Genomic DNA, 134,199 nt, shown 5'->3' with positions numbered 1-134,199 from the left:
TCTCTGACTATATAGGGCCGTGTACCCAAGGACTGGTCTCATTTGGTTAGTTTATATCGACGAGGTAGCACTCTTAAGTAAACAAAACAAGCGGCGTTTGCAAAATGAACAAAATCGGTGGAAGAGCAATGATCCAATATTTGCATAAAAAAGGTTTAACACCAAAGGATATCCATAATGATATGGTAGCAACACTAGAGAAATATGTCCCTCCATATGCTACAGTGAAAAGGTGGGTGTCGGAATTTAAGCGCGGCCGACAGAACCTTGAGGATGACCCCCGTCCTGGAAGGCCTGTCAATGTTGCAACCCCAGAAATGGTCAATAAAGTTCATGATATAATTTGTTATGACTGACAGACGAGTCATAGAAAGATATATAGCCAGTAGAGTTGGCATGTCACAGGAAAGAGTACATTCCATTCTGACCGAGGATCTTACAATGAGAAAGCTTTCGGTCCGATGGGTACCAAGACTTCTGACAGTTGATCAGAATCACACCAGGCGCACATTATCGCGTGATAATCTTAACCTTTTTGAGGAACATCCACCCAACTTTCTTCAGAGATTTATCACTATGCATGAAACATGGGTCCATCATTTTACCCCAGAGGCCAAACAACAATCGAAACAATGGATGCACCCTGGCTCTCCCACGCCAAGGAAGGCAAAGACTGTTCCATCAGATGGGAAGGTTATGCCCTCGGTTTCCTGGGATGCAGATGGTATTCTGCTGATAGATTATCTCCAAATGGGACTCACAATCAATGACATAGCTTCACTTCTGAGGCAGTTACGGGAAAATACTTAAACTTAAGAGCCGCGGAGAAGCTCACTAAATGGTGTTATTCCATCAGGACAATGCTCCTGTTCACAAGTCTGTCATTGTCATGGCTGCCATTCACGTTTGTGGCTTTAAATTGATTGAGCATCCGCCTTATTGACCTGATCTCGCTCCATCAGACTAGCTATTTCAGGCCCTCACTTTCAGTCCGATGACTTTCTAAACAGCCAAGAAAAGGAGGTTTATAAAAGTGGCATTGAGGCCCTTAAACACCGCTGGCAAAAGTGTATAGATACTGAAGGGGATTATGTTGAAAAATAATGCAATATGTCCGGCAAAATCAAAATCCTTCAATATGAGGCTCACAACATAATTTATCAATCAGCCCTCGTACCTTACATATTTTATAAGTTATCTTATATATATCATGAACTTTAGATACAATATCTTATAAACATATCAGATATCTTACATAAAAAAAACTTCATAAAATATCTTATATAATAAATAAGATATCCTATATAATTTGTTCAAGTACCAGATCAACATGGCTTCATGACTAAATGACAACTTGGCTTGTTCTTTTTAGAAAAGTTCAGAATAAATTTCAAATCTTGAAGGGTAGGTTGTAAGAGTGTATTCACGAATCCATTACGACGTTTGCGTCATACCCTGTCTGCGTTTCCTATAGGGTTCCGCCTCTCTCACCTGCCTCGAGTATTTATCTGTGAAAGGTAAACTTGACAATAGCTTCATAGAGACGGATTAAAGATACCACCAGCACATTTAAGACTTCCACGACAGATAGCAGGTATGTAGTTCCGACCGCGGCTTTTTAGGGGAACTAGCATTTATTACTAGTATCTACCAGAACCACTGTAACCAGGAAATGTGTCGTTATAGTGATGCACCATGTCGTTATATCGAGTTACTTTGTCGTTATGATGATATATTTACATTTGTCTGGCATTGTCACTATATACATGGATGTAGTCTGTTTGAGAGCTCTGGCATTGATGTACGTTTAAATGCCATCCATCGCGCCTTACACTTATCAGCGTATTAATACAACACAAACCGGAACTACAATATCCAGGATAATTCAGTTTAACGACTAATTATTTTGTCTACATTATTTGTTATGAAAAAAAAGCCATTGGCGCATTACGTTTTTTTGTTTTTTTGTTTTTAATTTTCAATGTACTATTTTGTTGGCCAAAAAGCACGCGACCATGTTCTGGCTGTTCCAACGACTGACAAAAACTGCTACTGTCGGTAATGCGGGAATTATGAATTTTAAATATGAATTATAGCATTTAAATTTTTTTTAAAGTAAAAGGAATGTGTATATAAGCGTTGAACTGTTTTTGTATGGTATTTATGATCTATTTGAATGCCAGAGCTATGCAAGCAAACAAATCATAATGTGCTAACGCACGTTATGTTGTTTGCTTGCAAAGCTCTGTCATTCAAATAGGTCATAAATACCATACAAAAACAGTTCAATGCTTAAATACAAAGTAATTAAAAAGTGACAATCGTTAGCGAGATAACTACATGGGCGCGGATCCAGGTTTTTCGAAAGGGGGGGGGGGGGGGGTCCAGTAATTTAGTGATAATGCGAGCGCGTATGCGCGAGCCGATTTTTTTTTTTTTTGGCGAGGGGTCTGGGGGCCGCCAAGGCCCCCAGCGGGTCAGGGCATCGCCCTGGTAGGGGGTTCCAGGGGGGTGAAGCCCAACGGCGGAAAATGAATATAGCAAATTTGCAATCATTCGGGATCGTTTTCTAGAGAGTAAGTTGCACGAATTCATCGATGCATTTAAAGTTATATCTGACGTGAATTTCATGTGCAAGAATAATATCGAAAGTTTGTAACTTGCTCGTGTAGAGAAAGTTATTGACTTTTCGTTAATACACCGTCTTTATAAAGTCAACATGGACTTAAACAAAAATAAAAGACTTTTAAAACATTTTGCAATTTTAAGGCTACAAAAAAAAATATCCTCCTCCGAAAAAGGGGGATCCCCCCACCCGGGCTAGTGCTGTTATAGCGAGGTACCATGTCGTTATAACGCCAATCTAAGTGTGGACGGCAAGAAGAAACTACGAAGATAATAAAGTCGATGAATAGCTTTAGCAGACTCGAGGTTATAACGAGAAATATTTGTACGAGTTACTTCCCTTGCAATAGTACCCTGATAGTATGAATGTGGTGTGGTGTGGTGTGGTGTGGTGGGGTAGGGTGGGGGTAAATTCATACGGAAGATAAAAAAATCAAATTGGCAGAAATATAAAAGAGGATGTGTACTGATTAATAAATTTGATAATTTTTGGATACTGGTAGTCTTAAAATAACATCTGATAAGTTTATACATTCTGACCCAGAATTTATTGCCAGAATTTAGACGTGACATATAGGTTAATGGCAAACATCCAGGACTAAAACCATGTAAGAAAGCGAGGGGAATTCTAATCGATTTTAATGATTACTAAATAAGGTTAAAAAATGTAGAAGTCGGGGAGCATTTACTATTTAGTTTCAATTAAATAATTTTAAAAATCCGTCAGCGTTATAATTATAACGAAAATATGTAAATCCGTCAAAGCCATGTAATGTAAAGATGAAAACTCATCAAAGTTATGTAACGAAAAGACGAAAACTTGTCAAAGCTATATGTAGCGAAAAGACGAAAATCCGCCAAAGCCATGTAACGAATAGATGAAAACCTGTCAAAGTTATGTAACGAAAAGACGAAAACTTGTCAAAGCTATATGTAGCGAAAAGACGAAAATCCGCCAAAGCCATGTAACGAAAAGATGAAAACCTTTCAAAGCTATGTAACGAAAAGACGAAAACACATAAGAATCTAAATAACGAAAAAGATGAAAATTCACCGATTTAGAAACTTATTAACGAAAAAGATGAAACCCCGTCAAAGTTATATAACGAAAAGGTGGAAACCCGTAAAAGGTTACCAATGAAAAGATTAACCCTGACCTCACATTAAAAGAATAAGTTTCACTGATAGAAATGAAAGAAAAAAATAAAACTTAATTTATGCTTTACACACTTAATGTAAGATGTTAATATACATATGTACTTTCGAATGGCCAATATTCACTTTGACGAATTAAATTGTAAGACAATAATAGCCAGGACGCGGTGTACGTGTGATTCCTGTCGGAATGTCATTATTACCTAATAAAACCCATTCCACTAGAATGCGTTGTGTTTATTGACAGCTGAGATTTTTATCGTCCCCATACACTGGAAATCTGCGCCTATCACTTTCTTATTTGTGTGCGTAAGTTGGTTCAAGGTCCCAGTGTTCATAGCCTTGTTAGCTTAACGAAAATAATTTAGAGTTTTCATCTAATGTATATTCAACACCTGTTTTTGTAACTACATTACTTATATTTATTACATAATTCTAATTATTTTATTACATAGATTCATTTTGCTTTTCAAATCAACGAGCATATTAGAATTAATGTCGAATAACAATTATCATGTAAGCCAAATCTCCGTATTATATAACATATAATGCATTTATATATACAATATAGTTATCTTGGATAAGATTTCTAAAGGTATTTTATGTTTAAGAGATTTCTGAAATATTTGAGGATGGAAGATACGCTTAGACAACTCGTTAAGTTGACTCTGCTTTGATGGATCGCTTTTAGCAGGTGATCTTTATATCAATATTTGAATATTTTATGAATTATCAGGACTGCTAGATAATAATCTTCTGATGTCTCAGTGACAAACTGTACTCGGTGGCTGTCTGTATACCGACCCGGCCTTATTCTATTGGTCACGTGACCCTGTCAGTTATTATACTTATGAAGTCATGTATTAAGAGAGTCTCATGAACGCACTTTGATTAATAACATTTCGTTTGATTTTGGAGTTTAATGCCACAAGGTGATAGTCATACTTGTGTTGTAATTTGCATTTTATCTGCGAGTCTCTGCATATACCTACCCGCTGTACCCATTATATGATATTATCTCTTCCTTTTTTACCCATATAATAAAGTTCTAGATAGCATTCCCTGGTCGTGACACGCTACTCCCTGTCTGACACTTAAAGGGCGTACGCAAGCAAAATTTGTCTCTACATCCATATCTAAAATACATTCAAGATTAATTCGAATTCATGATAAAGTAAATGACACGTTTACAGTTCTACTTGACAACGTTCTGCAACTGGGGATAATACGCATTATCGGTTCCAAAGTCAAAGTCCCCAGTTTAAAATTGTCTAATTCACAATAAGTATATATAACTTGTGTAACTGATACATATAAAATATTATAACATTTTACCAGTGAAATATGAACAATTAAAAGTGTCACCTTTTTCTGATATTCTTGACCAGTGGAAAATATCACTTTTCCTCATATGACAAATCAGAACACTGCTTTCAAACGAAAAAGAGGAAATTTAAAAACGAACCCATATATTTTAACATAAAAATGTAACAAACAGAAAATCTAACAAAATCTTCAGTTATACAAATATATTTCACGAGTGTGGCTTCTATTTTGATATTTTCACGAGTGTGTTGTGTACCTGATATGTATATGTTGTGTACCTGATATGTGTATGTTTTGTACCTGATATGTGTATGTTGTGTACCTGATATGTGTATGTTATGTACCTGCTATATGTATGTTGTGTACCTGATATGTGTATGTTGTGTACCTGATATGTGTATGTTGTGTACCTGATATGTGTATGTTGTGTACCTGATATGTGTATGTTGTGTACCTGATATGTGTATATGTTTTGTACCTGATATGTATATGTTGTGTACATGATATGTGTATGTTATGTACCTGATATGTATATGTTGTGTACCTGGTATGTGTATGTTGTGTACCTAATATGTATATGTTGTGTACCTGATATGTATATGTTGTGTACCTGATATGTATATGTTGTGTACCTGATATGTGTATGTTGTGTACCTGATATGTGTATGTTGTGTACCTGATATATGTATGTTGTGTACCTGATATGTATATGTTGTGTACCTGATATGTATATGTTGTGTACCTGATATGTGTATGTTGTGTACCTGATATGTGTATGTTGTGTACCTGATATGTGTATGTTGTGTACCTGATATATGTATGTTGTGTACCTGATATGTGTATGTTGTGTACCTGATATGTGTATGTTGTGTACCTGATATGTGTATGTTGTGTACCTGATATGTGTATGTTGTGTACCTGATATAGTATATGTTGTGTACCTGATATGTGTATGTTGTGTACCTGATATATATATATTGTGTACCTGATATGTGTATGTTGTGTACCTGATATGTGTATGTTGTGTACCTGATATGTGTATGTTGTGTACCTGATATGTATATGTTGTGTACCTGATATGTGTATGTTGTGTACCTGATATGTATATATTGTGTACCTGATATGTGTATGTTGTGTACCTGATATGTATATGTTATGTATCTGATATGTATATATGTTGTGTATCTGATATGTATATGTTGTGTACCTGATATGTATATGTTGTGTACCTGATATGTATATGTTGTGTACCTGATATGTATATGTTGTGTACCTGATATGTATATGTTGTGTACCTGATATGTATATGTTGTGTACCTGATATGTGTATGTTGTGTACCTGATATGTATATGTTGTGTACCTGATATGTGTATGTTGTGTACCTGATATGTATATGTTGTGTACCTGATATGTATATGTTGTGTACCTGATATGTGTATGTTGTGTACCTGATATGTATATGTTGTGTACCTGATATGTATATGTTGTGTACCTGATATGTATATGTTGTGTATCTGATATGTGTATGTTGTGTACCTGATATGTATATGTTGTGTACCTGATATGTATATGTTGTGTACCTGATATGTATATGTTGTGTACCTGATATGTGTATGTTGTGTACCTGATATGTATATGTTGTGTACCTGATATGTATATGTTGTGTACCTGATATGTGTATGTTGTGTACCTGATATGTGTATGTTGTGTACCTGATATGTATATGTTGTGTACCTGATATGTGTATGTTGTGTACCTGATATGTGTATGTTGTGTACCTGATATGTGTATGTTGTGTACCTGATATGTGTATGTTGTGTACCTGATATGTGTATGTTGTGTACCTGATATGTGTATGTTGTGTACCTGATATGTGTATGTTGTGTACCTGATATGTATATGTTGTGTACCTGATATGTATATGTTGTGTACCTGATATGTATATGTTGTGTACCTGATATGTATATGTTGTGTACCTGATATGTGTATGTTGTGTACCTGATATGTATATGTTGTGTACCTGATATGTGTATGTTGTGTACCTGATATGTGTATGTTGTGTACCTGATATGTATATGTTGTGTACCTGATATGTATATGTTGTGTACCTGATATGTGTATGTTGTGTACCTGATATGTATATGTTGTGTACCTGATATGTGTATGTTGTGTACCTGATATGTATATGTTGTGTACCTGATATGTGTATGTTATGTACCTGATATGTGTATGTTGTGTACCTGATATGTATATGTTGTGTATCTGATATGTATATGTTGTGTACCTGATATATGTATGGTGTGTACCTGATATGTGTATGTTGTGTACCTGATATTTATATGTTGTGTACCTGATATGTGTATGTTATGTACCTGATATGTGTATGTTGTGTACCTGATATGTGTATGTTGTGTACCTGATATATGTATGCTGTGTACCTGATATATGTATATGTTGTGTACCTGATATGTATATGTTGTGTACCTGATATGTGTATGTTGTGTACCTGATATGTGTATGTTGTGTACCTGATATGTATATGTTGTGTACCTGATATGTATATGTTGTGTACCTGATATATGTATGTTGTGTACCTGATATGTATATGTTGTGTACCTGATATGTGTATGTTGTGTACCTGACATGTATATGTTGTGTACCTGATATGTATATGTTGTGTACCTGATATGTATATGTTGTGTACCTGATATGTATATGTTATGTACCTGATATGTGTATGTTATGTACCTGATATGTATGTTTTGTACCTGATATGTGTATATTGTGTACCTGATATGTGTATGTTATGTACCTGATATATGTATGTTGTGTACCTGATATGTGTATGTTCTGTACCTGATATGTGTATGTTGTGTACCTGATATTTGTATGTTGTGTACCTGATATGTATATGTTGTGTACGTGATATGTGTATGTTTTGTACCTGATATGTGTATGTTGTGTACCTGATATATGTATGTTGTGTACCTGATATGTGTATGTTGTGTATCTGATATGTGTATGTTTTGTACCTGATATGTGTATGTTGTGTACCTGACATGTATATGTTGTGTACCTGATATATGTATGTTGTGTACCTGATATGTGTATGTTGTGTATCTGATATGTGTATGTTGTGTACCTGATATGTATATGTTGTGTACCTGATATGTGTATGTTTTGTACCTGATATGTGTATGTTGTGTACCTGATATGTGTATGTTGTGTACCTGATATGTGTATGTTCTATATCTCGGTGAATGTCCCATGATTATTTCCGTCTCAGTTCTGCTCTGGTCATTGTTGTGTCTTCATATTCTAGAAATTATCTGTTAATGTTGATAGTATGTGGCCCAGCTATCTTCTCAGTTCTCAGAAATTATCTTGCTTTTTTTCACCAATTGTATTTGATTTAACTTTAAAGATAATGCTTATTTTTATTTTATTTCCGTTTAGGACACAAAAAGCACGGAGTATAACAAAATTAATCAAAACTGATGGCAAGCAGGTGGTCCTTTCTTCCGAGTTCCTCTTCATTCTAAATATTATCTAGTTATGGCTGACGTAACAGGACTTTGCTACGTCTGCATCTGTCAGAGACGGAATACAACGATTGTGTAAACTTAACTGTCCGAAAATCAAATTCGGCGTGTATGGTGTTATTGTCTGTGATAACAGTACATTTCACCCGGTCCTATCTCGCCTTTAAACTTGATGACGTTTTTTCACTACCATCGGAAAACTATTTTTGAATGCATTATAACGTATCATTGTCCTTTTTGTGATCTGTTGTTGAGAAATATGCCTTCGATGTTATCAGGCAGTGTGATGTAAAATTGTCTTCCTTTATTTGATATTCACAGTCATGAACAAAGTAGTAATGACAATTTACGACTGCTGTATCGGCAATAATATACTGCACGTGCTTCTTTAAAAAAAAGTACCGCCATGCAGTGTACGCACAGGTAAACTAATGAGAATATACGGTGAAGGGAGGAAAAAAAGCCTCTGTCTACGTGGAGGTACATTTCATTGTCTGCTATGGTAACATGCTTAGATAAATTATAGTGGATGTATGGCTGCTATGATCTTGTATGACCATTTCCCTCTGGTTGCTAGATTCCATGCTTTTCTGTAGTTGCTCATCTTCGAAGTTAGACAAGAGAGTAATGTTTGTTTGTGGCTCCATTGTGTGATTCCAGAGCGAACCTCCACATCCGGTTTAATGTACCGGTAATCGGGTTTGCTATTTTGTATATAGGAATAAGGAAATGAGAAGACTTAATTCATGTATTAAAAGAAGTCAACTGTTTGATCTCTGTTACAGAATCTAGTTTTCCGAAACAGGCTGTGTCCTGTATTGGGAGAACAATGCATCGTACCATATACATATCTTTTGACCTATGGGGACAACAATGCTTTTAAATCAAGATCATCGTATCATATACATGTACCTAACTTTTGACCTATGGGGACATCAATGCTGTTAAAATAAGATCATCGTATCATTGTTATATATATGGTATATATATATATTATCGACCATCAAGTGTGTATCCGGAATTAATCAATATCATCTTTTTATGTTAGTATGTTAATTGTTCCGTAATTTGTGTCCGTCCATCACCGGAAGTTGTTTTGATGTTTAGTTGAGGAAGAATAAAATATAAGGGCAAATTTGTTGCAAATAAACTGGTTTAGGTTTGGGTTTATGGTTTAAACCTGGTTTTCAAAACGGTATGTAAACTAAAACTAGTTTGCTCTTGAGAAACAAATGCGAAATTCTAGTTTTCAATATGGTGTCTTTGGGAGAAAAAGCGTCAGAGCAGTATTTGAAACGTTAATACCTCATGAACGCACAAAAATCCCCCGAATCCCAAATTATGTTGAAGACATACTTCCACAATTCAATGCAATGACAGGGAAACGCATGCAGTTATAGCAGACTTTCTTTCAAACACAAGGGAAAACTGTCATACCAATGGGAAAACAATTATTATATTTATAATTTATATTTTATTTGTCCAGTCAAATGACACTACAAGCCATAGCTGGCAAATTTGGAGCACGTAGCGCACTTCAAGAGCACATTCTGCATGTGTGTTGACAACATTCGCCATCTTGTTTTCAGAAACGAAACCTTCCAAACCACAACCGGTGGTGGTTTGAATGGTTGAGGCAGCACGTGTTAAGATATTTTTTCTACATTGTACACACAGCCAAGCAAACCCCAAACACAACAATCATATACCTATCTTTTGACCTATCATGTCAGCGTTAACAGTGGATATTATCCCCCCTGTTCTAGTTACTGACATCATTCACGGTGCCTACATTGTTGGTATAAGATAATGAACACCATATCACCAAGGTCAGCGTCCTCATACTACCTACAGATGGGCATCCCTGATACCCAAGTATATGAATAAACCGCTTTAACAATTTTTGCGAAAATTAAAAACAATACCATGTGAAATTTTCGCGGTTCTAATGCTTACTGTACTGTTATAGCATCAAAGGACATCAAACTTTGTATAAAGTATAGGAGCACCTGTCGTAACCACTAAATATCGTTGTCAATAATCTGTGTATAAGTTTAAGAAATATAATGTTGATAGGTTATGTTTTATCTTTTATAAAACACTAGTATTAGCATTTTTTTCTCATCCCGTATTTGATTTCAGAAAAAAATGAATGAAATGGAAACTAACATAATTGTGCGGAACATATTAATGTATAGTTTTCTTATATAGCATTATCAAATTAGTTTTTAACTATCTAATGATGTCTACTTATTTTACGAAAACGTACTTTTCAATATTCATGAACAAAAATGTATAAAGGTGTTGTCCGCGAGGGTACACGAGACGTTCACAATTAGATATACGTGTTGTCCACGTGGGTCACGTGGAGTCCACAGTTAGATATAGGTGTTGTCCACGTGTGTACACGAGGAGTCCACAGTTAGATATAGGTGTTGTCCACGAGGGTACACGTGAAGTCCACAATTAGATATAGGTGTTGTCCGCGTGGTTACACGTGAAATTCACAATTAGATATAGATGTTGTCCACGTGGGTACACGTGAAGTCCACAATTAGATATAGGTGTTGTCCGCGTGGGTACACGTGAAATTCACAATTAGATATACGTGTTGTCTGCGTGTGTACACTTGAAATTCACGATTATATATAGATGTTGTCCACGTGGGTACACGACCTGGTGGTCCCGTTGATATACCTGGTGGTCCCGTTGACCTGGTAGTCCCGTTGATATACCTGGTGGTTCCTTTGATAAACCTGGTAATCCCGTTGATATACCTGGTAGTCCCGTTGATACACCAGGTGGTTCTGTTGATATACCTGGTAGTCCCGTTGATGTACCTGGTGGTTCTGTTGATATACCTATAAGTTCCGTTGATTTACCTGGTAGTCCCGTTGATATACCTGGTGGTTCTGTTGATATACCTGGTAGTCCCGTTGATATACCTGGTGGTCCCATTGATATACCTGGTGGTTCTGTTGATATACCTGGTGGTCACGTTGATAGACCTGGTGGTTCTGTTGATATACCTGGTGGTGCCGTTGATATACCTGGTAGTCCCATTGATATACCTGGTAGTCCCGTTGATATACCTGGTGGTCCCGTTGATATACCTGGTAGTCCCGTTGATATACCTGGTAGTCCCGTTGATATACCTGGTGGTTCTGTTGATATACCTGGTGGTCCCGTTGATATAGCTGGTGGTTCTGTTGATATACCTGGTGGTTCTGTTGATATACCTGGTAGTCCCGTTGATGTACCTGGTGGTTCTGTTGATATACCTGGTGGTTCTGTTGATCTGCCTGGTAGTCCCGTTGATATACCTGGTGGTTCTGTTGATATACCTGGTAGTCCCGTTGATATACCTGGTAGTCCCGTTGATGTACCTGGTGGTTCTGTTGATATGCCTGGTAGTCCCGTTGATGTACCTGGTGGTTCTGTTGATATACCTGGTGGTTCTGTTGATATGCCTGGTAGTACCGTTGATATACCCGGTAGTCCCGTTGATATACCTGGTAGTCCCGTTGATATACCTGGTAGTTCTGTTGATATACCTGGTAGTCCCGTTGATATACCTGGTGGTTCTGTTGATATACCTGGTAGTCCCGTTGATATACCTGGTGGTTCTGTTGATATACCTGGTAGTCCCGTTGATCTACTCCTGGTGGTTTCGTTGATATAGATTCCGCTATCAAAACCCCGGCTCACATTTTGAGGACCTGAAATAATCGTGATAAGTTATATTGATTTGAAGACGCTTACCCTTCCAGGACACACGACCCGGAAGTGTTCCCGTATAATGACATGTTTTGTTCGTATTTTGCTCTCGTTTTATCGTTTTCCAGTCAACATGTACAAATGTAGGTATTCTCTGTTGACAGTGATATCTGAATATATATCCGGATGTTACTGTGGTTATATGGACCTGGAGATGTAATCGGGACCGAAGTTTTAGGTTTATATCATCCCATATTCACCGATTATAAAGTACTCAGTATTTTATTACATTTTAACAAGTGAAATATTAAAAATAAAGTTAATTCTATGAAAGTAATATTTTTCACTTGTAAAAGATAACACATTTTTTTTATATACTTTTTACGTTCGGGTCTCCCAGTTCAAAGTCAGTCGGAAGAAAATATGAAAGAATCAGAGTAATATCTGATAGTAACAGTTGATACAATAAACTTACTGTTACATGAATTATGATAGCCAGTAAGCCGAATACATGCGCCATTTTGGTGGAGCGCTCAAATATTATTTGAACTAGGTTTTTAAAAAAAAATAAAATTTTGCGGATATTTTTTTGTACTTTGGGCTATATTTTGTCGCGTAGGATTGTCTAGACATGAAAAGCACGATTGTATGCCAAGTTGCAAACCTTCACAATAAGCCTAGTAATCATACAGGGAAGGTTTTCCGTTTAATAAAATGTAATATTAATGCCAAATATATTTCACTCGTGCGGATAATATCTAAACACATTTTAATATATTTTTCTTAAAATATCAAAATATTATCCACACTTGTGAAATGTATTTGGTATTACTGAAGACAGTGTTGAAAATCCTCTACACATTACCAATGCAGTTGTAAAACAACTTTTATCAGATAATAGCTTACACAATATTTTGTTGACCTTTCATTTACTAAAATCATAAATATCTAGACATGTCGGTGATGCTAGGGAACAAAAGAAACTAAAAACGCATTCTATTTACCCTTCTTTTGGCTGGAAATTGATTTTGATTAAAGGTATGCAACGTCCTTGGGTAAAGTGGAATTGATTTCGTATAAAGAAGGGTCTGGCCGCGTTAGAGACAGAGGAACGGGGTCCAGATGAAATAGAGGTGAACTTTTAAAATCCTTTTTTTTTGTTCTTATTAAGGCATTTTGATCCAATGGTCTGCAGCATCCTTTTGGTGAATAGAACTGGATGTTGTTTAAGTTAAAGGGTCTCTCCCCTCTGATAACAGAGGTCGGACTGTAGATATCCGAAGTTTGTCTATTAAAAGTTCAATAGATTTTGGGACCAGAAAACCAAAGGTTATATAAAAGGAAACGGACACTCGTATTCACGGGAGTGACAGGTAGGTTCCAAAATGTTAAATGTCTGTTATATGACATGGAATGTTTCACCATTAGCAAAGAAATATCCATGTGAGCAATGTAAATAAATTTTGCCACGTAAAACGTGATGTTTCGAAAATTTTACGCACTAAAATTTTTATCATTTTCAGATAAAAATGTTTATCCTTAAAAATCTTCATTACTTCTTATCTCACCAAATAAGGAAACACTTTGAAAAATACGACCTTTTGTTAACCCTTAACCCCATATCGAGACAAGTGCTTTCTAGATGATATCTACGTAATCAGTTAGGTCTCTTGATCAAAACTTGTCATATCTGCTCCTCAAGATTCCCGTGAATATATATGATAGGAAGAAGTCATTATAGAAATCGAGACATATAAAATTGATCACCAGCATATGTTTCTCTGGTTTTATCTCCTGATTATAATCTAATAATATTGTATTGTTGTTCTTTCGTGAATTAAAATATTGTTATCGTGGCGCAGCTCGCGTGCTCGACCAATGGCTGCCTGAACAGCAGGCATTGTTATACACGTGTTATTGTTTCCTCTTCCAAAGATGTTTCATAAGATAATCAAAATAAAATTTCATTTCTCCAAATAAAATTGATGACTTTTATGCATGCGTGATATCTGTTCATACTAACTGAAATATTTGAAAACAGTTTTATAGGCGTGTGGGAATTTAAAATTTCAACATTGATAATGTGAATTGTGGGTTCCTGACTCAACTTTATCAGAAAATGGGGTAAGTCTGGTCGGCTCTGTAACACTATGTATCACTCTCATGTTGTCGTAACATGTGTTTACCACCAAATATAACTCCACTTCTAAACCTTCAACTCAGGAAAAATATTACAAATCATGTTCAGATATTGTTTTACCTATTAGCCGATATTTATGAGTAGAAATGTGTTTATATCGTTAACCCCTCATGTACCAGAAGTTGATTGTATCGACTACTAAACTTGACCAATTATAGATAGTGATGTTAACGTTCGATATAATTGTGTAGATGTCCCATTGGTAAGGCTATATTCAACACATCATTAGAAGTGCTGCACATGTGTTTTTCTCCTAAACTAACTCATCATGTAACTTATGCTATACTACAAACAGTACCAGTATTAAATGTGACAGCAGTAGTAATGTAATTCATACATGGACATGTAGAAAATAATTCAATTGATCACATTCAACCTAATTTTATGTAAATATTAACTTTTCATTTTGTAAATCTCTTAACAGAGGAATAAAAGATTTGATTGATGATCTCCTACAAGGAATAATGATGGTAAAAAATATGTTGTGAAACGTCTTATAATGCTAAAAATTACTTATTTTACGCTATCACCGCCCCCAAAATCTGAGCTTTACTTTGTTCTCTTCAATTAAGTCTGTAATTGTACTCCAAAGAAACTGTATCGGCGATCATTTCTGTGCTGCAGTTATTATTTATTTGTATTTGTTGTGTTTGAAAAGTTCGATATACCGGGGTAATAATTATCACTTCTTTACCTCGGGCGCCATTTTGTTACAGTGTATACGGAGTGTTGGATCTTTAACTTAACGGGTTTGCTGTATGTTAACCAAAAAATCTTATAAGGTTTTGTGTTTTTCTAGATATAACGGATGATTTGTTGTATCATATACATACTAGTGTTATCTGGAGTCTATCGGTCACTAATTGGTTGAATATCACATACGTCTACCAATCCGTCCCTACCATTTGTCTACCATTTTGTCTACCCCTCTGCCTTGTACTATCAATATTCTCCCCTTCATCCTGCAGAGTCCCTCAATGTATGGACATATATCTTTATATATTAACAATTGACTGGAGACGGAACTATATAAGTGTCTATCACTTGTTTCTGATCCCTTTTTGGGGTATAACTTACTTGAATACCGTGTTCTGCATCAAGGAAAATAATACAGTTAAAACTAAATATTGTTTCAAAAATATTTTATTGTCAACACAACAAGTATGATAACAAGGTATTTTTTACATAGAATATCATCAAGATTTGGTGTTGGCAGAAGGTATTGGACAACAGGCTCAGCCTATATTAGTCCTTTCCTATAGGTTTCCAGCTTAATGAACATATGAGTATTACACAATTAGTATGTAGTAGGAAAATATTAAAAGTTAATAATTGATATATATAAACAAAGAAAACACATTCTCACTCGCTCTCACACTACTATGTACTCATGATATATTTTTAATTGATAGAACTTTTATATAAACAAATGAGTACATATAGACATAATTATTGCCTATTTTGAAAGCGTTTACTTTTTTTAGATAAGAACTGGTGTTGGAGAGTATGATTCTATTTAAATCAGTTGGCAAGTCACTGACACCATATAATAGAACGTGAAGATTGACATATCCTAGAAGGCTATAAACTGTTATGATGTGATGTCGAATATATTCAAGTAAAGTGGACATTTGAACTAAATACTGTTTAAATAACTAACACACAAAGGTTTATTAGACTGTTAGTACATTATCCAGGGACAATTATATGACGACCTTAACGTTGGTGTACCCAAAATAGAACACTGACAAATATCTAACATGTTGCTTATGCATGATGCAACTTTTTTTTAATTTGGCATGGGGAATGTTTTCAGAAAATTGATATTAAATGTCTTAAAACAACTCGGCTATTTGTCTACCTTTTTGTTCTACGTCGCTTACCAACTCCAACGGCAGTAATTACCTGAGAACGATGAAGCTTAAAATCACAAATATCCTCTTAAACATGGAACTTTTTAAAGTGAATATTCTAACGAAACATCAATGAAATCTATATAAAGAAAGCAAAAATTATCTAACATGCCTTCAGTTGATTTAAAAAAATGAATGTTATGCCGAAGTGTTCCGTTTGGGTAGCGTCTTCTGTGAAACTTTTAGGTTAAACTGAGTTACATATAACACCGTCAATACACATACATGCTTTTGATGGCTAAGAAGTGTTTAAAATAAAAATGCAAGTTCTTTGTTGCTTCCATTGCAGTGAAATCATTGATATTCTTTTGACTAAGTAGGTTATATTCTATAAAAACAGTTTCAATCATCTTAGATATCTCAAATTAAGCAACAGGGTTGCAATAATTTGGTATTGTATTCCAGCTATTTTGATATAAGTCATTTACATGTCTTTAGGTAGTGTATTGGTATGATTGTTTTTCGATGTCAGTGTAGAATCGCCGAAACCTGATCACGATCCAAACATATCCAACAAATATCAAACTTATTACGTTGTAATCTATCTGATTGGTGTATAACTGTCGTAGATGATGAAGACTTATCCGAGCTCTATTTAATTCCGGCTTTGGATCCGAACCCGTATATTACAATCATGCACACATCTAACTTGCTGTTGAAGTTTTAAATAAGTTCAGTTGTTCATAAACATACGCGTGTTCATTTTGTCTGTGTTATATGACGCTCTGAAGTATATCAATATTTTGTATTTACTCTAAATGCGTTCAGTATATCCATAACATGACAGTTTTGGTCAGGAATACAATGTCTGATATGTAAAATAGTGTAATTATTTCATTTGAATGTGACGAAATAAATTTTCATTTCCATTTCATATACAGTTTTATGATCAGGGAACTTGAATTTTTACCTTTAGCTCGGGTGAGTCTAGAGAAATTGAGAATATATCGTTTTACAAACCTTACAGTACATTAATTACAAATACATACATGAGAATAGGTAGTGTTTGACCCAGGTATTGAGCATCCTTACCTTAAGGATGTGCTGAGAAGTAAAACAGTTCCAGTATTAAACTTTTTCCTTCTCATGTACATTTTTGGAAAGGGGAGTTATTGGCATAACAGAAAATACAAGAAGAATTATATGTCTGTGTGCTTGTTTTTGACCGGTCATATATACCAATTTGACTTCATATGTGATTTTAAGTGAATTTTGCTGTTTTGACCTTTCATAGGACAAATCATACACTATCTTCCATATGTGTTTTCAGATATGTATGGATGCTGGCAGAACTTGCAAAATAACATTTTCTTTTAAATTATGGGAGTTAAATTTCTTTAACCTGTTCATTTCACTCGAAATAGAAATTTAAGTTAACTCTACCCTGGCAAGATAATTATTCACACAAATGTTTTTTTGGCAGATTAGATGTTTTATATAAAAAGCTCTGTTATGAAACTTTTTAAAAGAAAATAACTTAATCTATCTAAAACAGCCTTTTTTTGTCCTATTATTATTTGTATTTTTGTCATCATTTCGGGGTAAGAGATCCAAAGTACATAACTTACACCAGCAATGTAAAAAAAAGATCACCATTTTGTTGTATTGTATAGTATTTCCCTGTATCTAACATCACAATGTTGTACAGCAAAATGAGCTTGCTAAAATTTGAGTGATCAATCTTGAGTAAAAAAGGGTGTTCAAAATTCGGGCTTTTCACAATAGCTGCCGAATTTGTAATTTATTAATTTTTTTTTTTGAAAAAACGTTTCATAAACGACAGCGTGTAGATTTTTCAGATTCGCGTTTGCCATTAAAATTAACCATATTTTGGTAATTATTACAAAAACCCTTACACGAGATCAAAACGCGATTTGAACGTGATTGCAAACACAGGAGTGCATCCTTAATAGTCTGGCTGTATGTAGGTTTACGTATGATATTTTTAAAATGGGAACATTGACGGTACATCGCGCGCTTTAGCGAGATATATTTTGGCGCCAATTCTATGATTTAAATGTCTTACAACATCGTAAAGGCTCAAGGTAACACTTGACATACATATATTGCCTTCGTTGTAATGTTCAATTTGTGATTTGGTATTCCAGCTTGGTGTTGTAATTCACTGGATTAAGTGATTTAAAGTATCATATCATGATGAGTTTGTTTGGGTTGCTGTACTCATATTCGTAAAATAACATTATACTCATAATCTCACACAAGGTTTAGACTGAAATTCAAATTATCAATATCGGTGAAACATAATTCTTCGTTGATAACTCATTCACAATGTCAAATTAAAACAAAACGTTAAGCTACATTTTTTATAATGTAATTACAACATAACATTCAGATCTATCACCCGTGGACCAGGTTAGTCTTCATGCTCAAAAAAAGTCCAAAACTGATTAACCAGATAATATTGTAAAACAAACACATCCAAGTTTCAGAATTTTAATAATCAAACACTGTCAAATCAAAAACAAGAAATGAATTAAGATAAATACAGATTCCACATCAAAAGCAATATATGCAATGATGATTTTTATCAGCTGACCCTGACTTCGATCCCTTCTCAGCGATGTTCCAATCAACTAAACGTGTAAAATCTTATCAATGCAGTAATTATGATTTAATAAATAATGCGGTATTCATTGGTATTTGGGTATGGGGATTTATTGTACAATCTAAATCATTCAATGGACAGCACATGCATACATACATTATTTTTAATGAATTTTTATGACACGAACTACATTCTTCAGATACAAAACATACCGACATTAAAGAGAAACCGTAATTCCATCCCAAAATCTACAAAAAAAACAGGGCAAAATACGAACAAAACATATACATTGATAAGGAGACCATTTAAATTGTACAAGGTGGTCCTGATGAATCATTGTATCCACCAGTCATATACCAGATAAAGCTGGCTAAGTAACGGAGCCCTGACATCGTCCCCGAACAATCTATTGTCCTCACGCAGGAGGACGTTCACGACACTAAATCATGTCATTTTTACATTGTTTACTAATGTATCAGATATATAAATAGTATTACTTATTTGGTTAGAAGGATTTATTGTATCTAGTAGAAAACATATTTCAGTGGATGTCAAAATTAGTCAATAAGTTAAACAACACTATTATTTATTGGAGAACTTTATAACCTTTTGATCTCAAAACAAACGAATCAGGAATCATTTATTTAACAAACCATGAAATTCACTTCGCAATCAAACAATCAAAGATGAAATGAATCTATCAGGATATGTGATAAATTTAATGAATTAGTATAACGGCCAATGAGTTCTATGACAGTTCAATCATTGCCATCATTAGTGGAGTTGTCTGCCCCGTCTAACTGCTCTCCCGAGGCTGGTATCTGTATTACCATTGTTAGCCCGACGTAAAATCCGCCATTAGCCAGGGTATAAAAAGAGGACGTACCGTGTTATGAATCGTCTGTCTGCACATTGGACCGACATTCCGTGCATGATGATATCCCAGACACTTCTGGTCGCAGATGGGCTTCGCGAAGACTAGACGTAACTTATCGCGAACTGTCGTACATTAATTGGCAACGCCACATGACGTAGAAGGCGGTCCGTCCTGACTTGTCATCGCGTGGCCGCGAGATGTCGCACGAGAAGTAGAACTAGCCCATGCGACAATGGAAAAGCCCGTATGTTGGAAGGTTGTGGTGATAATTACACGGAAACTACCGCCCCACCACCTGCTCCCGTGCCTATACCCATACAATTATGGCGGATTTTCCCCTCATAAAATTTAGATTCTAATTGTGATGACCGCACACAAAACTCAGGTCACATTCTTTGAGTATTTTTTCCTGTGAAAAATTGGTGGCGTTGAAAATGTGGACAGATGAAAAATCGGAGAGGCCGGCCTCATTCGTCATAATAGTGACACTTTATCCCGTGATGTAGTTTTAGCACGACAGTTGTGACGTTTTCTTTGTTTTAGAGGATAAATCTCATACTTTATGTCAAGTAAAATCACACATGAATATTTTTTGATTGAAAAAATCTGAAACTAGACGTGATTCTGATTATGAATTCTACCACGACATCAGTCAATGATTGTCAATAAATTCTGCATTATTAAAACTGTAGTGAGCACGATGGTCACCGTGTATGAGGAATCACTTTTGATGACTTCGCTGTTACTACACCGCGCCATCGTTTAAATACTTCTAATACCAAAACATGCCAAAAACACTCACAAGTCCTAGAAGGACAAAAACAGCTGTATGATGTCTCTAAAATCATGGACGAGTCCTTGGAGAACGAAACAGCTGTATGATGTCCCTAACATCAATGGCGAGTCCTAGTAGAGCGAAACAGCTGTATGATGTCCCTAACATCAATGGCGAGTCCTAGTAGAGCGAAACAGCTGTATGATGTCCCTAATATCAATGACGAGTTCTAAGGAGGACGAAACAGCTGTATGATGTCCTTAACATCAATGACGAGTCCTAGGAGAACGAAACAGCTGTATGATGTCCCTAACATCAATGACGAGTCCTAGTAGAGCGAAACAGCTGTATGTTGTCCCTAATATCAATGACGAGTTCTAAGGAGGACGAAACAGCTGTATGATGTCCTTAACATCAATGACGAGTCCTAAGGAGGACGAAACAGCTGTATGATGTCCTTAACATCAATGACGAGTCCTAAGGAACACGAAACAGCTGCATGATGTCCCTAATATCAATGACGAGTTCTAAGGAGTACGAAACAGCTGTATGATGTCCCTAACATCAATGACGAGTCCGAGAAGGACCAAACAGCTGTATGATGTCCCTAACATCAATGACGAGTCCTAAGGAGGACGAAACAGCTGTATGATGTCCCTAACATCAATGACGAGTCCGAGAAGGACCAAACAGCTGTATGATGTCCCTAACATCAATGACGAGTCCTAAGGAGGACGAAACAGCTGTATGATGTCCCTAACATCAATGACGAGTCCGAGAAGGACCAAACAGCTGTATGATGTCCCTAACATCAATGACGAGTTCTAAGGAGGACGAAACAGTTGTATGATGTCCCTAACATCAATGACGAGTCCTTGGAGGACGAAACATCTAGAAACACTAACTACCATTCTAACGTTTGATGTTACTTTCGCTGAGAAGTCATTTGATCTATTATGACAGAAAATAGATTATTTACTGTCAATATCTCATTAATGTATTTGATATATTAATGATATTACAAAACCTGAATATGTAAAATCTCAATAACACTGGCAGTTGAACATTTATTACTACCACATCATCACAAATATAAACCAATACACACTCCTGTTATATAGTAATATTACCATTTCCTCTGCATTGTTACTATATCACCAAACACTAATAGTTCCCATTGGTGTAATTACAATGTTCGCGACGTCGTTTGTGTGACGTCACTAAATCAAGTGTACTTTTGACGTTACGAAATTTGTCCTACTACCAGATTTAAAAATGAATGATCAATGTAATTCGCAATATTTTTTAAAAACAAAACAATTTTATTTATTATCAAATTTCATCATTTTTCAATAAGTTATTCTCGCGTAGTAGGACTTTTACACGCTAGTCTAATATACACACATCATCTTGTTGACATCCTTCATATTCGTCTTTGATTTTTATCGCCGTATGTACTACAGTTAAAATCTATCATACACTCAAGTACTGACAACAATGTATGTAGTTCTGTGTTATAAAAGGTGGATATTCTCATTATGGAATATTTATGGTATTGTACATGGCAACGACCACATGTTTTCATGACGTCACAAGAACAGGTCTCATTGACAGCGCGAAATTTGATCTGGAATGCAATAACACTGTTACATGTGGAATATGAAAAAAAACGTAGATTTAAAAGAAACTGTCAGTAGTAAGCTGCCTTCTTTGAAAAAGTGTTGTCATATAATTCTTACAGGCGCATTAATTAGTTTGTCTGAGAATTCTCGGACAATAACATTCTAATTAGGGCAGCGTAAAGAGTAAAAATATCGCACAATATAGACAATTTGACAGATTTTACTAATTCATTTTGCGCGAGAAACCACCCGATACGTACTTATTTGACATAATATCTGTACGTGTTGTGAATATATCCCGAGGTATAGATGATACCTTCCGAGTTATATATTGTATAGTTCCTCCTAAATACTACTCAGGTTTCCATTCAGTGGAGGACAAGTGTTGATATGGATGTGGTTTTGTTTGTGAGTTGTCTGCCCTTTACAGAAAATAGGTAAATATTTGTGTCGATATCATACTTCTGTCTCATAGGAACTTTGTCTGGGGAAGAGAACAAACCACATGATCTTTGATCTTACAAAGTCATAGTATTAGATTCCTAGTAACCATGATGTCCTCGGAATGAGCGTTTAACCGTAGATTAATAAAAACTGCAGAACGATAAACATACATACATGTAGAACCAGGATATATATATATTGATTGCTCCGATACTGAGAATTATGAGAATTATTGAATTATAAGAGTATGACACCTCCCGATCACTGCGTTCGACCTGTTTTAGTCGCATTTTAGGTTTACACTGTAAGTCCTTAACACCACTGACGAGTCCTAGAAGGACGAAACAGCTGTGTGATGTCCTTAACACCACTGACGAGTCCTAGAAGGACGAAACAGCTGTATGTTGTCCCTAACATTACGAGATTAACTTTTTGTCAGTTGCGAGTTGCGAGTTACAAAATGCGAGTTGCAAAATGCGAGTTGCGTGTTGCAAAATGCGAGTTTGCGAGTTACAAAAAATCTCGCATTTTGTAACCTGCAACTCGCAACATCCTCTAACATTACTGACGAGTCCTAGAAGAACAAAACAGCTGTATGGTGTCCCTAACATCACTGGCGAGCCCTAGAAGGACGAAACTGTTGTATGATTCAGTTTATCACGACCCCCCTTGTTTTTCTTTACTGTGTGAAGCTCCCTATTTGTATTGAAAGGTGTTCATGTTGTGTGTCATTAGCAGAGTCTATTGACAGCTACGTACATGTTACTTCTAAACTCAAAATTAATTACCGTAGCTGGTTACGGACATCATAGAAAAAAACCATAGCACTCGGACGGTTGTAATACCATACGGTTGACAATACACACGCCATAAGAGTGTAGAAAATAACTTACATGAATGAAACAAAAGCCAATTTGTGCAATTTTTCAAACCTTTATAACTGTGACTTCAAGGAATCTGTGTAATACTCATTACTATATTTACCGTAATAATGTGATACTATGTCACGTCTGTAACAGTGACACGTGTTTCTAGGAATAACTGTAATTACTATTTACCTTAACACTGTGATACTATGTCAACGTGGGCAACAGTGACACGTGTTTCTAGGAGTAACTGTAATTACTATTTACCTTAACACTGTGATACTATGCCAACGTGGGTAAGTGACACGTGTTTCTAGGAGTAACTGTAATTACTATTTACCATAACACCACGATACTATGTCACCTCTTTAAGCAGTGCTAGGTATAACTGTAATTGCTGTATACCATAACACCTTGATATTATGTCACCGTGGGTAATAACACGTATGTTTGGTATAACTGTAATACTAATACCTATTAGACTATAGTAGGTATCTGTCCTACTATAATACAATGTTTACCTGACCCCGATTACACCCATATATCTTCAGTCATTTGTGGATTTAACCAACTTCAATGTATATATGTATGTTGTTTTAATTTTATCATGTACGTATAACTACATATACTGATGTACCTTTTTAGGAATTTCCGGTGTTAGCTGATTAACCGGAAGTTAAGCAGCATTCTAATCGAACTAATTGGGTGGGAGATTCTATTCAAGGGAAACACTTTAAGTCATAACACACTTCCGGAGAGCTCCATACCGGCTTCCCCTGAAATGAAAATGGAAAAAAGCTGATTATTTCTACACAAAACACTTAATCAATAAAATAAAAAAAATATTGGTTATGTGCACTTTATAACAAAAAGTTATTTCCTTGATACGGCCACCATTACTCTCCAAATCGACCGTTTCCAGTTGGATTGCTATTTATCTCTGTTTTATACTGGTATGGCCGCCCTTCCCATAAAATATTATTTATTTCCCAATTTCCATCATATATCTTCATAACTAAATCGATTTACGAAAGTCCTCATTTGAACTGCAAATGGCCACTGAACACACAAGTTATATAGCGGTCTTGGATGTGTTACTAAGTAACATGCGCCGGAACGGTCAAGACAATTACCATAAACCTGACCCCAGGAGAATCATAAACAGAAAAACAAAACGCTCGGTTAATTAACTCAATTTCTCGTTCTCCAGTCAGTCTGCGACCACCTTGTTAGCATTGTCCACCCTTCACTTTAAACGAAATCTCCCGGTATGTTCTCCGTTTAAATCTCCATATTTACAGTATAATAGTGTTTGCCTTGTTAATGCCAGCGTGGCTGTGTCGGGACTAAATTCCGACTAATTTCCAGACCGTTCTCTCAACCTGGGGGTGAGGTCTCCCAGCGTCTTTCTACGCTTATTTACAACACATTCTAATCTCAGATATATCTTTTTGATATGCTCGTTTCGGACGTTTCATTTTGTTATCATATCTGTCCACATGAGGATTGTCGTTCATCAGTAATCTGTTACACGAGTTTGTCTACAAATACAAATTATGACAAAGAATAAATACAGTAACGCCTTTTTCTTTAGTTTGATTTCGATACAATGTAAATATTTCCAGAACACAATGACAATGATAATTGTTTATTCCCATAAAGAGTACAGTGCAGAGAATATGAACATCAACAAATGATAACAATGATACATGGTACAACAGGACGGACATCAGTAGTGTGAATTATTAGAACAACTGATATCAAACTGATATCACAGTGATAGAAATTTCATGAATTGTGATAATATTTCCAAGCGTTGATATTACAATATTGCGAAATGTTGGAAAAAAATATAACTATTTTATTTCTATTAGTTATAAATAGTAAAACGGATTTGTCAGTGACTGGAGTTTTTAATAAGTATCATAATCTGTGCTCAAGCTTTTTATTTTATTATTGATTGAGTCTGATGTATCCCGTGTAACTTTTGTTGTGCATTTAAACATGGTACTGTGAGAAATGCGTCGAACCTTGAACGGTCTCCAAGGAAAAATAATATCTAAATATTCCTTGGCCTATCTATAATCCAAAACAAAAATAAGTAACCAGTGTTTTTTTCGGTTTCCATATTACTGTAAACAAATTAATGTGCACGAGCTTTTAACTTCCATATTACTGTAAACAAATTAATGTGCATGCGCTTTTTCAATGGAAATTGATAGCCGTGAACATGCTTGTTTTAAGCGTAGAACTATCTACTTAGCCCTTAACGAGAAATTGACAAATCTGGTAAAATGGCGATTTTAATAACCACACACCTCATTAGGTTTATCGTAATGGATTAACCTGGAGATGATGATTAAACTTTTATTCGATTTAACATTATATATTCCAGGGCCAGTGTACATGATAAGTATTGTAACATAAACAATATTGAATATTTTAGATATTTTTTTTATCTCTAAACACTGTAAATGGAAAATACTGCCATACAAACGCACTGATGTGATTATATTTCAGGAATTGTAATAAAAAGCAATAGCAAAACCTCCGCCAAACGGAGTTCATAGCTTAATAGCTTTATTTCTGTCCTATATCACATTACTGTGAACTGTGACCTAATGTAACAATAGACCTTGTGAACTGTGACCTGATATAACAATAGACCTTGTGAGCTGTAACCTGATATGACAATATACCCCGTGTTCTCAAATCCACGAGGTAGGATTGTTTAAATGTCCACCCTGGAGTTTTATCTTTCTTATCTCAAAAAGGGGAAATTATTTCCTCTAATCCATTTCTTGTCATTATTGATATCATAGTATTGGATTATGTTACATAGCATTCTCTAAGAAAATCAAGTGATTACTACGAATTTACGCAGAATCTACGATTTATGAGAGTAATCACAATTTTAAATTTTAAAGGTGAAAAAAAAACCCCAAAAACCCATCACGCCACGCTTCCGTTACTTCCGTTCCGGTAGTAGTGTGACTAACTCTATTAAGAATAGAAAGTTAACAAAAAGACGGACAGCTCTGTCGGAACGGGAGGACAGAGTATCGCATACACTTTTGATGTCATTTGGTCTGTCACCAAGTACAAGGATGGTTTCAATTTGATGTTTGTTTTCATGAAGTCAAACTTCAGGACAAAGGAATATTATTTTAAAAACACTATAAATTAATATTTTGAAAACCTCAAATCCAATAATACGCGATAATATGCACTTAAAATCACAAAAAATAACTAATAAAGGTTATTTGTTTGAAAACATTTACTTCTCAAATGAGTAAATCCGACGGTAAATTAATCTCTGAAGTTCTTTGTTAATGATGTAAATACATGTATGATTAACACTCCGTAATAACCATTTATTAAAATCTATCATGATCTTAACGCTATATATTTCGTATACTTCAATTACTTAAAAATTAATATCAAAATAATATTTGAAATAAAATATATTCCTTACAATGCATGGCTATATTTAATAATTATCTCACCAAAATTGTTCCAGAGGGAACAAATAAACAACAAAAAGAAAATAAATAAAATAAACGATAAAAAAATCATTTAGTACAAGTAAATATTTCTCTATAATTCCAAATTTTCGGCTTCTTAGACTTTGATGAGGAAACAGACTCTTTTCACTTTTCAAGTCACCATCTTGACTCTTCCAATGTCTTCTTTAAATCTATATTAAATGTTGGAAGAGCGAAGATGGTGACTTGAAAAGTGAAAAGAGTATATTTTCTCGTCAAAGAGTAAGAAGCCGAAAATTTGGAATCAGAGAGAAATGTTTGTTTATTTCTATTTTTTGTATCGTTTACTTTAATGATGATGTATAATACCGTTATCAACATCCCGCTCTTCCAGTATCAAAACAATAGCTAAAACTTACGTATAGAACTATTCTTACAAGGCAGATTAATGTGTGAATCACTGGCGTTAAGTTAATAAACCGTAACTTTCCTCCAAATTTAAATCTTCGTCTTCCTCGTTGTGATGTTGATACTCTATACATCATATTCCAGATCATTGTCCGTATAACTGGTCTCATTGTGTTCTCGTGTGAAATGGACACACCGTCTGTCTAGGAGGTCAAATTTCACCATATGTCCGACTTAAATCAATTAACGTTATGGTCTGATTAACAGGCATTAAACTTCTCCCCGGATCAATAGCAATTATATCGATCACGTTATATACATTGCCGAATAATCTAATTATCAATTATTTAATGAAAGTGGGATAATTATAAGCGATCACGTAATTTTCGTCAATGACCTGTGTGCCATATCAACTAACGTCTCCAGATCTACGCTATAATTATTTCGGTCAAAGGACATTTTTTTCCGTCCAAGTTGAATTGTCGGAAATCCTTTTCCATTCATTTCTATTCTTTCAATATGAAGCTGCAGAATAAGGTAAATGTATTAACCATTCGGTGTATACTCTATATACTATATATATACAATATATACAATACATAATTCACATTTAATTGCACTTTTCATATTTGGGACTTTGTACAATATTTTGGTTTGTTTTGTATTTTTTTTGTCCTTAAATAACATTTTAAAATATATAATAGATTTTTTCGATTATCTACACACAGTTTTAACAGTGTTTTAGTTTTCCATTCAATTAAATCCTCATTTTCTCCGTAAACATATTTTCTTTCATATCAAATACTTATCTATATTGCAAAGCTAATGTTATGAATTTTGCATCATTGTTTTACTTACCTGGAAGGAGAGACTAACAATACTGTTGTTTTTTTAATTTATAGGTAACCTCTTCATCCCCAATGATGAAAACTGATAATTTGTACATGTATTAATTCTAGCTAAAAGTTCTTCACTATTGTAGATGGATTTGGTAAATATTCCATACACAACTCCAGTCCATCATGGTTGCATTAAGATTGCCGACATGAAGATATTTTCAATCTAAAATAATGTTTAGGAAATAATTCTTTTCTCTAAACAAAAAGGAAAGCTGATTTCATGTATTCAATAACACTTAATATATTTCCTTTATTTTCTTTAATTGTTAATCAACAAGTAAACAAGTACACATCAATAATAATGATAATCAAACACACTACATTCCAAATACAAACGTATTTTTAAACTAACAATGCGTGTAAAATGCAAAATTAGATTTGAAGCGTAACAGGAAATAGATATATAAATATAAAACAAATACGAGAAGAATGGTTTTCCTGGTCTTTCGTTGTTTGGCAGTTCTTCGGGAAACTGGTCTCTATTTGAATTTGAATGACCCGTGGGTATTAGCTTCACGTTGTGAAAAATGAGCTCCGATTGTAGATGCGTTAGAATATGATAATATCGTTGTTATAATACCGAGTAAATCATATTTCGAAAGTGCATATGAATCTCCATATTGTTAGACGTTTCTAATTGTCTTGTATTTGGCTGTGTGTTGACACAGGAGTTGTAACGTCTTGCTTAGATGTCATGAAAAATGAATTCCGCTAGGTGATGTGTTGAATAATGAATGACCCTTTGGGAAACTGTTTGAAAGAAAACGGTCTTTAAAGTCGACACAAGTTTGTGGAAGTAGAACTAAGATAGATGATAACACCATAATCGGACACGGAGTTAATGTGTTAGGGACCTCTAATATGGAACAAGGTATTAGCCATGTCGTCTGGGAATTTACCCCAAACAACGTCTTACGAATACTGCCGACAGAAAACATGGCAACCATTTGCACATTGGGCGCAAATACTTGATATACGAGGAGTGAAAACGATGCAAACTGTGATCGTCATCGTCATCAGCCCTGAGATTCCATTGAATGATTAAACCGCGAAGCTCCCGACAGGCGAAGAGAAGGCTGTGACGTGTACAAACTCAGCCCCATCGACACCCTACAACGGCAGGCGTTTTCCCACATTCTAACATTTGCCAATATAACATTGTACGACCATTAAAGAACAATATCGTGTATTATTAGACGTAATTTTCTCTGCTAAGATTGCGACGAGGATCCGGAGGGACTGCTAATTGCTGCGACTTCTGCCAGCGGAGTGGAAACGATTTCTTCATTGAATTAACGGAAGCAAACAGGTATAGATCTAATACGAACAGCACGTGTGGAGGATAAACCACTTCACATAATCAAATAAAGGTAATTCCCCCCTGAAATTGACGTCTTCCTGATAGCCCCCCGCACACCAATCTCGGCAAATTTTTCACTTCACCCGCGTTAATTTTAAGCGGTATGACCCAAAATATTTCCAAAGAAACGACATCCACTTGAATCAGAGCGTTTAGAAGACGGTAGCAATTTTTGTTTGGTAATTTATGTGTTTGTTTGCCGAGGAAAATCTGAGCAAGGGTTTACATTCTGTCAGCGAGCCTGTTTTTTAATAAGCGATTTTCAGTTGATTAGTTTGGCGGCAAACTGTTGATTTTTTGGAAATTCCAAATGATTGAACTGTGGCTTAGGCTTAGGTTTGGTATTAGTTTCTGAAGGTAAACCTGGAATCTGAATGGCATGATTCTCCTGTTTACAATCAGTGTCTAATTTCCTTCCTTTTATTGATTACAATTTGACATAAAAGTAAAGGCTAAAACTATCAAATTAGGATTGAATATTGGAAAGTTTTGTTTTGTTTCTTTCAATCAAATTGTCATTGGTATAATTTGCATATATCTACTTCCATGTATAAGTTGAAATGTCGTACAGGACGAAGTAACATAAATGACTTTAAATAGAGAGTAAATTAACAAACAACACCTTCGACCATCGGTCACTGTACCTAACCTTCTGTATTTGACAATTGCTAATGCAGATTTTGATTTTCACGCGTCTTGTCCCCAGTAGCACTGGTGAAGTTCCAAACAGTGATATGATGCAGTTTTACATATTGTCATGTATTCATTACTTAAATAGTATCTAAAGCCGGTATCTAATTATGTTCCATTGGTGTGATCGGGAACTCCGGAGCTGATTTGGTACAGATGTTCTTACTTTATTAGTTATCTCCTTTCGTTAACTCGTCCATCACCACACCTAACTATATCACTATTTAACATAACTCTGAATTAAGTTCCAAAGATGTCTTGTTATATACATATACTCCATGAGTTTCGATGTGAACAATTGACGTCTGCAATACGAATTTTAGAACTTGAACGGTAACCCATTCTCTACCTAGACGATCGAGTGACGTAAGTTTATGACGTCACAATAGTTTTGTTAGCTATTATATGGGCGTATACTAGTTATATGATAAAATACTAATGAGGTTTTTAAAAAAATTCCATTCGCTACATCTTTACTTTTTGACCTCTAACTATTGTTCAATGTTGAATTTATTCAATAAATGCATTTGGCAAGGTCAGAGTAGGTGATAGGGTCTAAATCAAGTAATCATTTAATTGTCAAATGTAAATTAAAGATGATTGCTCATTAAATAACATTTACCAACGAGGTCTTCTCTCTGCGCTGCTTATTGAAAAGAAAAGAAAAGAATGCTTCTAATGTAGACTTGACGTAAACACACTTACCTATTAGTATTGTCAAACTCTTACTCCTTTACCGTCGATGTCAAAGGTCAACTCAGCGGTTACTTAGAAGGTCGCGACTGTAAAACCTTTAATTGTACGGAGACTTAACGTTTCATTACCTTACTATTTGAATTACTTTTCTCTTGAGACATATAGCAGAATAATAAATTCTAAGATCTATATAATATCCATTTACATGTACCGAGAAACCTCAAGAAACCTTGAAATGAGATATTTGCTTCGAATCTGAGTGAAAGTAAGTATTGTAACGATTCTCTAGGAACACGCGTTTGGTAATAATTATCTTCTGGGTTTAGTTTAGTTTTTATGGATTTTTTTTTTTTTTTTTTTTTTTACAATTTTTGAATCTTTTTCTAAATAGGCTCTTGGGTACTGTAATTCTACATGAAATTGTACTAATGAGAGCTAGACAGTGGTTGAGTGTCGCCGTGGGATGGATTAAACTAACTGTCGCATTTTTAAGTTAAGATAGTGACAATGAGGGTTTTGTAATTTTATTTACAAAGGATTGAACATTTTATGATGCCACACTTTAATGAGAACACACCAGGTCAGCCCTGAACTGTTATCGGTACAAAATTTATCTCCTTCTTTCTCTTTCAGAAATAAAAACTGAATTGTTGGCGACATAATCCGGCTACGACTGGGAATTATTTGGCATTGGAGTTATACAATACTGGAGAAAACGTGTACCTTTGTAGAGGTGGAAATGATACTTACCTTCGTGTATATAGAAAATTAATATTTCATCGCTGTATATTAAGGGTTATTTTGAGACCCTATGACAAGATTAAGAAAAGATCAATTAATCAAAATTATGTTATCGTACTTGTAAGGAAACGATGATGTTTTTGACTCGGTCAAATTTGGCATTAGAATCCTTATACTTACTTTGAATTTCCAGCTTCTTCAAAATGTTTTTGTATCTGACGTGAAGAATATATACATAAATCCCCCACCAGAGACAAAGGTTACACATGAAGATAACCACGATGTATGATATCAAGGTCATACTCCACCAACAAAGGTGTGCGACCATTGTTTTGGTGCTCAGGTGGCGAGTGTAACCTTGCGATTTCATTTGTTTCAAAACCGTTGTGAGCTTCATTGTGAACTCATGGGTAAACATGATATGAACACATCTGGGTCAGTCTGTAGTTTGATCACGGAAAATAAAGGAATTGTGGGAGAAATATGTCGCTAATAAGCTTTATTATACCTTTCCTTATTTTACACTATATAAAAGGTAGACAATAGAAATGCTATTTGAAACATATCCTCCAAAAATGCTATTTACCAGGTTAATAGTCGAAAGTGCTATCTACCCGGAATGAGCGCATTCATATTTTCGCGGAATTTTTAGGTCATCTGACCCGAAGGGTCAGGATGACCTATAGTCATCATGCTTCGTCCGTCGTCGTGCGCCGTCCGCCGTGCGTAAACTTTTCACATTTCAAACTTCTTCTCAAGTTCCACCAGTGGGATTGAGCTGAAACTTTCCTGAAATGATCCTGAGATGGCCCTGACCAAGTGCTGTTATTTTTCGGGTCGGTCCGAAATCCAAGATGGCCGCCAAAGCCGCCATTTTGAAAACACATTTTAAACTTCTTCTCATGTTCCACCAGTGCTATTGAGCTGAAACTTGCCTGAAATGATCGTGATATGATGCCGACCAAGTGTTGTTATTTATCGGGTCAGTCCGAAATCCAAGATGGCCGCCATAGCCGCCATCATGAAAAACACATTTTAAACTTCTTCTCAAGTTCCACCAGTGCTATTGAGCTGAAACTTGCCTGAAATGATCCTGATATAATCCCGACCAAGTGTTGTTATTTTTTGGGTTTGTCTGAAATCCAAGATGGCCGCCATAGCCGCCATCTTGAAAAACACATTTTAAACTTCTTCTCAAGTTCCACCAGTGCTATTGAGCTGAAACTTGCCTGAAATGATCCTGATATGATGCCGACCAAGTGTTGTTATTTTTCGGATTGGTCTGAAATCCAAGATGGCCGCCGTGGCCGCCATCTTGAAAACACATTTTAAACTTCTTCTCCAGTTCCACCAGTGCTATTAAGCTGGAAATGGGTGAGGATGTCAAGGAAGGTGAGCCAAGATAGTGTTGTTATTTTTTCGGCCTCGTAAAAACTTTGAAATGGCAGCAATGGTGGCCATTTTGTAACATGATTGCGCAATTATGGTTTTCCTGAACAACACCTATTTCAAACTTCTTCTCAAATTCCATCAGTGGGATTCAGCCCTAACTTACCAGAAATTATCCTGAGATGGCCCTTACCAAGTGTTGTTATTTATCGGGTCAGCCAGAAATCCAAGATGGCCACCATGGCAACCATCTTGAAAAAACATTTTAAACTTCTCCAGTTCCACTGGTGCCATTGAGTTGGAAATTGGTGAGGATTTTAAGGAAGGAGGGCCAACAAAGTGTTAATATTTTTCCGCCTTGTAAAATCATTGACTTGGCAGCCATGGAGGACATTTGTAATTTGATTGTGCAATCATGGTTTTCCTGAACAATGCCTATTTTAAACTTCTTCTCAAATTCCCCCAGTGGGATTCAGCTGTAACTTACCAGAAATGATCCTGAGATTGTCCTTACCAAGTGTTGTTATTTATTGGGTCGGTCAGAAATCCAAGATGGCCACCATGGCAAACGGTGCCACTATATACTTGCTACAGAGAATACATACTACAATTATATAAGGTTTTTAAATTAGAATCAGATGACCGTTAAGGCCCCTGGGCCTCTTGTTTGCTTTGTTCATTCTGATTGGGCAATGCATTTGTCATATCTCTTCGGATCATCTCTACCGCCATCTCTTGTATAAGGATAAAGCCCGAAAACGTAAGCGTTTACTAAAATCGTTCGAGTGAATGCTACAGGAACATCATCTGCACGATTATATAATCTGGATAAAGAAGCGTTTTAAACGACTGTTTCTGAAAGACAACGACAACGCTAACACACAAGTAATGCCTTTTTGTGTTTTTTTTGTGTTGATTTTGAATTTACATTAAAAAGTGATCATTGAAAGAGACTTTGCTTTTATAACTTGTCTTGAACAAAATGGAATAATTTAAATGTGGGTATAATAAAACAGTTATTGTATGGGTATTTCTGGAAATAACACTTTTATTGTACCCCGAGACATTAACTATTTCCCGAGGCGAACCCGAAGGAAAGTGCTCTTCCCCCCACACCCATACAATAGCTGTATAATGTCGTCATGCCACCAATTGTTCCTACTGTATACTCCATAGCCTTGAAATTTCACGAAAATAGATAATATTAAATAAAGATCAAAGAACGGGGTTTTCAGAGACGCACAACGGCACTACGCATGCCCTAAAACAGTAGTCAATCGGTTCGGCTTCATGTCTTATTACTGTATATGTCAACACTTCATTACTGAGTTTGTTGATGACGTGTCTTTTTACAGTCCTTTGTTATATGTCAACACTTCATTACTGAGTTTGTTGATGATGTGTCTTTTTACAGTCCTTTGTTATATGTCTACACTTCATTACTGAGTTTGTTGACGTGTCTTTTTACAGTCCTTTGTTATATGTCAACACTTCATTACTGAGTTTGTTATTGATGTGTCTTTTTACAGTCCTTTGTTATATGTCTACACTTCATTACTGAGTTTGTTGACGTGTCTTTTTACAGTCCTTTGTTATATGTCTACACTTCATTACTGAGTTTGTTGACGTGTCTTTTTACAGTCCTTTGTTATATGTGTACACTTCATTACTGAGTTTGTTGATGAGGTGTCTTTTTACAGTCCTTTGTTATATGTCTACACTTCATTACTGAGTTTGTTGATGAAGTGTCTTTTTACAGTCCTTTGTTATATGTCTACACTTCATTACCGAGTTTGTTGATGACGTGTCTTTTTACAGTCCTTTGTTATATGTCTACACTTCATTACCGAGTTTGTTGATGACGTGTCTTTTTACAGTCCTTTGTTATATATCTACACTTCATTACTGAGTTTGATGACGTGTCTTTTTACAGTCCTTTGTTATATGTCAACACTTCATTACTGAGTTTGATGATGATGTGTCTTTTTACAGTCCTTTGTTATATGTCTACCTTCATTACTGAGTTTATTGAGCGTGGTCTTTTTACAGTCCTTTGTTATATGTCTACACTTCATACTGAGTTTGATGACGTGTCTTTTACAGTCCTTTGTTATAATGTCTACACTACATTACGGAGTGTGTTGACGTGTCCTTTTACAGTCCTATTGTTTATATGTCTACACTACTACATTACTGAGTTTGTGATTGATGTGTCTTTTACAGTCCTTTGTTATATGTCTACACTTCATTACTGAGTTTGATGATGTGTCTTTTTACAGTCCTTTGTTATATGTCAACACTTCATTACTGAGTTTGATGATGATGTGTCTTTTTACAGTCCTTTGTTATATGTCTACACTTCATTACGTAGTTTGTTGACGTGTCTTTTTACAGTCCTTTGTTATATGTCAACACTACATTACTGAGTTTGATGACGTGTCTTTTTACAGTCCTTTGTTATATGTCTACACTACATTACTGAGTTTGTTGAGGTGTCTTTTTACAGTCCTTTGTTATATGTCAACACTTCATTACTGAGTTTGATGATGATGTGTCTTTTTACAGTCCTTTGTTATATGTCTACACTTCATTACTGAGTTTGTTGAGGTGTCTTTTTACAGTCCTTTGTTGTATGTCAACACTTCATTACTGAGTTTTTTGTTGTGTCTTTTTACAGTCCTTTGTTATATGTCTACACTTCATTACTGAGTTTGTTGATGACGTGTCTTTTTACAGTCCTTTGTTATATGTCTACACTTCATTACTGAGTTTGATGATGATGTGATTTTTACAGTCCTTTGTTTTATGTCTACACTTAATTACTGAGTTTGATGATGATGTGTCTTTTTACAGTCCTTTGTTATATGTCTACACTTCATTACTGAGTTTGTTGATGATGTGTCTTTTTACAGTCCTTTGTTATATGTCTACACTTCATTACTGAGTGTGTTGAGGTGTCTTTTTGCAGTCCTTTGTTATATGTCTACACTTCATTACCGAGTTTGATGATGACGTGTCTTTTTACAGTCCTTTGTTATATGTGTACACTTCATTACTGAGTGTGTTGAGGTGTCTTTTTGCAGTCCTTTGTTATATGTCTACACTTCATTACCGAGTTTGATGATGACGTGTCTTTTTACAGTCCTTTGTTATATGTCTACACTTCATTACTGAGTTTGATGATGTGTCTTTTTACAGTCCTTTGTTATATGTCTACACTTCATTACTGAGTTTGTTGATGTGTCTTTTTACAGTCCTTTGTTATACATGTATGTCAACACTTCATTACTGAGTTTGTTGGTGACGTGTCTTTTTACAGTCTTTTGTTTTATGTCTACACTTCATTACTGAGTTTGATGATGATGTGTCTTTTTACAGTCCTTTGTTATATGTCAACACTACATTACTGAGTTTGTTGACGTGTCTTTTTACAGTCCTTTGTTATATGTCTACACTTCATTACTGAGTTTGATGATGATGTGTCTTTTTACAGTCCTTTGTTATATGTCTACACTTCATTACTGAGTTTGTTGACGTGTCTTTTTACAGTCCTTTGTTATATATCTACACTACATTACTGAGTTTGTTGACGTGTCTTTTTACAGTCCTTTGTTATATGTCTACACTTCATTACTGAGTTTGATGATGATGTGTCTTTTTACAGTCCTTTGTTATATGTCTACACTTCATTACTGAGTTTGTTGACGTGTCTTTTTACAGTCCTTTGTTATATGTCTACACTTCATTACTGAGTTTGATGATGAGGTGAGTTTGTTGACGTGTCTTTTTACAGTCCTTTGTTATATGTCTACACTTCATTACTGAGTTTGTTGATGTGTCTTTTTACAGTCCTTTTTTATATGTCTACACTTCATTACTGAGTTTGATGATGAGGTGTCTTTTTACAGTCCTTTGTTATATGTCTACACTTCATTACTGAGTTTGTTGACGTGTCTTTTTACAGTCCTTTGTTATATGTCTACACTTCATTACTGAGTTTGTTGATGTGTCTTTTTACAGTCCTTTTTTATATGTCTACACTTCATTACTGAGTTTGATGATGATGTGAGTTTGTTGACGTGTCTTTTTACAGTCCTTTGTTATATGTCACACTACATTACTGAGTTTGTTGACGTGTCTTTTTACAGTCCTTTGTTATATGTCTACACTTCATTACTGAGTTTGATGATGAGGTGAGTTTGTTGACGTGTCTTTTTACAGTCCTTTGTTATATGTCACACTACATTACTGAGTTTGTTGACGTGTCTTTTTACAGTCTTTTTTTTATATGTCTACACTTTATTACTGAGTTTGTTGAGGTGTCTTTTTACAGTCCTTTGTTATATGTCTACACTTCATTACTGAGTTTGATGATGAGGTGAGTTTGTTGACGTGTCTTTTTACAGTCCTTTGTTATATGTCACACTTCATTACTGAGTTTGATGATGATGTGTCTTTTTACAGTCCTTTGTTATATGTCTACACTTCATTACTGAGTTTGTTGAGGTGTCTTTTTACAGTCCTTTGTTATATGTCTACACTTCATTACTGAGTTTGATGATGATGTGTCTTTTTACAGTCCTTTGTTATATGTCTACACTTCATTACTGAGTTTGTTGATGATGTGTCTTTTTACAGTCCTTTGTTATATGTCTACACTTCATTACTGAGTGTGTTGAGGTGTCTTTTTGCAGTCCTTTGTTATATGTCTACACTTCATTACCGAGTTTGATGATGACGTGTCTTTTTACAGTCCTTTGTTATATGTGTACACTTCATTACTGAGTGTGTTGAGGTGTCTTTTTGCAGTCCTTTGTTATATGTCTACACTTCATTACCGAGTTTGATGATGACGTGTCTTTTTACAGTCCTTTGTTATATGTCTACACTTCATTACTGAGTTTGATGATGTGTCTTTTTACAGTCCTTTGTTATATGTCTACACTTCATTACTGAGTTTGTTGATGTGTCTTTTTACAGTCCTTTGTTATACATGTATGTCAACACTTCATTACTGAGTTTGTTGGTGACGTGTCTTTTTACAGTCTTTTGTTATATGTCTACACTTCATTACTGAGTTTGATGATGATGTGTCTTTTTACAGTCCTTTGTTATATGTCAACACTTCATTACTGAGTTTGTTGACGTGTCTTTTTACAGTCCTTTGTTATATGTCTACACTTCATTACTGAGTTTGATGATGATGTGTCTTTTTACAGTCATTTGTTATATGTCAACACTTCATTACTGAGTTTGTTGACGTGTCTTTTTACAGTCCTTTGTTATATGTCTACACATCAGTACTGAGTTTGATGATGATGTGTCTTTTTACAGTCCTTTGTTATATGTCTACACTTCATGACTGAGTTTGTATGATGGTGTCTTTTTACAGTCCTTTGTTATATGTCTACACTTCATTACTGAGTGTTGTATGATGGAGGGTGCTTTTTACAGTCCTTTGTTATATGTCTACACTTCATTAACTGATTGTTGATGATGGGTGTCTTTTACAGTCCTTTGTTATATGCTACACTTCATACTGAGTTGTTGATGATGCGGTCTTTTACAGTCCTTTGTTGTATGTCTACACTTCATTACTGAGTTTGTTGATGATGTGTCTTTTACAGTCCTTTGTTTTATGTCTAACACTTCATTAACTGAGTTGTGATGACGTGTCTTTTACAGTCCTTTGTTATATGTCTACACTTCCATTACTGAGTTTGTTGACGTGTCTTTTTACAGTCCTTTGTTATATGTCAACACTTCATTACTGAGTTTGTTGATGCTGTGTCTTGTTACAGTCCTTTGTTATATGTCTAACACTTCATTACTGAGTTTGTTGATGATGTGTCTTTTTACAGTCCTTTGTTATATGTCTACACTTCATTACTGAGTTTGATGATGACATGTCTTTTTACAGTCCTTTGTTTTATGTCAACACTTCATTACGTAGTTTGTTGAGGACGTGTCTTTTTACAGTCCTTTGTTATATGTCAACACTACATTACTGAGTTTGTTGACATGTCTTTTTACAGTCCTTTGTTATATGTCTACACTTCATTACTGAGTTTGTTGACGTGTCTTTTTACAGTCCTTTGTTATATGTCAACACTTCATTACTGAGTTTGTTGACATGTCTTTTTACAGTCCTTTGTTATATGTCAACACTACATTACTGAGTTTGTTGATGATGTGTCTTTTTACAGTCCTTTGTTTTATGTCAACACTTCATTACGTAGTTTGTTGAGGACGTGTCTTTTTACAGTCCTTTGTTATATGTCAACACTACATTACTGAGTTTGTTGACATGTCTTTTTACAGTCCTTTGTTATATGTCTACACTTCATTACTGAGTTTGTTGAGGTGTCTTTTTACAGTCCTTTGTTATATGTCTACACTTCATTACTGAGTTTGATGATGATGTGTCTTTTTACAGTCCTTTGTTATATGTCTACACTTCATTACTGAGTTTGTTGATGATGTGTCTTTTTACAGTCCTTTGTTATATGTCTACACTTCATTACTGATTGTGTTGAGGTGTCTTTTTGCAGTCCTTTGTTATATGTCTACACTTCATTACCGAGTTTGATGATGACGTGTCTTTTTACAGTCCTTTGTTATATGTGTACACTTCATTACTGAGTGTGTTGAGGTGTCTTTTTGCAGTCCTTTGTTATATGTCTACACTTCATTACCGAGTTTGATGATGACGTGTCTTTTTACAGTCCTTTGTTATATGTCTACACTTCATTACTGAGTTTGATGATGTGTCTTTTTACAGTCCTTTGTTATATGTCTACACTTCATTACTGAGTTTGTTGATGTGTCTTTTTACAGTCCTTTGTTATACATGTATGTCAACACTTCATTACTGAGTTTGTTGGTGACGTGTCTTTTTACAGTCTTTTGTTTTATGTCTACACTTCATTACTGAGTTTGATGATGATGTGTCTTTTTACAGTCCTTTGTTATATGTCAACACTACATTACTGAGTTTGTTGACGTGTCTTTTTACAGTCCTTTGTTATATGTCTACACTTCATTACTGAGTTTGATGATGATGTGTCTTTTTACAGTCCTTTGTTATATGTCTACACTTCATTACTGAGTTTGTTGACGTGTCTTTTTACAGTCCTTTGTTATATATCTACACTACATTACTGAGTTTGTTGACGTGTCTTTTTACAGTCCTTTGTTATATGTCTACACTTCATTACTGAGTTTGATGATGATGTGTCTTTTTACAGTCCTTTGTTATATGTCTACACTTCATTACTGAGTTTGTTGACGTGTCTTTTTACAGTCCTTTGTTATATGTCTACACTTCATTACTGAGTTTGATGATGAGGTGAGTTTGTTGACGTGTCTTTTTACAGTCCTTTGTTATATGTCTACACTTCATTACTGAGTTTGTTGATGTGTCTTTTTACAGTCCTTTTTTATATGTCTACACTTCATTACTGAGTTTGATGATGAGGTGTCTTTTTACAGTCCTTTGTTATATGTCTACACTTCATTACTGAGTTTGTTGACGTGTCTTTTTACAGTCCTTTGTTATATGTCTACACTTCATTACTGAGTTTGTTGATGTGTCTTTTTACAGTCCTTTTTTATATGTCTACACTTCATTACTGAGTTTGATGATGATGTGAGTTTGTTGACGTGTCTTTTTACAGTCCTTTGTTATATGTCACACTACATTACTGAGTTTGTTGACGTGTCTTTTTACAGTCCTTTGTTATATGTCTACACTTCATTACTGAGTTTGATGATGAGGTGAGTTTGTTGACGTGTCTTTTTACAGTCCTTTGTTATATGTCACACTACATTACTGAGTTTGTTGACGTGTCTTTTTACAGTCCTTTTTTATATGTCTACACTTCATTACTGAGTTTGATGATGAGGTGAGTTTGTTGACGTGTCTTTTTACAGTCCTTTGTTATATGTCACACTACATTACTGAGTTTGTTGACGTGTCTTTTTACAGTCCTTTGTTATATGTCAACACTTCATTACTGAGTTTGTTGACGTGTCTTTTTACAGTCCTTTGTTATATATCTACACTTCATTACTGAGTTTGTTGATGACGATGTGTCTTTTTACAGTCCTTTGTTATATGTCTACACTTCATTACTGAGTTTGATGATGAGGTGTCTTTTTACAGTCCTTTGTTATATGTCTACACATCATTACTGAGTTTGATGATGATGTGTCTTTTTACAGTCCTTTGTTATATGTCTACACTTCATTACTGAGTTTGTTGATGATGGTGTCTTTTTACAGTCCTTTGTTATATGTCTACACTTCATTACTGAGTTTGATGATGAGGTGTCTTTTTACAGTCCTTTGTTATATGTCTACACTTCATTACTGAGTTTGTTGATGATGGTGTCTTTTTACAGTCCTTTGTTATATGTCTACACTTCATTACTGAGTTTGATGATGCGTCTTTTTACAGTCCTTTGTTGTATGTCTACACTTCATTACTGAGTTTGTTGATGATGTGTCTTTTTACAGTCCTTTGTTTTATGTCAACACTTCATTACTGAGTTTGATGACATGTCTTTTTACAGTCCTTTGTTATATGTCTACACTTCATTACTGAGTTTGTTGACGTGTCTTTTTACAGTCCTTTGTTATATGTCAACACTTCATTACTGAGTTTGTTGATGATGTGTCTTTTTACAGTCCTTTGTTATATGTCTACACTTCATTACTGAGTTTGTTGATGACGTGTCTTTTTACAGTCCTTTGTTATATGTCTACACTTCATTACTGAGTTTGATGATGACATGTCTTTTTACAGTCCTTTGTTTTATGTCAACACTTCATTACGTAGTTTGTTGAGGACGTGTCTTTTTACAGTCCTTTGTTATATGTCAACACTACATTACTGAGTTTGTTGACATGTCTTTTTACAGTCCTTTGTTATATGTCTACACTTCATTACTGAGTTTGTTGACGTGTCTTTTTACAGTCCTTTGTTATATGTCAACACTTCATTACTGAGTTTGTTGACATGTCTTTTTACAGTCCTTTGTTATATGTCAACACTACATTACTGAGTTTGTTGATGATGTGTCTTTTTACAGTCCTTTGTTTTATGTCAACACTTCATTACGTAGTTTGTTGAGGACGTGTCTTTTTACAGTCCTTTGTTATATGTCAACACTACATTACTGAGTTTGTTGACATGTCTTTTTACAGTCCTTTGTTATATGTCTACACTTCATTACTGAGTTTGTTGACGTGTCTTTTTACAGTCCTTTGTTATATGTCAACACTTCATTACTGAGTTTGTTGACATGTCTTTTTACAGTCCTTTGTTATATGTCTACACTTCATTACTGAGTTTGTTGACGTGTCTTTTTACAGTCCTTTGTTATATGTCAACACTTCATTACTGAGTTTGTTGACATGTCTTTTTACAGTCCTTTGTTATATGTCTACACTTCATTACTGAGTTTGATGACGTGTCTTTTTACAGTCCTTTGTTATATGTCAACACTACATTACTGAGTTTGTTGACATGTCTTTTTACAGTCCTTTGTTATATGTCTACACTTCATTACTGAGTTTGTTGACGTGTCTTTTTACAGTCCTTTGTTATATGTCAACACTACATTACTGAGTTTGTTGACATGTCTTTTTACAGTCCTTTGTTATATGTCTACACTTCATTACTGAGTTTGTTGACGTGTCTTTTTACAGTCCTTTGTTATATGTCAACACTTCATTACTGAGTTTGTTGATGATGTGTCTTTTTACAGTCCTTTGTTATATGTCTACACTTCATTACTGAGTTTGTTGATGAGGTGTCTTTTTACAGTCCTTTGTTATATGTCTACACTTCATTACTGAGTTTGATGATGACATGTCTTTTTACAGTCCTTTGTTTTATGTCAACACTTCATTACGTAGTTTGTTGAGGACGTGTCTTTTTACAGTCCTTTGTTATATGTCAACACTACATTACTGAGTTTGTTGACATGTCTTTTTACAGTCCTTTGTTATATGTCTACACTTCAATACGTAGTTTGTTGATGACATGTCTTTTTACAGTCCTTTGTTATATGTCAACACTACATTACTGAGTTTGTTGACATGTCTTTTTACAGTCCTTTGGTATATGTCTACACTTCATTACTGAGTGTGATGATGATGTGTCTTTTTACAGTCCTTTGTTATATGTCTACACTTCATTACTGAGTTTGATGATGACGTGTCTTTTTACAGTCCTTTGTTATATGTCAACACTTCATTACTGAGTTTGTTGATGTGTCTTTTTACAGTCCTTTGTTGTATGTCAACACTTCATTACTGAGTTTGTTGACGTGTCTTTTTACAGTCCTTTGTTATATGTCTACACTTCATTACTGAGTTAGATGATGTGTCTTTTTACAGTCCTTTGTTATATGTCTACATTTCATTACTGAGTTTGATGATGACGTGTCTTTTTACAGTCCTTTGTTATATGTCTACACTTCATTACTGAGTTTGTTGATGATGTGTCTTTTTCCATTTTTTCCCCAGTCGACAATCGGTAATTGGTTCAACAAATATTTACGTGTTGTTTTCAGTGATTTATTTAATTTGATTCCAGTTCATTGGTACTTGTAAGGAATAAACACGTTTTCAGAACTATCTGTAACTAGATTATAGTTATTTTGGACATTACTGTTAAATTGAATTTTGTATGGGTTTTTTTTCCGTTGCAATAACATTATGACGTCATAAATCATTGTGACGAAATCCATGTTGTGCAAGTAGTGACCTGTCTACTGCGATTTATGGTAAATATGACCAGGAAGTCAATATTGTAATGACCTCACGAATGTTGAAAAAATATATTGTATTCCTTATATTTACATTAGGATTATTTGATTTATTTTTATTTGTTAAAGCAGCCAATAATGATAAAAAAAATGCAGTTTTTTTTACCTGGGAGTGACTTCGGTCTTAGCAACCGTCATAACGACAAACCAAACAAAATAAAGTTCCATCTACAGCATTTATTCTGTGAAATTATTTGAGCGATTTTTATGTTTTGAACATTTAGAAGACCGTAACACAATTTGAGTTATGAAAATATTACATGGATCGCGTTTATTTAAAAGAAAACGAGAGAAAATACAATGGCGGAGGGAACTTCCCGTGGTAACGCGGTCCCCGACATTACTACACACTGTGATAAGGCTAATGTTGTTATGAAAATGAATACAAGTTTCTCCAATGCTTTCAATCATACTGAATGTAAATATTTATCAACTAGCACTCGAAAAATTGCATACTATTCGATACACCAGGAGTGAAAGAACCTACATTAGCCCATCATCGGAAACCCACAAGATTTTGCACTGTCGAGTGGGTGCAGAGTCTCGAGGGTTTCCGAAAATGACAGTAGCTAGCTATAGGAGAAGGCCATATTTCGTATATGATATGTATTCATAATCATTGTTCGAATCCTGGATTTTTATGAAACCATTTGCAAAAATACTACACCAACATTTCACCCAAAAATATGACATATATAAATCTAATAAACATGATAAATTTTAATCTTTTGACTAGTTGATGTTTTGCCAGGTTAATGAAATAAGATATAAACCGAAATCAAAAGGCCATACAAGTTTTATCATATAATGACTATTTCTATTAAAAGCTATGAATGCAAGTAACAGAATGGTTTTATAATGGAGACTTCTATATGAACTATCTAATGACATCTTTTAAACATGAAACAATCAAAAGTAAATTGATGCACTCAAATACATTCTTTAGTATCTAGTTAATGAACGATAAACTTATGAAAATATCAGAGCTATAACTCGCCTATGTCGTAACTGCATGGAAGATATTGGAAATTGTCGGACAATGCCAAGGGGAAGTAATTCCGAATCTATTTTTAGAAACACCCAGTTAACAAGCATTCATTTTAGCAGCATTTTGCACGACCGGTTAATATAACTGTTTATGGGGAATCGTGTGACCTAATTTCAGCCGATCACAAAGTGTGTAAAACTTGATGATAATATAAAGTGTATTTCATTTATCTGACAAATAGTAATCTTGGAAAATGGTAAAAATAGGTCATTTTGTACATTACAGGTATTCATAATCATGGCTTAAATCGTGGATTTTTATGAAAGCATTTGCAAAACTACTAGACAAACATTTCGGTTAGAAATATGATATACATATATAAATCTGACAAACATTATAAAGTATTTCATTTCTCTGACAAATGAACGATGTTTTAAAGCTCTAATATCCATACTTACATCTAAACAAATTTAAGAGTTATATATCCAATCGCTTAGAATCCAAGGGTGATGCCATGACATGAATTAACGAATTTCTGTCGGATTTCGCTCTGTAACATATAGTATGGCGTTGAATTATGGCCTGCCTGTGAGTTGGTTATACATATCTTTGTCAGACTCGCCCATCTTAACCGAATCTATCCCGTGAGGTATTGGAGATTGATCTCAATACTGTCTGTATGCAATATAGCGTTATTCATGCGGGCAACTTCTGGCCTGACGGGCGTAGTCTGGTCAATCCCTATATGTTACACAGAACCTGAAGAAGGTGATCATAGAAAGTTAAATTAATAAAAACAAAACTGTGATTCCCTGATTACTCTTTTTATAGAGCGAAAGTAATACCTTGAACTTACCATGTCTTTAATGATATGAATCAAGTATTGATAAAAATGGTTTTATTTTTCCCAGTTTAAGATAAACAATTTTAAAATTTAGAAAAAAAACCCCATCTCGGTTTTTTAATAAAGCCTTTTGGTCTTGTCAGATTAGTAATATCAGAGAAAAGTAATTTTATCATTGTCAAGGACAATCATTATTAATTAAAAATGAAAAGCCATCATGAGACATGTAAACATAATATCAAGATTTTACATTCACGATTCTCATAAGGTACATGTACTATAAACTGTGTTCAGCTGACTACGTTTTAGTTTCTGTCAAAGCTTTGATAAGTTTGGTTTTTCAGTGTCCTTGTTATAGATAATATCGTTCTCCGATATTTCGGGAATCGAAGACGAGACTTTCTGGTCTATAGGACATCAATTTAATTCTCAAAAGAGACATTCAAACATAATATATGTATATAACATTTGTATAAGATTTTCATTACGTTCTATCTTTATATTGAGGGAACGGTTATTACACAGAACAGAGATTCGATCCTTTTTATTTCACACCAATCGGTGGACATAAAGCAGAAACAAATCTAGGTTAAAACAGAACATGGACTGTTTATGTGAGAATTGGAATTTTATGTATATTTCACGAGATGTTGTTACACCATCAAGGAAAACTACCTCTATAGGTCAAGGTCGTCTCCTGTTTTGATATGTAAACAAGAATTGAATGTCATCATCTGTAATTTCATTGTCAGGGGTTTGTGTCAGGGCCGTTGTAGTTATCTTACATCTCATTTCTCTTATTCAATTTGAGAGACAATATGACACTTAATCTGTTCTATTCAGTTCTAACAAAATTTAAATAATAAACGTAAAGACCTTCAAAATGCTTTATTTCTTTTCCTTCTCCCCAGCCCAACTATTCTTACATGTCAGTGTTGATGAAGGTCCCGAGCATGTACTCTATTTTTGGCAGATGTGAGCTGCCGGTAAAATAGAGTCGTCAAATTACGAAGGAATGCAGTTATATTATGATATCAATTTACTATTTATTTTTTACTTGACCGTACTTGAAATTGTTTGGTTATTCTGGAAATATGTCTTCTTTTTATGTATTTTTTAGCATGATTGAAAGCAATCTTTCTGATTCTTTTGTATTTTAATGCCTTTTGTTATATGTTCTATAAGTGTTATTATACGTTTATGAATTCAGCGAGTATGATGAACAAGCAGTCATTCATGGAGAATGATCTTTTCAACAAAATCACACAGACTGAGGTAGGTGTTTTCACGGATATCGGATATCGACAAATGTATGTCTAAGTCTACAATTTGATCGAGAACTACGTACGATAGACGTCCTAAGGGTCCTATGCTACACTAGAGTGTCCCAGTATCACACCACAGTTGATCTCCACTCACCCATCGTCGACATTATCGCTTATGAATATGTTTAAAATGTAGTTTCTGGTCTCTTTATGGTTATTTAGTAACTACATACATTCTTTAATATGGCCGGCGTTATGAATGGTCTCTTTCCTTAATCTCACAGGAATTCGTGTTCGACCAATAGCAACAAGGCTTTATGAAATGAAATGATGTCTCTGCTTCTTTTATTAACTCTTTAACAGAGCGACAGAAGCAAGGATGATTTCATAAAAAATCTGATTAAAACAAAATATGCGTCTACAGTTTAACAATGACATGCAAATAATATAAGTTATTGTTTCTATGTTTTGTCTATTAAAAAAAACATGAAAAATATCTTTCTTTTAATTTATGATTACATGAGTTTATGCAAATTAAAAAAAAAGTTTTAATTTTTAACCCCTAAATAATCGTCGTATAACATGTTTATCCATAGCCCCACATATAATGTAGCATTTCCCCAGTACCTATATCTATATTTCCCCAGTACCTATATCTATATTCCCCAGTACCTATATCTATATTTCCCGAGTACCTATATCTATATTCCCCAGTAACTATATCTATATTTCCCCAGTACCTATATCTATATTCCCCAGTACCTATATCTATATTCCCCAGTACCTATATCTATATTTCCCAGTACCTATATCTATATTCCCCTGTACCTATATTTATATTCCCCAGTACCTATATCTCTATTTCCCCAGTACCTATATCTATATTTCCCCAGTACCTATATATATATTCCCCAGTACCTATATCTATATTCCCCAGTACCTATATCTATATTCCCCAGTACCTATATCTATATTCCCCCAGTACCTATATCTATATTCCCCCAGTACCTATATCTATATTCCCCAGTACCTATATCTATATTTCCCGAGTACCTATATCTATATTCCCCAGTACCTATATCTATATTCCCCAGTACCTGTATCTATATTCCCCAGTACCTATATCTATATTCCCCCAGTACCTATATCTATATTTCCCCAGTACCTATATCTATATTCCCCAGTACCTATATCTATATTCCCCAGTACCTATATCTATATTTCCCCAGTATCTATATTTATATTCCCCCAGTATCTATATCTATATTCCCCAGTACCTATATCTATATTCCCCAGTACCTATATCTATATTCCCCAGTACCTATATCTATATTCCCCAGTACCTATATCTATATTCCCCAGTACCTATATCTATATTTCCCCAGTACCTATATATATATTCCCCAGTACCTATATATACATTCTCCCAGTACCTATATCTATATTCCCCAGTACCTATATCTATATTTCCCCAGTACCTATATCTATATTTCCCCAGTATCTATATTTATATTCCCCTGTATCTATATCTATATTTCCCCAGTACCTATATCTATATTTCCCCAGTACCTATATCTATATTCCCCAGTACCTGTATCTATATTTCCCCAGTACCTATATCTATATTCCCCTGTATCTATATCTATATTCCCCCAGTACCTATATCTATATTCCCCAGTACCTATATATGTATTCCCCCAGTATCTATATCTATATTTCCCCAGTATCTATATCTATATTCCCCAGTACCTATATCTACATTCCCCCAGTACCTATATCTATATTCCCCAGTACCTATATCTATATTTCCCCAGTACCTATATCTATATTTCCCCAGTACATATCTATATTCCCCAGTACCTATGTCTATATTCCCCAGTACCTATATCTATATTTCCCCAGTACCTATATCTATATTTCCCCAGTACCTATATATATATTCCCCAGTACCTATATCTATATTTCCCCAGTACCTATATCTATATCCCCCAGTACCTTTATCTATATTCCCCAGTACCTATATCTATGGTTTCCCCAGGACCTATATCTATGTTTGTGAGTTCCTGTAGTACATTAGCTACAAGTTTTCTTTGAGTTTATTTTCCATTTAATCTGGTTTGAAACACAATTCGTTTGTTAGTATACCCATCAGATTGATGAAAATTAGGACAATATTGTACCGTTGTTTCGATCAATGATGGAATCATTGCAGTTGATTAGAAACCTTTTGATGTATCAAGTAATCATATCATTATGTACTTAACATTCTTTAGAAATCTCATTTTGAAAATTATAAAATTGATTGAATTATAGGGTTATTACAACCTTCCATCTATTTAGATTTTGACATTTCTTTCGACCAATTTGAGTCACTTACTAGGTAAACACTTTAAGCCCTTAGCATCACCGAGGAGTTTTAGAGGGACGAAATAGTTGTACGGTGCAGTTTAATTCATTTTAACTCTACTGTATATAATTCTCTATTTGAAATAAATTTTGCTCATAATATTATCTTTTGTGTCTTTTGTACAATAGTAATGAATTATTACGTTTTTGAAACCTCTCTTTAACATTTGCTCCGCCCAATTATTGTTTTCTCGCCAACCCTTCTTGATTCAATACGTCTGGTCCCTAGTATCACTGACACTTCCTAGTAAGAAGCTAACTGTTTATGTATTATATTCCTCATCAAACTCATGTGTGTCATTTGTACAATCCCTACAAACGGTTCACTTCATGGAGACATCAATTAGTTCATCACCGCACTTTTCACTCTGCATAATTTTATCATTGGAATTTAGCCATTCTCGTTTTCTTCACAAACAGTATCTGATGTACTCACATGAAATGGTTACACCTCTTTTTATATATTTTTTATCTAAAAATAGTCTTTTATCACCACCTAAGTTCCCATTTTTAAAATATGTCAACCTGAATTTGACCTAGAATTTTTGGCGGGTGTTGTCAATTTGACCTAGATTGTTTTGGCGGTAGTCGTGGATTTGACCTAGATTGTTTTGGCTGAAGTCGTGGATTTGACCTAGATTGTTTTGGCTGAAGTCGTGGATTTGACCTAGATTGTTTTGGCTGAAGTCGTGGATTTGACCTAGATTGTTTTGGCGGTAGTCGGTAGTCGTGGATTTGACCTAGATTGTTTTGGCGGTAGTCGTGGATTTGACCTAGATTGTTTTGGCGGTAGTCGTGGATTTGACCTAGATTGTTTTGGCAGTAGTCGTGGATTTGACCTAGATTGCTTTGGCGGTAGTCGTGGATTTGACCTAGATTGTTTTGGCGGTAGTCGTGGATTTGACCTAGATTGTTTTTGTCGGAAGTCGTGGATTTGACCTAGATTGTTTTGGCGGAAGTCGTGGATTTGACCTAGATTGTTTTGGCGGAAGTCGTAGATTAAGCACAAGACGCTTACCTATCGTGACATCTGGTCCTATTATCCTCAGTACTTTTACAATGGTCTATAAATTCTATTATTTTTCGTCATAGGTTGCCCCTCGTGTTATCGATTTTGAGCTAGAATTTTGGTTTACTTTGTCGTTTTTGTAAAACTTTAACAAAAAATGAGTTGGTATTTCGATTTTACTTAACATTGACATTTAATTTTTGATTTTATTATCTTTCTATTATCTTCCTTATTATGTTTTTGTTAACTTCAATGGCAACACTGGCCACAATCAAATATATGTCTGTTTTATCAACTAGACAAGTATATAAGGTAAGGGCAAATATGAAAACACGACATATCAGTACGTAGCTTAGTCATATCAAACAATCACCCATTGGTGAAAACAAATATTCAAAATATGTTGATTTTAATAATAGTTTTGTTAGTTTTGTAAAATTCATTGTAAAATACTAAATCTTTAACGCTCCATTCTTGGAAATCCCTGTCTCGTGTTTTGAAAGTTTATGTCTGAATTTTATGATTATGTCTAAAATGTGTATGTCTAAGATTTATGGTCCTTTCCGAAAATGATGCATCATGGATTTGTACGTAATTTCTCACGCTGATAGGAAAATCAAATCAGCGTCATAACCAGTTGTTAGGATAGTAACCTCGAGTATAAAGTAAATCTTAGAATCATTGTCCATCAGTGTATACATGGACTTACTATACGGCGAGTTAAATCTAAAAGTATTATTTCTATCATATAGTTCCTTAATACAATAAATAGCATAGTGCTCCAAGGTGACATCCACAGGGTTTCTGTCATTATTGTATCGCGACTTGACGATAGAGGGTCTCATATGATTTATATGAAGTTAGAACGAAATCCAAATAAATATTTGTTTTTGGTTTTTTATCAGGTGGAATTTTTCACGTATACACATTATATATATAATTAGTTTGATACATTATGTCTTGGCGATCATTGAGTATATATTTACGTATCTATTGAAATGTTTCATTTTCCTTTGCTACACCTGTATCACTAGATGTTCAAGTTAAGTCTACTCTAAGGTCGGAACTGAATAAAAATATTTCTGAGCTTGTAATTAAAATCCCTTACACATGCATATCATTACTGAAACAAAATCTTAATAACAGTTTTCTTTTAATTTTCTACAACTCATATAAGAAATTCATTTTTCACACTTCAAAGACATTATTAGCATTTTACACAAGCCGCTAGTCGTGTCTGCTCGACATTAAGCGGTCTTTGTGAAGTGTAATTTAAAATAACCTATTGATTTACATTAGAGTCACGCTACACAATTCACCATCTTTTTACTTTTACGTAAAATTGATTTTTGTTTTCTCAAATATGAATAAAAAAACAGTTTAAATTTGAACACAATATAAAAGTCATAAATGCTAAACTCTGATAAACCTACCTACATAACCGTCACTCCCTGGAAGTCCAAGACAACGCATATTCCTCTTTTACTATTGAACAGTTCGCATTGGAATGATAGAGGTTGTGTTTTGAATGAATGTTGCTTTCGCTTGGAATTACTAGGAATTTGTGTTATTTAACATATGGTAAGGTATATTTGACATTATATAAAACACTCCATGTACCTCAATGCTATATATCTTATATATCATTTAGATTATTTATTCAAAGTTAATATCATGCCTTTATATGTGATAAGCTATGACAATATATACATGAGTAGTGTATTTGATTTCTGATTGTAGAATGTATCGTCTCCAGAATGTATAGAACAATTGGTTGAGAGGATATACCCATTGTTGTATTAGATCTCCGACAGATTATGTATTAATAGCTTGATCCGTTGTAAAGTACATTTGATTTCAAGATGTCTTTCTTAAATGGCTTATATCGACCAAAAATAAGTAAAAACACATTAACACATTATACAATTCAAAATAGATATATGTACATACTTTAAATCATTTTTCTTTAAGCAGAGTTTTATATCTGGAAATTACATAATGAATGTCATACACTGTAATTTTGTGATTTTTGTATTAATTAGTTCACTCTAGTTAAATAAAGATTGCGCGAAGAATCAGGATGAATTAACTCACAGATAGTTCTCCAATGACCGACCTTTTGTAAAACCACATTCTTGCACAAAATATCAGAGGAATTACTGAGACCAACACAGTATACATTTGAACATTTTATTTCTATTTTTTGTTACACATCCGAATTTTACTTACCTTTAATGACTCAACTGAAAAATGTATGAAACAATCCACGAATAATATTTTCAAAACAATGTAGGGCGCACCATTCTCACTGTTAAAGAACATTTGTGACTGCACTAAGAATTTAATTGAAATATTTCATCGATCATTTAATTCCTTAAATTTATTTCTATCTTAGTATGTATTGAATTCCACAGATTATCAATATTGAAGTATTCATACGACTACAAAAATATAAAATAATATGTATGATATACATCAGTAAAAGCAGCTAGACCTTTAATCATTCTGAAATAAATCATAGTCAAAATAATAAATAATTGGAAATTGAACCGAAAGAATTCTGAATGAGCTTGAGTTCGTAAAATCGAATTAAAAAGTTGCACACACGAATCAGAATATTCAAAACTAAAATATTTCTATGATATTCTGTATGAATAGTTAGAACAAAATTCGTATAAATTAAAACGTGGATTTGTATTCATATCCCTATTACGTTTCAATACATGACATACATTTACATATTATATTTCAAATAGGGACAATACTTCTCTGGTTATATATATTTGTAATGCGCGTAATTCCGGAAACATGTGATCGTTCACACGGCAAGTTCCTGTAAATAATATCGCAATGAAAACCAGTAATGATACGAAACTTTCTCTTTGAATTCACAATATATCCGTATGTTAAAAACAATTTGAAGTGAATAATTCCCCTAGTGTTGATCTAATCTATAATTAAAACAGCTATCGTGATATTATTACCATTTCAATAACACGATTTCATCAAAATATCTTTCCGCATGCATGGACAATAATTACTGTTAGAACACTTTCGGTGTCTTTAAACACAATAAGTTCAAAGGTATCCGTGATGCTGTGGTAGTCCGGGGCGTATTAGTAGTTCGTATCACTGAGTCAGGTTGTTGTACCGTCGGGGTGTTCCAGCCAAGGTTTTGGTTTACTGCCGTCTCTGTAGCGAGTAAGTCCGCCAGTTTTTTTTGTACAACTGGGAGAAGGAACACGGATTTGGAACCCTTTCATTGAACCCACGCTGTATCTGAAACGAAAAGATAAAAGGAATATTTCGGAGTCAATTAAAACCGACTGACGCCATATTATCCAAATAAAATGCAATTATTCGATTGTTTGAGTTCGTGCCTTGCGAGAGGTGCTTGACGATATGGTGTATTACCATGGGCACGTGGCAACAATTAGGAATAAAAATAATATTTATCAACAAACAATTAATATTAATAATTAATGTGAGTTTTTCACCAAGATTAATGATACCCCCTGTGATGCTCCACGATGTCACACCAGGCGGTCATTATAGGATATCAACATATCTATTATCATTTCATCCTCTGTAAATTTCTAACCAATACATAATGATGGTGTCATAGGAACGACTTTTACCATTTATCGTAACATTTTAACAAAATAAAAGCAATAATAAAACGTCAGTTTCATAATAATACCACATATCTAATATATGCTATTACGGTTTATATATTTATATATAAGGGTGTTGTACCAAAGTTCGAAAACTCCAATTATGTCATTTCGAAAAATAAATAACTATGAAATTATTGAAGACAACTCATGTTATCGCTTCATCGCACGTTTACTCGTGTATTCGTTATTTGTTTTCATTATTGATCTTTAATACTAATATATTATTATTTCGTGTGTTTAAATATGTTTTCTTTTATTCTTTTGTATCGCATAATAACAGAAGGCATTTTTAGAATTTCAGTTCAATAAAAAAAAAACATGAATGCTCGAAGATGTCTGTTTACTATTTTAACGCAGTTTTGCAATTTCTATTAGACATTTTAAAGGACATTGATACGTAGATATTTGTTTTAGGAAAGCAGACAAAACAATGTTTAGAGAATGTACGTTGCTCATCTATTAACATTGGTTTTGATGCCACTTTTGATAATGTGGTGTTGGCATTATTTGGCTGGGATTCTTAGATACTCTTTTTCAGTTCATCCATAAGTACCCTTTTATTTGCATATCTTGTCCTAATATAAAATCATCGCTCACCGATACTCCCCAAGCACGCTGACTAAAACATATATTTGTTTTTATTCTAAACTTATCATCAAATTAATTTCTTCTTTTTTTTTATAATAAACTGTAAAAATGAGTACACGCAGTAATGTTATAACCATTAGCGATATAAACTGTATGAACATTTTAGACAAAACGATTTTTTTCGTATTTTATCCTCTGGAAGAACAACTCTCCCTTACATTTTTATAATCAGTACAAACGCAAGTTAATCGTCACACTTAGATAGTACTTATAAGTATACCGGGAAAAGAGAGATTTCTTATAAACAAATGCTAGTTCTAATCCATCTCTTGGTGTAGAACCATTAGTATTAGATGTTATTTATAGATATGTAATATCCAAATTTACTTTTGCGGTAGTGCACATCCTCTGAAATGGTAACTATTTTCTGTGGTCGATTTGATTTTTCTAATTTTCCTTTTTGATTCCTTCACTACAACAGGAAGACTATACGGAGAATAAAAAAACTCAATGATGTCGTGTTTATTCATTGATCTACGCACTACTAAAGTTAATATAGAGGTATACTTGTGTTACCTTTGTACAATCCTTCCGAGTCCTGACTTTCAGTTTAAAGGAAATCCTAACCATTATTATAAAACGGATACTTCGAAGGCACACAATGAGTTAAATATACCATCAAAAGTTAAAAGGAAAAATAAAACTAGGAGTTTCAGAAGGAAAGCGTCTTCATCGACGATATATCAATATAGGTAAATCCAGTTTATACGGTACAAATATTTCCTCCCCCAGTAGTTTATAGACATATGTTTTTATCTGTAGTTAAAAGGGTTTGAAAGCCCCCGGTTTAGCTCCACTCAATATTAGGTCCTCACGCGGATGGAAGTGTGTAATATAGCTTCTACTCTGTCCCTAACTAATTCCAGTTAAGGCCCCCCCCCAAAAAAAACACTTTGAAAATGGTACTTAACGGTAACAACTTCAAAAAATATATAATTTATAGCCGCAGTTATGAAACCGCATAGGTTTGCATTCCAAAAAGGTCAGATATGATGCTTATTTACAAACCAACTCCATGGAGACTGGACGACAACAAGGCAGATATTTTTGTTATTTTGTATCAGTCCATCACGTCTTTGATGACCATCTATCATTCACGTATAAACATAGCATCTCTTTTATATTATATTCCAGTAAGGTTGTTATAACCATTTCCGTTATCTGTCATATGCTCTCAATTCAAAGAGAGATTGGCGAGTAGAGACTAAGATATTGTGATTTATTGAGGAGCAATCTATGGCGTAGTACCTTTTAAAGCCAACCATTCCGAACCTAATCATACGAGCCTCTTCAATAGATATGAATTTATAATTTGACCAGACTCTCCCGCGGGGGATCACAACACAGCTCCTATTTTACGTAAAATCCGAGATGTAAAAGGGTTTCAGATGTGAAGCGATGCTATTATTTTTTGGTCTGATAATGTAAGCGGAAAAGTGGTCTTCTCAAATATCATGTTTGTGGGCAAAATCTTCATATTTTATTTTTGAAAATATTGATTCGTTTGTGTTATCAATGCTATGAAAGTCCGTCCGTTTGCTCCTGTTAAAATTCACAAAAAACATGTTAAAACTTCTGAAACAGTATCTTATCTATAACATCGTCTGAGAATGGTGAGGATTCATATTTAATTCTTAAAGGTTGCGATAACGGCGTTATACATCAAGATTAAAAAACAACAAAATCAAATCAGATAAGTAGATAAATTTAACTTATTACAATATTACAAGCCAGGACCAATATAAATACAAATCAGTCCATCCCTTTTGTCTGTATACTAGAAAACAAGGATATCAGCAATGACAAGATATATGGATAGTGGCACTAGTTCCAAATATAATAATATTAGGTTTGGGGTTACAGCACATTCCATAATATATCCTAAACTATCAGATATACATGATCCCCCTTCTGTATTTGGCCTCTAACGCCACTGAGTATAATAACGAAACAGCTGTATAATACATTTTTATCATTTTTTCACTTAACCTGTATCTAGTTTAAAAATGAAATTAAAATTTGTGGCAAAATTACACAGCAAAATATATCATATCACCCCGGTAAGGCCTTCTGAAGCGATTCTTTTCTTTTTTGCAACCGATATATAAGATTAAATCAATTGTTGTATTACGATACAAATAATGTTACAAATTAACAAATTGAATTCAATATCAAAAAGTCAAAGTATATAGTGAAATGTATAAATATACACAAACGCGGTATCATAAATGACCAAATTCTTCATTTCAATAATGGTAAAGTTTATTGAATATTTTCAGAAAAGTTGATGTTCAGAAAGAATTATAGCTAACACCTTCTTCCGCGTAATGCTAATGCGTAGAAATTCGTGTTGACAATACTAACTGCAACGCAAGCCTCTAAATAAAATTGATATAAGTTCCTTCAGATCTGCTACGTATCGGTATCTTGTATGATGTTCTCGCTACAAAAACCACAGGAAATGTTTTTTTCTGTAGTTATGTTCCACCAAGATTACTTTTGCCCTATGTATACCGTATCTCCTTGTGAATCATTCTGATTCCCCTTAGTCACGAAGACCCGCCAAAGAATAACAAAATCCCTTCTTCAGTGAAGTGATACAAAGTCGTCTCAGAAATGAGAGAATTTTTCAAATTTACGCTTTCTTGAAGACAATAGCATTTAAATGTTGTATACGAACATGGAAGTGCAAAGCAATTTACTTGGGTAAGGCGAGTGTTTTCAGATTTAAAAGGCTGCGTAAAGGGCTTTCCAATTTGTTTGAGCCATAAAAACGGAAACATCAGATAAATATTAGGAGGGAAATGCACAAGGGAGAAATTGGGGCTGCCATCTAAGAAATAGCAGGGCCATCAGTCGTGTGTCGGGGCATAACCTCTCGGGGACGGACAGGCCAAGTAACAGTGCAGTAATAGCTGTGTTTGATTTCCGTCGATCAAGACAACACAGAATGATCGCCATTTTGCACGTGAAATGACCCTGAGGAATTTCAGGTAGAAATAGAAAATTATTTCTAATTCACGAGGGATGTTTTTGTAGACAAGGTTTGCGTGTTAGCGAGACTGTGCCGTGACACTACCCTGTGTATTTACGCATACTTCCTAATGAGGGGGTTTTCATGTCAATAGCCATAATAGTGTTCTCTCCACGATACAAGATTATGTTCCATTCTACAAACGCTTTGTTGATCTTCAATAAGCGATCTATTGATGTTATAAAATAGTTTTTGTGGAAAATAAAACGTTTTTATACAATTTATCGATTTGTGGAGTTACATCTCCGCTTGATATATTATGATAATGACTTAAATGTTTGACGGGGTCTTATCTAGCGTTATCCATCACAAATTGTATAATATATTTTTATAATGATTAATATAATACCAAGACATTGTTATGTGTCTGAAATTATGATACTAGGAAATACTGATTTTTCGGCTAATGTTATAGATATAACGTACGTATAGCCACGTATATGTAATGCTGTGTAGGACGAGTTTCGAAGTTGAAAGTTGAATGCTGTTTTTTCTAATTTGGGCCGTCAATATTGAATGATACATCAATCTATAATTTCCTGTATTTTTTTACGGTAAATGGCCACCATTTAAATTGTATCACGTGTAATACTTGTTTCGGCGAACATGGTTACGCTTATTAAAATGCATTGTGTCTATTGGACATTTAGATTTGTGTTGATGCTTTCCTCAGTTACTGTTTTTGCTGTAGTTGCTGCTATAAGGTAAATCGTTGGTGTATGGTTAATGTTCATCGGTACCTTGTAACCGGGTTTCCTAAATACATGGTTTATATGAAAAAAAAAACAGCAAAAAACAAACAACCAAAAACAAAACAAAATGTAATAATTAAATCCCGAAATCGTATAAATGATGTTTATGGGTATATCCCCTTTTGTTATACAAATATCTATTTTTTAATTTCCGCTTTCTGGCCCCTTTAGTCCAATTTCTGAGAAGTCTAAGGACGAAAAAGCAGTTTTATTTTCATTTTTCGACATTCACTCTGCATATTAAGACATTTACGTAAACATATACTATTCAATTCTTTAAGATTGTTAACAAGTAAAATAAAACAACATAAAACAAATCGTTCCTTATCTAGGATATGATGTAGTGAGGTTCCAGGGGACCATCGATAAATATTTTTCAATAGACGACTCATAAAGATTATGCTTATTTTACAGTGATAGCGGAAAACAATCACCATGGAGATATGTTTAATAGTTGTTCATAAAAGAATGGAGGTAGAATCCTTCCAAATGAAAGGAATTCAGTTAACTCATTTTAATATGTATATAAAAGCACAACGGCAGCTACGATGGGTATATTGTTTCCAATTGTAAACAATTGAATTCTCAGAAATTCGTATTTCGGTAATATTTCATTATTTTATGTGAACTTTCTGAACGCACGCCGCTGTTAATAAATAGGTTGAAGTCGACAATGACAATATATATATTTCGTCCTCGTAAAGTATCTTAAAAACATATTTGGAAAACCGCAAGCGTCTGTTATCAAACACGATATACCATGAAGCTGTTCATTGTGTTGATTTTGTGGATGTCGGATGATTTTGGTAGTTACCGATCCTTAACACAGATAGAGCTATACGGATACCCATATCATAGGATGATGTCTACTTTAATCTTATAAAATAGGCATCTTTTCATGTTATCTTCAGATTAAATCGCATGAATTAATTATATACCCAAGATATAATATATATATATTACTAAACGAGTGTGCTTGTTAATTCCCTATTCTTAACATTTGTTTATACTCCATTGTTTACTTTTATGGTAGATATGTATTAGCATGGATATCATATTATAGTTTATTTAGAGTGAAAAATCCGTAAAAAATATACAGTGGATTTGGTTAGATACAACTAAACCTACTTTTTGTAATTGTTTTGTTTTCTTTTTAATGTTAAAAAAACAACTGTTTTATATAATCCTTATTTCCATGCATCATTTTTTTCAGTAAGAAGTTTACATTCTTAAATCGTTGAGGTTGGAGTTCTTTTGTTTCTGGCTTTGGCATTTGACATACAATCACAGACGAAAATTCGTTGATTATAACGTCATACATTAAAAAAAATAATAGAGTATTGATGTTATCCCATTTCGTTAATAGAAATATTTTTCTTTTGTGTGAAGACGAAAGAAAAGAAATTATTTAAGTCAATCAAACACAAAAACTCCTCGTATAACGTATATTTTCTCTCTTATCACTTACATATGTTGGTCTATATTCTGCAGCGAAATATTCCCGACCCGAAAACAGATCAGTCAATGCTGTCAGTACTATTTTGATTAAACTAGACATGTTTACAAACATAAAATGCTGCATTTTAAAGCAATAATATATTGGAAGTAAGACCAAATTAAATGTCTGATTTATTCTGTTTTAGTATACAAAATTAATTGAACAATTTTTCTTTACGCACCTTCAACAGACGAAATCTTAACGGAAAAAAAAAACAAAACAAATTCTGTTAAGCTAGTTAACATGAGCGTTGATATCTGCTACATACACGGTTCCTTATATTGAGTTGTAAACAACGTGATTCACTACATACGATACACATAGAAGTAATATAACTCGCAATACAAGAGAAAAGCCGTACGGATTATAAAATTTTGTTAGTTCAGTTTGTGCACTGAACTATGGTTTATAAGTTACCAGGCCTTCGTAATGAGTCCCTGGGTAAATGTTTTCCCAACTATAATTCAAATATGCATGGTATCTGTATGCGAGATGAGATGATGATGTAGAAACAATGTTTCGCCTCATTGCGTTATCTCTAAGATTACGTCCACGCTAAACACATCTACACGTGCATTACACGTGATTTACGCCTGTAGTATACATTAATGGTACATTTTAAGAGTTAATTCTCACGGAATGGCTACATATATAGCGATCAATCACTCTGCCACTTCTAGGTGTGGAAGGACATTTTAGAATATCCTCTTCCACTTCAAACATGATTGTGTTTTTATCTGCCTGTGTATTGGTATAATGTACTTTGGTTTGGTTATAATGTCTTCATTGATATGTCCTGATCATTTTATAGAAAATCTAATGTGGAGATTCGATGTTCATCGTTATGTCAATATTTCTGTTTAAAATTGCCAACATGCAACGCTGTAAACTTTTATTTCAAATGACTGTATCGCTTTTGTTTGAATATTTAAGCGTAAAGTTTTTTTTGGTATATAAAAATGTGCAAACGAAAATAACAAGGATGATGCAAAACAAACAAAGAGAAAGTTAAGAATGTAAAGTCAACTCTGTAAAGTTGTTTAACTATCTGAACACAGACCAGAGTACGATTGAACGAAGGCGTGGTATATAAATAGTCGTGAGGACCGGTTTAATTTAAAATATTTCTTTAGGATAAAAAAGAAAAATAAATAAAAAAATCAACAACAACAAAAAACAAAAACAAATAGCGTGAAGAAAGAAACAACACACGCAAATGTATAAATATCTTTGGTTCGTTCGTTTGTCTTGAACTTTTGTCCTTGTAACAGCTAAGGCCATAAAAATACGGTATTTTGTTATATAGTCTTTTAATAATTGATAAATAAATTTTGAAATTTGATATTAGAATTTCCATTAGAACGTGACGTACTTCTGTTATTTATTTTTTGAACATCACAAGACACACAATAATAAACACATGAGTAGCCGTACGAATCCTGATGTTATTTACGAGGTATATCGTTTTGTTCAGATTATAAAACTGATGAACGTTTTTTTAAATAACCACATTGAAACGCAGTAGACGTTGCAATATTTAGTTCATGCCTGGAATGACAATATTCGAAATCATGTAATAGTAATATATGACAACCTTGACAGGATGTTCATTTAGCAAGTCTTATTTCCATTTCAGAAAGAAAGAGTGGTGAGAAATCCTCGGGAAAATGTTACATAAGTGTGTTATGTTCAGATATTTGCTTGGAAAAAAGTTTCTCTTTAAACAACAAAGGCTTTCAAAGCTGCCGATTTGTGGCGCACGTGAAATGTAGTTAAAGGTAATGGATACCCAGACAAAATATGGAAATGAACGGAGTAAATGATTTCTCTTGGAATAAATTTACGCTACATTGCACAGCAAGAACACATATTTGCAAATGTGGGATCCAGTTTTCGGCTAATTGGATATAACTGCCAGTGGTTGTTAGAAGTGACAAGACACATGTACTCTGACCACGCAGGGACATGGTCGCACAGTTAGACATGGACAATGTATAGAAACAGCCAAACCTATCCCATGTGTTCCAACAATTCTTCGTCAATGTGATGACAAATGAAGACAAACACTGGGATAATTATACTGTTCTCCTTCCAACACGTCGTTACCATTTCTGCAAAGTTCTGAAGTATATTTTTACGATATCATTATATAAACTGTTAGAATTTTTCACCCTGGATTTTGAATAATGTTTACTTCATATGAGACATGGCATCCCTTTGTCGTGGAATAAGCAGTTTAGGTATTCAGAGTAGAAATAAGTCTCCCATCTGTAACGGCATATGTTCACAAAGATGTCTGTTGAAACATAGCACGGGCAATTATTGGGATATGAAGGTTGATATCCTGTCTAACGTGCCTTACCATTTCTATTGTCTTTGTCATGTTTAGCAAACGTCATGCTACACATGAATGAATCCCATCGGGAATTATATTAGCCAATAAAACGGATCGCTTTGTGACTTAACACTGTCGTGAACTAAGAGTTGCACAAAAAATGTCTGAGAATACATTTCTTTTGCCTTTGGTAATTTCATATATGCCGAGATGTTGACCAGGAAGGACAATACAGATTGGAAGTAAATAAGTTTGAATATTAGAATAAGTTTGAATATTAGAATAAGTTTGAATATTATAATAAGTCGAATAGAATATCCAAACATTGGTCATCTTCTTAATATGTTTTTTTCTAATGTCTTAATTATCGACAAGTGGTCATCAATGAGGTTCATCTGCTGTGTCACCCTTTTCCTTGTTGATTTCACACAAATATAAGAACTGTATACAACATTAATTATCAATATTTTAAGATAACGCGGTTTTAACGATTTAAATCGCTCCAGTTTTAAAACTAAATGTTTATTCAAAGTAGAAGTTAATTTTACAGTTATTATATTTTATAATCAACGGATTAAACAATTGGTGATATATCCGTCATCTGAGTAAACGTATTAATAAAACAAGTGGTGTATCGAAGTTGTTTAATCATAATGTGATAGATGAACCTTCAAACTGCCCGGATGTTTGAGATATGATAGGGCTACTGTTACCACCTACAGCAAAGGTGAACTAAATTATGTTTTGTGATGTGAAATCGAACAAATTTAAAACCCTTTGTTTCGGTGTCATAAAATAATGAAATGCATGTATTCAGTTCAATTAATTCAACCATACTGCATTCATGTTGTTATCGGCGGTAATGAACGTGCTACGAAGGTCATACATACAGAAGCGTATCAAATTAAGATGTTCATAACCAGTGAGGCGTGACGACAAATCTATAGGTTATTACGACTGGAGCCTTTGTACTATCTACAGTATCCCGTTATCTACCCTAAGTTATCTCCTGCTGCACTACTACAGGACATGAATAAGTGATACATAACTCCACGAGACTGTCCAACAAATGGATAAATTGAACCGAATTTATGAATTTCACTGATCACTTGGCTTACCTGAAATATATTTATAGACGTCTAATGAGGTTGGTTATGCATAATGTAAAGTTAGTATAATATAACGGAACGCTAACACTCATAAATATTCATAAGCAATTTATATAAGGTTTCAAATGGAATAAATATTAATCTAAACACTGCTGTGTGTATTAAGGTTATCCTTAACTGGTTACAAACAGAAACAATGGAAATAAGGTGTGGTTCAGACGCCAACTTGTCAATACTATTGTAAGACATTTAAGGACATTCTGTATCGTGTATTGGACTACCTGATTACATATATAACTTTATGACACCAAATACGTGCGTAACTGTTGCAGTAAAATATATAGCATAATATGTATTTTCTATTGTGATGTTGTCAATAGTTTCCTGTGTCTTTTCGAGCTTCAGTGAATCCATCCGTTCGCATTGATTTCGTTAGAACATTCCTGTACAATATTTGAAATAATTTAGATAACAAAATTACAACAGGGATAACATCTAAATATTCTAAGTAATCGACTGTCAAATTTTGTATTGAGATTCATATAGTAAGTAAGTGTTATTGTTAAACAGAGTACAGCATCAATAATTCGATACAAAATATTACAAATAGAAAGTATGAACTACTAGAGTACTTCGCTTGCAATTGCTATAATACTGACTAAATATATGTTTTGATATGAGGTTACTTCCTGGTATTCTTTTTTGATATAAAATTTACGTGTCATGACAAATATTATTTTATATCGACATTTGATTGTCGAGATTAATTTTCAATCGACTGGCATTTCATTTCAAATAATATTCTGATATGCTTACAATGTATTATATCAGGGACATTCTAACTTTCTTGAAATCAAAACATGATGGCAAATTTCATAAAACACCATGTTCTCACATACATGTATAATTAACTATCAGATATTGGAACAAGAATAACTATTCCTTGACAAACTGAAACAGGTTCCAGATCCTCGAATATTACTCTACAATGAAAATTTTAATATATATTTCAGATACTAAAACTAGCATATGCGATTCACTATGGGAAAAATATTTTTAGAAAGATTATATCTATAAAATTCAAATATAGATTTACGGTGTTTATATATCGAATAACTGTTGTGATTCTTTACGCATGATATTTGCATAATATTACATATATTAAATAATGCATTATACAGATAATTGTTTTTAATTGGCATTCGCATACAGATTGATATATATCACTATTATTTCGTCCATAGTGCATATATCGCAAGGGCGAATTGTGCCCAAAGAGGTTTTAGGGCTGATTAACTATATCTTCATCTGTATGTATCAACTGTATTTCAGCAAATAATAGTAGTGATAAGAAAATGACCTTGCTGGGCCCTATACGCATTATGATACCATTATTATAATCTTTACATCAACTCGTTTCTTCATATAATGAATACTCAAATATAATTCTATAAATGTTTCTCTATTATTAACAACAATAAAAAAATATATATACCGTCAATATTAATAAGGAAATGACTTTCATAAGAATTTTACTATCGTCCGAAACTATTGTTTGTAAGACTTATAAATAATAAAACCGAAACAAATATATATTTTTTTACGAATGGACAGACATTTAAAGATTTCAGAAACTCGCAGATGTTAAGAAGAAAAAACAGTAATCTTGGTTTGAACAATATCTCCATTCAAATCCTAATTAATATTTTTTATTATTATTAATAATTAACACTTAAATAATTATCCTCTGTACAGAGCGTTTATTAGAAAAAGATTTACAAACATGTAATATATATTCTTCAGATTAATTTATTAGAGTTGCATTTAATAATCCTATTTTACTCTGATTTGGACACAAAATCCATCAAAAAGCAAAGGTAATCAAGCTTGCTGTGCCGAAGTCTGCTTATACGGAAATATCATTACCTATTTAAGTTCCAGTTTTTATACATTTTTCTCTGCTGATGTCACAGTACTTACATCACTCGGTGTTCCATTGTTTACATGTCTATGTTGTCCAGAAGTTATGCTATCTCAAAAAGAATAAAAACGTGTTACGTATTTTATCTAGGTCATCCAGATACAGAAATAAATGTTAAAGATAGTATTGAACACTGGTATTTAATTTAACACAAAAGGATGAATACAAAATCCTTGGTAATCCAAATTCAATTAACTATATTTAACTCCATTGATTCTCCTTTTTAAAATTACGGTGTGACCGTAACTTGCAACAAACCCATTTAAAGTGTTTTTGAAAAAGATCATTCTGGTATTTAGACTTGTATAATTGTTGTGAAATACACTATTACAAACACGAGATATTGGAATTTTCAGAACATTCACAATGAACGTTTTCCAATGGGGTAATTTAACTCTACCAGCATATGTGGTTCGTGTGCGCTATTTCTGTGATGGTAATGATGATATCCAAGTCGTTAGGAGGAAAATCATTGTTCTGTACTCTGTCGGCTCGGAAAAACCATTTCCAAATTGCATTTGAAATCATCCACATTCGACATGAAAAGATTGAAGTACATGTCTAATGTATCAACGGCGATGGCTACACGTTCACCTACAGACGAGACAGGAGAATTCTAGGAATGTAAGCTTGATAAAACAGAGAGCAAATTATTTATATTCATCTTTAACACTTTAATACATAGCATGTAAACGTCTAGAAGTCTATTATTTTATATTTAGCACTTGTAAATATGAAATAGGACAATAGCCTTGTAGAAGGTTATCCTCGAGAAATGCGTCAAGCTTGCTGGATGTGATCCTATGGAGTAGAGATATAGATATCAACTAGTATTAAATGTCTTAACAATACTCGCCGGCTGGCAACCATTGTGTTATGACATGGGACGGTATCACTGGCTCCGTTTCAATGTCAGAGTAATGCTGTATAATGTCGGTGGGATGAGTTCCGCGCGTGTGTTCAGGGGAAAGCAGATGAACTTTGAAATACAGTTTCTAATCAGTTAATGCACTCTGGTAGTAACAGACTACATAACCATGTAGTACTCTGCATTTTGAATTGTCATATAAAATATTAATGGGTAATTTTTCACGTTATCTGAGCACAAATTCATAATCAAGAGCTCGGCCATTGCTCATCAACGACACCCTACACTCTGGTCAGCTTGTGTTGGATTACTCAGGTTAAGACGGGTCTTAGCGCTCCAGTGATATGAACTAACTATCTTATGAGTAATGCCTTCAACCTTTGACTCATTGAACATTGCCCTCAGACAAACAATGGCTATGATCCCCCCTTAATCTATTTGCCGTGCAGGAATCCGAAATGAGATGTAATTAACGTGAGAGACCTTTGGTTTTTGACGGCTGATAAGTAGTGAGCATCTCCATATGTCGGACCCTCTCTGATGACATCTGTAAAAGGGGCCTCTAACAGTTCCCAATTTGCCTCATCTCCAGCATGTTAATTATCCCAATCTCGTTGATAACGAGGAATCAGTGTTATCTGCCCTATCAAGATAATCATAATTTATACAAGGCAAAAAATTAGCATTCTTTTCGCCACTGTTTGAGAGCAGATCGTATGGCTACAGTAGGACACAGTGGACCTAGCGATTAGATTCTGGCAAGTGCAGTCGGTGATACCGTCAATAATTTTTACAAAAAGACCAATTTTCTTTCAGGTTTCAAGTTTCATCGACAACTCTAAAATCTCGAATTTCGATTTTTAAGTTGGATTGAAAATTCATATTTGTGATAAATTTAGTAATTGCTCTTTGATTGAGTTTTATAACGATTCCTGATTTATTCTTTGGAATAACATTTTCAATATAACTGCTGCATAGCATCTGTTACGAAACTTCTGTCGCGGCTGAAGTGAATTTTAAACACTTTCCCCTTAGATATACCTACCAACTTTTAAAGTAAGGAGATTAGCAATACCAAATGATAGGTGACCAGGAGATTTTACTGTGGTATTGATGTTTTTATTCGTCTTTAACGTCATAGGTACCATTTTAGCTCACATGTCCTATAAAATATTACCTTCGTAAGACTTATAATAATTGTATACTAGTCTAGACGGAAGTGGTTTTGGCGGGAATATACACGCCGTCGATATACACCGAATACCTCAAGGGACAAACCTCGTCAATGGAAGGTTGAAAGTAAACAGTTATGGGTCTCAAATAACCGTACTACATTGTAGACGAATGACCAGAGAGGAAACAATCAATCCACTCCGATACTATATATCTGGCGGACCGTATTACGTGTGGATGTTACCCAAAGGCGATGTGAAAGGAAAACATTCAGGGAAAGGGTCCGTTATATTTGTCTTCTCATTCTAAAATAGTGTATTAGACCCTCAATGAACCATTATGTTGTGTTAGCTTCAAAGCAAAGGTAATATCTAATTTCCTATATTCTGACGAATATCTCTAATATCACAAATCGGAATACACTATGTCACTGAAACGTCTACATATGTGGATGAAAACCTCTACATATACCGTTGTTATGTGTGGGTGAAAACTTCTGTATATATCGTTATGTGTGGATGACAACCTCTGTATATATAGTTGTTATGTGTGAGCGAAAACTTCTGTATGTATCGTTGTTATGTGTGGGTGAAAACTTCTGTATATATAGTTGTTATGTGTGGTGAAAACTTCTGTATATATAGTTGTTATGTGTGAGTGAAAACTTCTGTATATACCGTTGTTATGTGAGGGTGAAAACTTCCACATTATCACATCGTTGTTATGTGTGGGTGAAAACTTCTACATGATCACATCGTTGTTATGTGTGGTGAAAACTTCTGTATATACCGTTGTTATGTGTGGTGAAAACTTCTGTATATACCGTTGTTATGTGTGGGTGTAAACTTCTGTATATATCGTTGTTATGTGTGGGTGTAAACTTCTGTATATATAGTTGTTATGTGTGGTGAAAACTTCTGTATATATAGTTGTTATGTGTGGTGAAAACTTCTGTATGTATCGTTGTTATGTGTGGGTGAAAACTTCTGTATGTATCGTTGTTATGTGTGGGTGAAAACTTCTGTATATATCGTTATGTGTGGTGAAAACTTCTGTATGTATCGTTGTTATGTGTGGTGAAAACTTCTGTATATATAGTTGTTATGTGTGAGTGAAAACTTCTGTATATACCGTTGTTATGTGAGGGTGAAAACTTCTACATAATCACATCGTTGTTATGTGTGGGTGAAAACTTCTACATAATCACATCGTTGTTATGTGCGGGTGAAAACTTCTGTACATACCGTTGTTATGTGTGGGTGAAACCTTCTGTATATACCGTTGTTATGTGTGGGTGAAAACTTCTACATAGTCACATCGTTGTTATGTGTGGGTGTAAACTTCTGTATATATAGTTGTTATGTGTGGTGAAAACTTATGTATGTATCGTTGTTATGTGTGGTGAAAACTTATGTATGTATCGTTGTTATGTGTGGTGAAAACTTCTGTATATATCGTTGTTATGTGTGGGTGTAAACTTCTGTATATATCGTTGTTATCTGTGGGTGTAAACTTCTGTATATATCACTGTTATGTGTGGTGAAAACTTCTGTATATACCGTTGTTATGTGTGGGTGTAAACTTCTGTATGTATAGTTGTTATGTGTGGGTGAAAACTTATGTATATACCGTTGTTATGTGTGGGTGAAAACTTATGTATGTATCGTTGTTATGTGTGGTGAAAACTTCTGTATATACCGTTGTTATGTGTGGGTGTAAACTTATGTATGTATCGTTGTTATGTGTGGGTGTAAACTTCTGTATGTATCGTTGTTATGTGTGGGTGTAAACTTCTGTATATACCGTTGTTATGTGTGGGTGAAAACTTATGTATGTATCGTTGTTATGTGTGGTGAAAACTTCTGTATATATCGTTGTTATGTGTGGGTGAAAACTTCTGTATATATCGTTGTTATGTGTGGGTGAAAACTTCTGTATATATCGTTGTTATGTGTGGGTGGAAACTTCTGTATATATAGTTGTTATGTGTGGTGAAAACTTATGTATGTATCGTTGTTATGCGTGGTGAAAACTTATGTATGTATCGTTGTTATGTGTGGGTGTACACTTCTGTATATATCGTTGTTATGTGTGGGTGAAATCTTCTACATAATCACATCGTTGTTATGTGTGGGTGAACACTTCTGTATATATAGTTGTTATGTGTGGTGAAAACTTATGTGTGAGTGAAAACTTATGTAGTATCGTTGTTATGTGTGGGTGTAAACTTCTGTATGTATAGTTGTTATGTGTGGGTGTAAACTTCTGTATATATCGTTGTTATGTGTGGGTGTAAACTTCTGTATAATTATCTGATGCAAAGGTATACCTCTGTAGTTCTGTAATATATAGCAACGTCTCTGATATTGTATACATATAATGACGAAGGGGGAAATGTGGGACGAGGTTACCCAATTACCGAATCCGGTTTAAACAATAATGATTCATTCGAATTCATTTTATCCCGTGCATTAAGATGAATATTATTATTTACAGATAAAAATCTTACTTCTTTGTTTTGGTGTTTTAATGTCGGTATGCTGATAAGAATATAAGTTGTATGTGTTGTAAGATAGGTGAAAATTTCTGTTTGCTAATCTGGACTCTGTATTTTGGACTTATTTCTTTAAAATTCACACACTGATAATCAGAAGATTTATGTATGCATTTAACTTATGTAATCCCAACAAGATGTGATTAAGCATGCTCTGCAATATTTATGATAATTTATTTACATTTATATATATTGATAGAATGCTCCTTAAGATAAACCTGTGTTGAAGCCGAAAGCATGTAACGTATAAATATAAGCTATACAGCATTTTGCCTTTTATTTTTATTCATAACAAAGTTCTGTAGTGAAGTAGTTTTAACCCCGACTCTCCTCCTCCCTTTCTCTGAGGATTTTCTCTCCTTTTTCTTTTTTTTCTCTATCCTCCTTGTTTCTGATTACTTTTTGTAAAATTTATATTTTATATATATATATTGTTAAATGGACATTGACAAATAAAACACAGTTAATTATCTGTACTGGCGGCGAATATATCAACAGATGCCAGTAAGACTATGTACGAGTCGTAACATGTATGAACGTCTACCTGGAATTACTAACTGTAATTCAACCATATATACATGTAGCTGAAAATCTTAAATAAAATAAAATTTAAAAAATGCCTTAACCATACAACTCGAAACCTACAGTATGTGAATGACACCACCAAAATCTGTCAAATCTGGGACTACGTAATACACGTGTAATACACGTGGAATCACCAGTTTTGTTGAGTACGGTCATCAAAACAGTAGAATTCATTGTCCCAACTTCTCCACTGTTACAGTATAATTTCATATGTAATAGATAGCACATGATTGGATATAAAGTATAGACTTGTATGTATAAGCTATTGAGTATTACTTATGTCAGTGAATTAAATCATACCATGCAAATTTATTTTCGAAGCCAATACGATCCAGGCTATATGTTCAGATTCTTAACTCGTTCTTCACTTTGTATTTTGTATTGCTGTTGTCCACGTAGTGTACGATTGTGTATACAATATGTACTAATGGGCAATATGGCCCACAGTTGATAAAGAAATTGAAATTGAATAAATAGTTTCAACGCCTGTTAGATGTCATCCTTGGTAGTGGTCGTGTTGTGCTGCGAAGGCGACCCTAGAATATAACAAGTCCCAGAAAGTATGGTATTTCTCAGTCTTAATGTGACAAATGAATAATTTTGTTGACGCGTTCTTGAATAAAACGTGAGATTCTTCACAATGAGTTTAACCCTTTCCTATGCAAATCTGTAGTTGTACGCTAGACAAGCGCGCCTCCTATGGGAGTCAATGTCAGATCTCATTTTATGATAATAAAACATTCAAATACATTTCGCTATTATTTTATCGTTTTATTGTACGACAGCTGACCAGTATCGATGGTATTTTTTATCGAATCTTTCCTAATGTTGACTAATGTCCCTTGGTGGTCCCCCAGGCGGCACGAGAAAACTGTCTGAAGTCACCACATGAGTTCGTCCACATGACCTGCGCATGCATTTTCTCTCTATCACGCGCGCGCGCACACAGACCAGAGAAAGATAAAGAACGAAATTAAACAGTATCGTCAGGGTAGATTTAAAAACAAAAACATGTAATATATACAAAGACATAAATTTTTTTGAATATTCTGGCATTGAATATGGGATAAAAGATAATGGATTATTTACTTTCATAGAATAATTTGTCTTATTTTATGGGATTGTATTACATAATAGTGGATATCGTTAAGACATAATGAATTAGGAATTAAAAGAACCCACTTAACTCCCTATGTAATGGCGTGTGTGTATGGGCATGTTGAATGAGAAACCTTCTGCGTAAGGTCATTTTTGTAGTTTAGTTTTAATAGTTTAAATCAATTTTATTTCAGTTAAAAGCAGATAGATTGGACAAACGTTATATAACTTACGTCCTTTCCGTAACAAGGGTGCATAAAAAATGTCATGCAACATATTATATCCTAATATTATACTTTAACGAGGGTAAAGATAGAAAAGAGAAGAATAGATAAGAAAAAAACAACAAAAAACGGAATGTACTTGTATCCGACGGAGAGATAAACATTACTAAATCTTAAAATTGAAGTAGATATCGGTAATGATGTCAACTGATGCTGCTACAGTTGTATGGTTGATATAATTGTGTACTATCTCGTCTATTTCATAGAAGTGACAGAATCAAGATTATCATAATATTTAATGATATAACCTCGAGATAAAAACATTCCAGATATATTTGTACATTAGTACCTGGAAAACAATACTAAGACATCGCCACAGAGGTTATAAACAATTCATTTTGTTCCTTCCACTATATCAGAATAAACGAAATGGGGAATTGATTTCCATGTTATTGTAGTCTGTAAGAAATGTTTAAATCTTTTGTTGATAACCAATCTCTGATAGAAATTTGAACATAATAAATAATTCGGTTGTTAATTTAGAACGTTCCGATTTTTGTCGTCAATTAATGGGCCAATTGACAGAGTTAAATATTGAAAATGGTTTAAAAAATAATTTGCACATTTTCCTTATTACATTGTAAATGTACATGTGTATGCTATGGGTCGTGTCAATAAGATAGCTCATTCAAAATCATAGATATTTAGTGCGTAAGATCTTTCCGATAGCAGGTATTTTCTAAACTTGGCTTATAAATGATATTACTTGATCACTTTAATATTGTGTGATGTGATTTAAGCTCGTTTCTACCAAGATATTATATAAATTCAAAAACAATTTTATCAGTTTTCTTCTTTTTTGTTTTCGTCCATATATCACCGACTTCAACTCTCTTGATTGGATATATTGATTACATATCTGAATCCCACGTGCCTTTTCATATCAAAGCGTCAGAGCTGTAGCACGTGCTATATCGAGTGATGTAACGTCATCAACACGTAGCGTAGAAAGAATATTATATTGGATTACGAATCTCATTATCGTATACCTCCATAGACCAACTATATGTAATCCTTATAAAACAGGGAATCAGGCAAAGAGTACCAATACATATCTGATGTTTACGTTTATAAACATCTTCATGCAAAATGACCAAATATATTGTTAGATGATTTGGTGATGTTTATTAAACTATTACTAATATATTTCAATATTATAACTTTCTAGTGTAGTACAAATATAAAAGTCGTGATGTCATCACAATCACTAAATATATCGGAATACACGAATACGATTGAAACTCCATTTTACAGTGTTCTTGAAGAGTTGCCGAGACTACAGCTGTAATGAGCAGATCACTAGGTATAATGTAGAATCTCGAGTTACACCTGACAGATCACGTGATATAATGTAGAATCCAGAGTTACACCTGACAGATCACGTGATATAATGTAGAATCCAGAGTTACACCAGACAGATCACGTGATATAATGTAGAATCCAGAGTAACACCTGACAGATCACGTGATATAATGAAGAATCCAGAGTTACACCTGACAGATCACGTGATATAATGTAGAATCCAGAGTTACACCTGACAGATCAGGTGATGTAATGTAGAATCCAGAGTTACACCTGACAGATCACGTGATGTAATGTAGAATCCAGAGTTACACCTTACAGAACATGATATGTTATAATCATTAATCATGTATCACGGGGATATTATTTAAAAGATATATATGAATGCAATCGGCATACTACATTTTTTTTTTGTACATGCTTGTTTGCTTGTTATGATGATTAATGAACAAAACAATTTTTATTTCAATGTACACCGAGTTTTTACTTCCAACGTGTTTAAGTTCTAATAAAACACTACCTAACCAGGAATACCAGTGGTTTAGGTGTGTGTTGATAAATAACATCTAACCAGGAATACCAGTGGTTTAGGTGTGTGTTGATAAATAACATCTAACCAGGAATACCAGTGGTTTAGGTGTGTGTTGATGAACATCTAACCAGGAATACCAGTGGTTTAGGTTTGTGTTGATAAATAACATCTAACCAAGAATACCAGTGGTTTAGGTGTGTGTTGATAAATAACATCTAACCAAGAATACCAGTGGTTTAGGTTTGTGATGATAAATAACATCTAACCAGGAATACCAGTGGTTTAGGTTTGTGTTGATAAATAACATCTAACCAAGAATACGAGTGGTTTAGGTTTGTGTTGATAAATAACATCTAACCAAGAATACCAGTGGTTTAGGTTTGTGTTGATAAATAACATCTAACCAAGAATACGAGAAAATACGAACAAGAAAGAAATATTATACATCTGTAAAATGATAACATGCCCACCTACAGAACAAAATAGTAAAAATTGTAGGAAGTGCGGAAAACCGTTCCATGACGTCATTAGGCATTTCGTCACTGACTGTAATGTGACATTTTTTATTAGGGACACTTTCATGGACAAAGTAATAAACTATTATGGTGTCCAACCGTATCTGATACTATCGCAGATGGAAGAAGAACGTTTTTTAATTGCCCTATTTAAAGGAGAAATAGACAATTATGAATTTGAAAGCAAAGCTGTATGCTGCGAATTCGCACTAGACAGTGTTTATTTCCTATGGAAAGCGGCGCAGCTCTATTTCAACGCTGCCGATATATAATGTAGTCTATATGTCAAGGGTAAATAAACCCACCAGCAAAGGGAAATGATTTGATGAACAATTGAATTTATATTAATGATATGTTTGTACATCGTAAGATTTTCTGATAGTTTCTAATTTTCATTATTATTACTTGTAATATGCACTCTCATATTTTTGAGGAATAAAGAATAATGAATGAATTGTGTTGATAAATAGCATCTAACCAAGAATACCAGTGGTTTAGGTTTGTGGTGATAAATAACATCAACCATGGTGTCTCTTAACACCAGTTTGTGCTCAGGAGTTCAGGATATAGATTCAAATGATGATATTAAGGGGCATCTAAACAGCAAATCAAACCAAAACAGTTGATATTTTACAAGGCTATACATCCCTACTAGGGTGCAATTTAATAGAAGTAACTTGATAAAATTTTGATATGTATCATGTCAAACTGTGGGCCTTGCTGTTGACATTTAATTTGTTCAGTAGTTCGTAAATTTCAACAAAACATGAGAAAAATGCATTTTTCAGGGGGACATAATTAACTCATTTGTATCGCATTTATTGTGCAAAACAGTCATGTCGTGTTGCTCACAAGGGTCTAAAGCACAAGATAGGAGCATTGGTTTGACTAGATTGGACTGTATGATATGTATTAACACTTGTTTTATTAAGACATTGAAATGCAAATGGCGGTTGTGAATAATATCACACATTTACGGCATATAAGAAGGTATTTCAAACGTCACAAATGCTCATATTAGATACTATAGAGAACTCTAGACATAGCAGGAAGACTGCTTTTAGAGAAAAATGTTCATCCGTTGAGTTTGGGGTAAAAGATATATATTTCTGAAAAAGGCCCAAAACTCACCAGTTTGACATTTGTCTTAAAAAGGTCATTCTTACTATAATCAGATGTCTTAAAAGTATGATATAGGAGCATTTTTAATGGCTGAAATCCCTGCCTTCATGCCATATTTGTGTAATATCATCCACAGCCGCCATTTGCATTTCAAGGTCAAAACAAAATATGTGTTTATACCTACATAAAGTCAAATCCGGTCAAACAAATGCTCCTACCCTGTGCTATAGACACTTGTGAGCATGACAGCTGGGCTATTTTTCAGGTTTGGTTATTTTTGTGACTTAGAATTATTCCATGCTACAACCTACCACAAAGTAACTCTAGATCTATAGAAGGAATTGTTAGCATCTACATAAAATTGTTTGTGATTTGAAGACACTACATGTCCAAACAAACATTTTGGTATATTACATGACTATTTTGTGCTTTAAAGATATTTATTCGTGTTTGAAATTCAACATTATTCTGCTATATAGATGACCCTTAACTTATCAAATTACTTATCATACAGGTGTACGAATAACTGTCCACACCGTGATGTTTGTATTGTCGATTGTATCACTTTGAATGAACAACTTTTTATGTTTCAGGAATTATTATAGCATAACTCTAATGTTCTGTATAAAACAATTTAATATGTTACACTCATTGTAAAGTGGCTTTGATTTCTTAGACTTTATAGTGACGTTATCAAACTCTAAGAATTATTTTCTTTATATTATAAGTTGGTTCGCAGTTATTCAGGATTTTCGTCATGAAAAAACATTGTGTATCAGATTAATAATTTACGCAAATTTTCTCGAAGAGATGTTTTCTGAAGAATTTTAATGATTTGCGAAATAAACGACAGGAGGTACATCCATGTGGCGTTGTTTTATTATTATTATAAACATAGATATATAATGGTGATATAAGTCTCTGTTATAAACATAGACCTACAACAGTGATATAGGTCTCTGTTATAAACATAGACCTATAACAGTCTGTTATAAACATAGACCTATAACAGTGATATAGGTCTCTGTTATAAACATAGACCTATAACAGTGATATAGGTCTCTGTTATAAACACAGACCTATAACAGTGTTATAGGTCTCTGTTATAAACATAGACCTATAACAGTGATATGGGTCTCTGTTATAAACACAGACCTATAACAGTGATATAGGTCTCTGTTATAAACATAGACCTATAACAGTGATATGGGTCTCTGTTATAAACATAGACCTATAACAGTGATATAGGTCTCTGTTATAAACATAGACCTATAACAGTGATATGGGTCTCTGTTATAAACATAGACCTATAACAGTGATATGAGTCTCTGTTATAAACATAGACCAATAACAGTAATATGGGTCTCTGTTATAAACATAGACCTATAACAATGATATAGGTCTCTGTTATAAACATAGACCTATAACAGTGATATAGGTCTCTGTTATAAATATATACCTATAACAGTGATATGGGTCTCTGTTATAAACACAGACCTATAACAGTGATATAGGTCTCTGTTATAAACATAGACCTATAACAGTGATATGGGTCTCTGTTATAAACATAGACCTACAACAGTGATATAGGTCTCTGTTATAAACATAGACCTATAATGGTGATATAGGTCTCTGTTATAAACACAGACCTATAACAGTGATATAGGTCTCTGTTTACTGTTATAAACCTATAACAGTGATATAGGTCTCTGTTATAAACATAGACATATAACAGTCTGTTATAAACATAGACCTATAACAGTGATATAGGTCTCTGTTATAAACATAGACCTATAACAGTGATATGGGTCTCTGTTATAAACATAGACCTATAACAGTAATATGGGTCTCTGTTATAAACATAGACCTATAACAATGATATAGGTCTCTGTTATAAACATAGACCTATAACAGTGATATAGGTCTCTGTTATAAATATATACCTATAACAGTGATATGAGTCTCTGTTATCAACATAGACCTATAACAGTGATATAGGTCTCTGTTATAAACATAGACCTATAACAGTGATATGGGTCTCTGTTATAAACATAGACCTATAACAGTGATATAGGTCTCTGTTATCAACATAGACCTATAACAGTGATATAGGTCTCTGTTATAAACATAGACCAATAACAGTGATATAGGTCTCTGTTATAAACACAGACCTGCAACAGTGATATAGGTCTCTGTTATAAACATAGACCAATAACAGTGATATAGGTCTCTGTTATAAACATAGACCAATAACAGTGATATGGGTCTCTGTTATAAATATATACCTATAACAGTGATATAGGTCTCTGTTATAAATATATACCTATAACAGTGATATGGGTCTCTGTTATAAACATAGACCTATAACAGTGATATGGGTCTCTGTTATAAACATAGACCAATAACAGTGATATAGGTCTCTGTTATAAACACAGACCTATAACAGTGATATAGGTCTCTGTTATAAACATAGACCTATAACAGTGATATGGGTCTCTGTTATAAACATAGACCTATAACAGTGATATGGGTCTCTGTTATAAACATAGACCTATAACAGTGATATAGGTCTCTGTTATCAACATAGACCTATAACAGTGATATAGGTCTCTGTTATAAACATAGACCTATAACAGTGATATGGGTCTCTGTTATAAACACAGACCTATAACTGTGATATAGGTCTCTGTTTACTGTTATAAACCTATAACAGTGATATAGGTCTCTGTTATAAACATAGACTTATAACAGTGATATAGGTCTCTGTTATAAACATAGACCTATAACAGTGATATAGGTCTCTGTTATAAACATAGACCTATAACAGTGATATAGGTCTCTGTTATCAACATAGACCTATAACAGTGATATGGGTCTCTGTTATAAACATAGACCTATAACAGTGATATAGGTCTCTGTTATAAACATAGACCTATAACAGTGATATGGGTCTCTGTTATAAACATAGACCTATAACAGTAATATGGGTCTCTGTTATAAACATAGACCTATAACAGTGATATAGGTCTCTGTTATAAACACAGACCTATAACAGTGATATAAGTCTCTGTTATAAACATACATTCTACAGGAATAGTTCTCTAGACGTTTAGTGATTGTGAGAACGTTAACGAAAATTATTGTCGCTTGTCTATATTTTTTCTTATTTCAGACTTTCTGAGATTTAGAATTCATGACCAAGACTACTTGTCTGTCAATTCAGAATGATCATTTGAAGACGAGAAACACACAAACAGGTATTATTGCGATATTTCTGAAGCAATGTTTGATATAAACATCTACACGATGGAGGTTTTAACCTTTCGAAACGTTGAATTGCTGATCAATATGTACAGTGTACACGGAGAAAAAACTGAACATAAACCGAGTAACAACAAAATCAGAGACATTGGATGCAGGCTTTTTAATGCCTGATACTTCTGATTTACAAGAACAGTAAAGCTACCAGTAACGGCCTGGAAGATCATTTCCTATACATAATAGGACAGGTAGTTAGGTAGCTAATTAAAAACTTTAATGCATAGAACTTCCTCTAATGACGTCATAAATTATTACACAAATCACGAACTAAAATGTATATTGACGCCATTTTCAAGCCAAATGTAAATAGCATTAAAACACAACACTAGTGCTAACATTATACCGCGTCAGTATAAAAACGGTGTTAACATTATACCACGTCAGTATAAAAATGGTGCTAACATTATACCGCGTCAGTATAAAAGTGGTGCTAACATTATACAGCGTCAGTATAAAAATTGTGCTAACATTATACAGCGTCAGTATAAAAATGGTGCTAACATTATACCACGTCAGTATAAAAATGGTGCTAACATCATACCGCGTCAGTATAAAAATGGTGCTAACATTATACCACGTCAGTATAAAAATGGTGCTAACATCATACCACGTCAGTATAAAAATGGTGCTAACATTATACAGCGTCAGTATACTGACTATTACACGTGATAAACATAGAATGGTGCTAACATTATACCACGTCGGTATAAAAATGGTGCTAACATTACACCACGTCGGTATAAAAATGGTGCTAACATTATACCACGTCGGTATAAAAATGGTGCTAACATTATACCACGTCGGTATAAAAATGGTGCTAACATTATACCACGTCAGTATAAAAATGGTGCTAACATTATACAGCGTCAGTATACTGACTATTACACGTGATAAAAATAGAATGGTGCTAACATTATACCACGTCAGTATAAAAATGGTGCTAACATTATACCGCGTCGGTATAAAAATGGTGCTAACATTACACCGCGTCAGTATAATATTGGTGCTAACATTATACCACGTCAATATAGAAATGGTGCTAACATTACACCGCGTCAGTATAAAATTGGTGCTAACATTATACCACGTCAGTATAAAAATGGTGCTAACATTATACCACGTCAGTATAAGTTCGGCTATTACAAGTGATAAATAAAACATAGAAAATGTTATGATTGCTGAAACGATTATTAGATACCGAGGTGTGTCCATGTCACTATGTCGTGATCTCGTCTCATTGGGGAATCCTTTTTCTCCATTATTTACAGTGTAACCATCAATAGACTTTTATAGCTTTGATTAGGTTTTCGTTTTTCAAATATTAAAACATTTACAATAGTCAGTAATCACAATTACAATCCATTGGTTTCACAAATTAATATAAAAAATCCCCGCGGATTAAATGAGTGGAAACTGCGGTAGTTGGAGATATCAATCAAACACTTAATGAGGTTGGAAGGTACGAGAGCGTAAATAATAGTTGCATGTTGACTGTTTGTAAATAAACAATTCCAAATGGCCGACGCCTGAATGTATAAAAATCCGATTTGATATAGGAATCGTTTGAAGTTCTGAAATTATTTTGTGAATTTTTAATGGAGATAGTCATGGTTGATGAAAACTAGATTTAATTTCATTTACATCCATTATATGTTACACGCGTAGATGCCATCGTGTAAAACCCACCCCGACACCTGTATGGTATAGACACGTGCTTACAGCCAGGATGGTGCTATAAGGCCTTAATTATCGACACCCAGTGGAGCAATTATAACACGTCATCAACACGAATAACAGCTCATAAACTGAAGACGAGATATACATATAAATTGTTTCCTGGATATGAACCATAGGTTCTGAAGGTTAGAACTGTTAGGTCAACGACAAGATGTATGAAAACAACTGTCGTTGTGGTATTATATAAGGTTTTACATTTGGTATATATTAAAAACTATAGATATACGGATCTGAAAATCAACTTCTAAGTCATCATCAAACTGAGGTTGTGATAACGGTTCTAGGTTAAGTGTATGCATTTTTGCCTGTGAAATAAAGAAATTTATCAAACTTATATTTTCACTGCAGCGATGAGCAGTGAAAATATAAGATTTTGCAGTGAAAAAATATAAGATTTTGCAGTGAAAATGTAAGATTTTGCAGTGAAAATTAAATATAAGATTTTGCAGTGTAAATATAAGTTTTGCAGTGGAAATATATATTTTTTTCGTTTTTGCCCGATCAGAACCAACCTTTGTATTTCTCTCATTGAAACTTGCAGATTTTCCCAATCGAAGTGAAGATAGATAAATTGGTTATTATGCTGTATTTCTGAAATATTCAGACTAGTTTTTAACAAAATACTTATTTGACGTTAGCTATTCATGCACAGATTCTCCGATAACAGCAGAAAACTATTAAATATTGCGTTGATCAGTCCTTTCAAAATGGCGTCGTCAAGTTGACGTGGAGTAACATCACAAAGAGATGACGTCATGAATTATGTCACTGATTCCTGCACTTTTTGACACTATTAATTTTTCGATGTTTTTAATTTTGTTTTTAAGTACATAAAATGCAATAAAAAGAAAATTGAATGGTTTCCCGTTTACTATAACATATATTTCACTCGTATGACAGAATCTTTCGATATTTTTCACTCGTGCTTCGCGCTCGTGAAAATATCGATATTCTGTCATATTCGTGAAATATGATGTTATAGTAAACGGGAAACCATTCAATATCCTCTATATATTGTTTATTGAATAAAAGAATTACAACACACTCAGGCAAACTCAAAACAATAAATTGTGCTGAATTATGGGTCTTTGACATTCTCATCCATCTATTTCGATTTTTCTTTTTTCAACACTTTAGGTCCTTAGCATCACTGATGAGTCCTACAAGGACAAAACAGCTGTATGACGTAGTTTATTTCATTTTGGCTCTGCTGTAACTATCTCTCTAGCTGTTTGGTGCTAATAGCTAGTGGGCCTTTTGTACAATCCATATTTTGAGTCCAGATTTTGGTCTAATGTTTAATTGAATAAGACTATATGCCATGTTGGGGCCTGGTCTGATGCTTAATTGAATAAGACTATATGCCATGTTGGAGCCTGGTCTGATGTTTAATTGAATAAGACTATATGTCATGTTGGGACCTGGTCTGATGTTTATTGAGTACATTTGTACGTGTATGCCATGTGGGGGCCTGGTCTGGTGTTTATTGAGTACGTGTATGCCATGTTGGGGCCTGGTCTGATGTTTATTGAGTACGTGTATGCCATGTTGGGGCCTGGTCTGATGTTTGATTGAGTAAGACTATGCCATGTTGGGACCTGGTCTGCTGTTTATTGAGTACATTTGTACGTGTATGCCATGTGGGGGCCTGGTCTGATGTTTATTGAGTACGTGTATGCCATGTTGGGGCCTGGTCTGATGTTTATTGAGTACGTGTATGCCATGTTGGGGCCTGGTCTGATGTTTATTGAGTACGTGTATGCCATGTTGGGGCCTGGTCTAGTGTTTATTGAGTATGTGTATGCCATGTTGGGGCCTGGTCTAGTGTTTATTGAGTACGTGTATGCCATGTTGGGGCCTGGTCTAGTGTTTATTGAGTACGTGTATGCCATGTTGGGGCCTGGTCTTGTGTTTATTGAGTACGTGTATGCCATGTTGGGGTTTGTCGAGATATATAAATCATTCCACCCTATACTTAACACTTGTATAAACTCATATAAGACAAATGGCCATATAACCATATAATAGAAATATATCTTACCCCAATTGGCAATTGATTTTACTTATTACTCTGGAAGTTTGCTTCGGTATACGAATATTTTACTTAAAAGATTAAAAAATGCCTAATGTCGGACATGAACAGATCCCACAGTCGCAGACATAGCATTAATTACAGTTTGTCCCCAGCTATAATTAGACATTTCGTTCGACTTATTTTCCTCCGCCGCCTGCAAGGTATCAACTCTTTAGGCTCTTCCCGTCACGACAAGTCCTAAGAGGTCGGAACAGCTGTATGGAGAAGTTTAATTTATTTCAAAGCTACTGTATCTAACTCATTGAAAAGTGCCAACTCGTTTTTGATAATCTCGTATAATCTCGTATAATCTCGTGTACTGATTGTGTACGGTATGCCGTGGAATGACCCATGTCATTAAGATATATACATAAACCATGCTGCACTGTACATCTGTATGCAGACAAAAATGTCTTGTTCGCTGATTACTGAACAATAGTTAAACATTTTATTGTTTTAAGATTACACTCTATATCAGGGTGGTAAACAAAAGACATTGAGAATTATTCAGGGGTGAGCAAAAGTTGGGATGGGGGAATCGATGTTCGGGGTGAGATGGGAACCTTGGTTGGGATGAGAAGATTCGGTGTTGGGGGTGAGATGAGAGCTAGAGTCGAGATGGGAAGATTCAGTTTACATGGGTGGGATGAGAGCTAGTGTTTAGATGGAAAGATTCATTTTCTAGGGGTGAAATGAGAGCTAGGGTTTAGATGGGAAGATTCAGTTTCTAGGGGTGAGATGAGAGCTAGGGTTTAGATGGGAAGATTCAGTTTCTAGGGGTGGGATGAGAGCTAGGGTTTAGATGGGAAGATTCAGTTTCTAGGGGTGGGATGAGAGCTAGGGTTTAGATGGAAAGATTCAGTTTCCATGGGTGGGATGAGAACTAGGGTTTAGATGGGAAAATTCAGTTTCTAGGGATGGGATGAGAGCTAGGGTTTAGATGGGAAGATTCAGTTTCTAGGGGTGAAATGAGAGCTAGGATTTAGAAGGGAAAATTCAGTTTCTAGGGGTGGGATGAGAGCTAGAGTCGAGATGGGAAGATTCAGTTTCCATGGGTGGGATGAGAGCTAGAGTTGAGATGCAAAGATTCAGTTTCCAGGGGTGGGATGAGAGCTAGGGTTTAGATGGGAAGATTCAGTTTCAAGGGGTGGGATGAGAACTGGAGTTGAGATGTGAAGATTCAGTTTTAGGGGTGGGATGAGAGCTAGGGTTTAGATGGGAAGATTCAGTTTCTAGGGGTGGGATGACAGCTAGAGTTGAGATGCAAAGATTCCGTTTCCAGGGGTGGGATGAGAGCTAGGGTTTAGATGGGAAGATTCAGTTTCAAGGGGTGGGATGAGAACTGGAGTTGAGATGTGAAGATTCAGTTTTAGGGGTGGGATGAGAGCTAGGGTTTAGATGGGAAGATTCAGTTACTAGGGGTCGGATGAGAGCTAGTGTTTTGATGGAAAGATTCATTTTCTAGGGGTGAAATGAGAGCTAGGGTTTAGATGGGAAGATTCAGTTTCTAGGGGTGAGATGAGAGCTAGGGTTTAGATGGGAAGATTCAGTTTCTAGGGGTGGGATGAGAGCTAGAGTTTAGATGGGAAGATTCAGTTTCTAGGGGTGGGATGAGAGCTAGGGTTTAGATGGGAAGATTCAGTTTCTAGGGGTGGGATGAGAGCAAGGGTTTAGATAGGAAGATTGAGTTTCTAGGGGTGGGATGAGAGCTAGGGTTTAAATGGGAAGATTCAGTTTCTAGGGGTGAGATCAGAGCTAGGATTTAGATGGGAAGATTCAGTTTCTAGGGGTGGGATGAGAGCTAGGGTTTAGATGGGAAGATTCAGTTTCTAGGGGTGGGATGAGAGCTAGGGTTTAGATGGGAAGATTCAGTTTCCATGGGTGGTATGAGAGCTAGGGTTTAGATGAGAAGATTCAGTTTCCATGGGTGGTATTAGAGCTAGGGTTTAGATGGGAAGATTCAGTTTCTAGGGATGGGATGAGAGCTAGTGTTTAGATGGGAAGATTCAGTTTCTATGGGTGGGATGAGAGCTAGGATTTAGATGGGAAGATTCAGTTTCTAGGGGTGGGATGAGAGCTAGGATTTAGATGGGAAGTTTCAGTTTCTAGGGGTGGGATGAGAGCTAGGGTTTAGATGGGAAGATTCAGTTTATTGGGGTGGGATGAGAGCTAGGGTTTAGATGGGAAGATTCAGTTTCTAGGGGTGGGATGAGAGCTAGTGTTTAGATGAGAAGATTCAGTTTCCATGGGTGGGATGAGAGCTAGGGTTTAGATGGGAAGATTCAGTTTCTAGGGGTGGGATGAGAGCTAGTGTTTAGATGGGAAGATTCAGTTTCTATGGGTGGGATGAGAGCTAGGATTTAGATGGGAAGATTCAGTTTCTAGGGGTGGGATGAGAGCTAGGATTTAGATTGGAAGATTCAGTTTCTAGGGGTGGGATGAGAGCTAGGGTTTAGATGGGAAGATTCAGTTTCTAGGGGTGGGATGAGAGCTAGGGTTTAGATAGGAAGATTCAGTTTCTAGGGGTGGGATGAGAGCTAGGGTTTAGATGGGAAGATTCAGTTTCTAGGGGTGAGATGAGAGCTAGGATTTAGATGGGAAGATTCAGTTTCTAGGGGTGGGATGAGAGCTAGGGTTTAGATGGGAAGATTCAGTTTCTAGGGGTGGGATGAGAGCTAGTGTTTAGATGGGAAGATTCAGTTTCTATGGGTGGGATGAGAGCTAGGATTTAGATGGGAAGATTCAGTTTCTAGGGGTGGGATGAGAGCTAGGATTTAGATTGGAAGATTCAGTTTCTAGGGGTGGGATGAGAGCTAGGGTTTAGATGGGAAGATTCAGTTGATTGGGGTGAGATGAGAGCTAGAGTTTAGATGGGAAGATTCAGTTTCTAGGGGTGGGATGAGAGCTAGGGTTTAGATGGGAAGATTCAGTTTCTAGGGGTGGGATGAGAGCAAGGGTTAAGATAGGAAGATTGAGTTTCTAGGGGTGGGATGAGAGCTAGGGTTTAAATGGGAAGATTCAGTTTCTAGGGGTGAGATGAGAGCTAGGATTTAGATGGGAAGATTCAGTTTCTAGGGGTCGGATGAGAGCTAGGGTTTAGATGGGAAGATTCAGTTTCCATGGGTGGTATGAGAGCTAGGGTTTAGATGAGAAGATTCAGTTTCCATGGGTGGTATGAGAGCTAGGGTTTAGATGGGAAGATTCAGTTTCTAGGGATGGGATGAGAGCTAGTGTTTAGATGGGAAGATTCAGTTTCTATGGGTGGGATGAGAGCTAGGATTTAGATGGGAAGATTCAGTTTCTAGGGGTGGGATGAGAGCTAGGATTTAGATGGGAAGATTCAGTTTCTAGGGGTGGGATGAGAGCTAGGGTTTAGATGGGAAGATTAAGTTTCTAGGGGTGGGATGAGAGCTAGGGTTTAGATAGGAAGATTCAGTTTCTAGGGGGTGGGATGAGAGCTAGGGTTTAGATGGGAAGATTCAGTTTCTAGGGGTGAGATGAGAGCTAGGATTTAGATGGGAAGATTCAGTTTCTAGGGGTGGGATGAGAGCTAGGGTTTAGATGGGAAGATTCAGTTTCTAGGGGTGGGATGAGAGCTAGTGTTTAGATGGGAAGATTCAGTTTCTATGGGTGGGATGAGAGCTAGGATTTAGATGGGAAGATTCAGTTTCTAGGGGTGGGATGAGAGCTAGGATTTAGATTGGAAGATTCAATTTCTAGGGGTGGGATGAGAGCTAGGGTTTAGATGGGAAGATTCAGTTGATTGGGGTGAGATGAGAGCTAGAGTTTAGATGGGAAGATTCAGTTTCTAGGGGTGGGATGAGAGCTAGGGTTTCGATGGGAAGATTCAGTTTCTAGGGGTGGGATGAGAGCAAGGGTTAAGATAGGAAGATTGAGTTTCTAGGGGTGGGATGAGAGCTAGGGTTTAGATGGGAAGATTCAGTTTCCATGGGTGGTATGAGAGCTAGGGTTTAGATGAGAAGATTCAGTTTCCATGGGTGGTATGAGAGCTAGGGTTTAGATGGGAAGATTCAGTTTCTAGGGATGGGATGAGAGCTAGTGTTTAGATGGGAAGATTCAGTTTCTATGGGTGGGATGAGAGCTAGGATTTAGATGGGAAGATTCAGTTTCTAGGGGTGGGATGAGAGCTAGGATTTAGATGGGAAGATTCAGTTTCTAGGGGTGGGATGAGAGCTAGGGTTTAGATGGGAAGATTCAGTTTATTGGGGTGGGATGAGAGCTAGGGTTTAGATGGGAAGATTCAGTTTCTAGGGGTGGGATGAGAGCTAGTGTTTAGATGGGAAGATTCAGTTTCCATGGGTGGGATGAGAGCTAGGGTTTAGATGGGAAGATTCAGTTTCTAGGGGTGGGATGAGAGCTAGGGTTTAGATAGGAAGATTCAGTTTCCATGGTTGGGATGAGAGCTAGGGTTTAGATGGGAAGATTCAGTTGATTGGGGTGAGATGAGAGCTAGAGTTTAGATGGGAAGATTCAGTTTCTAGGGGTGAAATGAGAGCTAGGGTTTAGATGGGAAGATTCATTTTCCATGGGTGAGATGAGAGCTAGGGTTTAGATGGGAAGATTCAGTTTCTAGGGGTGAGATGAGAGCTAGGGTTTAGATGGGAAGATTCGATGGGTTGGTCCGTGGGTCAAATTATCAATAGTATCCTGATCTTGTACCCTCGTCAATGATATATAAATATATGTTTATAAACTAAGTATACACGAGAAAACTAAAATTTAAACAAAAGCCATTAATTTCAAGAGGGAAAATAACAACACAGGAAACAGATCGACTATTGTGTTTAGATGATAAGTCCCTCTCAATGAATCCCCAGGTCAGTAATGTACCCAAAACTAACGATTGTTAAAAAAAAATACACAACATACATTGTATAAGCATATTTCAGTATAAATTGAACAGAGCCAAAAATGGACTAAATGGTTGATACCTAGGAAGCGCCCAAGTAAATCCGCCCAACATAAGTAGAAAGAAGTGTCAAAATCTGGATGAGGAGGTCACAATACCCATAATTATATTAATTTGATAATTCTTAATATTGGATTTCCAAAAAAATTAAGACAAAGGTGACTGGTTCACAGTTTCATGTAATGATGAAATGACATGATTAACATAATCACTTAAATACGTTTATGATAAGGAAGAAATGATATTCTAGATTTTTAAAGACAAAAAATATCTATTTTCTATATCAAAGTTTTAATAATTGATGTTATCATTTCCTTTGTCATATATTGCAATATTAATAATTTTAATTAATATTAGATAAATATGAGTCTTTTAGTATCATTAGGGATTATCTGCACAGAGAAGTACATTTATTGATAATCCTTCTTTTGTCAAACATGCATTAAAAAGGTTGCGCAGAACACAATGTTACTGCTGGTAATCTTCTACCTCTTCATTAAAAAAAAACCATATATATTTCAGTGGCTTTCTTCTACAGGTAGAGAGGTCTATTTTATATTCGTTCATTTTGTTTTGTTTCATTTGGCGAATCTGCTGAATCGTACAAAGAATGGAAAATACAAACTATATATCATAAAGGTTGAGAGCTCTCATAGTTAATGCCTTCAATGAAGACGCTTACTCCTCGATAACACCTGGCCTTATTCTCTTTTACTTTAACAAGGAATTACAATGCAAATAAGAATTATGTTCGTATATATGACTTATATAGGCCTAGCCTGCTGTCTAACCCATTTGTATAAATGTTGTACAATAAAATATGTTGAAATGAAAGTCTGTTCGTATTTTGCCGCGTTTTATCGGTTTTGTTACGATCATGATTTCATTTACATTTCTGAATTCACTGCTTGTTCAAGACCAATTTAAATCTGCTTAAATCCACATTCCTGTATGTTAGAGATTTGTTAGATTCTCTAAAGAAATTTAGACAAAGGAAGTTGGTATCATGTTGATTTGTGACTTTAATTATGTTTAAGATTTTAGTTTTATTCAGACATTACGTGTACACCAAACCTTGGCCTCATTTGCGACTTCGTCGTCGTTTTCTCTGACATTGTCTGTATCAATCAGAAAACTAGTAACACAGTTTTACTACGTCTGCCAGAAATCTCAGCACTATTTGTGTTCCAGAGACGCAATAAATGTCAATTTCCATCTAAGCAGTTTCTGTATTTTTGACAAAAGTCTTTACATATCTCTGTCGTATAGAAAGCCTTAATGACAAATTTTATCAAACTTTGTCTTTAAAGTTTTGTCAGAAATCTAAATAAATGTTTCGCCCAGCAGTGATACTTAATACGAAAGATCATCATTATTTTATAGAAATGTATAGTTTTTACATGATTCGTCCCCGTTTTTAAATTCCGTTCGAAAGATAGACATTGATAGCGAAATTATGCAATATGTTGGACCTTGGGGAGGCATTAAATGTTCCATGCATAGAAATACGCTGGAAGAAAGCACGGTTGTTCAAAATGCCAAGTCATAAAACGTACGAGGACATATTCACCGGAATTTTTGGTAGGAATGGATTAAAGAATTGAATAAAAAGCCCACACACACGATAAGGCAATGGTGATCTTCTCCTAGAATATAATGGGAGTTTTATATAACACGATGTCGGAAATTCGCCAGATAGGCAGTGCTATCTGTTAGTGGTTTCCTGTCCATTATTATTCCGGCTGATGTACTTGACATATTCTCATAAAAGTCGTAATGTAGCAGCACTCAGACTCAAACCAGCCTTCCCAATATAGTCTTACACTCAGACTCAAACCAGCCTTCCCAATATAGTCTAACACTCAGACTCAAACCAGCCTTCCCAATACAGTCTAACACTCAGACTCAAACCAGCCTTCCCAATATAGTCTAACACTCAGACTCAAACCAGCCTTCCCAATACAGTCTAACACTCAGGCTCAAACCAGTCTTCCCAATATAGTCTAACACTCAGACTCAAACCAGCCTTCCCAATACAGTCTAACACTCAAACTCAAACCAGCCTTCCCAATATAGGCCAACACTCAGACTCAAACCAGCCTTCCCAATATAGTCCGACACTCAGACTCAAACCAGCCTTCCCAATATAGTCTAACACTCAGACTCAAACCAGCCTTCCATATACAGTCTAACACTCAGACTTAAACCAGCCTTCCCAATATAGGCCAACACTCAGGCTCAAACCAGCCTTCCCAATATAGTCCGACACTCAGACTCAAACCAGCCTTTCCAATATTGTCCGACACTCAGACTCAAACCAGCCTTCCCAATATAGTCTAACTCTCAGGCTCAAACCAGCCTTCCCAATATAGTCTAACACTCAGGCTCAAACCAGCCTTTCCAATATAGTCTAACACTCAGGCTCAAACAAGCCTTCCCAATATAGTCTAACACTCAGGCTCAAACCAGCCTTCTCAATGTAGTCTAACACTCAGGCTCAAACCAGCCTTCCCAATATAGTCTAACACTCAGACTCAAACCAGCCTTCCCAATATAGTCTAACACTCAGACTCAAACCAGGCTTCCAAATACGGTCCGACACTCAGACTCAAACCAGCCTTCCCAATATAGTCTAACACTCAGACTCAAACCAGCCTTCCCAATACAGTCTAACACTCAGACTCAAACCAGCCTTCCCAATATAGTCTAACACTCAGGCTCAAACCAGCCTTTCCAATATAGTCTAACACTCAGACTCAACCCAGCCTTCCCAATACAGTCTAACACTCAGACTCAAACCAGCCTTCCCAATATAGTCCCACAATCAGGCTCAAACCAGCCTTCCCAATATAGTCTAACACTCAGACTCAAACCAGCCTTTCCAATATTGTCTAACACTCAGACTCAAACCAGCCTTCCCAATATAGTCCCACACTCAGGCTCAAACCAACCTTCCCAATATAGTCTAACACTCAGACTCAAACCAGCCTTTCAAATATTGTCTAACACTCAGGCTCAAACCAGCCTTCCCAATATAGTCTTACACTCAGACTCAAACCAGCCTTCCCAATACGGTCCGACACTCAGGCTCAAACCAGCCTTCCCAATATAGTCTTACACTTAGGCTCAAACCAGCCTTCCCAATATAGTCTAACACTCAGACTCAACCCAGCCTTCCCAATATAGTCTAACACTCAGGCTCAAACCAGCCTTCCCAATTTAGTCTAACACTCAGGCTCAAACCAGCCTTTCTAACATAGTCTAACACTCAGGCTCAAACAAGCCTTCCTAATATAGCCCCACACTCAGACTCAAACCAGCCTTCCCAATATCGTCTTACACTCAGACTCAAACCAGCCTTCCCAATATAGTCTAACACTCAGACTCAAACCAGCCTTCCCAATATAGTCTAACACTCAGACTCAAACCAGCCTTCCCAATATAGTCTAACACTCAGACTCAAACCAGCCTTCCCAATATAGTCTAACACTCAGGCTCAAACCAGCCTTCCCAATATAGTCTTACACTCAGACTCAAACCAGCCTTCCTAACATAGTCTAACACTCAGGCTCAAACAAGCCTTCCTAATATAGCCCCACACTCAGACTCAAACCAGCCTTCCCAATATCGTCTTACACTCAGACTCAAACCAGCCTTCCCAATATAGTCTAACACTCAGACTCAAACCAGCCTTCCCAATACAGTCTAACACTCAGACTCAAACCAGCCTTCCCAATATAGTCCAACACTCAGACTCAAACCAGCCTTCCCAATACAGTCTTACACTCAGACTCACACCAGCCTTCCCAATATAGTCTAACACTCAGGCTCAACCCCGCCTTCCCAATATAGTCTTACACTCAGACTCAAACCAGCCTTCCCAATATAGTCTAACACTCAGACTCAAACCAGCCTTCCCAATATAGTCTAACACTCAGACTCACACCAGCCTTCCCAATACGGTCCGACACTCAGACTCAAACCAGCCTTCCCAATAAAGTCCGACACTCAGGCTCAAACCAGCCTTCCCAATATAGTCTAACACTCAGGCTCAAACCAGCCTTCCCAATATAATGCAACACTCAGGCTCAAACCAGCCTTCCCAATATAGTCCGACACTCAGGCTCAAACCAGCCTTCCCAATATAGTCTAACACTCAGACTCAAACCAGCCTTCCAAATATAGTCCCACACTCAGGCTCAAACCAGCCTTCCCAATATAGTCTAACATTCAGGCTCAAACCAGCCTTCCCAATATAGTCTAACACTCAGACTCAAACCAGCCTTCCCAATACAGTCTAACACTCAGACTCAAACCAGCCTTCCCAATACAGTCTAACACTCAGACTCAAACCAGCCTTCCCAATATAGGCCAACACTCAGACTCAAACCAGCCTTCCCAATATAGTCCGACACTCAGACTCAAACCAGCCTTCCCAATACAGTCTAACACTCAGACTCAAACCAGCCTTCCCAATATAGTCTAACACTCAGACTCAAACCAGCCTTCCCAATATAGGCCAACACTCAGACTCAAACCAGCCTTCCCAATATAGTCCGACACTCAGGCTCAAACCAGCCTTCCCAATATAGTCTAACACTCAGACTCAAACCAGCCTTCCCAATACAGTCTAACACTCAGACTCAAACCAGCCTTCCCAATACAGTCTAACACTCACACTCAAACCAGCCTTCCCAATACAGTCTAACACTGAGGCTCAAACAATACTTCCCAATGTAGTCCCACACTCAGGCTCAAACCAGCCTTCCTAATACAATCTAACATTCAGGCTCAAACCAGCCTTCCCAATATAGTCTAACACTCAGACTCAACCCAGCCTTCCCAATATAGTCCGACACTCAGACTCAAACCAGCCTTCCCAATATAGTCCAACACTCAGACTCAAACCAGCCTTCCCAATATAGTCTAACACTCAGACTCAAACCAGCCTTCCCAATATAGTCTAACACTCAGACTCACACCAGCCTTCCCAATATAGTCTTACACTCAGACTCAAACCAGCCTTCCCAATATAGTCTAACACTCAGACTCAAACCAGCCTTCCCAATATAGTCTAACACTCAGACTCAAACCAGCCTTCCCAATACAGTCTAACACTCACACTCAAACCAGCCTTCCCAATATAGTCTAACACTCAGACTCAAACCAGCCTTCCCAATATAGTCTAACACTCAGGCTCAAACCAGTCTTCCCAATATAGTCTAACACTCAGACTCAAACCAGCCTTCCCAATACAGTCTAACACTCAGACTCAAACCAGCCTTCCCAATACAGTCTAACACTGAGGCTCAAACAATACTTCCCAATGTAGTCCCACACTCAGGCTCAAACCAGCCTTCCTAATACAATCTAACATTCAGGCTCAAACCAGCCTTCCCAATATAGTCTAACACTCAGACTCAACCCAGCCTTCCCAATATAGTCCGACACTCAGACTCAAATCAGCCTTCCCAATATAGTCTAACACTCAGACTCAACCCAGCCTTCCCAATATAGTCCGACACTCAGACTCAAACCAGCCTTCCCAATATAGTCCAACACTCAGACTCAAACCAGCCTTCCCAATATAGTCTTACACTCAGACTCAAACCAGCCTTCCCAATATAGTCTAACACTCAGACTCAAACCAGCCTTCCCAATATAGTCTTACACTCAGACTCAACCCAGCCTTCCCAATACAGTCTAACACTCAGGCTCAAACCAGCCTTCCCAATATAGTCTAACACTCAGACTCAAACCAGCCTTCCCAATATAGTCTAACACTCAGACTCACACCAGCCTTCCCAATATAGTCTTACACTCAGACTCAAACCAGCCTTCCCAATATAGTCTAACACTCAGACTCAAACCAGCCTTCCCAATATAGTCTAACACTCAGACTCAAACCAGCCTTCCCAATACAGTCTAACACTCACACTCAAACCAGCCTTCCCAATATAGTCTAACACTCAGACTCAAACCAGCCTTCCCAATATAGTCTAACACTCAGGCTCAAACCAGTCTTCCCAATACGGTCCGACACTCAGGCTCAAACCAGCCTTCCCAATATAGTCTAACACTCAGACTCAACCCAGCCTTCCCAATACGGTCCAACACTCAGACTCAAACCAGCCTTCCTAACATAGTCTTACACTCAGGCTCAAACCAGCCTTCCCAATACGGTCCGACACTCAGACTCAAACCAGGCTTCCCAATACGGTCCGACACTCAGGCTCAAACCAGCCTTCCCAATACAGTCCAACACTCAGGCTTAAACCAGCCTTCCCAATACAGTCTAACACTCAGACTCAAACCAGCCTTCCCAATACGGTCCAACACTCAGGCTCAAACCAGCCTTCCCAATACGGTCTAACAATTAGGCTCAAACCGCGCTTCTATTTTTAGTCTAACACTTATGCTCAAACTTACATGTAGCTTCCTAACACAGTTCTACATTCACGCTCAAGCTAAACATTTACAGAAATGTTTCCGTAAACAGTAACTGTATTTGTAAATAGTAAGAAGGTTTAGTTGTTATGAAACCACAGCTATGGCATTAGCTTATTTTATATATATCAGAAAGTATTGAAATTCATGAATGGTAATAATTTTTGATTGTCCCTTCTCTAGAGACACGGACTCAATAGTTCTGTTTAGCTCCAGAGTTTGCTATTAATCACAACAAAACCGTTCTTACTGATAAATTAATGTTTCAGTTGTTGTTTTTTTAATTTTTCGTTGTAAACTTGGGTTCGTTTTTGGAGTTTAGTAAGATTGTAATACTACAAATATCAACAAATGAGGTCTGTTGTACTTAGTCATCAGGGCTCAATGGCAGCAATGAGTTTTCTAGAGTATTTAAATAGGATAGTGAATAACAAGCGAGTTAGTGTGTAAGTTGACGAAACCAGTGAAAGAGGAGCAGAAATATAGGTGACATCGAGTCAATAGAATAAACAGTATATGGGATTTTGGTAGCGTTGTAATAGGTATGTATATAACAGAAATGGTAGAAAGGTATACACTTTTTGACGATCAATTGATATTTCAAGAATAGTATTTGTGTTTTAGGGGATTCGTTATGTCCTTACTGATAGTAGATTAAGTCGGTGATTACAACCGAAGGATAGAAAGGATTATAACATATAGTATCATCGGTCCTAACTTGGTCCTTCCGTGTGCCGGGCCGGGCAGGGTGTTAGGAGGGGGCAATAGTTCCAGGTCGATAACTAGGCCGATAAGTAGATAAAATTAACTTAATAACTCGGACATTATGTGACAGATCATGTCAAGTCATTCTGCTCTGAAGACAACCATACATGACAGTTGACTAGGGTATGGGATGTATCAAATATCATCGACCTTTCCATCAGCATCGTCATCGGGCGGCCGTCAAGAGAAAGACGATTCTTGATAAGGACGTGCAATGGAAATGCTTGGTTTCGATGACTGATAATGTAATAATTTTTATTATTGTCACATGTTTATTGATGGACGTGCATGTGTCAAAATAGATCCGCGTGGTAATAGGCCGATATCCGTGACCGTATGCCTCGCTCTTCCATCGTCCGAACCTCACCCGGATATAATCGATATGGAACTCACGCACGCTCAGCGCCATAAAGCACCCACCATTTTATCTCACACCGCACGAGCGTGTGTTCCACCAACTCATTCAGCCCCTATTTGGTAATTGGACTTCAAAAGGTATGGCGTACGATTAAAATGATGTTGTTTTCCAATACAATATTGCGATAGAAAGATAACACGGATGTATTGAGTTATTACAGTGGTAGAATAGCATAATTGTAGTGGAATATAAAGATTGAGCCAGGAAATTAATATCATAATTGATACCTGATTCATCCGCAGGCTTTTCAGTCCGTACATGATAGATTGTGGAGATTTTCCGGTCTTTACCAAGTTTGTATTTCCGAAAACGTCCCGAAGCTCTGTAGGCAGCGTGTGTTAAACATTCAAAACCATTCCATTAAATGTGTAGGGTTCTTTATTTGATGGGACATTTTAAAATAGATTTTTCCTGCAGCTACATATCAAAAAAATATATCCATGGATCGGTTCTAAAAGATAAGGCAGTTAGTTGACCTCATTTTTATTTTGTTTCAGTTTTGACTAATAATGATGATATCAAAAAATGAAAGGGGTGTAGATACTTGAGCTTAAGGCGAGCAGAGAAGATAAATCGCATTTCTTCTTGAACTTGGCCCATGCGCAGTGATGCATGGCTTTGCGTACCAGGTAAAATGCCTTAAGTGGGATGTTTTATGGCCAAAGTTAAGCGTCTGTAAATCTGAATGTTAGTTGTTTGATCTAGATCAGTGAAGCATTTTGAAAGGACCAAGGAAAAGCATTTACGTGATGAGACAGTTGTACGATTGGAACTCTTTGATTAAAAAGGCAGAGAAAAAGACTCGGCGTGTGCTAATATATATCTTTAGGCATTAAACCTTTAGGTATTGCCGTTGATGTTGTTTTGTGAGTTTTAATTACCTAATTGCCGACGACAGGGATGCCGGGTGTCGTCTGGTAAATATAATATCTCGGGTGCCATGACGGGGAGGCAGCACAGCTCTACGCTATATCTAATTATTATCCTCGGCTTATTCAAAACTTCAAAACAATTATTTTCATCAGCGACTATGCCTTAATTACTATTTTATGATCAGGTTTAACTTGAAATAGGAGTGGCAACAGACATTCTTTTTATCCCAAACAAACGAAAATACACTCCTTTTCTCTGAAAGGCTGTTATGTTGAGGGAAAGCATCCCCGGCATTCTGTCGTCCGTTAGATATAATATATATTACAAGCAGATAAATTAATCTTTTAATACATTATTTGAAAATATCTCCCTTTTACAACTCTATTTCTTACTTGAAAATTTCTATATTCATAAAGTACTTGATAATGAACTTTTAAACATCCATGTTAGAAATAGAAAAATATACATAAATTCAACTTGATTTTGACTTTTAGTTTCACAAGGAAAATATAAGAAAATGCAAATTTTCTTTATGAAATATCCTTAATGTATACAAAGAAAACTTGAATATTTCAACCGAAACATTTTAGTATGCAACTAAATTTCTAAAAAATGCTTGTTATTTCATGTATATGAAATGTCATTTAAATTGATTATTGCATAGGAAGGAGTACAGGAAGGAGTGCATTCTCGTGACAAACAGGAATTCTGCATTTCCCATTACAGGAAGTGACAATAAGCGAAACACAGTCGGTATACAATATACATTAGGAAGCAATTTCTTCCAGCAATAGACAGTAGCCCATCAGACAAGCTCGCTAACGTTCGCATAGCGTGATACAGGCTCTAGAAAATTGGGGTCAAAAGGATCATACAACCGACGACAGTTGACCTCTGTCACCTCTAACCGGAAATGAAGTTTTTGTGTGGTCATGTCAAGTTTCAAATCATTTCAATTATCGCTTAATATTTAACAATTTCATATATACATATTTAAAAGGGGTGGGGTAGGGGGAATAAAAAAAATTAAGATATAATATGTTTTGATCTTCAAATATTTTTCAACTTTGACAAGACAGGATTTGTGACCTATTTTTGTACGGCTATAATTTACATTGAGATTTAAGGCTACATGTTAGCTTACAGATTACATTTGTAGATTGTGTTAGGGTTACCTCCCTTAATCAGTTCTTTATCATGATCATTGTATTTCTTTGAATGCATCCTTGAGATCATTTTCAATTGTTATCAATTGAATCGGTTTGTCGGAATTACACATTTATAAATGTTGTTGATTCATGCTAAGTCTGGATGTATAGCCTTAGGTCAAACAACACAAAAAAAAGATTGGATCTTAAGATGTGCGCCTTTGACTTTGAACAAGGCACTTCGAAAAACATATCAATCCCATGTTACTGCGACGGAAATAAAATATTTTTATGTAGGACATTAACTGAAGCTGCTCTGAAGTATGTAACTAACGAGATTATAGGTAGGATTTATAGAACATATTTATGTGCGGAGAACACTCGGCTGATGTAAAGGACGGGGTGCAAGTCGAAAATAAACCGGTTTAAGTGTAAAAGATGCACGTGCCTAATGCTCTAATTACTACACTGGTCTAATGCGCACAGCTGAACCTTCTCTTCAGCCATTGATAAAGAGGATAATTTTCTACATAATAAGTGGCATGGCGCGTCATCCAATGACATCGAACTTGTGTAATGTTTTCTTTATGATAAAGAGAGTCTGTCGGACCAGTAGTCTGGTACAACACTCCTCAAGTACGTGTGAAGGAAGTACTCAACTAGCATCGTCTTCCTCTGTCCGTATCACTTCCTCCGCACGTGCGCGCAGGAATTTCTAATCTCTGCACGCGCAAGCAATATGCTGCATTTTTCAATATTATCATTACGGAGACGCCTGTATTTGTCTAATTAGTTTCAGTCTCATGTTTGGAGGAATTAATTCGGCTGACGAGAAAGAAATCTCTAGCATCTTCATCGAGGCTTATAGATTGTCAACGAGAATTGATTTTTGAGAAAAAAAATAGAAATATAAAAATGAAACGAACCATTCAGACTATTAGTAAATTGTATTTTCCTAATGGAATATTTCAACAAATATTTGCTAATATTAATGAGTTTGTACTTTTGATATAAAAATATCAATTATAAAAAACTGACAAAGGAGATGGATATTGAGATACGACTTTAAAATGAATTGTTTGAGTGATGTGTTTGTATCTACGTCAGTCGGTGTAATGGCGGATAATAACACACAACCGTGTGTCGGGTACACCTCGCGGCTAGCATACCTTTTAAAGGTGATAGATTATATTGATTGTAATGTCATTATCTACAGATTCGATCTTGCTGTCTTCATTTCAACCATTTAAACTGCATGGTGACCGTTGTACTCGCTAAACTGTGTTTCAGATGATAACGTGATAACGTCATTTTCAGATTTCACGAGAAATGCTGGCTCGTTACCTTATATAAACACATTTTCTCCAATTATTAAATGCGAATTATCGTCGATATGTTTTTCAAGACTATTGGAGTATTCTTGAAATGTTGACTGATTGTAGCTAGGTTTAGCTACATGTAACATCAAATTAGATATTCTGGCGTTTATTTTTAAACATATTATATTTATCATTTTATAATTTCAGCATCTTTATTTCTACAGTTTGATATTGGAATGTATGTGGGGCATTGAGTTATTGAGTAATAAGAACACGACGGAGAGAGGAAGGAGGAAGAGGGGAAGGGGTGTTAATGAAGGCTGTCCGTTTTGAGAACGCATTAGAGTATTTCATTATAATCCGTGAGGTGTTGATCGTTATAATACCGCCGCCGTGTCATTAATGTAACCACGCCCCTCCATTTACCGACTAAGCGTTTCAGGGAAACAGATGCAATCAGAAAAAATACTTCCCTCCATCACAACGAGAGCTCTGACATGGACGTAAGTCGATAATTATATGGTAGTTGACATTACACAAAAAGCAGATTACTTCTTTATGACAAAGTACAAGGTATGTTTACCGATGATAATGATACGTCTTAGATATGGTTTTATCAGGATAATACGTCTTAAAAACGTTATTTCTGTAAGGGATATTCTAGTTGACGGAGAGGGTACCGGTGAGTGAAATCCGGATACACATGACAACAGGAAATCGTTTTAAGTCTAACGCATCTTGGTTGTAATTATACAGGCAGAAAAAACACCATGCAAACACAAGTTTATACGATTAGCCTCATTTGTACAACGGAACGTAAGAGGATCACCCGAAGAAGAAAACAACTATTCTATGGCATATAAATGAGTTTCCGATCCTCTCGTAATAAGTCTGGGTTCCCGTGGGAGACTCCAAAAGACGGTAGCATGATATGGGGATGTAAAGGAAATCCGGAGATCTATGCTTTCCCGAAATACATTACATTGTGTGAAATGTTAGAATTTCTCCAGACCCGAATTTATCTAATTAAAACCCCAAAGGCTCGTTTGGCCAGCTCTCCTAGGCCAGGGATCGCGTGATACAAGAAATTTCAATACGACATCTAGTTTATAAGAGATTACTGGGTGTCGCTTCATTTTCTCAAGAAAGAAGGAACTCTCCGTGATTTGGAGGTAGTAATCTGTTGGATCAGACTACGATCGAGATAGCAAACTAACTCCTCACACAAAAACAAAAAAAACAAAAAATAAATATATTACATGAACACAAGGTCTTAAATCAACCGATCAAGATAATGTCCAAACAATATTAACTCGCCATCTTATCGGTCAAGAAACACCTCCCGGGGGTCAGAATTGTCCCCGAACGAACTACACAGAAAATAACCTTTATTTAGGAGATCAAGATAGGGTCAAAGGGAGGTCTCTGTAATTCTTTTTGGAAGGGAACACCTCCCTTGGGTTGCCGTTTCTCCCCCCTAACGACCTTATCTCATACACAACATGGCCCTTTCTAATACTTTCCGCGATGTTCCGTGTCACAAAAGTCACCAAATGTGACAAGGATCCCAACGATAGCGGCGAGGAAAACCATATGTAATGACACAAGTCGAATTATGTTTGCCTTAACAGCGATGATAGTGGGTTTTGTCATTTCTTAATAAATCGTGTATGGAAATCAAGAACAATGGAAAGATATTCATCCAATGGCCAGCTTAATTACATTCATGGACAGAATGAAAAAAAAAATGTAAATTACGGCAAATCCCGAGTTTCGTCATACTCATAGATAATATTGCTCTAAGATAAATAATGTAAATGAGATTGCATCAAAAACAAATTGAGCTACTTTATGGAGACGCAACTTGTTATTGTCGTTACCTTGATCGAAGAACTAAATGTATTAATTTTACCCAGGAATAGTCATTAGTTTACCGTCCTACCAACAGCTAGGATTTAGTATTTATTACGTCCTACCAACATTTAGGATTTAGTATTGTTTACCGTCCTACCAACAGATATGGCCATTTAAGGATTAATGTCCTATCAACGCCTAGGGTTTGGTATTGTTTAACGTCCTACCAGGGGCCGCGGTGGCCGAGTGGTTAAGGTGTCCCGACACTTTAACGCTAGCCTTCCACCTCTGGGTTGCGAGTTCGAAACCTACTTGGAGCAGTTGCCAGGTACTGATCGTAGGCCGATGATTTTTCTCCGGGTACTCCGGCTTTCCTCCACCTCCAAACCTGGCACGTCCTTAAATGACCCTGGCTGTTAATAGGACGTTAAACACAAACAAACCAAACCAAAATCTATTGCCATTTAAGGACGGGGATAGTCATTCGTTTGGTTTCGTATTATTTAACGTCCTACCAACAGCTATTGCCATATAAGGACGGGGAAAATATGAAACCTAAACAACAACACTTCGTTATAAACTAATTTAGATTTAAGGGATATAACTTTGACACAAAGTAGAAGTATGGCTAATGTTGCATTAACTCTAAGACGAATGGTAGCATATAGCCTTAACCCAAACACAAATAACTATCCTAATATAACATATAGCCTTAACCCTAACACAAATAACCACCATAATATAACATATAGACTTAACACTAACACAAATAACCATCGTAATATAACATATAGACTTAACCCTAACACAAATAACCGTTCTTAGATAACATATAGCCTTAACCCTAACACAAATAACCATCATAATATAACACATAGACTTAACCCTAACACAAATAACCACCATAATATAACACATAGCCTTAACCCTAACACAAATAACCATCATAATATAACACATAGACTTAACCCTAACACAAATAACCACCATAATATAACATATAGCCTTAACCCTAACACAAATAAACATCATAATATAACATATAGACTTAACACTAACACAAATAACCATCGTAATATAACATATAGACTTAACCCTAACACAAATAACCGTTCTTAGATAACATATACATGTAGCCTTAACCTAAACACAAACAACCGTTCTAAGATAAAAATTTAACCTTACCTACAACACAAATAACCGTCCGAAGATAACACATAACCTTAACTCTAATGAAAATAACCGTTCTAAGACAGCATCTAACCGTAACTAGAACACAAATAACCTTTTCTAAGATAATATTTTACAAATGTAAAACAAATTATCGTTCTAAGATAACTATATAACATTTACAACATCACAAATAACCGTTCTAAGATAACATTTAACCTAAACTACAACACAAATAACCGTTCTAAGATAACCTATATAACCTAAACTATAACACAAATAACCTTAACTCTCACACAACTAACCGTTCTCGTAGTAGTTATGTAACCTTTAATATAACACAAATCACCGCTCCAAGATAACTTATATAACCTTAACTATAACGCATATAACCTTAACTCTAACACAACTAACCGTTCTCAGATTAGTTATGTAACCTTAACTAGAATACAAATAACCGTTCTAAGATAACTTATATAACCTTAACTCTCACACAACTAACCGTTCTCAGATTAGTTAAGTAACCTTTGATATAACACAAATATCCGTTCTAAGATAACATATAACCTTAACTCTGACACATATTTAAGAGTTATGGATTAACGAGTGATATATTACAATAGGCACACACAAAAGATAAAAGCCATTCATTATGTCATACTCCATCAGACTAGTCAAACTAAAGTGATTAATAAAAAAATAACCATAATAAATAATTGTGTCTTCAAACTATTACATCTCTACAGATGTCGGTGTGTCCAGTTGACACACGCGGGCGTGTGCACGAGAAATGTCTTCCCTCGAGATCCAGGGGCCGATGCTTGACCTCGGGTCATCGTTCACGTGTAAGGAATAACTGGAATTTACTGATTTCGTTAGCGGCCCGTATCGAAGGACAGTGAATCACTTCGATGTCATCCCGCTAAAAATCACCAAACCATTACATACAATTCTCTTTAGTCGTGTAGGCGACATGGGGTTTATCAATCTATTTTAAATCAAGACAGAAGTTGTTTATCCCTTGAGGCGAATATCATAAGTTAAGCGTGGAAAATGTTTACAATTTTCATAACATTAACAGTTATATACTGTATGGATTTAATCTGGAATACATATTCGTTCATGCTGAAAGATTCCATTTTATCACTTTGAATTATTCTCGAATGAGAGCGTTATTGTGTGAAAATGATTTTAAAAAGTGAAAAAAAGTTATGAAAACAAAATGGATATCACTACATGTATCTTTGTCCCGTGTGAAAACTCTCTGGTCTATCTCTCGGCACACTAGTAGTAGGTAGATGAAGCGAGGACGGTGCCAGCACTGAACGGTCATTAATACGTACTTCAACTTCCCTTATCGGCATTTCAAAATTTCACATGGTTTGTCAAACGTAGATCTCTTTTTATAATATATCAATATTTTTAATAGAAATATGGAAAATTAATGAATAGCGAGTTATCTGTGGTACTTATCTCTAGATGGAGATATGAGGTTGCCTGTTTTGCCGTAATCTTTCGAAAGCGAGTGCATTTGATACGGGGAGATAACTCTGTTGACAGGTCTGTCCACACATCACTAATGACGGCCGAACCATCTATTGACTACAGAGGCCCCCTCCCCCCTCCCCGGGACACGGGTCGTTGGTGACGCTGTGGCGAATACACGGGGAATACAACTCCATTTCAAATCACAGGTCTGCACATCTCATCATACACAGCTGTACGCGCACACAGCACTAATGAATATTACACGTTCTCGTGTGATAAGATTCCTTGTAAAGTTTGGAAGTTTACTCGTTGACGACAGGTGCGCAAAGTTTGGTTATCTTTACTGTTTATATTTTTATTTTCATTTTCTGGACAACTCATTTCGTCATGACTGAAAATGCATGTGTCTGTAAATCTCGAATGTATATTTTTTTAAAAGCTACAAAAACATTCTTTTTTATGTATCTACATCATGTTTAAGAGTTTTAGTTCCAAAATGTTCACCGATCTGTAAAGCTGGGTACTCTTTAGACTGCCATCACCGGGACGAATACGTCATTGGCTTTTTTGACGAGTAATAACCCCATATGATGATGAAATGGACCACAAGATTGAGTGTCCTGAGATGGGAGAAGATGAGTACAAATCCGCATGTGTGTACTTTCAGATTCTCATGAAAAGTGCGTTACAGAGTACATTGGTGATGTGAGAAAAAACCTGTACCATTACCCATGCATGTTGTAAAACATGAAAAACACGTGTTGAACTAAAACCCCGTGTTGCCTTCGTGTACTCATCAAATACCTTTTAGTTGCTCGCGTTCCCACCTGTTAGAACGTCGAATATGCGCGATTGGACCTTAAGTTATCGCAATATCAATCATTGTGATTCAGGAGTAATAGCCACCACCGTTTACAATATAGCCAGAGAATTAACGATAGCAGTGTCGGAGTGAACTAAGACATTACTCAAACTATATAACTACATTACATTGAAAATGACGTATCTCATGACACTGAACATGAAACAGTTATAAACCATGTATGATGTGAACAAATATTATGTAATGTTTTCAATACTCGAAATATAAAAATAATAGCATACTACATATTCAGCTCTCAAAATATAGTACTGAGAGCAAACTGCGAATGAAACACTCGATATAAAGTATTGATAACATACTGCGTATTCAATACTCGACATATAGTACTGATAACACACTGCGTATTCAATACTCGCCATATTGTACTGATAACATACTGCGTATTCAATACTCGACTTATAGTACCGATAACATACTGCGTATTCAATACTCGACATATTTTACTGATAACATACTGCGTATTCAATACTCGCCATATTGTACTGATAATATACTGCGTATTCAATACTCGACTTATAGTACTGATAACATACTGCGTATTCAATACTCGACATATTGTACTGATAACATACTGCGTATTCAATACTCGCCATATTGTACTGATAACATACTGCGTATTCAATACTCGACTTATAGTACCGATAACATACTGGGTATTCAATACTCGACATATTTTACTGATAACATACTGCGTATTCAATACTCGCCATATTGTACTGATAATATACTGCGTATTCAATACTCGACTTATAGTACTGATAACATACTGCGTATTCAATACTCGACATATTATACTGATAACATACTGCGTATTCAATACTCGACATATTGTACTGATAACATACTGCGTATTCAATACTCGCCATATTGTACTGATAACATACTGCGTATTCAATACTCGACTTATAGTACCGATAACATACTGGGTATTCAATACTCGACATATTTTACTGATAACATACTGCGTATTCATTACTCGACATATTGTACTGATAACATACTACTGATAACATACTGCGTATTCAATACTCGACATATTGTACTGATAACATACTGCGTATTCAATACTCGACATATTGTACTGATAACATACTGCGTATTCAATACTCGCCATATTGTACTGATAACATACTGCGTATTCAATACTCGACTTATAGTACCGATAACATACTGGGTATTCAATGCTCGACTTATAGTACTGATAACATACTGCGTATTCAATACTCGACATATTGTACTGATAACATACTGCGTATTCAATACTCGACAAAAACGTGTAGTACTAAATCTGTGTATTCAACACTCGACATATACTCAGCGTATACCACACGCCAGAGAACGACTCGGAAACTGACAGTAAAACTATTGTTGTACACAATGTAGCTGACGGCAGACGATTTATGCTACTTGACATCTGCTAATTAGATTATCCTTTTTTACGAAGAAATCTTCTCCGATATTAAATTTTCTATTAAGTTACGATCGAAGACTTGGCAAGTATGAAGACAAACGTTTGGTAAAATTGTAAACTTAATTGTATTTTTCGCTCGCCAAATTTGTCCCTTGGTAATATCAATGATATATACTGATATATATCATTCTGAAAATTCCTTTGATAATGTCCGGTTAAACTGGGAAGTGATGCTGACCACTTCCGCTCGGAGGAAAGGGGTACATTTTAAAAGGCACTAGTTGTTCTTACTGATTTACTATTTAAACAATGACCGTTTATATTGCTTATCATTTTCAGTTCTTAGAATAAACAAGACGCAAACACACCCTCATTTCATCATCAAGGCTCTAACGCTGTTCATAATTAGCTCCCTATAATAAAACAAAAATGGTTAGAACTTGTTTGGGATTGCCTACCTGTCACAGAACGTTGATTTGAAGCGACAGATAAAGAGACATACCAGTACTTCCATATCGGGTTAAGTCATGCGGAACCCAGTAATAGTTATAGGTATCGTACTTATGATTGTTTTATGAGTTGGCTGTTTGTCCTAATTGAACAGCGACTCCTGGTCTATTTCAGTCGAATGACTGATGAAGAAGAGGACCCCCTATCATCCATATATGGAAGCAGTAGTATCATAAACAATATATATTAATGCAGAATTGCTTTTTTCTGAGTTGAACCATACAGATTTGACATTGTTATTCGTTTTCAGTTTTCTCTTAGAATATGCTTTCCATTATATTTTGTTGACGATGATCTTAACCGTATTTTGTGTGAATATATTTAGGTTTCACACATGTATTAAACATAACACTTTATGGATCGACGGGAATATACAGAGCACAGCAGTCACTTAGACTTAGAATATCATTACTTAGGCCTTGGTTCCGTATTATGTTGTGGACAGCCTGGGCTGAATATATCAGGATAAAGTTATAATCGAGATTTCACATGATAATCAACCTAAACTATTAAAACCATTTTATATTTAAAGACAGGTGCAAAAACTATCATTCTTATACTGACTGTGCTTTATGTGTGCATCATTAACAACATATTGACCCGTTGTGTATTTGTATATTATCAATAAGATATTGACCTGTTGTGTATGTGTATATTATAAATAAGTTATTGACCCGTTGTGTATGTGTATATTATAAATAAGATATTGACCCGTTGTGTATGTGTGTATTATAAATAAGATATTGACCCGTTGTGTATGTGTGTATTATAAATAAGATATTGACCCGTTGTGTAAATGTATATTATAAATAAGATATTGACCCGTGGTGTACAAATGTATATTATCAATAAGATATTGACCCGTTGTGTATGTGTATATTATAAATAAGATATTGACCCATTGTGTAAATGTATATTATAAATAAGATATTGACCCGTGGTGTGTATTATAAATAAGATATTGACCCGTTGTATATGCGTGTATTATAAATAAGATATTGACCCGTTGTGTAATGTGTATGTGTGCATTATAAATAAGATATTGACCCGTTGCGTATGTGTATATTATAAATAAGATATTGACCCGTTGTGTATGTGTGTATTATAAATAAGATATTGACCCGTTGTGTATATTATAAATAAGATATTGACCCGTTGTGTATATTATAAATAAGATATTGACCCGTTGTGTATGTGTATATTATAAATAAGATATTGACCCGTTGTGTTTGTGTGTATTATAAATAAGATATTGACCCGTTGTGTAAATGTGTATTATAAATAAGATATTAACCCGTTGTGTGTGTGTGTGTGTGTATTATAAATAAGATATTGACCCGTTGTGTATATCATAAATAAGATATTGACCCGTTATGTATGTGTGTATTATAAATAAGATATTGACACGTTGTGTATATTATAAATAAGATATTGACCCGTTATGTATGTGTTTATTATAAATAAGATATTGACCCGTTGTGTATATTATAAATAAGATATTGACCCGTTGTGTATATTATAATAAGATATTGACCCGTTATGTATGTGTTTATTATAAATAAGATATTGACCCGTTGTGTATGTGTGTATTATAAATAAGATATTGACACGTTGTGTATATTATCAATAAGATATTGACCCGTTATGTATGTGTTTATTATAAATAAGATATTGACCCGTTGTGTTTGCGTGTATTATAAATAAGATATTGACCCGTTGTGTTTGTGTGTATTATAGATACGATATTGACCCGTTGTGTATGTGTATATTATAAATAAGATATTGACCCGTTGTGTATGTGTATATTATAAATAAAATATTGACCTGTTGTGTATATTATGAATAAGATATTGACCTGTTGTGTATATTATAAATAAGATATTGACCCGTTGTGTATGTGTGTATTATAAATACGATATTGACCCGTTGTGTATGTGTGGATTATAAATAAGATATTGACCCGTTAATTGTGTATGTGTGTATTATAAATAAGATATTGACCGTTGTGTATGTGTGTATTATAAATAAGATATTGACCCGTTAATTGTGTATGTGTGTATTATAAATAAGATATTGACCGTTGTGTATGTGTGTATTATAAATAAGATATTGACCCGTTAATTGTGTATGTGTATATTATAAATAAGATATTGACCGGTTGTGTATGTGAATATTATAAATAAGATATTGACCCGTTGTGTATGTGTGTATTATAAATAAGATATTGACCCGTTAATTGTGTATGTGTATATTATAAATAAGATATTGACCCGTTGTGAATGTGTATATTATCAATAAGATATTGACCCGTTGTGTATGTGTGTATTATAAATAAGATATTGACCCGTTGTGTATGTGTGTATTATAAATAAGATATTGACCGTTGTGTATGTGTGTATTATAAATAAGATATTGACCGTTGTGTATGTGTGTATTATAAATAAGATATTGACCCGTTGTGTATGTGTGTATTATAAATAAGATATTGACCCGTTGTGTATGTGTATATTATAAATAAAATATTGACCTGTTGTGTATATTATGAATAAGATATTGACCTGTTGTGTATATTATAGATAAGATATTGACCCGTTGTGTATGTGTGTATTATAAATAAGATATTGACCGTTGTGTATGTGTGTATTATAAATAAGATATTGACCGTTGTGTGTATGTGTATATTATCAATAAGATATTGACCGTTGTGTATGTGTGTATTATAAATAAGATATTGACCGTTGTGTATGTGTGTATTATAAATAAGATATTAACCCGTTGTGTATGTGTGTATTATAAATAAGATATTGACCGTTGTGTATGTGTGTATTATAAATAAGATATTGACCGTTGTGTATGTGTGTATTATAAATAAGATATTGACCGTTGTGTATGTGTGTATTATATATTTTTTTCATAATTGTTTTATTGTTCAAAGCTTTTAATACAGATACAATAAGACAGAACATAGAGGGACACACACACTTACCCACACACACACATTCCCATGTACACACACATAATAACTCTCACGCTTTATAATTATCATGACACTCTGATCACCATTTAACAGTACAAAGAAGCACCTACATACATATATATAATTACTGCATGTGTTTTCATCCACACCACCACACTCACAGATATGTAAGAGAAAGAGGGACAGAGAGACAAGACAGACAGACAAAATAGACAAACAAAATGGAGACAAACAGACAGACAGATGAGAGAAAACAGAGACAGTATGTGTGTATTATAAATAAGATATTGTTGACCCGTTGTGTATGTGTGAAGATGTGTGTTTACATTATTTATATTATAGACTTTACTTGCTGTGTGCACTATATGCTCGGTTATCATAAACATCTTAAAGACCTCTTTGCGAAGAGAAACCTCTTCTTCGGTATTGTTCAACAAAAAACAAAATGTACACATTGATATGCATGGTGACTGCTAATCTGTCCCCTGTGTGTAAAACCAAACAAATTAACAAACATGTTTTAGAGCTGACGTGCAAATGAAACAGAATTACCCGTTTGTTTGAGCACCTTTAAAAGCTTACTGATCATGCTATAGTATTGTACATCAAGGATAAAACAATAGTCATTATAAAATATCCTGTTATAGCCACACGCTAAACTTTAAGGTTTTAATCGTTGTCGGTTAATAATGAAACTCTGTTTAATGACCATACTCATTAAAAATGTCGATCTAATGGGGCACATCCCTGGTCTATAGTAGAAATCTTTGTGATCGGCAATAGATGGTTTACTAATATTTCCCTCCGGACCCTAGTTCCATCACCAGCATACGCTTCCGTACATTATCTTTACCAAATTGATTAGGAATTCATCATCTTCGCTGCAAGCGATAGAAATGACACGCTGAAATCGATAGTCCGAACCTCCTATATCTGAGTAGGGATGGACTTAATATCTCCTCTCTATTACAACCATATGGTCCAATATTAAATGAAGGACAATCCACTTAAACTATCAGTTGATATCATAATTATAATTGAACAACTTCCTTACAGTTGATTCTGTTTGAGTGTAAAAATCAACCAGGATATTTTCCACTGGTCCCAATTTTTAAATCATCTTACAGCGCTACATTCTTTTTTAAAAATATTAACAAATGTAATAGATATGTACAGTATTTAAGGAGTCTCGGTTAAGTGCTAAGCTGATTGTTGGCTTTTCTGCCAGGTTGATTTCTAAGCTCTTGAATACTCCTAAGCAATTAATTCTAAAAGTATACATTTATTGTTTAAAACTGTATTATACCTAATGTGTTCACCATTCATTTTTAAAAATGTCTAATACATCGTACGATGTATTTTGAAAATATTTAAGACCAAAAAAAAAAAATAAAAAAAATGGATGGTCGTGCGTGTGGTACAATGGTAACTCACTTACTTTTCCTCTATGTGGCCGGGGTTCGATTCCCCGATCGGATGTGAAAAAAGGTATGAGGTCACCTGCATGACAACGTCGGTTCTCCCCGGGTACTCTGGTTTCCTCCCACATTAAGACCCTCTTTACACAGGTTGTAAAACAAATACAGGTTACGTTATAAAATACAATGGTATGCACAGTACTCAACAACTTCAAACATTGTGGAGTTTTTGTTAACTACAATTACCGGAAGTTGTTTACTTTGGAGAGAAATAACGCGCTCACCAACGACATAACACAGGGCCTCGCGCAAAACCCTATCAACAACCTAACACGACTAAAGCTCTCCCAGTTTTCTTCGTTTTCACAATATCTACAGTACGTTTGCCATTATTTGGTGATTTGAAGAAATTTTTGTACTATTTTGAAATAACAATAGCGATAAAATCATTCAGGCCTTCCTTTCAAGCAGTCGTGCATATTTAATTGAAATGACCTTCCGTATTCATAACTCGCTCCGACCATGCAGTTTAAGCGGGATGCTGGATTATTGGCACCGATCACCAATACATTAGATGTTAAAGACAATAACCATATGCCGCTCCATTTAGAACACCATTATAATTATCAAATTCATAAGTTGGCAATTTTCCATGACGGTAAAACATTACTGCTAAACACGAAAGCTTCTGAATTTTCTTTCTTTAAAAACAACATTTTTTAAGTTTAAAATTATTAAAATTGATTAGACAGGACGCTGGATGTTGATTCCATCTATGTATTCTAATTAGACTGTGAGGAGAAGCACGAATGGGTCGAGTTGGAATTAAATATTAAACGGGCTGTTGAGTGCTAGCATATTCCTCTATCCCTCAGTGGGCCAATCAAACTGAACACAAGATATACGAACAATTATAACGCCTCACTGGAGTGTTGATTTGTAGTATTGTTTCACGTAATACAGTGTGTTTGATTAGGACTCGAAAAGCTTAGATTAATCAAAAGAGGTACACTATATGCATTAAAGAAAGACAGAAAGAAAGAACGAATGAATAAATAAATAGAGAAAGAAAGTAAGAAATGGGTGATTTTTAAAAAAAATGTAAATATATACATGGTAATTTCCAGTTACTATCGCTATTTATTAAAAAGAAAGAAAACATTAAAGAAAGAAAGAAAAAAGAAAGAAAGAAGAAAGAAGAAAGAAAGAAATTGGTGACTTCAAAAAATGTAAATATATACATGGTAATTTCCAGTTACTATCGCTATTTATTAAAAAGAAAGAAAAAATTAAAGAAAGAAAGAAAAAAGAAAGAAAGAAGAAAGAAGAAAGAAGAAAGAAAGAAATTGGTGACTTAAAAAATATGTAATTATATACATTGTATTTTCCAATCAAGATTAAAATAAATACATGCATAATTAGTAAACCTGTCAATGACATGTACATTGTGTTATTGCTTTCACATTGTTTTCAGATAATCGAACTTTATGATTTATTGACACGTTGTAATACAGACTAATGTTAATTCGTCTTCGATTCCTTGTCAAATCGAAAGTAACATACAACGCCGAGCTATAGTGTAGTAAGACAGAACACGCAAGGCGCTCATAAACAACGAGTTATCTTGTCAAACCCTGTCTGGGTATCATATCTATCTACTGCCAAACCCCAAAGGCAAAGAAGGCACATTTGAAAACCCTATCTCTAAATTTTGATTTTAAAAGTTGAACTTAAGATATTTTCAAATTTAGTAATAGAACAAGACAATAAACGCCCCCTTATCTAATATTAAAATAACGTAATAAACAGCATTGGTGGAAGGGAAGTGGTCCAAAGACATCTAGAAGTGGTGATTTTTTCTAGAATAGGAAATTATAAGCAAGACCTTCTTTGGTGAACTGAACCTGACGATAAGGAAACAGAACATAAAATGTGATTAGTAAGCTATGTGTAATATTCAACAAAATACAAATGTTCCACTTGTATATCGCTGAAAACATAACAGGAATAGACTTCTTTGTACATTACTTTCATTTATCGTATATTTAGACATTGCATTATGTAGTTGTCCCTGATAGCCGTAACCTCGTAAAGGGTGGGCGGACCTTCAGTCTCGTAGATGGCCGTACCCTTGTAAAGGGTGAACCTTCAGTCTCGTAGATGGCCGTAACCTTGTAAAGGGTGGACCTTCAGTCTCGTAGATGGCCGTAACCTTGTAAAGGGTGGACCTTCTGTCTCGTAGATGGCCGTAACCTTGTAAAGGGTGGACCTTCAGCCTCGTAGTTGGCCGTAACCTTGTAAAGGTGGACCTTCAGCCTCGTAGATGGCCGTAACCTTGTAAAGGGTGGATCTTCAGCCTCGTAGTTGGCCGTAACCTTGTAAAGGGTGGACCTTCAGCCTCGTAGATGGAACCTTGTAAAGGGTGGACCTTCTGTCTCGTAGATGGCCGTAACCTTGTAAAGGGTGGGTGGACCTTCAGTCTTGTAGATGGCCGTAACCTTGTAAAGGGTTGACCTTCAGCCTCGTAGATGACCATAACCTTGTAAAGGGTGGACCTTCAGCCTCGTAGATGGCCGTAACCTTGTAAAGGGTGGACCTTCAGCCTCGTAGATGGCCGTAACCGTGTAAAGGGTGGACCTTCAGCACTTCAATTTGCCGTAACCTTGTAAAGGGTGAACCTTCAGCAAATCAATTGGCCGTAACCTTGTAAAGGGTGGGTGGACCTTCAGCACATCAATTTGCCGTAACCTTGTAAATGGTGGACCTTCAGCCTCGTAGATAGCCGTAACCTTGTAAAGGGTGGGTGGACCTTCAGCCTCGTAGATGGCCATAACCTTGGAAAGGGTGGACCTTCAGCACCTCAATTGGCCGTAACCTTGTAAAGGGTGGACCTTCAGCCTCGTAGATAGCCGTAACCTTGTAAAGGGTGGACCTTCAGCACCTCAATTGGTCGTAACCTTGTAAAAGGAGGACCTTCAGCACATCAATTGGCCGTAACCTTGTAAAGGGTGGACCTTCAGTCTCGTAGATGGCCGTAACCTTGTAAAGGGTGGACATTCAGTCTCGTAGATGGCCGTAACCGTGTAAAGGGTGGGTGGACCTTCAACACCTCAATTGGCCGTAACCTTGTAAAGGGTGGACCTTCAACACCTCAATTGGCCGTAACCTTGTAAAGGGTGGACCTTCAACACCTCAATTGGCCGTAACCTTGTAAAGGGTGGACCTTCAACACCTCAATTGGCCGTAACCTTGTAAAGGGTGGACCTTCTGTCTCGTAGATGGCCGTAACCTTGTAAAGGGTGGACCTACAGTCTCGAATATGGCCGTAACCTTGTAAAGGGTGACCTTCAGTCTCGTAGATGGCCGTAACCTTGTAAAGGGTGGACCTTCAGCCTCGTAGACGGCCGTAACCTTGTAGATGGTTGACCTTCAGCACATCAATTGGCCGTAACCTTGTAAAGGATGGACCTTCAGCCACGTAGATAGCCATAACCTTGTAAAGGGTTGACATTCAGTCTCGTAGATGGCCGTAACCTTGTAAAGGGTGGACCTTCAGTCTCGAAGATGGCCGTAACCTTGTAAAGGGTGACCTTCAGTCTCGTAGATGGCCGTAACCTTGTAAAGGGTGGACCTTCAGCCTCGTAGACGGCCGTAACCTTGTAGATGGTAGACCTTCAGCACCTCAATTGGCCGTAACCTTGTAAAGGGTGGACCTTCAGTCTCGTAGATGGCCGTAACCTTGTAAAAGGTGAACCTTCAGTCTCGTAGATGGCCGTAACCTTGTACATGGTTGACCTTCAGCACATCAATTGGCCGTAACCTTGTAAAGGGTGGACCTTCAGCCACGTAGATAGCCATAACCTTGTAAAGGGTTGACCTTCAGTCTCGTAGATGGCCGTAACCTTGTAAAGGGTGGACCATAAGCCTCGTAGATGGCCGTAACCTTGTAAAGGGTGGGTGGCCCTTCAACACCTCAATTGGCCGTAACCTTGTAAAGGGTGGACCTTCAGCCTCGTAGATAGCCGTAACCTTGTAAAGGGTGGGTGGACCTTCAGCCTCGTAGATGGCCGTAACCTTGTAAAGGGTGGACCTTCAGCACCTCAATTGGCCGTAACCTTGTAAAGGGTGGACCTTCAGCCTCGTAGTTGGCCGTAACCTTGTAAAGGTGGACCTTCAGCCTCGTAGATGGCCGTAACCTTGTAAAGGGTGGACCTTCAGCCTCGTAGTTGGCCGTAACCTTGTAAAGGGTGGACCTTCAGCCTCGTAGATGGAACCTTGTAAAGGGCGGACCATCTGTCTCGTAGATGGCCGTAACCTTGTAAAGGGTGGGTGGACCTTCAGTCTTGTAGATGGCCGTAACCTTGTAAAGGGTTGACCTTCAGCCTCGTAGATGACCATAACCTTGTAAAGGGTGGACCTTCAGCCTCGTAGATGGCCGTAACCTTGTAAAGGGTGGACCTTCAGCCTCTTAGATGGCCGTAACCTTGTAAAGGGTGGACCTTCAGCACTTCAATTTGCCGTAACCTTGTAAATGGTGGACATTCAGCACATCAATTGGCCGTAACCTTGTAAAGGGTGGACCTTCAGCACATCAATTTGCCGTAACCTTGTAAATGGTGGACCTTCAGTCTCGTAGATAGCCGTAACCTTGTAAAGGGTGGGTGGACCTTCAGCACCTCAATTGGCCGTAACCTTGTAAAGGGTGGACCTTCAGCACATCAATTGGCCGTAACCTTGTAAAGGGTGGACCTTCAGCACATCAATTGGCCGTAACCTTGTAAAGGGTGGACCTTCAGCACCTCAATTGGCCGTAACCTTGTAAAGGGTGGACCTTCAGCCTCGTAGATGGCCGTAACCTTGTAAAGGGTGGACCTTCAGCCTCGTAGATAGCCATAACCTTGTAAAGGGTGGACCTTCAGCCTCGTAGATGGCCGTAACCTTGTACATGGTGGACATTCAGCACATCAATTGGCCGTAACCTTGTAAATGGTGGACATTCAGCACATCAATTGGCCGTAACCTTGTAAAGGGTGGACCTTCAGCACATCAATTTGCCGTAACCTTGTAAAGGGTGGACCTTCAGCCTCGTAGATAGCCGTAACCTTGTAAAGGGTGGGTGGACCTTCAGCACATCAATTTGCCGTAACCTTGTAAAGGGTGGACCTTCAGTCTCGAAGATGGCCGTAACCTTGTAAAAGGTGGGCTTCAGTCTCGTAGATGGCCGTAACCTTGTAAAGGGTGGACCTTCAGTCTCGAAGATGGCCGTAACCTTGTAAAGGGTGGACCTTCAGCACCTCAATTGGCCGTAACCTTGTAAAGGGTGGACCTTCAGCACATCAATTGGCCGTAACCTTGTAAAGGGTGGACCTTCAGCCTCGTAGATGGCCGTAACCTTGTAAAGGGTGGACCTTCAGCACCTCAATTGGCCGTAACCTTGTAAAGGGTGGACCTTCAGCCTCGTAGATAGCCTTAACCTTGTAAAGGGTGGACCTTCAGCACCTCAATTGGTCGTAACCTTGTAAAGGGTGGACCTTCAGCACATCAATTGGCCGTAACCTTGTAAAGGGCGGACCTTCAGTCTCGTAGATGGCCGTAACCTTGTAAAGGGTAGGTGGACCTTCAGTCTCGTAGATGGCCGTAACCTTGTAGATGGTAGACCTTCAGCACCTCAATTGGCCGTAACCTTGTAAAGGATGGACCTTCAGCCTCGTAGATAGCCATAACCTTGTAAAGGGTGGACATTCAGCACCTCAATTGGTCGTAACCTTGTAAAGGGTGGACCTTCAGCACATCAATTGGTCGTAACCTTGTAAAGGGTGGACCTTCAGCCTCGTAGATAGCCATAACCTTGTAAAGGGCGGACCATAAGCCTCGTAGATGGCCGTAACCTTGTAAAGGGTGGACCTTCAGCACATCAATTGGCCGTAACCTTGTAGATGGTTGACGTTTAGATTTTCAGTTTCCGAACGCGACCTTTATATCTAAGATGGCGGATTACTATTCCCTGAGGTTGTCCGTAACCTTGAAGGTGGTGGACCTTGTCCTTGGTGGACCTTGGTGGACCTTGGTGGAATTTGGTCGTAACCTTGAAGATTGGAGTTTTTGCTCTACTCCTACATTAATGTTACAGAAAATATTGAAGTGGATTTTCAGATTTTCTTTGATACTAGTTCCACTAACGAGAATTAAATTGACGAAATAGTATCTTGAACAATAAATGTTTTGAATGGCTCTAGTGAGTATCATTTCCGAATCATCGTAAAGCAAGCAATTCAAGATAGATTCGCGGTAGACATTTATTCAAATTTAAAGATATCATCGATCTTATTTTGCTTGCAAACACACTGTATTTATAAAAATGTAGAATTTGAACCAATTCTTTTGGCTTGCAGTCAATTGGCCTTAGTAACTAGGGAATGGATAATTGCAACTGTGTAACCGTCATTATTGTGAAATTAAAATTTCATTAGTCGAGACAGATATCTGTTTTAAATGTCTTGCAGTTTCCTTTGTTTTAAAATATCTTAAAAGAGTTTTCAAAAGTTCATTAAAGACATCATGAAAAAAAACTAAAAATGTTCAGCTAATTATTTGTAAGATTAAAAAAAAACAAATGACATACACATCCTTATTTAAATGCTTTGACAAATTGACTTTACTATCTTTATTTCCTCAGTAATAACATGCTCAACCTTTTTGTATACAATTTAGCACATGGTTGTTGATAAATTAACCCCAGAGCTGGTTAGAAGTATTAGGAATGTCAAAATATATGAGCCATGCTTACCAATCCACTGTTTATAAGGTTTATATCCAATATGTTTCAGTTTGCCCTAAACAATATGTATTGACTGTCATAAAAACCTTGATACTTAACGATGGGTTTTTAGTTCTTACCGTCCTCCCCAACACCTTCCCTGAACGATACATTTTTTTGGGTTGGTGACCTAGACTAGATTTGGGAATAACATCATTATGTTTTACCGTTAGGAAGACTGTTATCCCGTCCATTGTAATGGATGATTCAGGTGTAGTGGATGGTTCAGGTGTAGTGGATGGTTCAGGTGTAATGAATGGTTCAGGTGTAATGAATGGCGCAGGTGTAATGAATGGTTCAGGTGTAATGGATGGTTCAGGTGTAATAAATGGTTCAGGTGTAATGAATGGTTCAGGTGTAATGAATGGCTCAGGTGTAGTGGATGGTTCAGGTGTAATGAATGGTGCAGGTGTAATGAATGGTTCAGGTGTAATGAATGGCGCAGGTGTAATGAATGGTTCAGGTGTAATGGATGGTTCAGGTGTAATAAATGGTTCAGGTGTAATGAATGGTTCAGGTGTAATGAATGGCTCAGGTGTCATGAATGGCTCAGGTGTCATGAATGGTTCAGGTGTAATGAATGGTTCAGGTGTAATAAATGGTTCAGTTGTAATGAATGGTGCAGGTGTAATGAATGGTTCAGGTGTAATAAATGGTTCAGGTGTAATGAATGGTTCAGGTGTAATGAATGGCTCAGGTGTCATGAATGGTTCAGGTGTAATGAATGGTTCAGGTGTAATGAATGGTTCAGGTCTAATGAATGGTTCAGGTGTAATGAATTGTTCAGGTGTAATAAATGGTTCAGGAATGAATCCTTCTTAGTGTAATATACCTGTTTATTGGTTCGTTGTACATTTTCCTTTTGTTTTGATTTCTCTACAGTTTCTATTGTTTGTGTTAACTTACCGGATCTACCCTTGTGTGTTGATACTGTGTTTTTTCTGAATAAAATACTAAAGTTTCATCAGTCTAATGTTACCTGTTATTTACAGTATATCGTACACATAACATATAAATCTTCGTGTACTTTTTCAATGGTGCCCTTGTAGATAGTGGTGAATGTCGTCGATGAAGAATAAGACGCTAGCCATTACTGAACTCCTGGTCTTTCTCTCTTTATACGTTTTAAATATTTCATGTTTCGCGCTTCATAGATTTCTTAGTTAGAATTGCGTTTTTTTTACACGCTGGTAATCGAGTTTTGTTTTAAAACATCACCAAGTGGAAAATAATACAAAGTCTATCTGGACAAGGTAACACAGTAGTATTACACAACTGTTAAACAACAGTGTATAATACAGGAATATATTATAAGGTAACAAAACATCATACAATTGTTAATCGGAAGTATATTCTGGGGCGAAAATTACCAGGTATACAGTAATACAGAAAAATATTATAATGTAATACATATAACTTATATTACTCGTACGTTACACATGCGTATCCTTGTGGGGTGGATTCGCCGATTCATTGCGTCAAAATATGTTCGTCGCCTATAGGAGACGAATTTTAAAGTATTTTTCTTTTTTACCCGTAAATCAACATTAAATCTCACTGCGCATGTAGTTTTTAGCGACGGAATGAACGGAAATAAAAACAGATTTTGAAATTCTGATCGACTTGCGCCGTGCACCCCACAAGTTTACAGACAAAACACTGCACTCCACTAGTCGACCTTGGCCGTTCGGCCGCGTCACCAGTCATTGTTGACAGAGTATATATAGTCACCATAGCGTACGGTGTACATCCATCACTATTTAAGATACCCGGAAGTCTAGTCATTATAGTTAACCGTCACGAAGAATTTTATTTTATAATTAATCCTATTTTTTATTTATATATCAAAATATTAAATTAGTAATAGCTTTGTGAAATATCATCTTATAATTAAACTGTAATTAATATGAGTCTTTATAATTTACTAGTAGGGAACTAGTTCACCAACAAACCTTAACCGATCTCCTGACATCTTTTTTATTCATATTATATAAACAAACTATTTTACGACTGCATTTCGTAGTATTGCATTCATTAATGTTTGCAAATAAGGATTTTAATCGGGATACTTTGTTCAATATTTGTATCAATCTGGGGTATTTCTTCTCAGAAGGGTAAAGCATATTGCCTTGATAAGGGAACACAATGCGGCGACAATGTCAAATACCAAAACCCTGGAGATAAAATTTGACTGATTAGAAGATTAAAGTGTTAATATGGTTATACGTATCCCGCTCGGATGGCGTGCCTGGTTCTCAATGATCACTGTCCTGACTACATTGTTTGTTGAGACAACGTACTGAAGGAATAATCAACTATTCTGTGATATTTCCAGATTGTTTCGTCAGACGCCCCGAGAAGTGAAAGACACATTTTCATGCAGATGACTGAACCGAGGACTCTGGAGACGTTTACGACGACGAAAATGTCATCAACAGAAATGATCCAGAAACCAACTTCCAGAATTCGTCTTCAGGACTTGGTGATCAGCATCGTTCACTGGAGATTATGTACATACTTCAAGTTAAATGGACCATTATCCGTGTTTATTTGGACATGTTGTTGGAGTAAAACACGGGGGCAGATAAAAAAAATGCATCGACTTTTAAAAGCACACAAGAGAGTAAATACTGTACATGTATATATAAACCAAGGACAGATGATTTCATCACAAATATAGATTCGAATGCCATTCAATAAACTACAAGAAATATAAATTCCTACTTTTGGAAATATATCCAACACAAAGGATCTACAAATTTACTCGTCACACATCATTGCTTCATTTCATGCTATAAAATAACAAACATACTGGGTATAATACATATCTCCTGTCAGCCCCTCTAAAATTAGTACCAGTGACCTTGACCTTGACTGCTAGGGTGGTCGGGTGTCATGGGTGTAACACATTTGCCTGTCGATTCCCCGATCGCACGTGAAAAGGTATGTGATCACCTGTCCGACTCGGTGATTGATATAATTTGATACAACTTGTTTCGCAATTGTTGTAAAATGAAATTAAACGTTACATTACAAATACATACAATGAAAGTTATACAGTAGAAAGAGGGCTAGGTACTGAAAAAATGAAAATGTTTTATTAAACAATACTTATACGGTAGGTAGGTTTTAGAGACTATATGAACAAAGTAATTCATGGTTGAATGACTTCAGCAATTTACAGATGAGTTGACACGACCCCACTATTGTGTTAAAGACATTAATACCTTGGGGCGTTAGAACTCCAGCTTTGACAAAGGGCAGATGTCACTGTAATAACCTATATAATTACAATACTTAGGAGTTCAAAATCAAAGGTTATAGCATTCACTAATTTGGTTATCTAACACCTTTAGGAGACAGACATAGAAAAATAACAGCGATTTAGTTTCAAAAGAGAAATTACAAAGAAATTGAATATAATTTATTTCGTCGACTTGTAATTTTTTTTAGATTTTAGATGGACATGAAGCAACATCATATAAAAGTTATTGACTGAATTGAAAATATATTTATCTATACGCCAACAACAGCAACAACAGCAAAACCCTTGTCCAAAGTGATAAAACTATAAAACACAAGAACTCCTTCTGTATAAGAACAGTTGTTGATTGGAATCATCTGGAAGACAATATTGTGCGAGCTCCAACAGTTGAGGGATTCAAACTACCCCCCCCCCCCCCCCCCCCCCCAGAGCAGTGCCAACAAAGGCGCTGCCCCCTTTCTGTTTCCGTCGCGCAAATACCAGAATTAGGGACATGCAATGTACCTTTACAGAGATCTAGAATTAGTTTCATTTGTGTTTGAGACTTTTGTTTGCGTTCCATATCTTGCGAAGAAGTTTTCACTTATAAATTGAATAAATACTACATATAGACAGATCATTTCGCAAAATTAGTTCAAATTATTTGCAATATTTTTGTACACAAAATCACAACATACCTTCTGCCGTTCTAAAGAAATCATGACGAAGTGTAAATGATTTATTCTTCGTCATATTTTCGACAATCCTTCGTCTGCCCTCGGAAACAGTATATGTCACAAGCAACTCGCCACGTTATGTGCGTAGCTTGTTATCAAAATTAGATAACTTTTCCATCAAGATTGACCAATTAACACTGGAGACTTATGTTATTGTAACAATCAAATTGAAGATTATGTCTAACGCTAAAACAGTCACAAGTATATACCGTGAACATGTCAGGACGGACACTGTCATTAGTCAAAGCCAAGCTGTATCAGCTACACTTATAAGTCCATTATTTCTTCAAATGCAAATGCATCAAACTAAAGAATAAAATCTGAGATAAAGTATTCTTATTTATTTCCGAATATTGCATATTGTTAGAATAGTCAGACAATTACGCATTCTTCACTTGAAATAAACATAAATGCATACTGAAACATGATATCAATTTATTTGTATATGTGATCAGTATTTACCTATCAGCACACGTTCGACTGGAAGGTACAGGAGCATTACGATACTCGAGTAAAGTAACACACTAAAGGTAAACATGGATCTCATGACAATAGGAATATCTACAGTCATTGTCGTTAACTGGTTCTGTTCAACAATAACAATCACAGTTGATGACAAAATGATTGCTCTGATATTTCTTTTTTCATAATTTGAGAATTAAGTATCCCATTGTCGATAAAAGAAATTTCTGTACATGTTAAAGCACATGTAATAAATTATCAAACTGGGGGTCATTATAAATCAATAACAAGTTTAAACAGTCATCACATCAAATCTAGTGGGATTTCACTTGTTGTAGTCAAGGTTATATTCTAAATACAGCAAGTTACCACCAACTCACTTTTAAATATGTATATTTCATGTTGAAATTATTTGGGACATAACGGATACAGAATAACATTATACTGTTAAAACTATGGATGGAAATATTAACAGATACACACGGCAGTGAACACAAATTCTAATATGAATTTAGCAAGAGATGTATATTCAATATCGAATACTGAATACAAACTAACTGTAGCACACAGCTGGTTTGTCCTAAGAATCGCCAGTGTTGCCAAAAGACAAAAGTGTAAACGTCCTGAAGAGAAGGTAGGAAAACAACAAAATGGGCATAAACGAATTCTGAAATATAGGGAGGATATCTACACTAACTCCATAAAAAAAACGAAAAAAAAAAACAAAAAAAAAACACAACGAGAAAATAATAATACAACTGGTCAATGTCCTGAAGAAATAGATATATACAGAACAGCTTATAAATACAGAAATGCACAAATGCAGAACCCCGGAATAATTAAACCAAGACAAGTACTGGATCAGCTAGAGTAACAATGAATGAAGCTCTGGAACGATGCACTTAACACTGGTACAGCACAGGGAAATTAGCCAAAAATAATATATACAGTTACCCAACGGAAAGATCAATTATAGGGATAAACTTTAAAAATATATATCATTGAAATAAATGTTAATTGAGGGAATGATTGTGTATCCCCAGTTTGATTGATATCAGACGTATACTGATGAGAAGGACAAGATAAATACTAACCGTACAGTTAGAAATGAAGGCGTTTAAATGGATTATTATTGTCAGAAATACAAATACGGTTAACTGTTATCCGCAATCCATCACCTTCCAAGCAATGCGGTAAGTCGACAGGCAGAAGAATAGCCACGTTAATAATCCACCGCATTAGCGTCCTGCTCGACTTATTGTTAAACTCTAAGACGACAGTGACAAAGGACTGGCTTTTGACGTGCTCGTCCCGGGGGTGGGAGACTATTACCACAATGTCAAAGGCTCTCCCATGGTACCTTCGCTTGTCACAAACCAAGAAACGTTCGAGAATCCAATTATTTGTCCCAAGAATATCTAGTTATTTCAAAGTTGAGGAATGACGGAGCCAAATGTTTGAATGTCTTGTTTGACAATGATAAAATGACCCGACATTAACTACTAGTCTATTTTTTGGTAAACTTTGTATTGACGCTATCTGTTAGTGGTTACGATCATGGATAAATAATAGAGGTTCTAATGACAAGTTCACCTAAAACTGAAGAGTTACAATCGAAAAGGGAGATAAATCATGCAACGAAATAAAAGTCTACACCTAGGCCCATGTCAATTCACACATTCTTCCTTTAATCGCTATAGTATGCTTATAGGACATCTACTAATACAAGCCAGACCACGCTTAGACATCAACGTTGTAAAAACATTGGCCATCAAAACTAATATTCTGTAATCAAATTTAGCATTTTATATATTTCGAGCTGAAATGCAAGGTATGTATTCACTTAAAAGTGATTTTTAAAAAGATTATTGAACACGGCAAAAATTAGGAAAAAACATTTCACGTGAAGTCTGTGAAAAAAATCTCGACACAAACGGCTGAACTTAGCTACATATTTCACCTGAAATTGTATTCCACATCTCATCTTCCAAATCTGCCGACGGAAAGTCAAAGTGTGATATTAACACAGTCCAATTGGTAGTCCGTTATCACCTTAGAATATGAATGTTATACCAGATATAGTCCTTGCTGAATCAGAAATATAAAACTACACTGTACAATTATTATTAGAACCCCTTAGTGATGGTACGATCTACGAGATGTGCGGAAATCTACATGTAAGTACAATTAGACAAATCTACATGTGCTTAATGTACTGTAGAAATATAGAGAAGGTACTAGCCCCACAATTCAATCATTTTTCAATATTGAATAATTTTAAATGTTTATTGTCTTTCAAGAATTGTATTAGGATGCATCGGCTGTCGATAAATACTTATAACTAAAAGAGTTTGTATTAGTATAAATACCAGCTACCTCGCTGTTAATTTGTTTGGGACCAAACGTAAACCTTAACAATATGGTAACATAACATTTATCAAATGATGAATTTTCGTCGGACTCGAGGGATAACCACTAACATAATAATGATAATATTTATCCTGGTGGTCGGTTGGAGTGGATATCTGACTCACCTCTCACCTTGGAGATGCAACGACCGGACGTTAAATGTCATCTGTCCCGACCAATATGTTTTCCCAGTGTACTCCGGTCTCCTACTGCACTAAGACCCCTTACGTGCTTCAATCAGGACGAACATAAAACAGTTTCAATTTCTCTCATAATTCCTGTATGTGGAGAATCAATAAAGTTTAATTTTAGCGAACTCGTAAAATATTTTAGTTTTCCCTGAATACAAATTTTAAATTTCTGTCGTTGATATCACTTAACTTTATAGTATTAATATTAGCATGTACAATATTAATTTCAGTCTAAATTCATTCATGAATGTCATATGGAAGTTTTATTCTAATTAAGATTTTTCTGATGCGGATTTTCATATTTACAAATAATTAAACCTTTCTTCATATATATATATTTATATATTTGCATTTACAATTAAATATTTTGAATTAAGGTCAATCAGTATTAATCGGTATACTGTTATTAGTTGATTTATTAAGATCTGTGATAAGTAAATATATTCATCTATATTAGATAAAAAAATTATTTTCACATGAATGAACCATCAATTTGCAATTATACATCTATAAATTATTTTTGTAATATCAATAAAAAAATTCAATTCATAGAGAAAAAAAGTCTTCTTTTTCAAATGTTTAAGAAATTTTACCAAAAAGACACTTAGTGAGTATCGTCTTAGCCATACGAGTTTTGTAATACATACATAACATCTGCCGAATAATGAATACAAAACTGCATCATACAGTAGTTTCTATATACTATAAAAAGTAAGCCAGACTTTATTTCCAATTCCCTTAGATGATATGCATTTGTGTAAAAGAAATCTACTTACTACATATATGTTAATAGGAGTCAACAACAAGCATGCTTGAATATTAGTACACATTTTTGTTAATTAGTAAGACACTCTTTTTTATAAATATTATATTTAGATATGTTTAATGAAATTATCAGTTAAGGATGACGTCCAATAATATGAGGATAGATAAATTGATTAAACCATTCATATTTTATATAAATATTATTGTTTTCCACATGAATGATCTGCATTCCGCTCACTGACATTTATATTACAGACTTCTCCAGTTTCGAGTGCTTTCCAATATCAATTAAAAGCTCGTTAAATTCCTAGAAGTGGCGACGTGATGCTGTGCTAGTACGAAGACATGTCCCTATACAAATATACAAGTGTTCCTCTTCGGGAACCGCAAGATATGCTGATAAATAGCCCTTGAAACACGCCAAATGTCGGACTCGAGTGGCCAGGCAAGCCAATTAAACATACAATTGTATTGCAGTGCCACGCGTCATGTTAAGTGCCACCCGTCTGCTGATATTCGTCAACGGCGCGTGCGCGTTCAAGTACCTCAGGGTATTTGGTTAGAATCACCATCGAGACGATTATCAAACACGAGTATTTACGTAAAATTAATCGAACATGGTGGCTTATGAATAACTACATGACTGGCTGCCTTAACTTGATGGATATTGAAGTCGACAAAACGTCCCAAAGAAAGGGCCATTCCGGGACAGACTACCTCAGGACGTAGTTTACATATACTAGCGGTTTATGTGAGAGCGCGCGACATTCGGCCCCGGGGGTGGAGTTGGGCACGATACCGGTCTCCCCGGAATGACAGGAGTGACTGACCTAGTTACGGTAGTAAAAACCAACAAAGAAAACGAAGGGAATCAGTTGACGTGGACTGAAATCAGGGCAACGAATTATACAATTATCAAAAATGAAACGTAACGAGGCTACAATATAGAACAATCAGAGGAAAGATGATAGAAAGGTATAATATAAACAAGTTACTGTGACCTAATTATGGGGTAGGAAAGATGATAGGATAAAAAGATATAATATATACAAGTTACTTTGACCTAATTAAGAGGTATCTGCATTACATCAGTGTAAGATGTAACAGAAATACATAATATACACAAACAGGCGTTAGTAGATACATAATGTATGTAATACGATATCTGACAAGTGAAACCGGATTATTAGTTAGTAACAACATTTCATGTAGATAAACGTATAGAAATAATTTGATGTTACGTCCTAATATCGACCTTATCGAACATTGTGTAATGCTATTTCTCTATCATCTATCTAAAAAGTTAATTGTTCCTACACGAAAAATGCTTGATATGTTATAAAAGGAAATCTTACTACAGGACCATAATCTGATTATTAACGACACGGATGATCAACATCGTTAGGAATATCATTAGATGATATAAAAATCAGAAATAGTATATAATGATGTTATTTATTGCTGAATGAAACCACAATGTTGTTAATTTAATGTTTATCAACAACATTTGCGATAAGTTACTCTTTACTGAGATTCACGTCTCTTAATCCGACAATTTCAGTAAACACATCTAAATGTTATATTTACAAAGAATCAAATCCTGTTAATATATGTTTAGCATGACAATGTTAAACTGATGAACATTTTGAGTGTCGCTGATGGATATCTGTAGTCTGTATTAAATATTCTCATTATTACATATCTTTATAATGAATTAAAAACAACAACAACATAAGTGTTATTTGTGTACCATTCGGTTGAACATAGTCACATATCAAAATAAGACATAGATCGATATTCTGATAATGGCCATTGTGATAGAATGTCAAATATAGCAATATTAAACACGGAGACCTGTGTCGCTCCAGTTAAACCTGTTTTCTTTACGTACGTCAGCAATGATTCCTTCAAAATATGTCTACCCGCACGTGGCCTTTCGAGTTCTCCCGTAATGTACCAACCCAAGCCCTATAAAACGTAAGACCCATACCTAAAACAGACTATCATGGAGTAGTTTTCATCCGCTTTGTACATTCTCTATACTACAAGCTGCAATACAGATGGTAAGCGAAAGTAGCGCTTACAAAATCTCTGGAGTAAACACACTGAATTAAGGGCAATAACTCCACTAAAAATCATGAAACTTACAACTGCTTGCCTTCATGTATACTCACACGTGATTTCTACCACAAAGCATATGTTTCAAAAACTAAACGTCGATAACATAATTGTTGTGTAATGTAAGACGTGTTATTGATATACCTCCAACACCAACCATCTTGTTTATAGAATACAAAGGAAAGCAGAAAGATAATACCAAGAGAGAGAGAGAGAGAGAGAGAGAGAGAGAGAGAGAGAGAGAGAGAGAGAGAGAGAGAGAGAGAGAGAGAGAGAGAGAGTTATACAAAACAAATATACCAGTTTTGGAAGGACAGAATATATATACCCACAAAAAGGCGATACCAAAGAGTTCCGAACGGGCAAGAATGAATCCACACAAAAAGATGATATCAAGAGTTAATGAAGGGTAAATGTGAACACCAACAAAAATGTCATACCACGAGTTACAAAAGTTGAGCACCTGCATTACACACAAAATTGTTGTATTGTACAATGTTGACAGCATTATAACTGTACAATATATGTGCAAATATAAATGCCGGGCAGACTCCTGTAATGTCTCGGTCTTTAGAGTGACGTAACAACGCCATCGACGGTCCGCCACTAGAGTGACAAGAACAAAATGGCCTTCAAAGGCTCTCAGTAATCTTGGAGAACGAAAGTTGTAAGTGTTTAAATTAATTCTATATTATGTTCTATATTATGTTCTATATGATGATCTATAACACGTTTGAACAAAATAGCACAATTGACGCACCTCCTTCCTCGTCATATCAATAGTAAAATTTTCCCAGGGGAATTAATAATACGAAAAAGTGAAGACAGTTAATCACATACTGTCGTTTTTGACGTATTAAAGATAAATTATACAATATCACGAGAATGATAAATGACATGTTTAACATATGCATAATGTGCGTGCACCTTGTCTAACAAAATATACCCCATCCGAATAATAACAATTAGTCTAATGTCAAATATATAACAGAAGTTTGATATTCAGTATTTCACTTAGAATAAAGATGAAAGATATATTTCATAGTACTAATAATAAAGAAGAGAGATATATTTCAGAGTACTAATAATAAAGAAGAGAGACATATTTCAGAGTACTAATAATATGAAACAAACAAACCAACATATAGTGAATAGTTAACTTCTTTCAACAAATACACGAAAATAGCTTCTTATAGAAATTATGTTGTAAGCTGCAACTTATATTGAGTTGGGAATCTGGAACATTTACTTCCTAGATTGATACATGCTCTGAGCAGTACTATTGTGAATTGACTCGCAATGAAGAACCATGAAAGCCTTATACGACAGTATAACGACACATCTTAGGGTCATATATATCTAAAATATGATCAGTATATTCCCAGACATATACACGTCTCCAATTCCTGATCCATTTCACGAGAGTCCGTTCCAAATTCTAAACACAGGCAGGCCCTTCCGTTATACAACACTCCCTGCTAACCGAGTTAGAGGTGATACCAACGTAATGCATAATACGTATGGGTAGTCACGTGGTACAAAATTATCGATATTGCTTGTATCCAAATTTATATTATGGCAGAAGTATTAAGTTAACAGAGATAATATTCCAAGAAACTGGAGTAATTCCTTCACATCTGGTAGGGTGTATTATGAAACCATTTCCTAATTTGCAAACTGTGAACCTAAGTTTTGTTCTATTAAATATTGTACAATATTTGTTTTTCATTTACTAGGGATCGGGTTAAAACTTATACGTGCACGGAAATTTATTTAGTTTCGTATTCAAAACCATCTATGATCAGGTTTTATTTTAATCATGATAGAACCCCTATTAAGCGCGTGGGTTTGATATCCAAACATACCTTATAAAAAGTCCCTATTTCAATTTCTGTACATGTTTGCTAGATTGTCAGGATTTGGTAGATTTGAAGATTATACATGTTGTAAATCTAGTTTTTGCGCATGAAAATATTCACATTTTAAATTATTCTTCCAGCCTATCGTTGATAGAGATATGCAAAAGATTGATAGCCAGTCCAAGAAGTGTGACGTTTTCTACAGATCAGTTATATACATTAATCGTATCTACCCACATAATATAAACTCAGATTATGTCTATATATTGTGAGAATTGAAGTCGTTGATCAAGATAATATTTGTGATTGAAACAGAATTTGTCAAGACAAAGGATTGTAATTAGCATGCCAGACCCGCATTGCTGTGGTTTGAGCGTTACTTCGTAATTCAATAAGCGGGCATCTTCTTCTTGAATCATTCTAAATCCAATGTATTCCACAATGATCGTGTTTTTGGAATGCTTAAAACAATGTTTATAGGGACAAACCACTGGGAAATCGATTACCTGCGAAATATTTATTGAAGTTTGAGTTGTCAACTTGTAATTGTTTCCATTTTTTCTCTTCAACATTTTGTCGATTAGTTTTCAGAATATTCCACCGCATGTTTATATTAAACTGGCAGAAATAAATATATGAGTGTGAAAAAACGATAGTTCGGACCAAATTCACATCATATTTCTGGTGTTATTATCCAAAGACGTATATATCTTTAAGATTAAATTTGAATCAATATTAACTAGTTTTAGAAATCAAAAGTGCTTGAAAAATCTTTTAATCATGTTTTCAAAGCAGTAATGTATTATTTTTCACGTTAACTATACAGCCATATTGAAATATATCTATTGAAAAATCCTGAAAAAAATCATAATTAGGAGGTGACTTTTAAATAATAAATTTGAAGTTATACTAATGAGCAATTAGTTTTAAAATGATATGAAGTGCACATCATGTGAAGGTACAATAACAATATAGATTAACTTGGGTTTTTATTCAAGAATTATCTAAATTTCGTAGAATGAATGATTTCCTTGAATTGATATTTCGTATCGTCGATAAGTGATATCATTTCTATTGTGTGATTTTTTCGGAAAACAATGTCCATTGTTCATCTTATCATTCAATCACACAGAATGAGACATGAATAAAATATCTGAATTTCATGCGAACATGCATGCTTTCGAAAATTAAATTGGCCTTTCTCCAAAATGGATGACTATTTGACAATTTGGGAATTTTCTTGCACGGAATTCATATCCATAAATGTAAGTCTCATTACGATGGTACAAGAATATTCATACATCCGTGCATTAAATAAACAACATATAAAACTGAACGAATCAAATTTTCTGAATGACTTTTAGATCATGTTAAAGTAATAATAGGACATAAAACACTTTTATTGAACAACCTGTACACAAGGAGACTAAGATACAATACAGTTTATACGTTAGTTAATAAGTGTACATCAAAAATATATAAAATATGTCATTATCCATATCTGTATATATTCACTTATTACTGCATTTCGTTAGTAAATATGTATATCTTTACTTATTATGAAAAACATAACTGTATCGGCTTATTAAAAAAAATAATAAGCATGGATCTAAATGAAACTGAAACGAGAAGGAGACATATATTTATTATTTACATGTATTCATATTTATATTTGTTTATTTATATATACATTTTTACTTTAACATACTACTCTACAATATAATATATATATATATTTATATATATATATATATATATATGTAAACTATTAATTACTTATTTCAATAAAAAGTTTGGATTACATAGTCTTTAATGAATAAATATTAATTACAGGTAACAAATTGAACATTTTTGTTTCTACAAAATAAAATAATTTCATTGAACAAGATCAATAAAATAATGATGATATCATTGGTAAATATGTATACCTTCACACATGTGTCATGAAACACATCTTAAACGGAAAAGAAAAACTACAAATTAAGAAATTATACAGCTTTAAATAAAAGTATCCTGTGAAGTAGTTAGAATGTATTGCCTTTGGTATTTGTAATTTTCGGCAAAATAAGTATTTTATTTTTCTATTAAAAATAACGGCGCTGGATTGTCACACGTGATAATCGTTTTACCACTTTCTTCGTGTTTGTCTTAATGTTCAAGCGTGAAACCATGGAGGTGACACCAACAGTCGACACTTCGGTGGGATTACATTGGAAATTAACCCCTGCAAGTCATTTATTAAGCAATATGGAGGTGTAATATTCTCTGCACATAACGTGATGTCGAATTCACAGAATTTCGATTAAAGTTGAATTTGAAACAAAAATAACATGACCATTGTATTGATGAGAAAATGAACAGGATGCCTTTACAATATGACATTTAACACTTTGACGTGATGATCTATAAAATATTCAGGACTTAATGATGTTGATCAGTATGGCATTTCGAAACAATCCCATTCCGACACACGTGCTAGGTTTATTAATTTATTAGTAAGAAAATGTCACAAGGTTTAATGATTTTTGTAGAGTACATAGTCAACATGAGAATATCTGATATCATGATTATACTTGTATTCTAGACTCATTGTTTAAAATTACTTAACGATATATGCCAAATAACGAAATTGAAATACATTCCCGGACGTTTTATTTAAGATATTGAATTATAAAAACGAGAATATTGAACAGATGAATTATATCTGTAAACAAAATCAGAAATACTTTCCAACAAAAATTATATAAAATAGAAATCTACTGAAGATATAAAACCTAACAAAGGATAATCATATAAAATTAACATACAATCTGATGAAGAAATATATATATTCTACTTATGATATCAATTCTAATCCAACATAATGATATATATATATAGCAGTGTTAAAATTGTTATCCATTAAACAGTATGTATATTATATATTGTTATGGAATGATTTTAATGTTTTACGACATTTAAAGCTATGTATTACACACACACATATATATATATATAGTATATAAGAAATTGAAATCTTTCCTTGCGAAGGTGAATGTATAAAAAAAATAACAAAAAAAGCAGACTTTGCCCCAAGGCCTTTCTGCCCTCTCAGGCTTCTTCAGGACTGAAGAAGCCTGAGAGGGCAGAAAGGCCTTGCGGCAAAGTCTGTTTTTTGTTATTTCATATATATATATAGATTATCAAAGTAAAGAAAGACTCATAAAACTGTGCTCAATACATCACTAACTACTTTATCGTAAAATTTAACGCATTGAATGATACCAATATTAAGTATAATTTAAAATTGATTGAATAGAATATTTGACCATTATTTTCGGATATTTTATCTAAATCATAAGAAAACCTGAAATACTGTTCAGTTCAATTAATCAACAGGATGGTGTTTAAATTAATAAATTTAATGCGTAATAGGATCTTATCAATCGTAAGTATCAGAATTTATTTTAATATATTTCATGAATTAAACGAATCGGGAAACAAATAAACACATGTTATGCATTTAACTACAACTGTGAATTCAAATTCAAATAACAAAAAATATGTGTTACGCACAATATTAATATTTCACACAAAGCAAATAAAAACAAAAAAAAAAAAAAAAAAAAAACACTACGGTATTTGTCCGAAAAAGATTAAGATTATTTAACATTGCAAACATTCGAAGTAAACAACTCTTGTTGAAAACGTAAGAAGCATGTGCAAATACCAATAAAACCCACGTTCTCACTATTATGTCCATGTGTGTATGAATATACATAAGTTTAATGAACAATAATTTGTCACAAGAAATAAGACAATATCGGTAGACGAAAATATAAAACGGCTTAAATGAGCAAAGAAGGAAATCACAGCGAGCCGTAAAAGGTCTTAATGGACAATATACTCTGATTTAGCGTCGACTGTGCCGCTTCAATCCGCATGTATACTAGTGTAATTGACTTAACGAGGTCGTTCAGTACTTTTTGAACCTAAATAAAGGTCCAAAGGGGAAACGAACCATTTCGTGCAAAGTACCTGTTCTTAACGGCAGAATGATTAACAAATCCTTGCGAGACCCACGACAGCAGGCCTAACATGGCACATGCAACATCAAAACACTACCTTATCTCTTAGGTCAAACACAAAATTGTCCAACCAGTTAAGATTATCCTGAATCAACAAAAAATCACCTTGATTATATAAAACGTGCAAAACATCTATGACAATATTTGAGGCATTTTCTGTCTGAAAAATGGAGAGTTTGGTGCATTTCTGACGAATAAACGAGCTATTTTACTGTCTTCCTGTTACCGAAGACATCTATAATTACTCTTTAGCAGGTCGCAAATTAACAGTGTTAACTTCTTCATTATAATTAAACCTGCATCGCTGAAACGGTATGTTGATTTACTCACCTTGTGAAAATCTGCATCAATACTCGGCAAACATTCTGACGAAGAATTTAATGTGCTTCTGCTTTTAATCTGTTAAACGGAGGCCTTTATAGCATTCCTCAGTTTGTTTATCGTACCGTTTTGATACATTATGCGAAAAGAAAAACCCAAATGAATAGTAATTATTTCAAAAACTGCTCTAAAGCTATCATATCTTTCCCCCATGGTACCATGCGAAATCAGACCAAAGAAAAAAGCGAGACATTTAGGGACCTTGGTTATCCACTTGCATCAGGAGTTTAGATTGACTCCCGGTCGGGGACACAGCCACGTGCCGCACATGCGGGATCCAGTCTTCTTAAAACGCCTCGACGCCTCAAAGGGACCATGTAATATTACCGCTGTACGTTTTATAATTTAGCACTGGCGTTAGGCTAGCATGTCTCTATCTATCTGGTTGCACCGAGTTTAGGTCTCCCTTTACACCACATGTCAATATAATGATGCCTCCCCGAACGGCCCAAATCCCCGGGACGAGACGGAAATCGATACAACCCAATTAAGGAACGAAAAGGGAGCTCGGTGAAAGTTTTCCGGATGTGACCACGGTAAATGAACATTTAGAAGAGAGATAAATTCTATTTTATCACAGCCTGGGTTTCCTTTCGTCTCCTTTTTTACTGTATATTTGAAGCATTATCATTTGTCGATTTATATCGGTTTTTTTTTCTAATGACTGCTTTTCCGTGAGAAACAGAAATAAAGTG

At 35.3% G+C, this 134,199-nt stretch overlaps 1 long non-coding RNA gene across 1 annotated transcript; it reads right to left on the bottom strand.

Moving 5' to 3' along the window:
- Window positions 1-52,821: 52,821 nt before the first annotated feature.
- Window positions 52,822-133,712, bottom strand: LOC117338789. The gene is made up of 2 exons (XR_004535036.1): window positions 133,454-133,712; window positions 52,822-53,923 (listed from the first exon to the last, which is right to left on the bottom strand). It is a non-coding gene; the product is annotated as an uncharacterized LOC117338789 (long non-coding RNA).
- Window positions 133,713-134,199: the final 487 nt, after the last annotated feature.

The sequence above is a fragment of the Pecten maximus genome, chromosome 12 (assembly GCF_902652985.1).
Source record: "Pecten maximus chromosome 12, xPecMax1.1, whole genome shotgun sequence".
Classification (NCBI taxonomy): domain Eukaryota; kingdom Metazoa; phylum Mollusca; class Bivalvia; order Pectinida; family Pectinidae; genus Pecten; species Pecten maximus.
This window is presented reverse-complemented; position numbering and strand designations above follow the sequence as displayed.